General features: G+C 36.1%; 2 protein-coding genes and 1 non-coding gene across 4 annotated transcripts; 1 reads left to right on the top strand and 2 right to left on the bottom strand.

Annotated features, from left to right (window-relative positions):
* Positions 1 to 53,792: 53,792 nt before the first annotated feature.
* On the bottom strand, positions 53,793 to 69,438 carry ANGPTL5 (angiopoietin like 5). Its single transcript, XM_016206723.2, has 8 exons — positions 68,994 to 69,438; positions 66,931 to 67,075; positions 64,844 to 64,947; positions 63,922 to 64,015; positions 61,667 to 61,767; positions 59,945 to 60,065; positions 57,695 to 57,880; positions 53,793 to 54,112 (listed from the first exon to the last, which is right to left on the bottom strand). The coding sequence occupies exons 1-8, from the start codon at positions 69,087 to 69,089 to the stop codon at positions 53,793 to 53,795; spliced, it is 1,167 nt and encodes a 388-aa protein (XP_016062209.2). The 5' UTR covers positions 69,090 to 69,438.
* A 4,409-nt stretch (positions 69,439 to 73,847) lies between these two features.
* Positions 73,848 to 137,938, top strand: CEP126 (centrosomal protein 126). 2 transcript variants are annotated; one of them, XM_087821592.1, is made up of 11 exons: positions 73,848 to 73,975; positions 78,004 to 78,123; positions 95,451 to 95,596; positions 100,348 to 100,459; positions 110,361 to 110,559; positions 114,172 to 116,317; positions 122,761 to 122,873; positions 125,295 to 125,370; positions 127,416 to 127,625; positions 132,802 to 132,866; positions 136,868 to 137,634. In XM_087821592.1, the coding sequence occupies exons 1-11, from the start codon at positions 73,848 to 73,850 to the stop codon at positions 136,928 to 136,930; spliced, it is 3,378 nt and encodes a 1,125-aa protein (XP_087677718.1). In that variant the 3' UTR covers positions 136,931 to 137,634. The 2 variants fall into 2 exon arrangements, with proteins under 2 accessions (XP_087677718.1, XP_016062245.2); XM_016206759.2 differs by lacking the exons at positions 73,848 to 73,975; positions 78,004 to 78,123; positions 95,451 to 95,596; positions 100,348 to 100,459; positions 136,868 to 137,634 and adding exons at positions 108,587 to 109,173; positions 137,743 to 137,938.
* Positions 91,022 to 91,128, bottom strand: LOC148091941 (U6 spliceosomal RNA). The gene has a single exon (XR_015715357.1). It is a non-coding gene; the product is annotated as a U6 spliceosomal RNA (small nuclear RNA).
* Positions 137,939 to 144,179: the final 6,241 nt, after the last annotated feature.

Raw genomic sequence — 144,179 nt, 5'->3', positions numbered from 1 at the left:
TAATTTTACTTCCTAAACATTCTGATCCTCCGCTCACTGACTTACCTTAGCTCAGACAGTCCTCATTTTCTAAACAGATCAGTGAGACTGACAGCTCACCAAACTTTTAGTCTTGCTGACCTAACTACCTTCCTTCAGACAATCAATTCTCAATGATGTTTTAGGGATATATTCCTATAGTATAAATTAGCACTCACTAAATATTTGTTGAGTCTAGGATGATAAAAATTGGATAAATCACTATCACTAATCTCAAAATGCTTAAACTATACCTGGAGAAACACACTGACAAACTAATTAATTTTCCACCTATACCATTGTCCATGTACAACGCTTTTTTATTACTTGGTAAAGTAATTCTGTTGCAGTAAGACATTTCAGATTGAAAAACATTTTAACTAAGCTTTTTAATAAATTTATACTTTAAAAAGAAAATAATATATATGTTATGGTACTGTATTTAATTATTATTGCCTAATGAGGAAAATTTGGCAAATTTAATATTATTGATGAGTTGACACTAAGTAAAGACTAATGTTACAGGGTGTGGTTCAATTACAGAAAGCCTTAGAAAAACTGACTTACCACGTGGCCTATGGTAGTAGAGATTTCTAAACACAAAGGTACCTGCCCCATAGCACTGAGTGGCACAGTCACTTAGAGCAGCTGCTTGTGCAAATCCTATCTTGCTCAAAATAAGTCATGGTTAAATATGCGGGGGGGTGTTCCCTAAAGGTTATTTAAATTATTTTAGTTTTTTAATTTTCTTTTTTATTTCTTTGGGGTTTTTGTATTGTGGGAGCCTGTTCTGGCAGCACAGGGTGAAAAGTGGGAACCCACCCTGAGCAGGATGCCTTTCCGAAGCAGGGTGCATCCCCACCCACGTGCACTCACTCAGACTGGAACAACACAGGCCCGCCAGCTCACCTCACGGCCACATCTTTGGGATGCGGGGAGAAACTGAGTATCCGGTGACACCCACATAGACATGCGGAGAATGTGAAAAAGCCACACAGTGACCCTGGTTGAGAATCTATTCTTTTTTCTCATCAACATTATAACAAAATGACCTTGAACAAAATGACATTATTCAAGACCTGCTGTATGTCATAAAAGCTATGTGAATGTGGTCTCTCTCTCTCCAAATCTTACTGTACTCCCCCTTCTTTCCTTGTGATGTTGTGCCGAGATAAAATGCTTTCTTACATCAAGAACTTACACATTTTCACTGAAAGGAAGCCCTTGACGGCTTCTCTTTGGCCTATCCAAACTGCTGGCATCACTATTCTTGCACTTTGGGGTCTTTATTAAGTAAAATAAGGGTTACTTGAACCCAAGCACTGCTATATTAGGGCAGTTGATCTGATAACCAAACTGACTACTAGGTCATTGAGGGGGGAGCGGTGTACAGTGTGGAGCTGCTGGACAAAGGGAGGATTCCCAACCTGGGGGGGGGTGGGCAGGACTCTCGAGATTTCATCATGCCACTCAGAACAGCATGCAATTTAAAACTTATGAAATGTTTATTTCTGGAATTTCTATTTAATATTTTCCAATGGCAGTTGACTGCAGGTCAATGAAACCACAGAAGGCAAAACCACAGATAAGGAGGGACTGCTGTTGTCTGCAAGACTCAGCGAACAGTAGGGTTTTTAACTCAGGCGGAAAATGCTAGAAGAACACGAGTTCAGTTTTGCTCCCACCTTGCACTAGCGAGTTTCATTTCTCGTCTTTGATTCTCTCAGCCTCAATAGAGATCACCTTATGTTTACTGTTTCAGCACATTTAATACACTGGCCTGTGGTTATTTATTTAAATAATACATTTCCCCGCTATATCTAGGCCTCTAAAGATGAGGAAGGAACAACCTTTTATTTTTTTAATACCTATCTAAGGATATGTTTTAATTGCTTTTTTTTTTTTTTTTTTTACAGGAAGAGAGAGAGAAACATCGATTGGTTGCCTCCCATACGCCTCCAACGAGGACGAACCTGCAGCCTAGGTATGGGCCCTGACTGGGAATTGAATCCTCAAACTTCTGGTGCACAGGACTATGCTTCAACCAACTGAGCCACCCGGCCAGGGCAGAACCACCTTTTATTGAACTTTGTGTCAGAGACCACATAGCTGGCTCAAGCAGGAGTACAGTTGGTTGAGGGAAAAAGGGAGGGGTCAGGATATAGCAAAGGGAGAAGTGCAAAAGACAAACAGGTTTGCAAAATTATTATAGCTTCTGCTGGGCTGTCTGGTGACCATATCTACCTGAATTAGTTAGACTTTAGTTTTAACACACATTCTCATTAATGTTTTGAGTAACTCTGAAGATGTGTCTGGTTTTCTGGCGAGACGAAAACCTAGAATTCCTGACATTGTGGTATGCATTTATGTGGTACCTCCAATGAGGATTTTTACACATGGAAGATTTTCACTTCTACAGTTATTTGAAGATAACTAGTAACGACTTCTGGAAACCAAGAGATTTAGAAAGGGACCACAAAGTTGGTCACAGAGCATTAGCTATTCTTGGTAATAACACTTTGAGTAAAAACATTTAGCCACAAAAGGTTCATGCCTTAACCTATAATAGAAAGATTATCTTTACAAAGGTTCACACTCACTAATTATAATTTTTATTATAAAGAGTAAGGAAAATAATCACCAGACCTGACTGTCATAGAAAGGTCATCTCTAATCCAGGCCACACTGAATGACCTCTGTATTGATGATAAGAGACAGTCATGCAGGAAGGACAGTCTCACCTAGTGACAGGTGGCCTTTAAGATGACTAACCACTGGGGCCTTGTAGAGTCTGAATCAGTTGACCCACAAAGCAAAGCACAGAACTTACATTTCAGATCAAGTCATTACCAGAAGCTTGTGAACCAGATGCCTTTTAACTCCTCACACTCGCTTCTCTAAATAAAACATGATGGAAGCACCAAGGACAAAACAAAAATGAATTGATATCCTGGGGTGTAAAGATTACAGGAGGAATCCTCTTGAAGTTAGTGATTCTTGCCACATTTCAGACGATAATAGCGCTTCATCCTTGGCCTTGGAGACAGTGCTTGAATATCTACTTGCATTTATTGTAGCAAACAGGAGAAGCTGAGCATGATGAACTGTCAATTTGCAAATTTCTTGAAGTGAGCCAACAGATGAAAGTGTGCAAATAGGCAAAACTTCCTAGAGCTAAGAAGACAGACTCTTTGAAAAATGAAAAGAAGGTAGAAAACAAGATGAATTATCACTATGGGCAGTTGGCAATTTTAGATTTTAAAAAAAAGAGAGGGAAATATTTACATGATGAGCCTGCGGTGCTATAAATAACTTTTAGACTTTAAGATAACGATTTCAAGGATATAAGAATTACAATGTCATTAAGAGAGGGCTCATTGTCGAAACTTTTTAGTAGCCCCTACCACATGTAGACTGCTTATGAGTTTATATTAAATGAATTTCAAACATCCCAATTCTCATTTAGTCTTTTTTTTTGTATGTCCAGCTTTTTGTTGCCTTGTCCATCCCAATTTGACTATTTTAACCATTTGCTTTTAAATAATTGTAAACACCTAAAATAGCACATACCGTTTATCACATCTGATACCTAGCAACAGGAAAGATATTTTATATGGCACACAACAAGCAATCAGCAACCTATTATTTTTTAAGGTCCTGTTCATCCATTTTCCAGGAAATTATCATTATTGTCTATTCAGGGAGGTTGTAAGCATTAAAGTACTTGAGGCTCTATACTGCAAGCACTTTTACTAGATATAAAAATAAACTATGTCACCATTCATCCTTTAGTTTGTGTTTTTAAATCACATACAATTTATGAGAATCACACAGGTGTTCACCAACACTGGTTCCACCTGTTTTTCTGGATTGTCGACTTCTCTCATTTTGTTGGTTATTTTCTCTAAATATAGAATGCTCAAGAATCTGACATCTTAAAACTCCTATATGCTTGCATATGCTCACACCCTACCCTTGATCCAATTAGTAAATTAAAACTGTTTAGGTCATAACTTTTGAGGCTTTATAACTTGGCCAATGTCTGTGTGTGCTCTCTTATTTTCAAAAAAACCCAGAGTCCTAACATTTTTCTACATATTAATTTTTTACATATTAATTTTTAGAATGTTATGAAATCAAACTGATAAAAATGCATACAAAGAATAGATTAAAGAACTGAAAACAATGTAGTACAGAAAAGTAACAAGACTATTATTTTCAAGCCACTTTATCTCAACATCATTTGTATCCCATGGTCAAAAATAAATTGTCATAAAAATAGTCAGCACAGCCTGGCCAGGGTAGCTCAGTGGTTGAGCGTTGACCTAGGATCCAGGAGATCAAGGTTGGATTCCTGGTCAGGGTACATGGCCAGGTTGCAGGCTCAATCCCCAGTGGAAGTGTGCAGGAGGCAGCCGATCAGTGACTTTTTCATCATTGATGTTTCTACCTCTCTCTCTCCCTCTCCCTTCTTCTCTCTGAAATCAATAAAGATAGATATATATATATTTTTAAAATAACACAGTTTGTAAAATTCAGGAACTGATTTGCCAGCTGTTTTTTCTCAAAATTATTTATGAGTCACCAAAGACTACAAAGTAATGTATATTGTGGCATTCTTGGTATGTAGCTGTTTAATACAAAGTAATTAAACAGTTGTCAAAATAAAGTTTTGAAAAATAACAATATAAACATATTAATGTATTACTGTATTAAAAATATAACATTAATTAAAATAATAGACAAAACATTTAATTTTGATTAAATCATAAGTCAAATTTCTACTTATTCTTGGAAAATTAACTACTACTATATTAAATAGCATTACAAATAGGTAAATATATATATCACATGATTATTATATAATTTGCAAGCCACCTTATTACTTATTACTTAATCTCTCTACCCCTTAGATTTCCCATCCATGAAACAGGAATAGTCATACTACTCTATTCATAGGGTTGCAGTTAGGATTCACTGAGTAACACATGTGAACCTCTAAGGACCGTGGCTACCACATAGGAAGTACACAATAAACGTTAGCTCTTATCAGTTTGTTCTCTCTAAAAAGTAAAGACACATTCAAAGATGCTTGAGGAAAGAGTTAGGGCAATGTATCTTCAACACTAATATTGTATGTCTTACAAAGAGGCTATGATTTGCCAATACCTAATGTGACTATCATAACTGACTCCTTATAAAAAACCAGTGTCTGGTGCTTCTGTTTTTTGTTCTTATGGGAAAAGTACAGTAAAAGAAATTTTCCAATCACGTTGTAGGATGATTTGATCAATTTTAGAATAGATTTTTAAATCTGCCAGAATCTTGCTACCATTTTAAATCATTTTAGTTTTCTGTTCCTCTTACAATTATTCATTTACGAACACCATCTCATCATGAAACCACAAACTCAGATTTTAGAGTTGAAAAGGGCATTCACAGTCATATAATTCATGTCCCATTCAGGGCAGAATTAACTCTACATTGTAGTGAAATATGTATGATAGATTCAGCTTCCATTTAAATGCCTCTCATATGATGGACATTTACTACCTTGCCTGCTGGGCATATAGCCTCCCTGGTCTAGCAAGAGTACCCATACTTTTCTTCCAGGGTCCTCTTCTACCTCATCTCATCTTGTGTGCATCTTATGCCCATGGATGGCGTAAATAATCTAGGACTAGCTCATCTGGATATCAAAAACCCCTAGCCATAATAACAGTAACTGATTTGTTCAAGAATACTGGGAAGAGTTCCCCTTTTCTATCAACTTATACTTGGGAAGAAATAGGTCTGGGCTACTGGTGACTATTTTATAGCCTTCATTATATACTGTGGAACAGAGAATAAAGCCAATAAATTGGAAGGCAGAAATGACAGATGGAGAAAACCAGATTTTCAAGGACATAATTTGAGCCCTTTAATTAGGCTGCACCTGGAATTATTAATTGAGTGAGCCCATAATTTTCCTAATTTTTATTGTGGTTTTGTTTTGTTTTGGCTTTAGTCAGTGAGTGTTGGGTTTTCTATAACTTGTAAATAGAAGTAAGCTAACTGACATACCAAATAAATGTCTTCATAAGTGCTTCCTACTTCTAGGGTGTCATTGAAATGAAGGGAAAATTTTCCCTCTCTCTGTATTCTGCACCCATCAACTCATTTTGAACTTAGAGCTAATTTTACTGTCCACTGCTAAATTATTAGGATATAGGCACTATGCTAAGTGCTTTATATGCATTATTTTATTTGATTCTCCTAACAACTTATAAGGTAGGTACCAAAAATGATCCCTCTGAGCCTCAGTTCCTTCATCTGTAGAATAGAGATAAGCAATTTTTCAAGGTCACGTAACCAATAAATGTTGAAACCCAAGCAGGCAGACCTCAAAGGCCATGCTCTTAAGCTGAAGCTATTGCCAATAAATCTATAAAATGTGGGCAAATTGTTCTGAATAGCAAAATTTTAAAAGAAAAATCTTATTTTTTATTTAATTATCTTAGTAATCTTATTTTGCCCAGAGACATTCAACATCTCTCAGTGATATTCAAGAGTGTATATAATGCATTTTTATTCCATAAATATTTTCAGGCTCTTTTTAATTTTTTGGCATCATTTTAAGGCACCATAGTGAATACTAGAAAATTCTGCCTGAAAGTACTAGAGTCCACTCTAGGTCAAAATAATATGTCAAAAGACCATGGGAAGAGAATGTTACTAATGAGTCACTCAACTTTTAAAAAACTATTTTAGACTTCCTATTAAAGCATGGCTATATTTATATATAGATTTTCCAGCAATGTTAACAATTTTGCTTAATTTTAATATATCTTCCCTTAAAGAAAAGTTAACCATAATATAAGCTAGAAAGTGATAAGTAATGTGAGAGGTGACCTGTACACAGATGTGAGGAATTAGTAAGAGTGGACATGGGATTCAAGCCATAACTTTTCCTATAGAAAAATAAAATTTTACTTTTAAAAATCAATGATTTCCATTCTTCCACTGAATTTCAGGATGTTTCTTATTGGTTTGGTGAAGAAATTTCTGGCTTCCTTCCATAGGTGCTTCTGTCAGTGTGCACCATCCATCAATCCCAGGGACACAGCGGCTACCATTTGTGAGTTATCTACTGACACCAGCTTCTGGTGACAGCACCTTCAAAAGCTGTTCTTCATTATAGACAATTTGACAGGTGTGAGGCGATAATTCAATGTAGTTTTAATTTGCATTTCTGTGATGATTAAGGATGTGGAGAAAAAGAAACTCTCATGCATTGTGGGAATGCAAAGTGGTACAGCCACCATGGAAAACAGTATGAAGCTTCCTCAGAAAATTAAAAATGGAACTGCCTTATGACCCAGCAACTCCACTTCTGGGTATATATCCAAAGAAACCCAAAACACTGATTTGAAAAGATACATTCACCACTATATTTATTGCAGTGTTATTTACAATAGCCAAGATATGGAAGCAACCCAAGTGCATAGGAATAGATGAGCGGATAAAAATCTTGTGGCACATTTTTACATAGAATATTACTCAACTATAAAAAATGGAATCTTAATTTGGCAATAATATGGATGGGGCTAGAGGGTATTATGTTCAGTAAAATAAGTCAGAGAAAGATAAATACCATATGATTTCATTTATATGTGAAATCTAAAAAACAAAATTAATGAGCAAACAAAACAAAAACAGACTTATAATGCAGAGAATAAACTGATGTTTGCCAGGAAGAGGGGAGATTGGAGGGATGGGTGAAAAAGGTGAAGGGATTGAGAAGTACAGATTGGTAGTTACAAAATAGTCATGGGGATGTAAATTTCAACATGGGGAATATAGTCAATAATACTGTAATAACTATGTATGGTGCCAGATGGGTATTGAATTATTGAGGGAATCACTTTGTAAATTATATAATTGTCTAATCACTATGCTATACACCTGAAACTAATATAAAATAATATTGCATGTCCACAAAGATAGCCGTTCTTGAGGCGTTTTATCCATGATGGCAGGAATTTTCATCTCTCCTTTCCTCACTTGAATAATTGTGTTTATACATAAGGCAGGCTTTCAATAAATAGCTTTTAAATAAATCAAATAAAGGGTTAGGTCTTAGCAACTTGCTATAACTATTTGGCAATGATGAAAGAAAATTGCCTTCAGCACCTGCTTGCCTCAACCATGCAAGTTTCAGGTATTTCTTGCCTCTGAAACAGCACTTAGATTTCCTGTAGTTGTATGGCTCAAGGGTAATTTCTGAGCACTACTTCTGTTGAGCAATTCAAGAAATAGTTTCTATTGAGCCCTCGAGGTAAAGTCCTACACAGCTCTTTTAAACAGCCATCATAAGAAATGATCCAAAGCTCTGTAGAATTGTAATCTGAGCACAAATCCAACAGACAAGGATCCCAAAGTCACAGAGCTAGTTGTCAGTTTTTCCTTCCTGTGTGCCAACTCAGAGCACAATTCCCTTGACTCTCTAAGGAAACCCTTTCAACAGTTGAAGTTATCAAAAATTCAGTTCATCAAAGAACGTATATGCATATGTGACATATGCATAACCCATGGACACAGACAATAGCGTGGTGAAGGCCTAGGGGACAGGGGTGGAGAGAGTCAATGGGGGAAAACGCAGGGACATCTGTAATACTTTCAAGAGTAAAAATAAGTTGAAAAAAATGTACTGAGTACCTACTATGAGGCAGGCACTCTTCCAGATAGTGTATGGCTCATAAATTTCCCCTAAGAACTTCAAACTCAATTAAATGTGGGAATTTCCTGGCCATATGGTTTGATTTCATTCATTTAAATAGAACTTTATAGTTCAAAAAAAACACTTTTACATATATTTCCTAACTTAAATTTTCTCATCACTTTGTAAGGTAGACATGAAATATTTCAATTTTACAGATGAAAAAACTTAGCCTTGGAGAGAATCAGCACCTTGCCTGAGGCCACACCAACTCCTACACTTTTTGGTAGCCAGAAAACATTAAAGATTGTTCTTTTACCCAAGTCAGGGACACTGTTTCTTGGATCTCTCTGTCTACTTTCAGGAACTCTAAAATTTTTTGCTGTTATTATTCAAGGCAGCTATTTATTGGTTGATTTATGTACTGTATTTTTTAAAGCACCTAATCTCTTCAAGGTACTGGAAATATAGTGTATAAAGCCCCTTTTCTCAAGGTTGTTAGCATTCTAATGGGGAAAATAAAATACATACAAATATCTAAAAGCTAAAACAGGAAGTGAATTATGCCATAAAAGAGATTAAAAAAATATGTGAGAGAGATCACTTCCAACTAGGGAAAGAGCAAGTTAGATTTTCTAGAAACAAGACATTTAGGAGTATATGACTACAATATTTTAAAATTCAATTTAATGACCCTTGCAAAACATCCCATTATTTTGGTAAATTACAATCTAAGGAAAAGATTTAAGAAAACTATGACCCATTTAAAGCCCATGACATTATTCTTGCATCACAAAAAATTGAACATGAAATACATATGCATAAATCCCCATGCTGGCAAGTTGTGGATGCTGTTAATAGAGGATCTCCACCCATCCACCCCAACACACTCCCACTGGGAAAAAAGTAGTCTAAATTGATAGAAAATGATAAGCTTTTCACTTTAACAGACTGAAAACCCATCAGAGAGAAATCTCTGTCAGTGCTGACAGAATAGCATTCCTCCCGGTTAAACTGCACATGTTAAGTGGATTTGATATTTTGTTCATTCTGATTATACACAACACAAAAAACGGGTGCAGTCATGTACAACCCAAATTTGAATCGCCTATAAGCCTATCCTTAGTGCCAATGCAATTATGGTAATTATGGTTGTTTTGCACACCAGGTGGAAACTCATCAGCCAATGCTGTCATCTTACAGCTAATGTGTTCACAAACAAGGTACTTGCATCAACTAGCCTATTTACTTTTCATGTCATTTTTTCTTCCAATTTTAAAGTATTATACTGGAACCAAGAAGAGACATGGATTTGATTTCAAGAGGCAATGGTTGTAGCTAATAGGTATGGTTTTGATTGCTTTTTGTTTTTGTTTTTGTTTTAGTTACATGTCACTAAGGACAGTTAGTATTTATTTTTATTTTTATTTCAATATGCCATTAAGATAGTAGGGTAAGTCATTTATTTGAAAAGTTTTTCAAACTTGAGATTAAAAACCCCAAAACCATTGCAAGTAGTGAAATAGGGACAATCATATACTTGATAACAGGAGCCCAGGATGAGTGAGACAGGAAGCTATGCCAGCCCAGTTAAATGAGCCATAAAGCACATAAACTCATGTTTTTTACAATAACCAAAATTTAGATTTTTTGAGACACCAAGTGAGATTATAAATAAAAGTTTAGCTACATTTTATATTAGAAGAGGCTTTATAATTTTGCACTCTGAAAATGTTTGTAATTCATAATTTTGGATGTTATTTTCCATGTTCTTTATATTTGAAGCAGATATTTTCATTTTTCAGTTGTAGAAACTAACGCTCAGAGGGGTAGGTGTTGACCAAAGTCATATGATAAGTTGGTGCAGGAGCCAGGATGTAAATCTCTGACTTCTGGTTCCTGGTCCAGTGCCTTTATACCACCTGAGTGGTTTCAAAAATTCCAAAAATGATAGTAGGCTTGGCCTCTTTACCAAGGTAAGCAGTAGAATAAAGGGGTACCCTTAACTCAGCAAGTGAATTAGAAACTGCTGGAAGCAAATGTGTTTGTGATATTTCAATTTTTTAAAAAAGATCAATAAAGCTCCTCAAAAAAAAATTTTAAATTAAAAAAAACTGAAAAGGCTTGGGGTCACTGTATGACAAAAAGAAAGTTAAAGCTGGTTTAGGGACATTTTATGCTCAAATTGAATAATAAAATAAGATTTATTTTCTTAATAGCTAGTAATAATGAGGGCTTATTATTTAGAGGGCCCTGCACTAAGTACTTCAAGCACAATACATCATTGAATCTTCACAACCTATGAAGCAGGTACTATTATGGTCTCCACCTTACAGGTGAGGAAATAAAGAAGCAGAGAGGCTGAAGAATTTTCCCGAAGTCATAAAGCTGAAAAGCGGCAGAGAGGGGACTTGAAGGCAGGAAGTCAGAGTCCAGAGACTAAAGTCCTAACCACCATGCCTCTACTAGCTGCTAGTCATTAAATCCAAGCTATGCCAAGATGCTGAGTCATTTTGTTACATATAATTCTTATATTCCTAAGAATCCTAGAATAGATTTAATATTATACACTTTATACATGGCAAAACCAAATTCTAAAGACTAAGCAGAAGACAAAAAAAGCCTTAGAAGGAACTTTGTCAAAGTCAAAAGAGGAATAGGAGAAACTCATAGGACTCAAAAAAAAAAAAAAAGTTTCTCATCCTTCTTATTTTTATTGGCATAAAAATAAACCACTCATCAAGTAAAATAAGATATTAAAATAAAATAAGGTATTCATATAACAGTTCATCGGTGACTTGGCAAAAGTCTTCAGTTCAGCCCTTTCAGGGAGGGGAGAGAAATCAGATTGCAATGGGCTAGGGAGTGAAGGTGAGGTGGGGAAGGGTTAAGTGCAGTCAATGAAAGATAAGAGGGCAGTAGCTAGAGGGGAACATAAATCGAGATTATTTCTAACATAAAGACGTTTGAGCACGTTTAAATGGAGACGGCAGTTTCTATGCAGAAAGAGATTTAAGATATGAGAAGAGGGTAAGGTCATCAGAGAAACTAAATCCCTGCAAGGGGGAAAGGAAGGTGCAATTCCCAGCACCCGAGGTGGGGATTCGCCTTAGACAGGAAGAGGCCGGCCAGTTCAGGACATCTGCTATGTCAAGAGGGGGATTGAAGAAGCGGAATCAAATGCAAAATGCTAAAAGTATTAGTTTATTTTGATAGGTGAAGAGGAGAAGCTCTGAGTGGTAGACAGTCATCTGAGCACACAGGGTCATGGGAAGACTTTGAAGTTCAGGGGATGAAAAAAATCTCAACAAAAAGCAGATCAAAGCTTAACTTTCAGAACATCGGGCATGTGTAATAGATTTAAGAAATAGCTTTTCATTTGGGGAAGTATAACATGTAAACATTGCCCTGTCCCACAGAATGCTCATGTATTTTTGGGAAATAAATGTATTAATCCTCACTATGTTATTTTAGGACAAAATAATTGTGAGTCATTGGCCATGTGGAACTGCTCCCACCAGAAAATTTTAATATTTTTTTCCAAATTAACTTTTCTTCAAACATGCCTTGCCAACCTCTGTGCCTACTTCCTGCCAGTCCAGCTCCACCTCCCAGGCTGTCCAGAAAAGTCCTGCTGGTCTACTCAGAGGCAGCCCCAAGTAGACCCACTCCAGACCCTTCTTGCCAGGACCGATTTCTCTTCTCCGTCCTCTCAGGCTGTGGCCCCTCAGTACTCAGAGGGTGGTCTGCAAACCAGAAGCCTGGGCAATACCTGGGAGAGCCTCAGGCCTCCCCAGACTTTACTAGTCAGAATCTGCATTGTATCAAGATCCCCAGGCCAACTGTGTACACATTAGAGTTTGAGAACCAACAGTTTTGACTTCTCTTCACAATGTGTCTTAGCTTTAAGTTTGCTTGTTTTTATCTCTTTTGATTTCCAATTTAAACTGCCAAAGGAAAAGAGATCATTTATCATGCATGTTTTCTACAGCACATTTACCTTGGAATATAGTTCCAAACTCCCTTCACTCAGTGTAGGCAAATTCTGAATTCACTTTTAGGTTCATCTTCTGCTATTAACAAGCCTCTCAACCCAAAGTACTTGGTTCTACCCAAGTACTTATTCACTTCCCTCCCAAATTAAGCCATGTGCTGGCATGCTACTATGACTTTTGTCATACTGTTTCTTTGATTTCGTCCAGTCCTCCTCCTCTTGATCAATCATCATAGAAGTCAATTGTCACTGACCTAGAACTAAACGCTATAATATATATTTCTTCACCTATTTCACCAAATAAAACATTAACTTCATAAGGACAAAAACTGTATTTTATGCATCTTATATCCCTAGCACAACATCTAGCACCTAGTCCAGATATGGCTACAATTGATAGGTAGTTTCTTTTATATTGTATATGTTATTTATTTAGGTATATTAAAGTTTGTATGTGTAATCCTAAATATTTAATATATGTGTAGTGAATATTTAGTTTATATACTTAGAATACATATTTAATTTGTATATCTACTTTATAAATATATTTTATTTATACATGTGTGTTTGTGTATGTGTGTCTTTAGGGTATGTGGATTAGGAATTTTCTCGGTAAAAAATATGGAGAGAAGATCATGAGAATATATTACAGATGGGGGTGGAATATTTTATTCCCTCAGGCCCCAAAATGACTAATATAGCTGCAAAAATCTCATGAGTTTATGGGATTTGTTTTTGGCCAAAGCCTCAGATGCTAAATAGCTGCCCAAATATCTAAACCAACTAAGTTGCCAAAACTAGATTTGCAATCATTTTACTTTAGGCTCTGCATGATTTTAGACTCTTGTGATTCCTTTTTGAACAACTTAAAATGCAAAACTCTTCAATAGTTTCACAATCGATAACAAGTTTTCATAGAATTTCCACAATGTGCAAGAGTAGAATCATAGGAGTGCTACCTACTCCCAAGGGAAGGAGAGATGTGAAAAGGGAAGAATTTATTGAGCCCTTATTGTATGACAGGCATTATTCTAGACATTTTACATGCCTTCTCACTTCTACCCTCATGACAACTCTAAAAGAAACTTATTATCCTCCAAGGATATTTTTGAGTCTATATATTCATAAATTATTAATTACTTAATAGAAAGGATTGCATCTCAAAATCACTGAAAACAAAAATGCTCAACTTAATACTCATCTTTCAGAAGAAATAACAATTCCCAACTCACTATAGACAGTCAAACAATTTTAATGCATCCTACAAGGCAACTTCCTATACTACCAAAAACACTGGTTTAAGAGCTAAATGTGGTGGAAAACCTTGTTGGGAAGTTTTTATTTTCAATAATATTCATTTTTTTTTTCCCTTTACTCCTGGTCAGCTAAATCCCAATAGATAATTACCCAAATCGATTACAGAGTTTTATATAACATTACAGATTGTTATTCAGAAAGAATGACGTAAAAGGATCGAGCTCTGTTTGCATATTTTCACCCTAAAAAATATAAAAGTAAGCAGTTCCTCAGGAAATAGAAACTTTTTAATAAAGTAACTGGAAATTTATAATTTGATACCACTGAGTCAGTACCAGTATCAGGATATCAAGATCTACTTGAATGTTGTCATTAATGTCCTCTCAGAAATACGATTTTTCTCTTAACATTATTTTCCAATGTGGTTTTTGATTCTCTTAAGTGTAATGCTTAATGCACCCTTTTCATTGTCTAATGATTTCTCTGAGATTCTATCAATGACTTTCCACAACGCAGATTATGCTTACAATGAAATTCAGTGCTAGCCACAAGTTAAGTACTATTGTCCAGACCTGCTGCTCTTCCTGAACTAACTTTACTCAGGACCCTGAACAGCTAGTGGTTAACTACAGTGGGAGTGAATTATCACTTATTTTTAACCCTTTCCTGACTGGTAAAATTAACTCCAAGTTTGGGATTCATAATTTAAAGAAACAGTTCATCTTTCTCTTTTTTCTATAAAACAATCAATTATTGTAAAGGGCCTTTGTTTTAATTTCATTTCTTTCTCTCAGCATGTCCACACTTGTTACATTTTTGTTGAATGCATGACTTCACACTGTGATCTGATTATAAAAATCAACCCTAATAATAGAATCCATGCTTGACTGTGATAAGAAGCTGCAGCCACAAACATTTTACCTCTCACATACATTAACTTTTTTACCTTTACAATCTAATCCACATAGCAGTAACTTCACTTTTCCATGAGATTTTAAAAGATTTAAAATCTTTATTAACCGTTGGGTTTCTTAACCCAAGGAAAGATTCTCTGGAAAGTCAAAGAAAATCATTCCATTGTCTTAATTGGATAATACTCATGATACCGTATATATTTTGCAAGTGAAAGCACCTGAATTAATGATAATGTCAAAGCTTTTACTCATAGGAACCAGAAATCTGATGGGGAGGTTACTTCTAACCCCTGGAGAGAGAAGGACAACTTCTTCTTAACAGGAAACATCCTTCCAGCTGTGCTCAGCTAAATGAGGGATATCACATCACAATGTTCCTAGGAAACAGGGCCTTCCAGCCTCAGTAATTTAAGAAGTAACATTTTTTATGTTATTTTCCAGAGAGAAGTGGTTGATCCTACATATATTTTAAATTTATCTTTTTAAGGTTTGTATACCACAACTAATTCAAATACTTGGAGAGATGAGGAAAGATGTCTTTCCTACTATTATGTTACATTCTTCCAAAATCATCTTGACCTAACAGAGGTTCCTGAAAACTTCAGCATATTGTCTTAGTTCAGTGGTTCTCCATCTTTACAATGCTTCAGAATCACCTGGAGGGCTTGTTAAAACGTGGTGCTGGGCCCTACACCCAGGGCTTCTGATTCAGTCGGAGGGCATTGGGGCCTGAGAATTCACATGCCTAACAAGTGCCCAAGTGATGTAGCTGCCGATTAGATTATAGGAGGCTTACATAATAGGTTCCTACATTCACAAGGTCACTCTCTAAAACTGATCATTTTTTAAAATAAGTTAACTGTTAAGTGGAGAGGAGAAATAGTTCCTATAATGTCCTGATATGGTAAGAAAAAATGGTATTAGGTGGTTAAAAAATAAACTCGTTCAAAACATAAGATGATGTGAGAATTCCTATACCTGATCAGCTAATAGGACAGTGTGGTGAAATGCATCAGGCTGTCCTTAGGTACATGGTCAGCTTTCACTGTCCCTGGCCAAGGACTTGGACTAGGGCATGAGATTCAAGTGGAAAGATCCTCAGAGGATAACCAGCCAAATGTCACTAGTGGCATCTACAGAGGGAAAAATAATCTGAATAGGAGTCACTGGGAGTGCAGATTGAAGAAAAGCGGGGAGAATGGAAGGCTATGAGAGAATGAGGCTTCGAAAAGGCAAAGCTAAGTCTGTTTTTATGACAATTTGCCTTGTCGGCTAAGGAATGTCTGTTCCAAACTATGACTAGATCTTGGCTTGATATTGAAAATGACCTCTCCAGTCTTTGCTCTGTGACCATTGTCTTGTTCCTTCCTTTCTTTCTACATCCTAATAGTGGAAACTTCAGGTTGGTGTTTTTAATTAAACAAGACCACCATCCAGACCACATAAAAGTGCTATCTCTCATATGGTTTTATTTAAAGAGAATTCAAGTTTTAACATTTCCAGAAGGCGATTTGACTTTATAAAACAACAGCTTTCTAAAAAGTATATTCATTTTGACCCAGCAAATCCATTTCTTAGGATTTATCCTGAGGGAAATCAACATGAATGTATCTTCAAATATTTAGTAACATGAATATGCATCAGAGAGTGTTTATTTTTAAAAAACTGAAAAAACCCTATATGCCTAAAAATGCAATCTTTTCAAATCTGTGGTACATTAATATAATCCACTTAATCACTATAGAAAAAATTTTAATTGGCATAGAAATATATTCAAGATATAGTATTACATTTTTTAAAAGTCCAAACAGAATGTTCTAAATTATTATTTTGTAAAAATGTGTATACGAACATGTGAAAGGCCAGAAGTAAACACCAAAATATTAAACCATAATTTCGCTATCTAGGAATTAATAATTTTAAATTTTTTTTACTTGTCCAGAATTTTTATAACATATAATTTTTATAATAAGAGAAACAAAATTTAAATAACTTTAATATTTTTAAATGGTTATAAAGATAATTTTTATTCCATAAAAGACAATGAAGACGTTTGATAACTTAATAAAAGTTAATTTTATTTCCACATATTAATAAATTGTTTAGGCCAGGTAATCTCAGGATGGTAAGATCTCACCCAGTCCATAAACAATAAAAAAAATTATCTGAATTGATCAGTGGAAATATTCAACAAAATAATTTAACTCCATTTCACAAAAACTTTTTTTCCCATGAAAATAACCTATGGCAAACAGGGACTGACCAATTTGTAGAGAGTCACATATATTTTGTTAAAAGAAACTCTGGCTATTAGGGTTCTACTAGATACAAACTTGCTTACTAAAAATAAATGAACAAATATGTGTGGGATTTTGTTTGCTTTATTTGGTGTCTAGTAGGCAATGCTTCTGTTCATGAAAAGGCCAATACTCTGATACACACTCATTAGAGAATATAAATTTAATTTCCTTTAGTTGCTGTGTCCTAAAATGTTCCACATCCAAGTATGGCTTGTACAATTGTTTATAGGATAGAAATTACAACCGGCTCAGGAACATGAAGATATTTCTGAATGGTGGCTTTTTTTCCCTTCTTGCTCAAAAATCAGTGGTTAGCCTGCCACACTAACCAGTACACATGCCAACTTCTGACAGTGCTCAAAATACTAATGGTAGCTTCTTCTTGATTTAAAGATTGCCTCAGAACTGGATCCTACTAGCTGAGTTCTAGTTCCAAATTTTTTGCTAACTGCAGCTATATGGTTGTGGTTTAAGTACTCGAACAATCCTAGATTCTCAGATACCTCAGCTACTGTTTGGAAAAGTTGATTCAAAAAGAAGTTTGAAAAAGATGATCTCTAAAGCATAAGATTATTTCTGGCTCTAGCGTTTTTATTCTAGGCACTCCTTCTTAGTCATTAAATACCCTTCACTTTGCACAAACTCCAAAGACATGAAATAATTAAGGAAATAATTCACATTATTCTAGTGGACCCTTTTTTAAAAATATAAACTGGAAACAGTTATGGAGTTATTTATAAAGACTTACTATTGGAAGTGGAATTTTCTATTTGCTCGGAAGCAAGCAATGAAAGACAAGTTCCTTTTGAGAAATCAAAAACTAAGTGAACTGTTAACAGAAATGCCCACAAACATAAATAACTTTTCATCTATTTTTAAATTTAAGTTCATTAATGATTTGTTTTGAATATTTGATTCTAGATTGTATTCAAATTTTATATTTGTATGTAACTGATTTTAATCCTCACTTTTGATCACTCAAATTAACTTATATCCTTGACTTAATGGCTTTTTGAAGGGTTGTGGAGGGGAGGGGACACTACTTCTGAAAGTTTCTGGGTCCTACTTCTTTAGTTTTTATCTTGAATTGTTGCTATCAGTACCAAGCAAATATCGGTGAAGTTCTTCTATGTTTCATGGCCCATTCACTTAATTTATTATTTGAGCAAAAAGAAAGATAATGTTGCACAGACAAAACATAATTATTATTACAGTGGTCCCTCGGTTTTCGAATGTGATCTGTTTGGGAGACCGATCGAGTTCTGAAATGTTGGAAAACCGAGGGTTCCGCAGCCGCCAGCTGGGCCTCAGGACCTGGCCCTCAGGGGAAGCCGCTGGGCATGTTCGACTTCCGAAGCGTGTTCGAGAACCGAAGCGTTTCCCTCCAGATTTACAGCTTTCGTCACCCGAAATGTTCATCCAGGGAAACGTTCAAAAACAGAGGTGCCACTGTATTTTTGAAGTAGAGGTATGGAGAAAGAAATTGATATTATAGTTTAGCACCTATTAGCCAGTCACTAAGCTTTTTTTTTTTTTTAAGTTCTTATTTAAACCTCACAATGAATAGAATATATAAATATCCTCTAGGTGAGGAACCGGAAGCTCAAGAATTTTTAAAAGTTGTTTAAGACTGAGTAATAAATAATAGTTGGTTTGGGATAATAATTGGTTAAATATATAAAAATGTCTATAATTTATGAATCTACATTTATTTGGGTGTTTTTAAATTTCAAGGTAAAAAGTATTATAACTCCTTACTTTAGATATATGGAAATTTTACCCTTAATGTTCTGAAAATAAACATCCATCTCTGAAAGGTAATTCAAGTATATCTTTGTACCTTGCAAGCTAAATAATTTATTTTAATACTCATTTAGTCAGCATGAAAAACTGCGATATGCAAAACATCACATATTTGCATATATATTATTAAAATAAGGTTCTCCAAGAGTTAATTTTGCTAAGCAAATTACTTTTTCCCTCTCACTTTTCATATTCTTTATTTATTTACTTACTCATCCAACCCTGCCCCCTACTACAGGTTGTAATCAAACCAAGGGCTGAGATAACTAAGACACTCCCTCCCTGCTCCCTAGGGGCTCATGCACAGGTGGAGGAACTCATAGAAAATTAACATAATTTGAAAAAAGCATTATAGAATATGAACAGAGTTTAGAGCCTACAGAAAGAAGAGACTATAAACATTTGCTTATATTTTTAATGTATACTTTTGTCATTTTTTAACTTGATACTTGAAATAATGTTTAAAATTCTGGACAAAGCACCAAAATTTCCATTGTGTATTGCAGATAGACAATGCAATGGTTTTTAGTGTTTTCCATAAGTGGACTTTGTGTAATGCTATAAAAATGTTCAATATGAAGCCATAAAAAGAAATAGAATTGATATTAAAGATGACATAGTCACACAAAATTTACCCAAATAGGAAACCCATGGTGATGCAAGTTTTCACAGCCAATGATAGGACCAGACACAAGAATGTAATGTTTGCCACAAAAAGTCAAAAATTGCACTACGTTTTTGTGTGACTTGGATAAGGAACATCATTTAAAAAGAACATGCTCTAGCCCTTGCTCTTTCCAATTTTATATGCCTGTAGAGTTTTAGAGCCAGAAGGAGCTTACCCATATGAATTGCTTCTTAAAAGCCTTTCAAGTACTATTTTCCAAAATCAAAAACATATCAGATATTCTTAGAAGTCAAAGAAGGAGACCTATGAATAAAGTTTAGCTATCTGTAAGATGGCTGAAATAAATAAAAACAGATACACACATAAACACACACAGTAAAATTGTGAACATATGTATATCTCTTGGAGCATAGGGTCCAAAATTTTAAAATACACACAGTAACCCATAATCCTAAAAAGAGTAAGAACCATTTGTATAAATGATCTATTGAGACCCTCCCATTCTAAAATTCTAGGACTCCAACATTAAATCTGCTAATTACAAATAGCTCAATTTTTGTGGTCAAATATTTTATAATTAGCATGGATTGGAATGTAATACGTACTATTTTAAACTTCAAAATAAGAATGTGATTAATTACTGTTTTTAAGGAAATGCTAAAATAAATATTTTCCTCTTTCCTGGTTTGGGGTCACTGCATTTTGGAACTTAGAGAATGAATGAACTTTATATTACAACAGAGGACAATGCAACACAAACTGCATATGTGCTTGCCTCCAGGATGGCCACACCATCCCTTCATCACAGTAGAACACTGCTTTCCAATCATGGACATTCTGTAAATGACCCAGTTTGTGCTAGGTCACTCCCTTTTTTAAAAACAAAAACATAGATAATTAGAACCCAAATAGAATAAATTCAGTAGAGGACCAAGACACAAATCGTGAGAGATCAAGAGATATTTCTATCTTCTTTGGGCAAATTGCTTAACCTTGTCCATGTCTCAATCAAATCTCCTTCATTTTCCCCCATCTGCCAAAACCTTAGACTAGAGATGAATTAAAGAAAGTCCCAAATATAAGCAGGACCAAAGAAAAATAGACAATAAAAAGAAATAAAAGGCATCTAAATTGGAAAGGAAGAAGCAAAACTCTCAATTTGCTGATGACATATGTTATATACAGAAAGCCTAAAGACTTCATTAAAAAACTATTAGAACCATTAAGCAAATTCAATAAAGTTGCAGGATACAAAATCAATATACAAAAAAACCACAAATGTTGTGTTGCTGTATAATAATAACAAGCTATCAGAAAGTGAAATTAAGAAAACAAGACCATTAGTAATTGCATTTAAAAAAAAACACACCAACCTCCAAATAAATTTAGCCAAGGAGATAAAAGACCTATACTCCGAAAACTCTAAGACATTGAAGAAGACACAAATAAATGGAAAGATATTTTGTTCTCATGGATCAGAACAATTAATATTTTTTAAATGTTCATAATGCTTGAAACCATCTACAGATTCAATGAAACTCTTATCAAAATTCCAATGCCATTTTTCACAGAAATAGAACAAATAATTCCAAAACTTGTATTTTTAAAAAGACCCCCAAATAGCCAAAGCAGTCTTGAGAAAGAAGAACAAAACTAAAGGCATTACACGTTCTGATTTTAAACTATATTACAAAACTATAGTTTTGTAATGATATTGGCATAAAACAGACAAGTAGGTCAAGGGAACAGAATAGAGAGCCGAGAAATGGTGTTGAAAAACCTGGACAACCACGTGCTATAGAATGAAATTAGACCATTATCCTAGACCATGCACAAAAAGTAACTCAAAATAGATTAAAGATTTGAGAGTGCCTCATTTAAGACCTGAAAGCATAAAACTCCTAAAAGAAAACATAGGCAGTAAGTTCCTTGACATAGGTCTTCATAATTTTTTTAATTTGACACCAAAAACAAAAACAAACAACAGGTGTTCCATCAAATTAAAAGACTTCTGCAAAACAAAGGAAACCATCTACAAAATAAAAAGGTAATCTACTGAATGGGAGAAAAGATATACAAATCATATATCTGATAAGGGCTTACTTTCAAAAATATATAAATAACTCATGTAATTCAGTAACAAAAAATTAATTTAAAAATGGGCAGAGGATCTTAATAGACATTTTCCAAATAGCACATAGTACATTAAAAGATGGTCAACATCACTAATCGTCAGGAAAATGCAAACTAAAACCACAGTAAGATATCTCTTCACACACATTAGAACAGGTATCATCATGAGGACAAGAGATAACAAGTGTTGGCAAAGATACAGAGAAAAAGGGACATTTGTGTGCTGTTGGTGGGAGTGTAAATAGTGTAGCCATTACGAAAAAGAGTATGAAGATTTATCAAAAAATTAAAAATAGAACTACCATATGATCCAGCAATTCCACTATGGGTATCACTATCTCAAAGAAAACAAAATCACTATCTCGAAAAGATACATGGTCCCCCAATGTTAAATGACGTGCTATTTACAATAGTCAAGATGCGGAAACAAATCTGAACTTCTGAAGATGACAACTCTAATGTCTGTGAGGGAAAACACACTGGACAGGATTAATACTACAGTAGACATTGAAGAAAAAAAATTAATGAGTTTGGAGACATAGCCCTGAATGCTAACTGACATGAAACAGAAAAGAGAAAAAAAAATGACTAAAGACTGAACAGAGCATCACAGAGTTCTGGACGACTTAGAGTGGACTAATGTATGCTTGTGTAGTTGGGGTATCCAAAGCAGAGATGGGTAAAAAAGTTGGAGAAATATGACCAAAAGTTTCCAAAGGTGATGAAAACTATAAATTCACAAATCTAGGAAGTTTAACAAATCTCAAGAAACATGAAGAAAACTAAACCAAGTTATATCATAGTCCTGAGAGGAGAATTTCTAACTTTAAATACTTATGTTATAGGGGAAAAAGTTTAATATCAATGACCTAAACTTCTACCCTAAGGGGTTATAACAATCAAACTCAAAATAAGAGCAAAGGAATAAAAAGAGTGAAAGTAAATAAAATAGAAAACAAAGAAGCAACAGAGAAAATCGATAAAGATAAAAGTTGTTCCTTGGAAAAGATGAATAAAATTGATACACCTGTGGTAAAACTGATAAAAGTAAATAGAAAGAAAAACAAATTTCCAATATTACTAATAAAAGAGAAATAAAACTATAGATCCTACAGATATTAAAAAGAAAGTAAAAAATAACCTTATGGCAGTAATTCCTAATAACTTGGAGGAAAAGAGCAAATTTGTGAAAACAAATACTAAAGCTATCTAAACATTCTACCAATAAAAAAATTAATTTGTAAATAAAACCTTATCACAAAGAAAACACCAGCCATGAATGAGTTCACTGATAAGCTCCATCTAATATTTAGAGAATAAATATATCAATCTTATATAAACTCTTTATGAAAATTGAAGAAGAGGGAACACTTTCCAGCTCACTTGTCTGAGACCAGCTGAATCTCAGTACAAAAACCTGAAAAGGACATTTAGAAAGAATTTTACAGAACAATATCCTTCATTAAGATAGAGGCAAAAATCTTTAACAAAATGTTATCAAATCAATTGGTAACAGGAATACATATAAAGAATAGTGTATCAAAATAAAATGAAATATAATATATTACAAACACTAGGCTAGTTTAATATTCAAAAACCATTCAATGTAATTTACCATATTAAGAGAATAAAGGAGAAAAACATATAAAAATAATCATTTCAATAGATTCAGACAAAAAGCCTTTATGATACAAACTCAGCTAAACATAATTAAAGGCTCCTATGAAAACCTATAACTAACATCATTCTTAAAGGTAAAATATTGGATGTAGTTCCCCTAAAATCAGGAACAAGGGAAGGATGTCTGTTAGTACCATGTCTATCCAGTACTGTATGGAAAGAAGATCCTAGCTGGTATAACAAGGCAAGAGAAAGAAATAAAAGAAATAAAGATTGGAAAGAAAAAAGTTAAACTCAAATTATTTATAAAAGATATTGTTGTTTATGTGGAAAATCCTAAGGAATCTACAACAACAACGAGAAAAACATGCTAGAATTAATGGGCCAATTAAGCAGTATTTTAGGATGTAAGATCAATAGGCAAAAATAAATTGCATTTCTATATATGTACTAGCAGCAGACACTAGAAAATAAATATTAAACAGCACAATTACAACACATTAAAAAACATGATATATAAAGAAATAAACTTAACCCCCAAAAATGTGAAAAAATCTACTCTAAAAATTAGAAACCGTTGCAGATAGAAATTAAAGAGAGCCTTAAGAATTGAAAACTCAATAAGACTAAAATATTAATTTTCCCCAGATTTACCTATAAAATCACAAGCCAAATCAAAATCTTATCAGGTATATTTTGTAGAAATAGGCAAGTTGATTATAAAATATGTAAGAAATGCAAAGAATCTAAAAGAGCCAATATAATCTTTAAAAAGAACAAAGATGATGCCTGGCCGGCATGGTTCAGCGGTTGAGCATCGACTTATGATCCAGGGGGTTGAGATTCGATTCCCGGTCAGGGCACATGCCTGGGTTGTGGGCTGGATCCCCAGTGGGGGGCGTGCAGGAGGCAGCCGATCAGTGACTTTCTCATCACTGATGTTTCTCTCTCTCTCTCCCTTCCTCTCTCTGAAATCAATAAAGATATATTTTTTTTAAAAAGAGGAACAAAGCTGAGAGACACTACCTGATTTCAAGACTGATTTAAAAACTACAATAATCAAGATAGTGTGGTATTGTCACAAAGATAGAGTCTAAAAATAGAATACCCATATTCTCTTAATTGGCTTTTGAAAATCTTTTTAACAACTGGTGTTAAAACAACTGATTATTCACATAAAAAAGTGAACCTCAACCCCTATCTTATATCATATAAAATTAATTTGAGATAAATCATAAATCTAAATTAAAAAGAGCCATAAATCTTCTAGAAGAAAACAAAGGAAAATATCTTTCCAATCTTGAAAAAGGCAAATATTTTACAGGACACAAAAATCATTAACTAAAAAAGAAAAAAATGATAGATTAAGCTCTAGCAACACTGCGATACGAGAAACCTATCAGAAAATAAAAAGCAAAATTGTACATACACAATATATACATATATAGTGCAAAGTACTTAAATTGACTTTGGGCCTACCTACAAGATTTTTTTAAATATTTAAAACATGGGCAGCACACTTACACAGAAACTTTGCAAAAGAAGATATGTGAATAATCCATAAATACATGAAAAGGTGATCAACATCCAGGGATACATCTTTAAAACCACCATGAAATGCAATTTCAAACTCATGGGTAAAATTAAAAGACTAACAGTTTTGGTAAGAATATAAAGCAACCAGAACACTCCTGCACTGGTGGTGAAAATATCAACTGACACGGCCACTTAAAAACAGTGTAGCAATTTCTTTATAAGCTTAAATATACATTTACCATGTGACACAGCAATTCTAGATATTTACCCAAGAGAAATGAAAACATATGTCCACAAAAACACACAAGTCTGTTCATAACAACTTTATTCATAAGAGAAAAAGGAGAAACAGAAAACCAAAACCAACTCACATATTCTACCAACTGTAGACCAGAGAGATTTTGGTGCCTTCATTCGATCAAAAACAATTCAGTATCAAAAATGAACAAACTACTAAAACACACAGTGTATGGACTGTCCAAAACATCATATCGGACTAAAGAAACAAGATACAAAAGAGAAAGAATTGACTAGGAAGAGGAAAGTGGGAATTTCTAGGAGAGATGAAAGTGTCCTCTATCTTAATGGGGATGGTTTTGTTAATGGGTGCTTACATTTATCAAACCACATTGAACTGAACATTTATAATTTACATACAGTGAAATGAACAGATTTTAGTCAGAACAAAACAAATGGTGGCAGCTTTAAAACTGCCATCATCTTATACACACGTATTGTACACAGAGATAAGCCACTGAGATACCCCTTCAAGAAAGGACTTGCTACCCAGCTGCAGAAAGTAGGTCTGCAGACAGGCCCCCAGCTCTCTGCACGTGAGGCAATGCCTAAAGGGACTGACTTTCAAAGTCCTGTCTTTCCTGGAGCAGCCTGCATTCCAAGGCTGGGTAAGGCTGGAGTGTAAAGGCCCAACCATTTGGACCTGACCTGGGCCGTACTGACAAACAGGACTTGACTGAGTACCTGCTCCAGGGCTCCCAGCCCCTACCCCCCCACCCCACCCCACCCCACCCTCTAGAGCACCCTCCACAGCTGTGCTGAGCTGTGCTGCAGGCTTTCTTTCTGTCTCTTTTTTTCTCTCCCAGGTGTTGATCCCTAATACATATCTTACACCCTAAACTCTGTCTCCATATCTACTTCCAGAGACCCCAACTTGTGACACCACAGTATTGCAGACCATGGAATTTCTCCAGGATCTTTCTTTGCCACATGCCTCAGAACCGTTGCCTTGGGTACATCCTACCTACCTTACCTTGACAGAATGGGAACAGTCCTTCCCTCTGGGCTTCCTGAAAACAGGAAGTTTTTATCATTTATCTTTACAGACAGCAGGATGGAATCTTGTCTGACTATTCTGCTTTCATTCAGTGGTAAATCAAGTCAAACTAGCAGGAAATAGGTGGCACACTCAAACTAGGTAATTAGGAAAAAGGAAACATAAAAGCTATTTATAAAATGTTGGGCTGGCTGTAGGGAAATCAATGAAGAAAAATTCAGTACCCTGAGTCAAAAATCAACAGGAACTCATAAGAAATCCCCACTGAGCCTGAAAGTGTGGAAAAGAAGTAATTGGAACTGGAGACAAATAGATTTGTGTGAAAAGGGCTGCTGAGATAATTATTATGAGAATTATTATGTTTTTAATAATAACTTATAATTATTACATAATTTCCGTAAAACAATTTCTAAATCTAATTCTACTTTAATACTTCTAAGTAATTATTTCGCCAATAGTTGCATGCCAGTTATTTTATTCACTCATTCATTCAACAAATAATTTATTGAATACTTACTATGCCAGGAATGCATATAGTGAAAGACTTATAAATGTATTTAAACAGCATTGAGGCTGCATTTGAAGTTTCCACAGTGTACTCTGCAATTCCTGGATATTTTTACCACTTGACACATCTGTCTGTACTACCTATATACATCATAGAGTGGAGACACATTTCACTAATAGAAATTTATATCGTAATTAACTCTGTGAAATTGTTATACTAAGTCTTATTGTCAACACACTTAATATTCTGTGAATGATTTGTGTAGGTTCTCAAGTACATTTCAGATTTAGGGGGAAATAAATACTATGTAATAAAATACTTAATGCAAAGAGGTAAACAACAGGAAACAGAATTATTCAAACATGAACTTTGAAAGTTCAAGCTGCGTCCATCATCACAGTAATGAGCAACTGAAAGCCCCTGCATCCATTGGGTCCTCTACGAAGCAGATGCCCAGGAGCAGGTAGAAGAGCAGGAGACTTACTGGAAGTAGTGTCTGTTAAAACCAAGGGGGCCCGGCAAGCATGGCTCAGTGGTTGACCATGAGCCTATGAACCAGGAGGTCTTGGTTTAATTCCCCGTCAGAACGCACGCCCGGGTTTCCGGCTTGTCCACAGTAGGACAGGATTGAGCAGGAGGCAGCCGATCAATGGCTCTCATCATTGATGTTTCTCTCTCTCTCCCCCTCTCCCTTCTGCTCCCTGAAATCAATTAAAAAAAAAAAAAAAAAAGATTTAAATAAAGTAAAATAAAGGGAGAAGAGAGCTGGAGTAAGCAAGGAAAGTCTTCAGACTGATGCTGTTACGAAACTTATGAAAAGAGATGACAAAGGAAGGGATATTGAGTAGGAAAAGCCTCAGACTGAGGTGCAGCTCCGTGAGAGTCTCCCTTTGCCCACCAGGAGCCCTAGAGCAAAGACTGCTGGTAGAAGAGACTCATGTTGGGCAGAAACAGTCAAGCCCTGTTACCCCCAGAAGGCTCAACCATTGCCTGGGGCTACCTGAAGAGGGAGCAACTGCAGTTCAAATGCTGTGATAGATGCAGAAGATGCTGCAGTTGGAAACTGTCAGCTAACTGCACTCCTCACAACTGATGAACAAGTTTTTCTCAAAGGACCGTCTAAGCAGTAGAACTCTGTGGCCATCACCATCTACTTCACTCACGGAGCAATTGGTAAATAGGAGTCATGCTAGTGATCCCATTTGCAACCATCTCTGCCCTCATGACCACTTCTTCCAGTTCAGGGTGACCAATGGCAAGGCTGGCTAATGTCAACTGATCGAAATATTTTACAGGCATACCTCAGAGATATCGCAGGCTCAGTACCAGACCACCACAGTAAGCTGGGTCATAATATTTTTGCTGGTGGAGGGTTTTGCTTTCAATTTGTAAAAAAAAAAAAATGCAACATCTGTGAAGCGCAATAAAGTGAAACAATAAAACGAGGTATGCCTGTATCTACTTTATTTTCAGTGTCTCTTCCAACCATCCAGACCATTATCCAAAAGTATGTATGGACGTACGCATGCATATACATGTACACAAACACACACACACACATTTCTATTCTCACCTCAAGCCACTTAATCTACACAAAGGTAATAATCTGATTCAATACTCAAAACTCTGCCATTAGGGAGATTTTCCCTGCCACTGTCTTTCAAGTCCATCCTTAAGTGTGGCTATAGTTTACCAGCCATTCATCTTTGGATGACCCCTACATACCAATCCAACCAATCCATACACCAATCTTGGGCTCCTTTAACCAGTTTTTCATGACATCCCATGTGGCCATAGGTGCAAGCTGAAAGGGCATGGAGTCTGAGCTACTGTTGGTTCACAAATGGCCTCCCCTACACCAAGGACAAGGAGAGATGGAAGAAAGAGGCAGACCACTCCAGGTTGGTAGGTGGCAGTTTTAATAAACAAAGAAACTCTGCACCTGCCCACCAGAATCCTAAAAGTTTATATAGAAGCCTTTGCTCGATTCAGTCACATAATCAGTCCAGATGGTCTCAAGGTCACCTAACTCTCTCACAGCTACATCCTTGAAATGGCTGCTTGCCTAGGAATAGTAGTAGCTGGGAGGTACATTCCAAGGACAGGGAAGGGGGATAAGGAGATGTTGATTGCCTGGGTCCAGCTCATGGGTTAACCCAAAGTTGTGTCTTTTTGATGACCTGTTCCAACATCTACTTGCTCGTGCAACTGATTCATGTGCTCTGGTCCAGTCTAGACTCAATCCCAGATGTGTCATTTCCATTTTCACATGGACTGCTGCTAGACCCACTCAATATTACCACTTGGTGGATCCAAGAGAATCAGATTATAATGGCCAGTTGTGGAAGTGTGGTCATTTGGTAAATAGTCAAGTATTTCTACTTTACCAGGGTGTAGTAACACCCCAGGAGCTCTTTCTTGAAAGGCATAAAAATCTCTGGTGCAGAAGGCATGGTCCAGCTCCAGAAACCCAGGGGCTTGCGTTGTGATTCTCCCACTAGGTTTTGCCATAAACTCCACATTGCATCTTTTCCCATAGATAACATCTCCAATACCACAGTGTCAGCCAAATTATATGGCCTAAGCATCATAGCTAATTGGGAAGAAACATTTCCTTCCCAAGCATTACTCAAATCTGGAAGCCTTCTGATCACCTAGTATATGGTCTAGAATATAACTCCTAGGTATGAAATGTGTTGCCCTCAAAACCCAAAGGGACCTAACAGATACTGTGTGTCATTTGTTTTTTGTTGGGTTTTTTTAGAATAACTGAATTATTTTATTCTCTCTATAGAAAATAATATAGAATAGTTGTCACATGAAGAGGCCATCAAAGAGCATGTAGCTCAAAATGTAGGAATATACATTATAGAGCTATATCACCCATTAATTAATTAAAATATCATGTTGTTCTCTAGATATTTGTGGCCTTTATTAACTTTTTAAAATTTAAAATGTGTTATAATTTCTTTTTTCATTCTGTATAAGTATTTGCTTTTGTACTTAATTTTGTATTTGTAACTTTTAATGCTTTTTCTCAAAGAAAGCCTCACAAAAATTGGATCCAACCTTAGATAGGTGGCAATATTTGTTCTTTCCCATCATAATCTTGCTACCAGATTACAATAAAGGCAAGTGTCAGATTAAATTCTGCTTTAAATAACAAGCACGCATTATAAAGCAGGCAGAGGACCCATCCCAAAACCTGTTCTGTAGTCTCAATGACAATCCAGTTCTGTGTCCTTTGAGGTGCTCCAACAGGACGTTCCATGCAAGGCTTACGTGAAACAAACAATAATACTCTGAAGACCAAATCCTGCTAACCCTCTTATGTGGGTCAGGTGAACAGCAATCCTCTGACTCAGCACCTTCACCCAGGATTGGTCAGGAATTGAGCCCAAGAGGAAACAAGGTGGTGGCGCAGGTCACACCTGCATCCGCCGCCTCCCCCAACCACATCACAATTACAACTAAAACACAGAACCACCATCACTCAGAGCCTCCTGAAATCTGGCTGAACAGAAGCCCCACAACCAGGGAGCTGAAGAAGCACCGAGACTGGGAGGAGGGGTGGAGACGCCGGCGGATACGGGCTGAATCCACAGAGACGCGGCCGCGGGCCCACACCAGGTGCCGAGGTTGAAACCCAGGAGGGAATCTCGGCGGTGGGGGTTTCCCAGAGGAGGGAGGGGTCCCAGCCCCACAGCAGGCCCCCAGCCCAGGGCTCCAGGGCTGGGAAGAGACGTCCCCACAACTCCGGGCTGTGAAACCAGCGGGGACTGTCACTGAGGGTCTTGGAGGCTACGGGAGCCCCAGCAGCTCCTCTAAAGGGCCCGGCACGGACTCACTCGGACGCTCCCTCTGAGCCCAGCGCCGGGAGCAGCCTGAAGGGACCCGGGACACTCGGGGGGAACTAACCTGCCTGAGATCCGGGCGAGAGCTGGAGGGGCGGCTTCCTCCCAGGCAGAAGGGCTGGCGGAGGCCATGGCTCCTGTGGCGAGTCCTCCCCGCACACAGCCGGCAGGCAGGCGCCATATTTGTATCGCCAGCACCTGACTCACCCCTTTGGCCCCGCCCCGTGATTCCCGGAGGCCCCGCCCCTGCCCACCTGCAGCTCATCCGGGCCATTCCCAGGGGCTTTTCTGTGCAAGTGGCCTCTCGAGCCTCATGCTTAGGACTTTCCTAGAATCTCTCAAACAAGCAGCAGCTGCCCCATACAGCTTGATAAGCGGCCCCAGGCCTGGCACTGGCGGCAGCTGCATTGGCTCATAGCTTGGCCTCTCCTGGGCACCTCCAAGCCCAGCACAAGTAGCAGCCAACTACGGTTTGCTGTGTAGCTCATGCTGGGTGGCCCTGGGCAAGGCACTGGCACAGGCTGACTTTGCACCTCCCGGGAGGCCCCAGAGACAGTGCACCTGGTGGTCAGACTTGACCACGCTGGATTACAGCCCTACCACATCCACGAGTGACACACTCAAGGGGCACACTTGGTGAACCAAAGCCCCACTGAAGTAAATCCTGCTCCATAGGGGCGTCTCCAGCACAGCAGCTCTCTGGCTGTATCTGCAGCTGGTCCTCACAGTTGATTGGCCTGGGGGTCAATTCCTCCCGGTGAGGCCAACAGCAACCAAGGCTCAACTACAAGAGGACAATGCACACAGCCCACACAGGGGAGCACCTAGAAGGCCCAGCTCAGGTGACTCGGGAGGCTGAGCCACTGGACCCTACAGGACACCTACTACACAAAGCCACTCTACAAATTCCAGGAGACATAGCAGCTCTACCTAATACATAGAAATAAACACCTGGAAGCAGCCAAAATGTGGAGGCAAAGAAACATGTCACAAACGAAAGAATAGAAGAAATCTCTAGAAGAGGAACTAAATGAAATAGATCCAAGCAAGCTAACAGATACAGAGTTCAGAATAATGGTTATAAGGATGCTCAAGGATATTAGTAAGAGTATGACGAAAATAATTGAGAAAATCAATGCTACATGAACTGAAATGAAGAATCATTTACAGGGAATCAACAGTAGAGTAGAGGACACTGAGAATCAAATCATCAATTTGGAACATGAAGAAACAAAAAACACCCAATCAGAAGAGAAAAAAGAAAAAAGAATCCAGACATACGAAGATAGAATAAGGAGCCTCTGGGACAACTTTAAGAGGCCCAACATTCGTATTCTTGCGGTGCCAGAGGAGAGGAAAGAGCAAGAAATTGAAAACCTATTTGAAAAAACAATTACAGAAAACTTCCCCTACCTGGGGAAAGAAAGACTTACAAGTCCAGGAAGCACAGAGGGTCCCAAACAAGAGGAACCCAAAGAGGCCCGCAGCAAGACACATCATAATTAAAATGCCAAAGGTTAAAGACAAAGAGAGAAGCTTAAAAGCAGCAAGAGGAAAGCAGTTAGTTACCTACAAGGGAGCATCCACATGACTGTCAGCTGATTTCTCAACAGAAACTTTGCAGGCCAGAAGGGAGTGGCAAGAAATATTCAAAGTGATGAAAAGCAAGAACCTACAACCAAGATTCCTCTACCCAGCAAAGCTATCATTTAGAATTGAAGGTCAGATAAAGAGCTTCTCAGACAAGGAAAAGCTAAACGAGTTCATCACCACCAGACCAGGCCTACAGGAAAGGTTGAAGGGTCTTCTTTAACAAGAAGCTAATGAACAAAAGAATCTGACGAACTAAATAGATCCAGAGACATTGACTCATGTAACAGACGATCATATTTCAGAGGAAAGAGGGAAGGGGGGTGGAGAGTGGGAAGAGATTAACCAAAGAAGTTATATGCATATATGCATAACCCATGGACTCAGACAATGATGGGGTGAAGGCCTGGGGAGGGGGTGGGGGCGAGGTGGAGCGAGTCAATTGGGGGGGGGAATGGGACACCTGTAATACACTCAACAATAAAGATAAATTAAAAAAAAAAAAAGCCCAGGTAAAAGGTAAGCACTCCCTGAATTCTTGTACCCTGTGAGGAGTATCTCTATTTAATCATAAAAATCCTATAAGAAAACATAGGCAGTAAAATCTCAGACTCGCCTAACAATATGTTTGCCAGTATATCTCCTCAGGCAAGGGAAACAAAGAAAAAAATTAACAAACGGGACTACATCAAGCTCAAAAGGTCTGCACAGCAAAAGAAACCAGCATCAAAATGAAAAGGGAGCCCACTGTATGGGAGAACATATTTGCCAATAATACACCTGATAAGGGGTTAATTTCCAAAATACAATATATAAGAATTAATACAACGCAATGCCAGGAAGACAGACAATCCAATTTAAAAATAGGCAAAGGACCTGAATGGGCACTTCTCAAAGAGGACATACAGATGGCCAAGGGACATACGAAAAAATGCTCAAGGTCGCTAATCATCAGAGAAATGCATTTTATGCCTTTAAATATTTTCTAAGATCTTTCTTTACAATAAGCGAAATAATTTTTAAACATATAAGTGATGACAAATAAGCACATTGGAAAAGCACAATACCCTTGACCAGCATGAAGCATTTCTTCCTATTGTTAGCTTCAGGTACTACACAGAGGTGCTGTGCTGAAGCAGTTTGACGGGCATAGTACAACAGATGTCAAAAACAACAACCTAGGACACCACTTGTAGCCCTGTGGAATAGGAGCTAAAAATATTAAAGCCCATAAAATTAGAGTAGTATTTCTTAAATTAGAGCCGGACTGTAATTCTCAGAAAATTCAATCTGTTTTCATTCTTATCGGGAATTGTATCATGCTTCCTCTGCTTTAACAGAACTAAATTGACTTGGACTATGCAAGTAGAAAGTAGGTAGAGCTTTTTCAATTTTATGGAATATGAACAAATTCCCTGTTATTGATTGATCTTTCAAACTGCAGCTCTAATTTCATGATTTGGAAATGTACTGGTAGGCACAAGTACTGACAATAATTTTTTTAAAACACTGCATTTAATGTGTTTAGCAAAAATGGAGGTGTCATGAGAGATGACTTCTGCACCCAGCTCCCACACCAGCAAAAGGTCTTTTTTCCAGCCACTCACCTCTATTTTATATGTTCAAGCTACCAGGAAATTGCACTAAGAAAACTAGAAAAAGAACAAGGGGGCCTGGGCTAGAATCATATATAATCACTAAATTCTCTGTGTTTCTCCTGGGTCATTCCTCTCACAGTTTGTAACCAAGATCTCCAGCAGCCAGTCTTACATCAGCCTTCACCGCATAATGGCATTTGTTATCACAGCTGACGCCAGAGGGCAAATAATTATGAGATGCTACACAATATTATTTCTTCCTGCCTCATCCTGGTTTTTAGAAGCCTCAATTAATAATCCCAGCGAGCTAATTCTCCCCAAAATAAGTGTCTCCAGAACCTGCCCTCTTTTTTCCATCGCCATCATTAATCTTATTGCAGTGTAAGACTTTGGAGTTAGTCTTGGGTTTGAGTTCTAGTTCTTACCTGTGACTTTTGGCAAGTTACTCAACCATTTTGAGCCTAGGTTTCATCATCTGTAAAATGACAATATCTACTCTATGGCATATTTATAAGGATAAAAGATTATGTACAGTAAACACTTAGCACTATAAGTAGTACAAAGTAGCCTCTCAAAAAAAATGGTGGTTAACTTGTGTTTCATATTTAATGTCTAATCTAAACTTGATTATATGACATGCTCCTAATGGGACTCTCTGTCTTCTGTCACTTCTCTCTTCAGCCCATCCTTCCTGTTTTTGCCAAATCTCCTATATTAACATAATTAATTAATTAACTAATTAATTAATTAAATAATTTCCATTTTGAAACATTGTATCACAATGCTTACTCACAAAGAGAGTAACTGTCAAATCTGTATCTTACCATAAAATGCCTATATGACTTGACACTCATTTCTTTCCATTACTCTCATTCGTGGAGCCAAAGGCAACATTTGACCATCCACTGTGTGGCAGGTATGGTAGATGTGGTAGTAAGCAAGCTTCACACAATGTTCATGGAGCATGTCCATGGAAATATGTTCATGGAGCATATTTAACAAGCCACAGTCACTATCAAGCATTATTAACTCCTTCCTGGACAGAATGTTTATTCACCCCATTTCTTTATGGAAGCATAAATATTTATACCTTCAAGAAAGGGCTGCAATAGAGACAGAGATGAAGAGAGGGGCTTTCAGAGGAAAGGAAGACAATGTTAAATTGGGAAACTCAGTCCCTATTTTTTGTTCTAACACTAGCAGGGGAGGAAACATGCTACAGGAGCCACTGGAAGTGTGTTCAGCTAGAGAAGAGCCCAAAGCCTTTAGAGGTGATCAGAGAGACTTCCAAGGCCAGTTGTCATTCGTGCAGGGCCTTAAAGGTGGGCAGGATTTCTACAACTAGAGGAGTAGAAGGTCATTCAAACCAGTGGCAAGAGTATCAAACCAGACCAACCACCTTGCCAGCCAAGTTTAAAGTTACTATCAGAGAAACAAATTGCTCAAATGGTAATCTTTAGGATAACTCAGAAATTCTGGTTGTCTTAAAATAACCATTCTCAAATTATGGTGTGAGTCAGCATTACCTGGAGAACTAATAATGTATACTAGGTCCCGGTCTGAAACTATTACCAAAAGTCCCAGGTAATTCTGGTACACACAAAGTATTGAGAATCACTGCCTTAAAAGAGCTAGGCCAATTGTTTTCAAAGTGTGACCCATAACCACCAGCATCATCACCTGGAAGCTGGTTATAAACATAGGGAGTCAGAATCCACGCCAGATCTACTGAATGAAAATCTGTGTATTAATAAGATCCCCATGTGATTCATAGCACATTTAATTTTAAGAAAAACTGATCTAAACCAGTGACTCTTAACCCTGCTTTACATTGGAGTCATACTAGTAATGTTAAATATTACTGATACCTGGATCTCAACCTCAGATTCTTATTTAATTTGTACAATGTGGCCTGGATGCGGGAGTTTTAAAAGCTTCCTAGGTTATTATAATAGGCAATACAGTGTGCAAATCACTGCTCTAAGCAAATTCCAGGTGTTCTTGATACACCAAAGTAACATAAACTCCTTGAAAATCTTTCATTAGACCCCAAAATTTTTTAAATGCAGCTAACGACATTTGAGTTAAATTATAGAGTATTACAATAAAGTAATCTTTTCACTAATTTACTTCATTTCACATACATGTGCACATGCTTAATTTATAATATATATTATAGGAGAAAGCAATGGAATTTAACAATGTATTATATATGCAAACTCTTCAAGTTACAGAAGTGTCCAGATCCTAAATTTAGCAGCTGGTTACAAAAGTTTCTGTTGCCTAATTGGTTGGGAAAAGCACTAGATTTTAGAAGGATTTCCATAACCAATAAAGTCCTGACATTTAAAACAGAGTACTGGAACCTTATAAATCAATGCTTGCATACAGATGGTGTCTGAGTTGTCATAAATTCAGAGCTAGCATATATAATTTAGTTTGATTTTGTATTATAATGACACTACATATTTTAAAAGTCTTAAAATTAATGTTTTTAAAGAGCTTTTTAATAGACATTAAAAGAAAAGTCATTAAATAGTCTTGGTGCAGGAAAATTATATGGGTGAAAGTGAGTTGAATCAATCAGTTTAATATGCTATTTCCATCTTCTGTAAATCATTTAATCTCCTGTTACCAGTAATATTTAAGATTATGTTGCCACCTGCTGGTGGTTGTTTTAAGATTATGATATAATGATGTGATGGTTATTTTGTTTTAAATTAAATTTTACTTTTTGTTACTGTTTTCAATGGATGTAAGTTTCATATTAAAATTTTAAAACTAATAAGAGAAAAACTTTGCACCATCATACAAATCTGGAATGTAGTTAAGGCATATCACAAAATATTATTTGGGAAAATACAGAAACTGAGGATTCGTGTGGAGTATCCATTTCCATGCAACGTTTGGCCCACTGTTATACTCAGTTCTAAGACGAAAGGATACTTAGCAGTGTCACTAAAGCTAAGGTTGTCAGCAACAACAGGTACAGATGTATTCTTTGGCAAAGGTATTGAAGGAGAGAAAGTAGACAAGTGGGGATTCTTGGGAATCATGAAAGTGCAATGCTCACATGAAAACTAGTGGCAGAACAGAAAGAAAGGCAGAGAGAAGCAGAAAGTTATATATACACACATATATATACACAAATGTGTATATATATGTGCATATATATATGACTTTATATATACATATATATGATTTCTCTTTCTTTCTATTCATATAGAAATGTAAATATGTATGTGTATACACATATGAAGGTTAGGACTTGTATAGAAAAAGGTAAATCATTATAACCCTCTGGATGTGATTGAACTCCTGTTCCTGAGGAAGCAATTATGTGGAACCCATAGAAGGGGCTGACATGTGTCCCAGCTTTCAAGAAGTGGCACCGCTCTCTTCGAATTCTGACAAGGCCCTTACAGCATTGTTACTGATACAGAGACACTTACACAGACTATATTACACATTGCATGTCACCAGTATAACTCTGTGAATCATTTGTTGTCCTTAGAAATAAAGTTTGGGCAGCTGCTAGTGTTTATGGCCAGTTTTTAGGTGTACGTTCAAAGATAAAATTCCCAAATATTGATTGATACAAATAGGGATACTTAATATTGATGAGTATTAATATAAGTTAAATAAAGACAAAGCCTAAATAAACTTTGAGCTGAGAATACTGTTATTTCATAAATTATGAATTAGGTTTTATTTTTATGTTCCTAGTAACCATTGTATCTCCAGGAGGGAACCTACATGCGGGATCAGACTTCAGGGACCAAGCTTTTATACCCTACCCTATTCAGTCAATGGGTGTGAGTTTCCCCAACAAGGGAGTACCCTGAGTGAGGAATGCCCCAAGGAGAGACTTGGGGGACCACTGAGGCAGACCCTGAGGGAGCTGGCAGTTGGAAGCTTTCCGAGCATGGCGCTCCCCACCGCCGGCCAGTGAATCCTTACATAAGGATGGGGGGTCATCTCTGTGTCTACCACAGGATGGCAGGAGAGGAAGAACTGGACTGAGAGTATGCAAGGAAAACCTAATCTGCCAAAACAATTGAAGGATATTTCTACCTGAAGTTGGCAAAATATGGGAAAAGTGTATAAGATTGGATTGGAAAATGTGAAACTACTAGACCAAGCAAGTACTCATTTTTATCTCCGGTTTTATGTAGTGATATGGGTATAATTACCAGATTATAGATTCAACTACAAAAGCCAAAACAGCTAGACGTGGCTTTCCTGTTTCTCAGCTAATTGAAAGAAATTTGAACTCCAAGGTGGCCCCATCTAAGTTCTGGCTTCTATATTGTAAACAAGCCTTTCTTTCAGTTAAGGACTTCACAAGATAAAAATTCTGAGCTGATTTATGACACAGAAATTGGATGATCACCACCTACCCTCGATTATATTCCATTAAGGGAGGCGCAGGCTCTCCACCGGGATGTAGGGGAGGAGCGTGCCAACATTTTTAAGCACTAAAGCAGTGATTCTCTGTAGATCAGGGATGTTGGTGGGAGATGCTTAAAATGAAATGGCCTCCAGGTACCATGACTGAATTGGAGTTTCCCACCCAGTCCTCTCTCCCTGCCCACAGCTCGAGAAGCTGCCTCTCTGTAGAGCGTCCAGCCCGGAGGGGCTCAGAGCAACGGGGCGTCTGGCAGCTCACAAAAGCCATAATCAATCAGATTCACCCACCTAGGTTAAACCGTTTCCTTAGAACAAAGGGCAGCTAGATATGAGGCAGGGCCAGAAAGGGGCGCTCTCTCTCCAGCCTGAAGGGGAACGAATGCCCAGGAGCAGAGTGATCGTGCAGAACCACTGTAATGAGAACCCAGGAAAAATAATGACAGACAGAAAGGAAGAGGAACCTGAGGAGCCTCAAGATAACTGGGGATCAGAACTCTTTTCCCCACCCCACCCCCACTATAGTAGCAGAATATTGCTTCAGTACAATGAGGTACAGTCTCCAGGACTCACAAATGTTTAGTGCTTTGCTCTTTTAAAAAATTGAATTGAGGCAATGAGACACGTGCCAACCATCAGGGAGAAAGAGGAATTCTGATTTCAATTAAACAAGGCTTAGAAGTCCCAGGGAAGCGCTTGAAACCAAGAATCGATGGCTAAGAATAGCTAATGTCAAAAAGATAAACAAATGCTGGAGAGCATGTGGAGAAAGGGGAACCTTTTTGTTGGTGGGAATGTAAGTTGGTACAGTCACTATGGAAAATAGTATGGAGGTTCCTCAAACAATTAAAAATAGAACTATGATATGATACAGCAATCCCAATTACTCAGCAAGAATGAGTAAAATAATGACTGATACACACAACAATTTGGATGAAATTCATGAAAATTATGCTGAGTTTAAAAAGCCAACTTCAAAAGAATACATATGATTTCATTTATACAACATTAAATAATGTAATTCTAGATATGGAAAGTAGACCAGTGGTTGAAAGGAGAGAGAGAAAGACTGCTTCAAGGAATACAGTCAAAAAACCAATATCCTCTACTGCCAATGAATCACTCAGTATTTGATTTAAGGCCACACTCTTCCTGGATAGCTTCAACCATGACTAATTATGGGGGGAATAATTAGGCCTGGCTATGTCTGCTCAACATCGGACACCTCTAGTGGAGAATGTTTGCTCTGGAGCTCCTTCATGGGGTAGCCGAGTCTCTCTCAAACTGTACCACAATCTGAGGCTCTTCTTATCCAACCTTCCTCCTTTCCCTTCCGCAGATGTCAGATCTGTATCACATTCCTATTCCTTTTCTATCCCTACTCTGCTCCCACTCCCTTTCACATGCATTGCCCCAATTAATCTATTGCAGAGGACCCCTTTCAGAGGTGATGAATGGAAGCTACTGCCCATCAAATGGCAAGAAATAAAAAACAAAAGTTGCTCAATAACAGCCACAGATCACCGTATAACTATTAACGTATGTGATGACTCATAGAGAAAAGGGTCCAGATATGATAGATAAGTACAATGTGTCACCGTGTCATGTGCCCTAATGCCTATAGATGATGTTTTTGTACAGAGAGGGCCATAATCAAGGTAAAGAATACTATGTCAATTGAGGGGACTATGGGCTTAAATGCCTACTACTCATAGCCCATTTGCCAAGATCATCTAAAGAAGCTCTTGGAATACCCAAAGTGTATTTAGAGTCACTGCCACCCATATAGCATTATTTTTCAGAACTCAACATTTTGGGGTCCAAATATATAGTCAAAACTACTCAAGCATATAAGTACTCTATGGCAACAATACATTGGGTGAGTAAACTAACATTGGTCAAAATACCTTGTAAGAGCTCTGGGTGAAAATGACAGAGGTCTGGGAGTCCTAGGACAAGCCAAAGTCATCTTTAAGGAGAAAAAACAACCTGGCCGGTGTGTCTCAGTGGTTGAGTGTTGACCCAAGAACCAGGAGGTCATGGTTTGATTCCTGGTCAGGGCACATGCCTGGATTTCAGGCTTGATTCCCAGTAGGGGGCATGCAAGAGGCAGCCAATTGATGATTCTCTCTCATCATTGATGTTTCTATCTCTCTCTCTTTCCCCTTCTCCCTTCCTCTCTCTGAAATCAATAAAAACATATTTAAATAAATAGACAGATGATTGATAGATGCCAGATAGAGATAGATAGATGATAGATAGAGATAGATAGATGATAGATGATAGATGATAGATAGATAGATAGATAGATAGATAGATAGATAGATAGATGATAGATAGATGATAGATAGATAGATAGATAGATAGATAGATAGATAGATAGATAGACAGATAATAGATAGATGATAGATGATAGATAGATAGATAGATAGATAGATAGATAGATAGATAGATAGATGATAGATAGATAGATAGATAGATAGATAGATAGATAGATAGATAGATAGATAGATAGATGATAGATAGATAGATGATAGATAGATAGATGATAGATAGATAGACAGATAATAGATAGATGATAGATGATATAGATGATAGATAGATTGATGATAGATGATAGTTAGATAGATGATAGATAGATAGATGATAGATAGATAGATAGATAGATAGATAGATAGATAGATAGATAGATGATAGATAGATAGATGATAGATGATAGATTGATGATAGATGATAGATTAGATAGATAGATGATAGATGATAGATAAATCGATAGATAGATTGATAGATATAGATAGATAGATAGATAGATAGATAGATAGATAGATAGACAGATAATAGATAGATGATAGATAGATAGATAGATAGACAGATAATAGATAGATGATAGATAGATAGATAGATAGATAGATAGATAGATAGATAGATAGATAGATAGATAGATGATAGATAGATAGATAGATAGATGATAGATAGATAGATGATAGATAGATAGATGATGATGATAGATGATAGATGATATAGATGATAGATAGATTGATGATAGATGATAGTTAGATAGATGATAGATAGATAGATAGATGATAGATAGATATAGATAGATAGATAGATAGATAGATAGATAGATAGATAGATAGATAGATAGATGATAGATAGATAGATGATAGATAGATGATAGATTGATGATAGATGATAGATTAGATAGATAGATGATAGATGATAGATAGATAGATAGATAGATGATAGATGATAGATAGATAGATAGATGATAGATAGATAGATAGATAGATAGATAGATAGATAGATAGATAGATGATAGATAGATAGATGATAGATAGATAGATGATGATGATAGATGATAGATGATATAGATGATAGATAGATTGATGATAGATGATAGTTAGATAGATGATAGATAGATAGATAGATGATAGATAGATATAGATAGATAGATAGATAGATAGATAGATAGATAGATAGATAGATGATAGATAGATAGATGATAGATAGATGATAGATTGATGATAGATGATAGATTAGATAGATAGATGATAGATGATAGATAAATCGATAGATAGATTGATAGATAGATAGATAGATAGATAGATGATAGATGATAGATAGATAGATAGATAGATGATAGATAGATAGATAGATAGATAGATAGATAGATAGATAGATAGATAGATAGATAGATAGATGATAGATAGATAGATGATAGATGATAGATAGATAGATGATGATAGATAGATAGATGATAGATAGATAGATGATAGATGATAGATAGATGATGATAGATAGATAGATAGATGATAGATAGATAGATAGATGATAGATGATAGATAGATGATGATAGATAGATAGATGATAGATAGATAGATAGATAGATAGATAGATAGATAGATGATAGATAGATAGATAGATAGATAGATAGATAGATAGATAGATAGATAGATAGATAGATAGATAGATGAGAGAAGAAACATACTGAGGGGAAAAAATGTATCAGCCCATGTTGGATGCTTAGCAGAGATGTTAATTCAGGAGAAAGAGAAAGAGTGACAAGCAGGCTGGGCAGAGTGTATGGCCTTGGAGAAGTGAATAGAAGAGACTCGAGATAGCTAGATACACTGCTAAGGATCACACTTGCCCTGATATGAACCAGTAAACATGTTCAAGGAAACAGATTAAGGTAAATGGCAGTGGAAGTACATGGAATGAACTTACAGATGTGTGGGCCCCATAGCCTATGGGAATTCATGAGAGAATAATTTGCATAGGTCCTTTCTAATTGCAAAGGCACCCTGCAGAAACAAAAACTAGATATGCCCAATTTTGCAGTTAGACTAGGAAGTCTATTAAACTGGATTAGGATTTTAACATTTAGGAAAAGGTGACCATTACATAAAGATAAAGCCCATTGAGATTTCATGTCAGTATAACCTTTAATATGAAGCATAGCATACGTCTATGCCCACAAGATTTGTAATCCAGAATTATAATAAGAGCTGGCCCTTGACTTATTCTCCAATCTGTGACAATATTTAGTATAAGGGCAAGGGCCACTTTTAGTAAGAAAGTATTAGTGTAACTATAATGAATTAATCACTTAATGATTTTATTCTAAATCATGATATAACCAATATTTGGCTGTAATTAGCAACGTTAATTTGATTTTTAACAAAACCTATGATGCTACAAATATCAACAATAAAATGTATTTAGAGATTCAATTAAAGACATCTACAAAGTGTTCTTCCATTTGAACCTGATTTTTCTAAATCGAGTTCCTTTCTGTAATCCTCCAAAAATCCGTGAAAGCAATGAGAACACTGGTTTAAAAAAAAATTGTCAGAATCAACTGATGCAGAACTCCAGAAATTAATAAAAGGTTCACAACAATCTGGGAATAATTCACTCAAGAAAAACTGCTGAATCTTTGTAAAAACAGTGAGCTGTGGCTTTATAACTTGAATTATTTCTGCCTCTCCTCTCCAGATCAGCAATAGCTTTGAAAAATGACAACCTGCAATCACAGTGAAAATCAGCATCCTGGAACACTCTAGACAGGGCAGAATGGGCCCAGATATCCACCATGATCTTGCTGAAGTCCTGAGATTTGGGGGCATCCAATTCCACATTCAACCTAGAGTGGGAAATCTGGTTTTATAGACCATTTACTTCCTCCTCACGGTTTTTCCTGAAGAGCAGCTCCTCCTTGAGAGCCTCCACCTCTGTCTCCAGCTGCAGCTGGGTGATAGTGCTGTCATCAACGACTTTTTGGAGCCCACTGATGTCACTTTCCACAGACTAGTGCATGACCAGCTCTGTCTCATACCTGACTCTGAAGTCATCAGCAGCAAGACAGGCATTATCAATCTGCAGAACAATGTGGGCATTGTCCACAAAACTTGCAAACATCTGAGCCCTCAAGTCCTCAATGGTCTTGAAGTAATGACCCCAGTCTCTGACTTGAGGCCTCTTCTTTTCCAGGTGTTCCTGGATTTTGCTCTCCAGTCTCCATTTATCAGCACCCAGGCTTCTCACCCTCTTCAGATAAGAAGCCAAGCAGTCATTTAGACATTGCCATCTCCTTGCCCTGAATGCTCCCTGTCCCTGCCAGATGCCTGACCACCCCTCCAGCCAGGATCCCAGACCCTTACCCATCCCATGCACTCATGGAGTGGGACATGGAGATCCAGGAGCCCAAGCCCCCAGCTCCTGCATAGACTCCAGCCATGCTACTGGCTGACCGGGCCTGGTGGCTGGGTGACTGTAAAGAGAATCAGGGACCGGTTATTAATGGAGAAACTAGAGTGGGTGCTGAAGCTCATGTTGTTCAGGGGAAAAGGTAAGAGGCCAAGACTCAGACTCAAGCAGCCCAAAATTTTTTAGTTAAGAAGCCCAATAGCATATTTGAGGAGAAAGAAGAAAGAAAACGTTAAACTTAAATGTAGGGCACTTTAGGTTATCCAGTGTGGGAATGGAGAGAGAGAAAATTATTAATCTACCCATATAAGAAGCTCAAGAAGCTTCAAATTAGATACACTCAAAGGTGGGATAAAAATATTCTAAAACTCTATTTTAGTGATGGTTGCAGAACTTTGAATATACTAAATGCCATTGGATTGTACTCTTTAAAAGTATTAATTGTGTAGTATTTGAATTATAAAGCTGGGTGTTTGGTGTGTTTTTTAAAAAGAGGGGAATGAAATACTAATACGTGCTACAACCTGGAAGAAACTTGAAGACATTATGATAAGTGTAAGAAGCCAGTTACAAAAAGTAATATAGTGGATGCCTATTCATGTAAAGTGTTCATAACAGGCCATTCTAGAGAAACAGGGAGTAGACTGTGGTTGCAGGAGCTGGAGGGGAGGGCAAATGGGGAATGACTGCTAAAGGGTACAGGATTTCTTTGGGGGATAAAGAAAATTTTCTGCAATTACACAGTGGTGATGGTTATACAATTTTGTGAATATGCTAAAAATTACTGAACTATATACTTTTAAAGGGTGACTTTCATGGTTTGTAAGTTATATATCAATTCTTTAAAAAAAAAAAAAAAAGCAATCCTTTCTCCCCCACACCAAATTTTTAGTGGTGGAAGGAGGTAAAACTATTGTTAAGCTTGTACATGATTAAGAGCATTCTTGTGCTGGAAATTTAGTAAATTGAAATTAAAGCAAATAAATTGAAATTTAGTAAATTAAAATAATACCTATTTAAAACAGTAACCACTGAAAGATATGTATTACTTTGGAAAATAATGTTCTTTATTTGTTTGTTTGTTTTTTAAATAGCCAAAATTTCAGGGAAAAGAGTAATATGCAATATATGATTAAAAAGACATGACCCATTGTCAGGGGGAGGTGGTATAGGATCAGTTACCTTACAACTGGACCAGGACAACTCTCTGCTTATCTCTGGGAATGCCTGGGATTCTGGCACTGGCTCCTAGCCAAGATAAGGGCAGTGAACTCAAGATTTATGATATGCTGTTTAAAGTTCAAGCTCTCCTGGTGTCAGGCAGGACCAGATTGTTTATTGACGACTTATACCCAGTGTAACCAGTTGAACAGCCTGACTTGGTTATGTGACCAAGAGAGACATAAAAGACCCTGATGGAAACTTTTAAGTACCTCTCCCAAGACAAAGATCTATCATCACACAATTCTTGGCAATTCATTCTGGAGACAAAGTACATCCTCATACCAATAAGACATTGGGGAGCTACGCTGGCAAGTTTCTTGGGCTCCTGATGCTTGCTTGCACTCTCTCCTGCAGTGCTATGTTCTTTTCCTATACTGATCATGCTCTTTGAGGCCTCGTAAGTCTTTTAATTATCCAAGCTAATTTGCTCTTTGTCCTAGTAATACATTTCATACTGCAAGCCCTTTTTCAATAAGAGGTGAAAGAGGAGCAGCCTCAGAAATTCCATTCCAGTGAGGCTCTCAAAACCCAGTGATCAAATGTAAGCAGAGGGTAGTCCCACCCCTGGAGCAGTGCCAGTATATCCAGCTGTTGTTCATGAAAAGAGATGCCAAAGAGAATGTTGTACCCCCCCAAACCTGGAAACTCAAAGCTGGTTGTCCAACTCAAGCCACCAAAATTGGGGCATTTCACAGATGAGGGTGCAAGGGTTATAGTTGTGCAAGAGAAACTCACAGTGATCAAGAGCTTTCTCAGTGAGTCCAAGAAGTAAGGGTCAGGCAATCAACCCCTGAATCAAAGAATCCACTTTTATGTACCAACTCACTCCATATGATCTAGCATCTAGACCACAGGTCTAAGTCAGAGATTTGGGTAACCTTCCATGGCACTTCAGCAAATTGATCACAAACATCCTCTGATCATGTTTGGGTGGAGAAAGGCTTTGGGTTGAAATTTATCAGAACAACCCTGGAGCCTGAAAGTCTAGATCAGGAGAACAAGGTACTCCAAAATCCCCTACTCCCACAACTCTAGAGCCACCAGAGTCTTCCTCAAGTATAATCCTATCTCTCTGGCACACAAGTGTTCGAATTTTTCCAAATTCCACCTCTGATAAGTACCAGGGGCACATGGATCCACAGCCTCACTCCTTTGGAGTAGGTCTTCGATGCTTTTGTCTATTTTTCCTGAGCTCACACTATCAAGAAGGTACCCAGGGAAAGGCACAACTCCTGGAACCTAATTAGCAAACCCACCCCTCTGGCTGCTACTTAATCACTGTCATTCATTCTATCATGACCATCCTTTCCACACAAAGTGTAACCAGTAGACAGCCTGGCTTGCCACCACCCTAGAGGATTTTAACACTATCCTGGTTCTCAGTATACTGGCTTGTATTTGTCACTCACTCTATGGCCACACCCTGGACCTCACCACCTGGAACCATATAGCTTTAAGATCCTAAGATTCATGTATTTAGACAGCACCCTGACCCCAGCAGCCAGTTCTTCCCACTTGCTTAGGTGACAGAAGGAACTACCGTGGCGGGCCAGAGCCCTAGTGCAGGGACTCCTTCCAGGGAATGCTCAGAACCAGTGCAAATCCCATCTGAGCCAAGGATTTGCTTTTCTTGTTTAAAATACTTTTGGACATTTCTCTTAAAGCTGACAGCACAAGGGAAGAAATAGATTCCCTAAACTTTCAGTTTGTTTGTTAATTTTTGGGTAGAAGGGAATGTTGTTGATTTTCCTTCAGGATCACCTATTTTCTAAGGGAGAGAGTGGAAACTGAGAAACAATTCTCCAAAGACTCTCTCCCCCAGGAAAAGGCTCTGGTCTTAGTCCTGGTCACTCTACCTAGCTCAGCAAATGGAAGCGAAACAAGTTAAACACGCTCACTCACACACGCAGTAAATACAGATGACTTCATTCTTCCTTACACCTTTGTTTAGGGCAGACATAAATCATTTTTCTGACCAAACTTCTGTTTGAAGCTCAGCCTTGGCTCTGTCAGGCCAGTGCATTGCCACCTGAGCACCTAAGAGGAACAATGTTGCCTAAACCATGAGGTGTCACCTGGCTACTCTTGTAGACGTGTGCCTCCAATGCCCAGAACACTTGTCAACACCCAGGGGACACAGACACCTAGCAGGGAGATGACTGGATTGAGAACATTTAAACTAAGAGAAGTCAATGCTTTGCCCATACAACAATTGCATTACAAAGTAATAAAAATCTATTTATGTGAATATTCATTTAGAATTAAGTTTAGTTCAAGCACTGCTGTCCAGTTGGTAGAAGACTGAATAAATTATTTAATTTTCAGATTATCAACTGCTTTGATATTTTTGATATATGATACTAAGTCTGTTCACTTCTTTTGTATCTGGCAGGCTTTAAGAGTCTTATTTTGAGATATTTATGGAGTTTTACCCAAAACTTACATCCAAGTGTGAAATTACAGTCATGATAAAGAGGTAAATTAAATATTTTCAAGTGCATTTCTAAAAAATTAGTATAACTTACAGGAAATCAAAGTTTTCATTATATCATTTGTTTCAGTTTCAGAAGACTGGCCTTGCTGAAATATAAAATGCTTCAGGCATCAGTGAAAAATGAAATACCTCAAGCCTTATTCCCAGCTGTTTAATGCATTAAATCTCTATGTGCCACGTAACAAGTATTTGACTTCTTAAGCTCTGCTTTTACAGGGAAAAAAAAGCATGAATATATTAAATGTATAATACTAGGAACTATGAAATGAAAATAGCCTTTTACGTTTCAGTATTACCAATTTTTCTTACTTCTAGTTCTCGAAGCTTTTCTAGTTATGCTTATTTACTTGAATTGAAAGCACAGGTCCTGTGACACTCTTACATTATTCCTTGGATAGTAAGAAACCACTAAGAGCCTGAGGGCAGTCTTGCTTTGGGCCAATTTCCATAGACAATAAAGTGGGGTTTTTTGTTTTCTCCTACTTATCTTTGTATCTCCTATTACATTAACACATGGCTTTCCAAACTCTTTCTTTTATAACATCACTGAAAACCTATTTCAAACTAGCAGAAAGATTAACTTATCTTTATAAGAACATTCACTGCGCAATAGTGCAATGGAAATAAGCAGATTGGGGGCAGGGCTAGACCTATATATGCCTCTATATTATACACCACACCCTGCTGTTTCAGCATAGTGGAAGGCATTCAGAAGATCTGTGTTCAAATTCAGTTCTACTACATGTAAGTGGTAGAACTGTGGGTATATACCGGATTCAACTGTCTTCACAATAAAGTAAGAATAATACCTAACTCATAAGATTTTTCTAAGGACTGACTCAGATCCATGAGTAAATACTAACACATTAGCTATGACTGAATATTCATAATTATGTGTATTGTAGATATGTTATGTAAAATTGAGATAAGCTCTTTTCGTTGGACTCTTCCTCAGCTTTATACAAGAATTATCAAAAGGGCCCTTCAACAAGCTTATACAAATTTACACTATAAGTATGGATAAGCCCATTTCCCAACTTCTGTACAAATACTGATGTTACACGTCCAATATTAGGTCTGAATTTTCATGATGATTCATGGCATAATTTCATGTTTATTGACTATTTAAATGCCGTCTATGGCATTTGCTTATTCTATAAGGATGTTCTCACATTTTAAGATGCATTATATATAAGAATTAGAATTTTTTTGTTGTTAAAATACTTTTTTAGTTTTTTACTTGTCTCTAGTTTTGCTCATGGTGTTTCAGGTATGCAGAAGCTACAAATATTCAAGTTATCAAATGAAATCCTTCTGCTTTGAAATAAAAAGATTTGCTGGTATGTTCATCAAATGCTAAACAAAGGCCTGGGGGAGGGGGGCTGGGACAGGTGCTGGGTGAAGGGGGTTAATGGGGGGGAAGGGGTCATCTGTAATACTTTCAACAATAAAGGTAAATTAAATAGATAAATAAATAAATAAATAAATAAATAAATAAATAAATAAAGATTTGGGATTTTTTATGTATTTAATCAATTTGAAATTAATTTTTGCACAATAAGGTGTTTCTTTGTATTTTCAAATTGTTGGCCATTTTTCTCCATTACCATTTATCAATCTGTCTCTCCCCAGTATAAAACTCTACTTTTTTAATACACTACATTATATATTTTTTATCATTATAGAATTCCTATTCTACTGATTTTTCTGTTTTTCTCCTTATAGCTGTTTTAATTTTGTCACTTTATTGTGGTAAGCAGAATTCTAAGATAGCCCCCAAGATTCCCAAGCCCCTTTTATATACACCCTCTCCCAGTAATTCAATTAAGCACTACTCTACATACTGCTTTGAAAAGATTTTGCAGATGTAATTAAGTTCCCGAATCAGTTAACCTTAAGCTAGGGAGATGATTCAGCTGGGCCTAACTTAATCACATGAGCTCTTTGAAAGCAGCATGTTTTTTCTGGCTGGTCTGACTGGCCACAGTGGAGGGAGCTAGAGAAATGTGTTTAGTTTAGCCTGGGAGAAAGCAAATGTCCATCTTATAAACTGCCCATGGGAGCCACATGTCAAGGAATAGCAGGCAGCCTCTAAGAGCTGAGAGTGGTCCCAGCTCACCACTAGACACACAACAGGGACCTCAGTCTTACAACCACAAGGAAATGAATTGTGCCAACAACCAATGAGCTTGGAAGAGGTCCCTGAACTCAGATGAGAGCCCAGCCTGGATGACGTCTTTTTTTTTTATTATTTAAGTACAGTTGGTATACAATATTATATTAATTATATTAGTTTCCAGTGTACAATATTGATTGGACATTTGTATGCCTTGATTTCAGCATCATAATACCCTGAGCAGAAAACCTATCCACACCTTGCCAAACATCTGACTTACAGAACTGTGAGCTAATAAAGGAGTGTCTTTTAAAGTCACTAAGTTTGCCCGCCAGGGCGTGGCTCAGCGGTTGAGCATCGACCTGGGATCCAGGCGATCGGGGTTCAATTCCTGGTCAGGGCACATGCCCTGGTTGTGGGCTCCATCCCCAGTGACTCTCTCATCATTGATGTTTCTATCTCTCTTTCTCCCTCTCCTTTCCTCTCTCTGAAATCAATAAAGACATTTAAAAAAAATAAAAAATAAAAAATAAAAAAAATAAAGTCACTAAGTTTGTGGTAATTTGTCACGCAGAAATAAATAAATAAATAAATAAATAACTTGTATATTTATAATACACTTTCTTTTCTTTTTTAAAAAAAATATATCTTTATTAATTTCAGAGAGAGGAAATGAGTAGGAGAGAGAGAGATAGAAACATCAATGATGAGAGAGTCATTGATCGGCTGCCTCCTGCACGCCCCCGACTGGGGATCAAGCCCGCAACCCGGGCATGTGCCCTGACCGGGAATCGAACCCCGATCATCTGGATCCTAGGTCGATGCTCATCCACTGAGCCATGGCTGGCCGGGCTATAATACACTTTCATAATCAATGCATCAAGACCTCATCAATTTTTTTCAAACATATTATCTGTTCTCATTCATCACACTTCCAGAAGCACTTCAAATTTCTTCAAAATTTAAAAAAAGGAAATCCTATTGACCTTTTAATGGTGTTCTTATTTTAAATTTATGGATTACTTTGGAGACAGATCTGAATAGCCTAAGGGCTCATTGTCTCCCTTCTTTAGGTAGCTTATCAAAGAGCAGGCTCAGTGTATCTGCAGTGGATCTACAGTGGCTCAATGCAAAGAGCAGGTACCAGGCACTGAGCTTCAGTGGACTACCCTTTCAAATGAGGCCGCTTTCTCAACCCTGAAGCTTACCCTGTTACAAAAGTGACCTCCCAGAGCACATTGTTCATTAAGATAAGTAGGCTCTCCTATCTACCATCCTATGCATTTTTTCCTCAGTAAAACCTATGTCACATTTGCCATTGAGGCAGTGTGTGTCAGTGACTTCTTGACACAACCTAAGTCCTTCTCATACTTTTTTCCTGAAACTCCAAATTGTTCTTGGTTCTCACGCCCACTCACCTTCATACATCTGAGGCCCTTTGTTGTAAGTCTTCCAATGGAAGACTATGATTGTGTTGCTATCTAGAGTTGTTTGTGTTTCTTAGTAATGCTTTATAGTTATTTCTAAATAGATTATTACTTGCTTTTGGACTACTTCTAAGAACTGTAGCTCTCAAAGCTATTATGTTAACTTTTTTCTATTTATAACTAATCTATGATGGTTTAGAGAGAAGCTTTGGGATCTATATATTTTTCTTTTGATTTTTAAGAGGATACAGTTTCAATGTTTACTGGTAAGGTGTAAATTGATGAAAGAATAAAGTATTTGTATTCTTAAATGGGACCATTTACCCAGGAAGTTCCTTAGATGCTGAAAGAATAAATTTGTAAGGATGTCATCTGGACCATAGGCATGTGACCCAGACCTTCTAAGACATGTTTGCATGCTGTTGAGGTAGTAGATAGCAAAAAGGGACCAGATGTCCTGATCTCCTAACTTCTAAGGGTCAGGTCACTTCATTTTGGGGAGTCTGAAGCTCAGAATTATTACCCAAGATATATCTTCTTGCCTGGCCAGTGTGGCTCAGTCGTTGAGCATCCATTCATGAACCAGGTCACAGTTTGATTCCTGGTCAGGGCACATGCCTGGGTTGGAGCCTTGATCCCCAGTAGGGGGCGTGCAGGAGGCAGCCAATCAATGTACCCTCTCACACTGATGTTTCTCTCTCTCTCCCTCTCCCTTCCTTTCCTCTCTCTGAAATAAGTAAAAAACACACTTAAATATATATACCTTCTTCTTTGCAGTGGGGTTTGAGGCCTCTTAATACTCTTATAGTTTCTCACAAGGCATCCTGGAGGTTATTGCCCCTTAGCCATTCAGAATCATATATATCTTCACACTCCCAAGCCTAAAGAGAGTAAAATTTCTCACTGCACTGGATCTGTCTTTTCCTTAACATCCCCGCACTTATTCCAATTCTGCTTTTATCCTCAAAGTTTCCATTATCTCCATAGTCTTTATGGTGAGATTAAAACTGTGAAGCCCCTAGACCTTGCAGCACAACAAAGGAGATTGTCCCTGTGCAAGCTCAGCAAGAATTTCAAGGTCCAGATCCGCTTATTAGATGTGGCTTGCTACGGGGCAACACGATTTCCTTAATTTGTAGATAGATTTTTCTGGTGTTCGAATCACTGAAGTATAAAAGGCAGTGAACCCACAACCCTGTGCTCCTCCAACCACATCCTCAGCTGTGCCTCCGTGAGATGCACAGGAGGCCATGGGGAAGCATGTTCATGCCCCTGCAACCTTCTCTTGTATAAATTCTGTACACGACTTATTCACTCCTTGGAGAGGAGATCAAAGTGAAAGGAATTTTGAATGGTGACCATGTTATTTTGCCCATCCCTAAATTCAGATCAGATTCTGTGTTCTGAGCCAGGTAAGCTCTATTCTGGGCTCAGATTGTTCCCTGATATCTATATTCTAGTACATTTAATTCAGTCCTCTCCCCACCTAGTCTTTCATCTACTTCTACCTTCCTTTACACATTATGTGATCCTAGCTCTGGACAAAGCACTTTTCTGCTTAATGCTGAGTCTTGGTGGTTTTCCTCATCTTTCTTATCAATAACTGTCACTTTGCCCGGCATGTTTCCTGCTGTGTTTTCCCATGGAATCCTTACCACTCCAACTCCTTCCAACTCAGTGCAAAAAGGAGAGGAGACCGTCTTCCCAGAGCCACCTGTAGACCACTGACTCGTCACTCTTTTTCCACTGCCCTTCCCTTAAAATTCATACCATTCTACTGGCTTAAAGAGAGAAAGATGTAAATGTGTTTTAGAATGCAACTGATCAGGATATACATATACAGTAAATTTATTACAAACAAGCATAAAACTATTAATCACAATAAAATGGAAAAACAAGGAGGACTTTATTTTTGCAGCAAATTCTTATTACCTATAAAATATTGTGGAATCATCTAGACGTAGTAAGGTTTTTAAACCATGTGAAGTTTATGTATTAATCAGCACAAAGTTATTCCTTATAATTGTCTTCAATAGAAATTGTAGATTACATAGGTACCATTTAAAATAAATATAGACATAAGTATAATGCTCTCTTTAATTTTTCTAATCTATGATGATTTAATGCTTTATTTTTAAAAAATTAAAAATCCTTTTAAAAGGACAGCAGACCCTAGAAGATGTCATAATTCACTGAAAACAAATGTTATTACATATTATTAATATAGTTAGTAATAAGAGCATGCATCGAGCCATGTTTTCTTTTATTAAAGCTCTACAAAATTAAAAGTTTCTAATTATGCTCTATTTTTAAATATGTTTTTATTGATTTCAGAAAGAGAAGGGGAGAGGGAGAGAGATAGAAACATCAATGATGAGAATCACTGATCGACTGCCTCCTGCACGTCCCCTACTGGGGATTGAGCCTGAAACCCAGGCTCTTACCCTGACAGGGGGCATCTGATGGAATCGTGACCTCCTGGTTCACAGGTCAGTGCTCAACCACTGAGCCTTGCTGACAGGGCCTAATTCCATTCTTAATCCCTTGATATTATCTACAGTCAAATTTTGGCTAAAATGTTTAAAACATGCAGTAAAAAGAGAAACTATGTAAAATCTTTTATACATTATCAAAAATAATTGTGGAACATGCATCACAATTTAAATGAAGTTACTTAAAATACGGATTATAAGTTCTCCTGATTTTCATTGAAACAGATTTAATCTTGACAGGCGAGCTGTTTTTGGTCCATGTGCCCCATTGAATTCCAGTTGCAAGCAATTTTCCAGGGAAGCGATGAATGCCATTCAGATTTGCTAGGCCACATTGGTTGAACCACCACCCCGTGTTGTTATTGAGGTGACTGCAGCTCTGCACAGACTGACCACTGACAGGGCATGCGGGATGACATCCGTCATTATCAACATCTGCCGTGCTGAAAGGCATTGCATTCTGATTGTCTTCTTTCCTGAAGCCCCGGAATGCATCGCCTGGGTAAAAGAGATTTTGTAAATGACTAAACTTAAAGGCACTTTTTGTAATTTTTTCTTTAAATATATCTTTATTGATTTCAGAGAGGGGAAAGGAGAGGGAGAGAGAGAGATAGAAACATCAATGATGAGAGAGCCATTGATCAAGCCCACAACCCGGGCATGTGCCCTGACTGGGAATCGAACCCCGATCACCTGGATCCTAGGTCAATGCTCAACTGCTGAGCCATGCCCGGCCGGGTGCTTTTTGTACTTTTTAATTGACCTTTACCAGCCTATTATGCAGAAGCATTGCATCTAGAAATGAGATTTAAATTATTTTCTACAAGCTGTCAAATTACAAACTCTCCTCCAGCTTGCAATATGGCAAAATCTGAGGATGAATTCCTCAAGGTAATAGGGATCTTTAAGTGAACATGTGATATAAAATCACAATCCAAAATGGAAGTTTGGCTGTGTAGATGTAATCAGGTAATTTAGGCCAAAGATGGTGGTGTATAGACCTGTCATTCTTCAGGAAAGAAGAATGTGATGATTGTTAATATAGAAAAAGAAAATAATTTACACATAAGAGGTTTTTATACCACTACCATTTTACAGCACCTTATAGATAAAGAGGTATGAATGAATGTGAAATTTCTGCATTATAAAACTTAGATTTGTAACTGCAAAAGTTTTTTGGTTTTATTTATATGCTACCAAGTTTATATAAAATGCCCAATGCCCTCAAAAATTAAGTACACTACTGAAATGTGCCTTTTCTACATGGCTCTCTACATGATATTTAAACTAATTGAATAGTTAAAAGAATACAATTTTTAAAGGGCTTACATTGGACATTATATGTACAATATCCCTGATATTCTCAATGATCTTCGAAGATTAAGTATCTTGGCTAAAGCAAACCAGTTAACTAAGTGGCAGGGGTAGGAGTCATGTTTTGTATAATAAAATTTGTATAAATAAAATATTCTAAATCATCTCACTGTACCTAGATTTCACCTGTAGGTAAACTTCACTAATAAGTTTGAACTAAAAGTGAAGCTATGCAAAATCTTTGAAGAATTCACAGCCCCATTTGTTTCATTATGCTCCCAAACGTCCAGCATCTCTTGAGATAAGCCTTTAAGGAGTCAGAGAACTTGATTAGCAGTGTGGTGGCCTGTACCGTACCTACGTGCAGAGCCTCCAACTGTTCTTCACGTGAAGCAAAATGCCCACGTCACAAGTATTTGCAGAGAGACTATATTTTCAACACCCACATAGTACAATACCTTTCAGAAGTTTAGATGAGAGAGACAATACTTATGGAGCACTGCCTAAATTATATGACCCCTCCACAGATACTCTCCCTGGATAAAATCTAACTGACCATCAGAAAGATCAGCTCCTCTCTCAATTATATTTAAGAAACTATTTCAAAAATATGATCCATGTTTTTTTAAGAAAGAGCCCATTAAAACTCAACACCATCTTTTCTGTTAGAGTGCACTTAGAGAACACGACACTGTTTTCTCTGAACCCAGAGAAATTTCTCTTGAGTTTTAGAATCAGGAATATATGTCCTTTTCATGGAAAAACTGAGTTGTTCAAATGTTCAACTCTCATACTTCTATTTTTGCTCTGAACTCAGTCAACTTTGTAGCTCATCTCCACCCACACACATGATCACTCTTAAGCCCCTGGTTTTATCTGTGTTTCCATCTTTTCATTCTATTGACAACTTTTTTCTTTATTTTGATTATGTGATCAACAAAAGTTCCTTAAGAGCCTTACTGGAAAAATATAGAGTATGGCAAAATTTGAGATTTATATAATGAAAAACTTTTTGTCATTAAATTTTATTCTCTACTTAGATCCTAATAATTCTTTAGAGAAACCCCACATAAACTTTTCCAAACATAGTATGTTCCATATTTAGACAGTTCTTTACACTTTTAGAAATGAAGCACTAAAAATTATATATTGTAACTCTTTAAAATTTTCCCTCTATCTCAAGATTTAAAAGATTTCAGAATTTCACCTAATATCTCAATGCTAATCCCCTCATAGATGTCATACATTCCAACATACCAGACAACTCTTCATAGCCAGTAATTTTCCTCCCTCTGTACTTTCACTCAAGCCACTCTCTTTGCCACAACATGCATTTGCCAGAAGCTTATTCATTCCTCCAAGTACAGATCAGTGGTTCTCAACTATAAAGATGCCAACATATCCATCTGTGAATGCAAATACCTGGGCCCAAATTTACTGATTCAGATTCTGCAAGACTTTCAAAAGTTTTCCAGGTGGGATCTAATATTAACCCCTTTTTGAAAACTACCTTTCCATGATAATTTTCTGTATGCAATCAATTGGAGTCATTTTCTTCCTCCTTTATTTTTTCTTGAGCAAAATGCTTTATTTTATCTGCTGATCTCTATGACAACTAAATTGGTATACACTTTGATTTATCTGTTTTTCTCACATAGATGTCTATAAAAATCAAATCATCTTTAAATAGAATTTAGGTCTATCTTGAGATTAGTATACTGTACCTAAATAAGTAGCATTTGCCCTTTAATTACATGTAACTTGACATTTTCTTTAAATAACCAAGTAGAGGAACAATGAACCTGAAAATCAGACAGTTCAATGAGAAACACATTACAAACACATTACTATTTCAAGCAGGTCTTTCAGTTCACAGCATATAGGATAGTTAATTCATCCAATTGATTTTTTTATTCCAACAAAATTAAGTTTTATACATTTATTAAAATTAAATTTATACATTTTATATAATATTTTTAGTAGACCAGAGAGTTGCTTTAAATATGGTCTGTTCAACTTATTTTCTCTTTAATTGGGTAGTAAAACAAAGTAGTAATTTTTTCCTTCCCTTTAATCCCCAAAGCTTTATCAGTATTCTGTTTTCAGTTTTATTTATTTACCCCTCTATATTGTGATCACTTAAAGACTTAGGAATATATGTCATATATTTTTGTATTTCTAACACTAAATGAACACATAAGCACTATGACAAGCAATGAGAGAGTTAAATTTAGTATTTCTTAACTCAAATTCAAAATTTTAACATCAAACTATAAGTTTAACATCAAGTATTTTAAAGTTCTAACAAATTAAGGTTATTTGGAAATAAGTAGGTGCACCGATGTATAGTGAAAAAACACTAAGCTAGTTATTCTATCAACCTGGGTTCTTGCCCTGGCTCAGATGTGATGAGCTGGGAATCTTGGGCAAGTCAGTTAATCTTTCAGGTTTCTTCACCTGCAAAGTGAGAAGAGTGAAGATCAGCTCTAACATTTTATGACTTCTAAATGCCAGCCTCTCTGAAGAAGAAAATGTAAATGATATCTTCCAAGCCTAATCCGCAGGCACTCTAAAGAATCAGCTAAGGTTACATGTGACCAATTGTTGTAAAGAGTATAAAGCACTTCAAAATCATGATGGGGTACAGCAACCATAACACAGTTTCAAAACTCAAGACCTGGCCAGTTTTCTCATTCCTGATCTTCACCTAATATTAAGTCAGTTATATTTAAGTCCTCTGGATAATTTTCGGAATAAAAAACTTACCAGCATTTCCTGAATATCGTCCTAAGTGCATTTTAAAAAATCTTGTTTCATCCTCTAGCCAAAAGTTATCATATGATGCATAAGCCCATGTATCATCTTCAGATTCCAATGCCACATACAGCATGAAACTGGTATTTTTCTGATTTACTATATAAAAAATCTTTTTTAGTCCTAGCCAGAATTCACCTGTTAAAAAAACAAACAAACAGCTTTTAAAAATATTTTTTGATACAAATTAAAATAACCCTTTATTACTGAGTGTTTGGTGTTGTTTAATATTTCAAAAACTCTGAAATGGCTCATATAAATTATTGGAGGGACCTCGCTCAAATTATCAGTGTTTGCCTAGTTTCCAAAAAACAAGCTTCTCCCCTCTTCACTAGACTGAGGATAACTAGGCTCTTTCATTTTTATTTCCCCAAATTAAATTCAAAACTTCATTTAAAGAGTAATTAAGTAGAAAGTCAAGTTTTAGCGTAAAACATGTCAATAAAAAGCCAGTTGAGACATTATGGCAGGTAACAAAATGATGGGTACTGGTCAATGTAAGAGGTTTAACCTCCAAATCAGCACCTCGTAACGAGACCTTTCCTGATAATGCTCAGTTGAAATTATTTTTTTCTGTCTTCGAGAAGAATGTTTTGTGAACAAACGTTCCTTTGTTATAATGCAGCTTGCGAACTACCCACCAATAGAAATGTAACGTAACAACACTGGAGTATCCCCAGGTTTAGGGCCAATATTTCCAAGGCGATTGTAGATCCCGGGTGAATTATTAACCCCCTAATTCAGACTGCAAATTTCTTGCATGTTCTAGCCAACGGCTTTGTAGTTCCCCCACCCACCGTGCCACGGCCTAAATGTGTACACTCCTGCTCTGAAATATATTTCTCTCCCTGAATCATGAAATTATTCAAGTAAGGATCTAGTCAAAATAAACTTCAAAGAGTTGAGGGACGGTGTGACAGCATTCAAACTCTTCAAACTGTAGCTAAGATACTAAGTCCCTCTCCAGGGCTTACAGGAGTATTTTAGCTGCACACCCACTTAGAACTGAAAGTTGTCCTGAAGAGCAGAGGAAGAAAGGGGGTACAGGACGCATAAAGCAGCCCGGGGAGCGAGATGGGTCCCTAGGGGTCTGGGCAGTGTCCAAAGTCTGGCTGTCCATTTTAAATGCCCCTACCATCTTTCCCCTCTACCACACCCCAAATTTAAGACTTAACAATATACTTAACTTAATTGCAAGTTTTTTAAAAATATATATATATGTATAAAACAGCCTGTTCATGTGAAGGATACCGGCCTGAAGACCTTTTTGTCAAAACTCATATAATTTCCCCATAAAAATAAGCATAATGTCAGGAAGATGACAATTCAAAGCCTGAATTTAGGAAGAAACCCTCAATGGAAATTTGGAGGTTAATGCTGAGAAAATACAAATATATTAACTGCACTCCATACATGGCAGCTTTTTGGCCTTATACATAACATTTTATTGAGTTTCATGGCCCTTCTAAAATCACTGGCATTCAGTGCTAAATCACTGAATGACATTATTACGGGATGCTAAAGATTTAAATTATAACAACAGCAACTTAAACTAGCATAAAAATGACGGAAATCACCTGCAAACATTCCAACTAATGGAAAATCTAAAGTATTCAGAAATACTGATATTTCTATTCACCAACAAAAGTTATACTGTTGTGTGGCAATAATGTAAACAGATTTTACAATCGACCTGAGGTTTACATTTTTCCTCAGGTTTTGAACATAGTGATTTTAACTGATATTTTCATAAAACATTACTCCCGGTTCACATTACTTGACTTTGTTCAGCCACATACCTAAATTCTCCATTTCATTTACTTGTGTAGGCACAACACACATCTGAAGAATTTCAGGGTTTACAACAACCATGCCCATACAGTTATTCTTTCTACAAATAGTTGTTGAGCACCTGCTAGAACTCTGCTAGGAACATAGCAGATACTTAATAAACACCCAATTTAAATTTTCATTCAAATAACATTTCAACAGGTATATAAAATGAAAGATTTCCAAATTTCAATTAAAGACCTACTTATTTTAAATAATTTGACATATTATGACAGTGATTTAGTCATATTTTGATATTCACAAGGATTTACTTTTTTTTTTTTTAACTAACAATTTGACCAAGAGACAGTCTCTAGGTGTAATATCAAAAAGAAGAAAAAAAGATACAGGAAAAATAAATTATAATTTGACCTAAAAGGTCACCAAATCCATCCAGATAATCACACCACATCCTTTGGAAATCAATTATCCCATCAGCCCTTCTCTGTATCACAGTCCATCCGCCTCCTCTGTAATCCATGTCACACATTACCTGAAACAGACCCAGAGAAGACAAAAGGAACATACTATGATTTTCATTCTTAGCTGTAAAACTCATGCTTCACTCTTAAGCCTAGAGAAGGAGAAGAGACTTTCACTGAGAGTTTCAATGCAATTGTATGATATTAATATATGCAGATTTTTTAAAAATTTCTACAAAGAATTTTGTTTATGATCAAACAAACTTGTAGTTCTCTGAAGTATAGTCCCTGTATCAGTCATTTTTTAAAAATATATAGGTGTTTGGTGTGTGTAGCATTTTAAGGTTATTCTCTTATTCCTTAACTCTACATATTTTTCAGTTGAGTGATTAAGAGTACTGATAAGATGTAGCAGAGTGATGTATTTCTTTCAAATGAACTTTTCCTTTGAGTTGAAAATGTTGACTTTAAACACACACACACACACACAAAACAGTGTTGAATATTCCTGCGTGCCTGTTTTTTATTATTTTTTCTCCAAAAGCCTGGAAGGGCCGTGTTTAGACTGGGCTTTTCAGACAGTAAGGCATGACCTGTGTCCCATCTCAGCAGGCACTCAGAAGCCCATCTGTGGGTGCTGTTCAAAATGCCCCTAAGAGACAACTGTGGGAACCCAGAGAGCTGACCTAGGGAGAAGGCGGAGTGGTCCTCTCCAGGACAGACCTGCTGCTGCACAGAGAGGCAGTGTGGAGGAAGTCAGGGAACAGCACGCCCCCCAAAAGAGGGGAATATGCACCCCACTCTTCAAAAACTAGAAGCCTTCCTTTTCCACATCAGTTCTGGCCCATTTTGAACTGAGTAATTTAAAAATTATTTCCCACCTAATTCCTAATTTTTTGACATCTTGTGAATAGGTGTAAAAAAATAATGTTAGTAATTCTAAGAAGAGAAACTGGTGGTATCTACTTAGAAAAAATTTACTTTATTGTGTATTAAAGACTATCAACAAGGTGCGATACCAGTGTCATAAACTTTCTTATGCATAAAAATGTACCCAGAAAAATTATATACATTATATATATAATATATCATAGTACATAATTTCTAGAAGAAATTTCTTCTAGAAATCCTAGCATAGAACTACTAAGAATAGACATCAGTAATTTATTTTATTCAATTCAAGAATGGATCAGCTTCTCAATCTGTCTGACTTTAATGGTCTTTTAAATTATTAATTTCTTATACAATCACATAAAATCACTTGTCAAACAAAGAAATTATAACCATATATGTAGGAAGGCAAATCAAAAGTATTTTTAGTAAGCTCCAAGGCAAAGCACACCATTATTTTCTAACATCCATAAGCTAATTAAAGCAAATAAGTATTTATATTCCACAGTTCTGCCTACTATATTAAGAATAATATAAGATCTTGCACCAAAAGGATTTGTGTTGAAAAGTATAACCATGAAAACCCAGACTCTCTAGTTCTTTTACATGTTTGTGGTTTGGGCAAAGAATTTCAAAAAACCAAAATTTTGAAACTGGAATTTTTACTAATTTACTTATATTTTTTTCAAGAAAAAAATTAAATATTAAAACAATTAAATTTTAACATTAATTTAGTTGGTTGTATGCTTATCCTATTTCATACAATAAGGGAAAACTTTACCTCAAATGGATAGCTAGATCCTTCCGGATAGATTACATATAAACCACTTGGTGTTTTGGTGACAGAGCCAACAGTATCTTTAATATCAGTACAATCTAAACCTAGGAAAGTAAAATTAGTTATTTAGGATATTTTCAAGTGTACATTTAAGACAATCATTTTACTGTAGGGGATTAGCAGTGTTCTCTGAAATTATTATAATTTCCATTAATGATATAATTATCTTAACTCTTAGAAATAAAAAATGATCTCAATTTTAGAAATAAGAAGAAAATGCATGGAAGAACTGGGATTAAAGAATGTATGCTGTAATTAACATAATATCACTGTTAGTTTTTAGTACTCAATACTGTTTAGTTTTATTTGCAATCAACATTTATTTAATATATTTTATAATTATATAGTCTCTTGCCCAGTAAATAATGCCCTTTCAGGAATCCAGGCTTATCTTGGGGGCATAATATATAAAAATAATCTATATGTATGGAGAGGAGAAAATCCAAAGGAATTAAATAGATTTACTATTGACATATCTCTGACAACCTTATTCAAAATTTCAGAAACTCTGCTGTGTTACAAGAAGCAAAGGGAGAGGAGAGGAAAATTACTTCCTTCACCAAGAAATTATGCTTGGAGATGGAGCCTGCTCTGTTGACAATAGAATTGTAGCACCTATAATCAGCCTCCCCAAAGCATTCTGCAATTGCCAGGGGATTATAAACATACTGTATTTATGTGGACACGGATATTACATTTTACTCTAAGATACTTTACTCTGTATTATCTTTTATAAATCTCATAAAATAAATTCAATCCTTACAAGTGTCAATTATCCCAAAAAACAAACGTGAAAGCTTAGGACTCCAGAGCCAGGAGCTTGGGTAGAGTCCTAGTTCCACTCCTTAATAACTGAGAACATTAGCTAAGTTACTGAACCTCTTTGCTTCATGTGTAAATAATGATAATAATATCTACTTTGTAGTGTTATTCCGGTTGTTTACACCACACGGCTTTGAGTAAGCACACAGCACAGAGCCTAGCACACAGTAAATACTCAAAGGATGTCATCTACAAAAAAATTAGCTATAAAATTCTTTGCTTTCCCCTTTGTTTCCAGGAGACATTGATTTGTTGCCTTTGTTCTGAATTGCTTAGACATTCTTATAATATACTAATGCTCAGAGACATGATAGAAGTTCCCACTGAAAGACTGATCTGAGTTGGAATATCTGCTTTGGCATCACCATCCAAATAAGTGTGAACAGATTATTAAGATATTTCTGGGCTGTATATTCCTCATCTGATGATAATTACCATCACAGCAAACCCTTATATTGTCTTGCTACGTGCATCCGGCAATATTTTAGGGGCTTTTCATGTATTTACTCATTTAATTCTCTCAACAACCACATGAGGTAGGTATTGTCAGTTTACCGATGAGGGAACTGATATTAAGGAAACAGGAGGTGAGGGATTTGCAGAAAGCAGTCTGACATCACACTCCACGCTCTTCACCACCATGTAACACTACCTACCTAGGGTGGTTATGGGCAATAAATGAGATACAATAAAATAATAAAAAAATAAAATAACATTGGAAGTGCCTATCTTAATACCTGAGTCATAGGAGGATTCTCAGTAACTATCTATTCCCTTCCCTTTGTAAGGAAAAAAGAAAAATCATATACTACTAGGCCCTCAATGATATTTATCTGCTTGGAGCTTCTTGATATTAATTCATATTGGTAAGATTTATGGGGAATTTTCCTTAGAAACCCAAGACACTAGAAATCACTATACTGTATTTTAGTACAAAAAGTGCTAAATTCTAATTTATTTCTATCTTTTTTCTTTTTCTTTTCAAATGTTAAGTCCCAACTTGAAACATTTCAAACATGTCAAAAATATTTTTTATAGGTAGGAGGAATTCTGAAAGTTTTTCTTCTAACTGAAGATTAGTCATTAATAAAATGTAAAAGGGAGCCCAGAATTCAATTACATAAAACGATACTATTTTCAATAGATTCAGAATACCTGTATACAGTCATAACTTTCAGAGTCAGAAAAGCCTCCCAATTTAGGAAAGTACACACTGTGTGTTGAAATTTGCGTAATGGCAGGTATTACTCCTCCGGTCTGTTAGATAATAGTGAGCTGTATTTTTTAAACAAAATGTCTAAGTGCCCCAACCCGTCCAGGAAAATTTTAAGCAATAAAAGGCAAGCATGAAAAGTCTGAAATACCAAAGTTCTTACCATGCGACTGAACTGGTCTGTGAGGGAAAGGATCCAGCTGTTTTCTCAAAACTTCAGTGGTCAAAAGGAGCACTCGATTCATGAGCTCATTAACCTAAAGACACATGCACACATTTAAGCAAATTTATATTTGAACAAACCTCCTTTAGCTGAATTCTAAAACTGATACCTCTGAGCCTCTTATAAATTCAGCTCTGAAACATTTATACTAATGACCATTTTTCTACATTGAATGCTTTACTGTTTAAACAAAGCAGTAAAGGCATCGCTAAATAGCAACCATTAAACTCAGCACTGTTTACCCCCTGCTCTCGCTTTCCTCTGCCTCTTTCTGCATGTGACTGCTCTTGCAAATCTGTTCTTTGTATCTTGCCTGGGCCTTGTAGCTCCCTATCTGGAGCCCCTGCCCCCTGCCTCTGCTCCTCCTCAAGTCATCCCTCCCACCAGCTGCCAATCTCATCATTTCATTTCTCTGCTCAGACATTGGAGTGACTGGTGTGCCACGATTTAGTTACAGTTTTTCTTCTACATCCTTAACTCAACGGCCACTCCGCCCTTGCACCAACTCCAAGTACTTCCATAGAATACAATGCCCTACCCTCTTCCCCACCCTTTGTGACCTTTGAAGCATTTATTCATCTAGGAAGGTTTCTGGAAGCTTGGATCTTGGATCTTTTGTCACTCTGACAGCATTTGCAACATTTTCGATACATTATTCTGCTCTTCTAGACTGTACAGCCCTTAAATAAAGGTCCATTTTTTTGTTACTTTCTGTTTGCCTGAGGCTTACTATGGTGCCTCCAACATAGTAGACACTAAACAGATGTCTGGACATGAATGCATTAAAAAATTAAATGATTGTACTCTAGCTACCTATATCATTGTGCAAATGCAATAACAACACAATACCAAAACTCCATACCTGATTAGATAAGTAATCCAAGGAAGCTTGCTGTTCATCCATTATATTTCTTAGTAGTTTTTTGGTACTTCGTGTGTAAGAAATAATAGAATTTTGCAAATTTCCTTAAATCATAATAAAAAGTGTTTGCTAAATATTAAATTGCTATAGAAACCAATTACAGTGAAAAATAATTAAATGCACATCATTTTGAATAAATACATAAATAATAACATTATCTAAATACTCAGAATTGCATATTCTATTCTATTTAGTGTATTTTTTGTATAACTCGGGATGAACCAAGAACACAATTATTGTAACACTTCTTAATGAAATTAGGTTCCCTCAAATAATTTAATCTGATATAATTGAGAGGAAACATTCTGAGTATCAATTCTCACTTTATAAGATGAGAGGTATAGAAGCAGGAGGTCCAAGACTCATCAATTCTTACTATATAAGAAAGTAAAAGGCAATAATCCCCTATCATGCAATTTAATTTTAAAAACTAACCTTTCTTTTAATTTTTATATTAATGCTATATTTTTATATAAACAAACTGCAAACACACATCATAAACTTAGTCACAAATTTTGGTTGGCTGGTTTCTGGTTAAATTTTCCCTTTTTAAAAATGTTTTTATTTTCAAATAAGCTTACTGCTAGAATAGTTGCAAGAAGAGTACAAAGAACTTTTTCCTAAATTATTTGAGGGCATGCTGCCAGGAAGTCCCTGGGTATTTCAGTGTTATTTCTTACACCAAAGATATTCTCTACAACACAACCATCAAAAGCAGGAAACAAACATTGACGACCATGTATGTCTCAGACCTCATGCAAGTTTCTCCAATTATACTAATGGTGTCCTTTATAACAAAAGGAACCGCACATGATTGCATACATTATTCTTTTAAAAATTGTCCTATTTCTATGTTCCTAACTTGCACTCCAGCAGTAGAATCACATTAATAATTCTTGATGTTTTCAAATCTGCCTCACCCAGCCTTCATCTTTGGTACTTTCAGTCGCTTATCTTCTATTAGATTCTTCCTGATTTTAGACATCTGTCCTTTTTTTAGAAAAAAACTCTTTTTTTAATTGAATGTATTGGGGTGACATTGATTAAAATTATATAGGTTTTCAGGTGTACAATTCTATAATACATCATGTATATATTGTATTTTGCGCTCATCACCCAAGTCAAGTCTTCTTCCATCAGCATTTATCCCCCCTATATCCTCCTCTACCTCCCCCCACCACCCTTTCCCTCTGGTATCACCATACTATTTTCTATGCCTATGAGATTCTTGGGTTGGTTGGTTGGTCTTGCTTAATCCCTTCCCCTTTTGACTCAGCCCAGCCACTTCTCTCCCCTCTGACAGCTGTCAGTCCATTCTCTCTATGGGTCTGTTTCTATTGTTAGTTTATTTTGTCCTTAATGCACGTAAACCTCCACTTGCTGGTTTGAGAAGCCTGAGACACTGTGTTACACATAGAGTGAAGCCCATTAAAGTGAGCTTTTTATACTCTCTGACCTAGGAATTACAGCCCTGTAAGAACTGGATTAAATCATCATCTCTTCCATTTCTGATTCCCCTTCTTCATCCCACCCTTATGTACATATAATAGACCATGAAAATTACCGCATTGTTACTAAATAGTTCTAAACAAAAATGGAGATTTTTAAACTTCTTATTTTTTATGCTTTGTTACATAAATTGTTGTGAATTTGTATTATGCCTATTGCAGCAATTGTTCAGTATTAATGAATTCCCTCCTCAAAACTAAGGTGAAATTTCCTATTGTCTCAAATGGAATTAAGAAAATAGTTCTGGCCAAGTGATACAATTCTACTACCAGTGCCCTCTGGCTTGGCCCTTCCTTCTGTGGCCTCTTGATGCCTCAGGGCTATATACAAGGATTTGTGCATTTACCAAATATTTACTAAGCATGTACTATGTGTCAAACACATAAAATCTCTGGCCTAAGATAATCAAGATATATATAAAATGACCCAAACAAAAGCTAGGACACATTTTTCCATGTGTACCCTAGAAATAATAAAGATCATATACCTCTATAATTGTGGTTATTTGTAATACTTACTGCACATGAAATGTTTTTCTTCTCGTGTAATTTTAGATTTAATATCACATGATTCCTCACAGTCTTCCTTATGAACCGTATCATTACTTTTACTTTCATCTTTTCCATGAGATACATCTTCTACAATGTTAGCTACTGAAGAATGCTTTACATTAAAAAATAGAAATAAGAAAAATATATGAAGTGTGTTATATGGTCCAATACACAATAAATAAGAAGACGAGAAAAGATGAGATTTCAGGACATAACAAAGGTGAACATTAGAAAAAAAAGTTAATAAATTGGTTAGTTCAAATTCTATAAATAAACCCTATGGGTAGATTTTGGGTATGAATTATAAGTATATGTTAATTCAATACTTTTGCTCTCTTTTCTTCTTAAATTCCAAAAGGACTTACAGCATCCCTTGGTATCCACGGGGATTGGTTCCCGGACCCCTGCAGATACCCAAATCCACAGATGCTGTAAAAAGGCACAGTATTTGCATATAACCTACACACATCTTCCTGTATACTTTACATAATCTCTAGATTACTCATAATACTTAACACAATGTAAATGCTGTGTAAATAGTTGTGGTACTGTATTGTTTAAGGAATAATAACACCCAAAAAGTTTGTACCTGTTCAGTACAGATGAAACCATCCTAGGCCTAACTACACAGTAAACGTCAGCAACAACGTAACTTTTTTCCAAATAGTTTCAATCTGCATTTAGTTGAATCTGTGGATGCAGAACCCGTGGATATGGAGGGCCAACTGCACTTAGGGTCTGCTTCCTGTGACTGTGGCTGTGTGGCTTTAACTTCTGCACATTTGTGTGTGTGATACAGTGCTGAGCCATCCCTCTTCTGGGAATCTTGCAATTTGAAGTTCCTTGAACATGGACTAAGAGCATTCCCTGAGATACTTTCTGCTACCAGTTATTAGAAATCATGTTGAAGGGTAGGGGGAGGAGAAATGTGTAGGAGAATTGTCACTTTTTGTATAAGGTAAAGTACTTAAAGATTTAAAAGTAAAATACTCAGAGGTTTGAAAGGTATCAGTAATAACAGGAAAAAAGCATGGGATTTTGCTTTGCAAAATCAACAACAGATGTCATTTTAAAAAGCCAACTACAGCTGTATCTATTCTTGTTGGTATTATGGTTTCTTTGATGTTACAATATCCTTTCATAGAAGTTATATTGATTTAAATAACTATTATTAAAATTATAATAATAACAAGCTTTACCCTCCTTTGACCTGGATATTGAAAGGTAAAGAGCTAATCATATTATAAAAGATATCTGTCCCAAAAAGATAGACACATTTTGTTACATAGATCTATTTTTAATTTCTTGCTCTTTCTCTTCTACTCCTATCACAGGCATACTAGATGTTTTCAAAAACCTAGGTTACAAGTTATTTTTTCAGATTTAAATAATACTCTTAAATATTTTGTATTCTAGAGAGTTAAATTATTAATATTTCTGTAGCTTTCCTAGAATTAATTCTTTCTTAACCTTGGAACTTTGGAATTTTGTGTCTATACAGTGGTAAATACATTTTGTAATATTTAAAAAATATAAACCAACATTTAAATGTGTAACATTCAAATTCCCATCTCCTCATAGTAAGTATTGTCTACACTATGTTAGCTATTACTCTGACATTGTTTTGAATAAAATTTTCTAATATCCTAGGTAACCACTCACAAGGCTATATTTGAAATATGAAAGTTTGTAGAATAATGGGGTTTTTTTAAGTGATTTTTTTTATTACTTACCTGATAGTTCATTATCAAAGCTAATCAGAAAGTTGTTGGCTAGTTTTTAACCCAGGCCTGCAATTTCTTTAAAATATTTTCACAAGAAATAGGTTAAGAGTCAACTCTCAGTTTATGGTTTCCTAAGTTTAAAAATAACATCACTTAAGCAAAATTTCAGCATTTCTAAATAAACACCTTAATTTTTCCATAAATTATATTGAGTAGTATAATTAATCTTTTCAAACACCTAATATAAATCTTAAAAACCATATAATCATGCTTTCCTAGTTAAAATAGTATTGCTGAAATTCTTACCGTAGGTTGCTGTACACAGTTACCTTGTATAGTTTCTCCACAAATAAAAATACATATATTTAAGAACAAGAATGAGACTTGGGAGAGATACATCATATTTTTCTTGGAGAAATAAAAAACTTCTTCAAATATCAGTCAGCACTCTGTGGAAAGAACTACAGTGCATAGAGTCTTCAGTCAAAAATTTCTGGAAGGTGTACAACAGAAACAGAAGCCAATACTTACTGGTTTCCATGCCCTCGTTTGAAACAACACCCTTCATATGAAAAACAAGGTAGCTTCTAGAGATTCTGTCATTTGAAGTTATAAAAACCCTTTTTGAAAAAATCACTAGATGCATTCATCATAAATCCATTCCTTTGGAATATGGGCAATGAATAGATAGTTCATGAATTTATAAATTCATCTAGTTTTTATGAGTCAGATTTTTTTTTTGCATTAGGAAAAAATGCCTTTGATAAGATATACCTCAATAATTATGAACTAGTTTGAATAAAAAAAATAAGAAAGTGGAAATGAGTGATGGCGTGGGAATAGCTTTACACTGGAACTATTTCTACAAAATGCTAAGTAGAAATTTAATCAATGTGGACATTCAGAGCAGATAGATAATTCAGAGTTAAAATGTGCTTCTAACTCAATTTAGCTGTCAATCATGATCATACTAACCTCATAAATGCCAAATTTCTGGGCCTCTAATTGATTTGTATGTTTTACATCTATATTGTTAAAACTTAAAACTTTTTTAATATAAGGGAACTGTTGCTATTGAAAATTACCAGTCTCTGAAAGTTGATAGATCAATGTCTGTGACAAGTCTTCACTCTCCCATACAATGCCTCCCTCTCTTCACTGTGTAAACATGCCTAAGGCTTCCCTATCTTAAAATTAAGAGGCAAAGTAAAACTTTCCCGAGTCTTGTTCCTGTTCAAGGTATTATTTTCTTCATTTCCTTCCCTAGCCTGAGAATGACAGGGCAGAGACCACAGTTTTTATAGTTCTAACATAGTGATTGGTATACAATAGGCACTCAAATATAAATTAATGAAGTAGTATCCCAAATTAATTCTCTATTCTCTGACTTTATTTCTCCACCTATTATTTAAACCTAAACAACTCTTATCTCTTATCTCTGGGACTAGACTGCCTGGGTTTGAATCTTGATTCCCCAATCCCTTGCCCTGGAAACTTGGGCAAAGTTACTTCTATCACTGTAGCTTAATTATTTCCTTTATAGAATGGGGATGGTTGTGTGGATTCAATGATTTAATATATGTAAGCACTTAGCACAGTACATGGAAAACAAGCACTCAGATGTTAGGTGGCATCATTATTATTTCACTTGATCTACACTACAATTATAACATGCTGACAAATAGCAATAACCTTTGAAAACTATATTAGGAGTGGATGAGTATATATCTTTAATCATAAATTTCTAATTGAAGTCTTATGAAACTGAAATGAAGATGGCAGAACTTTAGCAATTTTTAATCAGCCAGACGTTAAAATTCTTTGTTCTTTCACAGCTTGCCCAAAGACAAATTCAGGAAATTCTTACTTGAGGAAAAAAAAAAGAAAAACTTCAGCAGAAGATGGAAAAATAGCCTCAGCCAGGATGAAAGTGAAACCTCAATATTTGTTCATCACAGGCAGCCTTACCATATAATTCACAGGGTTATAGCAGTATTCGAATTAGATAAGTTATGGAATATGCATTGTAGCCATAAGGTGGCTATTATTAGTTTCTTTTGTAAACAGAACATATTTAACAATTGATGGGACCATGTTGATAAAGTTGGGTGTCTAATAGGAATCTCAGAGTTCACGTCTTCGAAGCCTAAGTGCTATTCCTTCTTCCACCCTCGGCCTTTCCCTCCCTGTGTTAGTGTACGGCAATACCCTTTATCTAGTTGTTCCAGTTCCACATCTGAGCCACATTTGCCTCTCCTCCCAATCGCCACAACCACTCATCAACATGTCTTATTGGCTCAAGATTAAAATTTTGCTTACTTCTTGCCACTCCCATTACTACCACTATAGACCAAGTCTCCATAATCTCTCACCCAACCAGCTATAACACCATTCAAACCAGCCTCATTGTATCTAGTCTTGTCAATTATAGTTTAAATTTCCCCACAACCGCTACGGTGATCCTTTTTAGTCTCCTACTCAAAATTCTCCAGTGGGCATTCCCTCCATTGGAAAGTGGATTTTGTATTAATTTCTTGCGTACTGTGTAAGTCCCCACTGAATCTGAAGTACGTGCCCCATGCACTTCTTCATTCAGACCTTTGTCCTAATTTCCCTTTCTCAGGGGACTCCCCTGAGCACACTACCTAAAACAGAACTGACATCAGTCTGTATCCCCCTAACACTCCATTTTTCTTGGTAGTACTTTTCACTACATGATATATTCTGGTGGGAAGAAAATATAAATACAAGATTCATAAGCATAGAGACTTGAAAGTTTTGTTCACCACTGAATCCTCAGCACCTAAAAAGTGCTTGGCACATGCTCAAAATGTGTATTTCCTTAATGTAAAAAAAAATCAATTATTTTGTGGTTTTGGAGTGTGAAAGAATTAAACATTATATTTAATATGACTGTTTCTTCCGACAAAACAAAGATTTTAGTATATTCTTTTTTATTGCTTCAATCATATTTGCCTTTCCTATCAAGAGGTAAAGTTTATAAATAATTCAAATTGTCTTTCTATTATCCAACTATCTAATCTTACAGCCTTTTTTTTTTTTTGGAATTTAAGACTATATAACTTAAATAAAATGTGGAAAACCAGCTTAATGTTTTGAAGAAAAGAATCACAAAACAAAAAAAATTAGTTCCTGTGATTTATTTTTAAAAAGCTGGCAAGATGCTGTTTAAAATTTATTTTCTTTTGGTTATTGTAAAGCAACATATGAATGAAGAATGTTTATATAAGCAAATATTTGCAGGCAACCAAGTCATGCTTCTAATGCTAATATACCATGCACCAAAGCAGTAAGGTGACAAGGAGTTATGAGATACTAAATTAATAATTAGCAAAAGCTAGACTTTCAGGAAGGCTAAAATGCCTAAATGCTCCAAACAGCAACCACAGGTTTCTCCCTTTTATTTCCACTGTGCCCTGCCCCACATAGTGCTCTGTCTCTCTCTTTCTCTCTCTTTCTCTCCATTGCTCTAGATGCAAACTTGGGATAACAGCAATGGGGATAGAATCAAGGTCAATGCCTGTGGCTAAGCCAGTTAGACACTTGCCAAGATAGCTAATGGTCCAAGTGTACACATTTAGTCTTTCTCTGCCAAAAGTATACATTATATCCTCTTAGCGTTGTCCTGAAGGGGGCTGCTGTGTTTTGTGTTCTAAATCAAAACCGGATTTGGCCCTGGCCGGTGTGGCTCGGTTGGTCCCGTGCTCCAAAAGGCCGCTGGCTGTATTCCCAGATCTGTGTTTCTCACTCACATGGATTTCTCTCTCCCTCTCCCTTCCTCGCTCTCTAAAATCAATAAAAAACATATATATATTTTTATTTTTAAAGAAATTGGATTTGTTGTGGCACTTGAAAATCTCAGCAACCAGAGCACATTTCAATTTGAGTCAATGCATCCAACTTTGCAAAAAATCAGTTTTAAGTAGTTTCCACTGGAATTTTTTATCATAATTTCAACTCTAAAAATGAACAAATGGATTCACAAAGGCAGAAGCATTTGAAGGATGGATGAGTGATCTTTATTTGGTTTCTACCTTCTGCTTCCAATCGGGGAATTTTCCCACCAAAATAAAACCTGGCTGACATACTGTCAGGATGTACCTGTACTTTTATAATGGGTTCCAGCAGACAGTTTCGGCTTTTTTTTTCCTCTCTTGAGATTTTCACTTGTATAGCCGTTAAACTGAGGCCTCGAAAATCCACTCAATTTTCCATCCCTCTTTATCTCAGTATGACCTCTTTCGGAGGATCTTCCCAGGAGATTCCTAGGTTGCATGTGGGCTTCCTTCCAGGCCGCCGACGCTGGGACGGTCTATTGGCAGAAGCGGGCAGCAGGGCGGGCGCCATCGGGAGCCCCGAAGCGCGAGCCTGTTCGCTGGGGAGACGGCGGGAAGACGGAAGGGCAGACGATGGGGAGTAGGCGAGAGAATGCAGAGAACGGAAATTCCCACTTCAGACGCTTTTTAAAAGAACTGGTGTTTGGGGATAGTGATGCCCCAGAAAGGCTCGGCCCGAACCCCACAGCAGGATTCGGTGGCTGAACGAGCTCTACCCTGCATTATCCCCGAGGAAATCCTTTCAGGATCGCCGCGGCGGCGGCACCGGGGGGTCTTCATCTCACTGTCTTCCATCACTCTCAACACCCCACGAAAACGCCTTCACGAAAAGGACGGCAGAGCTGAGCCGGGTTCTCACGCGCAATCGAATCCTCCACTCGCGGGAAAACTTTGGTCCCTGGAGACGCCGGTTCCCACCCGCCGCCAGCGGGGCACCGGGCGCGGGCAGCCAGGGCCTCCTATTGGCTGTCTCGGGCTCCGGCCCCGCCCCGCGCAGCCCCGCCCCCTGGTTTCCGTCGCGAAGGACGCGGCGTCGGTTGGTTGTCAAGATGGCGGCGGCGGCGAGGTCGCCGCCACTACCTCTCCCGCTGCCAGGAAAGTTCGCGGCCGCAGCTGCCGTCGCCACCACAGCCACCAGCGCCGCAGAGAGCGAACCGGAGCTTCCGCGGGCAACCCTTCCGCGTCTGTGACTCGCGGCCTGAGAGACCGAGTGCCGGGAGGGGCCGAGGAGGAGGAAGATGGAGCGGGAGCTGCCATGAAGGAGGCGCTAGGGGCGAGTCCGGAGGCGGCGCTGAGGTGAAGGATGCTGACCGGGAGGCCCGGAGCCCGGAGCGCGGTCGCGGGACTGGGCACTGAATCCTCAGACACGCGCGACAGAGCCCCCCTCGACCTTCGGCTGGGCGGCGGGCGTCACCGAGCTGGCGCTTACCTGTATCCTTCCTCCCGACCGTGGCCGCCGCGGGAGCGCGTTGGCGGCCGGGCCCCTGTCTTTTCGCCTTAGCTCCCCCTTCCCTCCGCTGCTAGGCAACGGAACGGGCCGGGGTCTTAGGGCGGACTTTTGCCTTAGAGCCGCCGGAGCTTCCCCCCGTAGACCTGAAGTGACACCGCTCCCTAGTGGCCGCTCCCCCGCCACCGGGTGACCCCACCCGGTTCTTCAGCTTCGGTGTCCAATGTTGGCGAGTTTTAAAAAACGTAAACCGCGTGTGCTGTGGAGGTCGGTTTCTTGCCTGCTAGGATTAGGCCGTACGCCCTTTACTTCCCATGACCGTCCTCCCGATTAACCGCGCTGCTCGGCGGTGAGAATTCCACAAACAGGTAAAGGGTTTCTGCTAAATCGAAGAGAGAGTCCGTGTTAACAGTGCGCCTGACTCGCCGCGGGTTCATTCCCCGGAGCCGCCGAAGCCGGGACCGTGGGGTGCTCTGCGCCCCTGAGCGCCGCCCGTTGTCAGGGAGACGGCGGAGGGGACGCGACGAGCGGGGCCCGGGACGCGACCCGCCCCAGGAGCTCGGACAGTCCGGAGGAACCGGGGAGCCCGCCTTTGACGTAGCTGTGGGTGGCATTGTAGAAAATGGAAAAAGCTGAGAGTTTTGTTTTCAAAATAAGTACACCGTGTGTATTCCTTAGAGAATATGGTGATGATTAGCATTCACCGTGGTATTCGCAGAGGACTTTGTCGGCGGGGAACCGGGCGTCTCGCCTCCTCCCTCCAGGTTAACCCTGTTTTGCCCACGTGGCCTCCCACTCCTTCTGGGGCGCTGCAGTTTTAACAGCACGCTGACAAGCAAGTTTAATTAAGGGCCTGCTCGCTGGCAGACTCCGTTCTAGGTATTAGGGATAAAAAGCTAGCGAGGAAGGCATGTGTACAGAGCTTCGTGCTTATTAAAAGAGCCCTCCTCCGATGCTGTCCTCCAGCTTCCACCCCTCTGTCGTGACTGTCTTTCTGTGGCTAAATTCTGAAAATGCTGGTGTGCAACTGCACCCCCTGGCTCCTCTTACCCATTCATTTTTAACCCTGCTGCCTTTGGCCTTTGCCGTGGCTGCACCCCAAAACCGGCCCTCTCGAAGGTGTGCTCTGAAATAAGCAGCGCTGTTTTCAGTAGGGGTTTGATCCTGTCCCCTTGACACTGTATTTTCTTGAACACTAAACTCCTGTTACACTGACCCTGAGTTATCTCTAAGTTAGAAAGTAGGAAAGCATTGTAAATGGCCCATTGACAAAGTGTCTGTTTCCATCATTGCCATTAATGAAATGGTAGGCTGAATTCTTTTAATTTTATGGGGCACGAGTGTTGACACAGACATCAAAGAAATTCAGCAGTGCCTTAAATGAACAAAACCAAAAAGACTTAATTCCAGAGTTGTAATGATGGCTTCCTATAAAGACATATATCACTAAAAATATATACTTAAATACTAAACATATGGTTAAAATTTTAAAAGCTGTAAATGATCATTTTAATAGATATGCCCAAGAGCCTTTGATAAAACCCAACAACTTTTGCTAGTATGTGTGTATATATACATATATAAATATGTATCTACAAATATATTTTTGCTAGTATATATAAGATACATAGCGTGTATATATTTAAATTGGAATAAAGAAATTCTTTTTTAATATAATAAAGACTATGACACTAAATCAAGAATATCATGTTATTAGTTGAAGAAACACTTAAGCACCATTTATAAATATTAATTTGGATTTTCATTGTGCCTGTCTGTAATGCTCAAATTTATTGGAATGAATGACTAAATGAGAAAAAAATCAAGTAACCTGGCAAAATTTCTACATGTGATTTTCAAATATGAAGTCAGTACTGAGAGACATCCAGTTTTCTACTTGAGTCAAAATTTCTTAACTCTAAATGCTATAAAAAAACAAAACTTCATAAAGTTCTCCTAATTAAAATTAGCCAAAGTGAATTGTTTCATTTCCCCTTCACATTTATGCCTCTTTTTTTCTCATAAGTCTCCCCAGTCTTCTTCCCTTCCACTTTTATTCTAGCACCCACTTTATCTCTCTTTCTTCCCTGCCCAATTTATACCCTAGTCTAAATTACCTGCACATATTCTCTCACCACCATCCTTGGTTCTTTGCACCCTGAAAGGATGAGCAGAGTTAGCCAAGCATGTGTCAAGAGAGAATGGCATGATAAATCACAGCATGTTCTGTTAATATGTATCCTTGTGTGACTAGGCAAAAAGGATTCATGCAGGGAAATGTTGAGAAATAATGTTGAAAATTATAGAAAGCTTTATATTCCAAGAAATTTGGAATTTGTCATAAAGATGATAAGAGCTTTTGGAGAACAACAAAGAATGAGAAAATCAATCATATTTGCAATTAGCTGGCTTTATGGAGTTTCAAAAGGAGGATGACACATTTAGAAGTAAAGAGAGAGAATGGCATGATAAATCACATTAGAAAACTGCTAAGTGAGTCCAGGTAAGAGATTTGGAATGCCTGAGCCAAGGCTGTGGAAGGGGTTACCGAGAAGAAAAAGAATCAGGATAGCTCTGATAAATTCGGCAGCAATATAGGTTGCATGATACATAGTTGTTTGTTACACTAAATGAGCTCCAATTGGAGAAAGACTAAATTGGGACAGGGAAAGACGAGGGTGAGGTAGAGTAGGTTAGACTGTTTTTAAATTACCATTATGTGTTACTTAATTCTACAACCCATAGTATTCTTGGTTGGTTTTTTAATGTTAAGTATATAAAAATTACCTTCCTTTAAACAGTTATTTATCAGTGATTCTTAGGGAAATATCTTACCTATACGTTACAGCTTGTGGGAAAAACAAAAATTTAACCAACCATCTAATTTTTTCTAAACTTGAAGAGCATACTTTGAAATGATGCAAAGGCAGCAGCATTCTTTATAATTCAGGGGGCAAAAGTTGTGTATATAATACACATTTTTATATTTATATATAAACATTTATTAATACATGTATATGTGGAGAAAGTCGTTTGATCTAAGTTTAAGAACATATAAATTGTCAGAACATTACAAACGTTACATTTGTGATTTTCTTTGTGGTCTTGTAATGAGATCTCAAACTTGTTGAACAGAGGACAGAACTGGCTTGCTTCACCTGAGCCAAGGCAGCTTCGCCCTTTGCTCTCACTTGCCCTGAAAGGAACTAGCACTTTCCTCCACGACCGTGCTGTTTGTGACTTAGCAGCTAGCCGTCTTGTTGAAGTCTGACTCCTTCTAAAAAAGTACTATATTAGAGAAGAACAGGGCAAAACGTCAGTTGTTTCTGTGCTAGGAAAGAACAAGATTTTCTTCCCTTTTGTCTCATTTTTATAAATCCTTCAAAAGAAACTTTAAGTAAATATGTGTATGTGCGTGTGCGCGTGTGTTTGTGTTGATGTGATAAAACTATATAATAAAATGAGGATAAAATAAATTATGGTCAATGGTATAAAGATGGTTAAATAGCAATATAATGGAAAATGAATAAGCTCCCATTAGCAAAGTGTTAAACAGCCAAAAGTTCAAATAAACATGATTATTTTTAAATATATAATGAAGTTTTTATAACATTAATACTGAAAGAATCCTAAAATCTACTGAAAAGCATAGTTTGTCTATTAGAGAAATATAACCTTCATTTTCCTATATGCATACATATATATATGCTTAAGATAGTAACTTGTTCATCAATACTCAAATATCTGTGTAATTAATAAATGATGTGCAGTCTCCTTATCTGAGCTCATGATGTCTAAAAGTAATTTTTTTCCCCAGGGAAAATGAGATATATCTTCAATTCTAATACCAACTCAGAATTTTTTTACATCAAACATCTACTGGTCATATACTAACACTAATGTGTACACATACTAATTGTTACACAAAAAATCATTATGTCAATTGTACTTAACATATAGCACTGACACTCATCCACTAAAGACATTGTCCTTAACTTTATGCTATCATTAGAGATATGAAAATCCATCTAGAGAAAAATTTAGAAGAAGAGCGTCAAATATTATTGCAGCAACAAAAAATATGTCGAAATCGAGCACGTAAATATTCTGTGGAGTCAAACCGGAGAAAAAAGTAAGTAAGTGTATTGTATTCACAGTGTAGAAATTCAAAGTCATTAAAAATTAATAGTTCCTCTACTTTGTAGCATTTTATGAACCTAAGTCATGACAATGCTTTATCTGTAAAACATTGACCAAGATTTGTGTGGCTTTGTACATTTCATAATTGTTTTTCTGCTTAAAGTACAAACATGGTGGTGCGGTATCTAGTTACTGACTGTGACCATAATCATCTTTTTTTGTCATAGAACTTCTAATTAGTGTCATGTACACTTCTTAAAATGCCTATAAAATGTATTATCTTCTTTATTTTTGTATCATTTCATGATAAATTAAAAGATTACCAGTTAGTATTTAGTCTCTAACAGAATATAAATTGATTTTATTATTCATTTCTATATACTTTTTCTGAATGGGGTATCCTCATTCATCCAGTCAGAAAAATGGGGGGAAATATGATAATGGTGGAAATATAATAAAAGAATTTTATAAATGACTGCCATAAAAATGTTTTCTAGTATAAGCTGGAAAGTAAAGTAAAAATGTAAACCATCCAATCACTGCTTAACATTTTTCAAGATTTGTTTGAATTACTAGATTTTTTTTAAAACAGCATAGTTATGCCATTTTTTGTTGTTGTTTTTGCTCCTTTATCCATATTCCTACAATACACAAATGGCAGAAAAGCCCTAGAGTTTATTAACTACGTCATTAGGTATGTGTTGCAAGTCCCATTTGGGGAATACAAAATTGTTTGCCTATAATTTTTTTTTCTGGCATATGCTTCTTTGTAGATTAACTCTTTCATTGTCTGGTGTACTTGAAATTATTTAATAAATCTTGTTTTTGTTTTGTATTTGTGTGCTTCTGTTTTTCTCCTACTTTTTAGTTTCTGAAGCCTATAAAAGGCACATTATAATTGTTCAATAAAGGTGAATAATCATATGTTGAAAGGGTGTCGTGAGCTTTGGTGTCAGAGATCTAGGTTAAAGTCCGAGCTTCGTGAGTTAGAGCAAGTTATTAAATCTCTTTGAGTCTCAGTTTCCCATTTATGATTTGAATTAATACCATCTATTTCAAGGGAGTGTTATGTAGAACAAAAATGGTAATATTAGAGAGGAATAGCCAAGAACACATGTAAAAATAATTATCATGGTGTCTTTCACATATTGCTTCTTTTCTATTAAGCTTATTTATTTTGTTGATTAGTAAATTAATATTTGTCCATTGTGTTTTCTAATAATTGACTTGCTCTGTGAAATAGCAGGCTTTATACGTGGATTTGATCTTTAAACTCCCTACCTGTCTTCTCTCATCAAACACTTATGTGATTTTTGATGTAGGAAATATAAAAGGGAAATTTTGGGTTAAAATTCTAAAAGGCAGAACATTTTCCAATACAATTTCATTATGTATTATTTTTCTATTATCCTACAATCCTATGTAAAGATATAAAAATTTCTTTTTTAAACATTAATCATTTGTCTCTATATTTCGCCTTTTATAAAGGGAGTCAAATTATTTATACACTAATGAATTTTAAAATATATATTATTATGGTCTTTTTGGCCTTACTCTTTATCTATCCACTTATGCTTTATGTCATCTAAGTTTATACTACCAACTTAGATTATGGTCACAAATTGGTTCACAAATTTGTTGTTTTTTAAAGTATTTTTTTCCTAGAGACATTTTCCTTCTGTTATTTGTTAGTTATACTTTGACATTGTCAGTGTTATCCTTAGTAGCACTCAGAGGAAAATGTTCATAGCACCAAGTGCTTTGTTTATTTCCATTAATTGCTGAAAAGCACACTCATTTTTATTTTATTTTTTACTTGTTTTTTGGTTTCTATTTACCAGTAATTTTCTTGTATGTTTTTACCACATTCTCAAGTTCTCCATTCTCTTGCTCTGTCTATACAATGGAGTGTTTTGTTTCCCTTTAAGACCTCTTCCCATCATCAACAGGTACTGGTTACCATTTAGGTCTAATGCACTTTGGCATCCTGGGTCTTCCCTTTAATGCTCTTAGGAGTTGGAGCCACAGTTTCTTGCCTCCCATAGCATTCCTTTTTTCATTTTGTCCTATACCATTAGTTTGCTGGAGCACATCCTCAAGTAACTTTCTATTTATTTATTTTTTATATGTCTTTATTGATTTCAGAGAGAGGAAAGGAGAGAGGGAGAGAGAGAGAGATGGAAACATCAATGATGGGAGAGTCATTGATCAGCTGCCTCCTGCACGCTCCCAACTGGGGATGGAGCCCGCAACCCGGGCATGTGCCCTGGCCGGGAATCGAACCCCGATCGCCTGGATCCTAGGTCGACGCTCAACTGCTGAGCCACGCCCGGCCGGGCTCAAGTAACTTTCTAATATGCTGCTTTGTAGAACAAGTAATTTTAAGATATACACACACACATAAAAGAAATTAACTTATTTCCCACACTGTTTTTAATTTTCAATTTTAGAACTATCTTTTGGTAAATAAATGAACAGGCATTTATTCCTTCAACAGGCATAGTTGATTACCAATGATTAAACAAATCAGGAAAAAAATTATTTTATTTTACCATTAAACTTTATAAATAACAATAGATTAAATGTAACTTCATGAAGAAAAGAAATTGAAATAAATTTTAAGGAGTAAAATCCCAAAATGAGCCTTCAGATACTTTTAAAACAATATGATGTAAACATATACAGGTGATCAGGCAAAATTTCTGTGTAACTGACAGAATAAGAGAGAAAAGGTCAGAATAGGGAAAATTGCCCAAATAAAGAGAAGAGGAAACACTACCAAATAACAGATGAGGGGCAAGCACTTGGGAAGAATCTCTAAAATCTATATTAAAAAAGATTCCTTTAAATATCCTAAAGGCAGGATAAAATTACCTAGAGTATCATCGAATGAATTATTTGGTGAACATGAAGTAGGAGATAGCATCATTATCAGTGAGAATGACAGAGTTTGGAGTTACCCATAAAGCAGGAAAAAAATGTACCCTTAGAATAAATAAAAAGGAATTATACTTTAAGCAATAAGTCATATTTGTCAAACCTCCATAAGTGGAGATATGGTATAAGCTAATAAATATAAATAGATTAAAATAAATTTGGATATCAGTAGGTTTACATATGTGTGAGTATATTATTCATAATATATTAAAGGAAAATTAAAGAAATTTAGTATATATGTAAGTTCTCATTTACCTTTTAAAATATTTATTTACTGAACTTTTACTGGGTTTAATATACTGGAGAATAGAATGTACAGCATGGTGACTATAGTTAATAATAACGTATTATACACTGGAAATTTGCTAAAAGAGTAGAGCCCAAATATTCTCATCACACACACACACACAAAATAGTAACTATGGGAGGTGATGGATATGTTAATTAGTTTGATTGTGGTACTCATTTCACAGTGTATACAGATATCGAAACCATTTTGAACACCTTAAGTATAAACAATTTTTATCAAAAATAAATTTTAAAAATTTTAAGTTGCTAAGGCAGACCATGTTTCTTCCAGGAAAAAGTCTAATTCCAGGGTTAATGGGAAGCAACAAAATACTCTTACAACTCTGATTTCTATAATTGCAGAGAAACTATCTCATTTTTGTCATCAGACCCTTCTATTCCCACAGCACTTACCATAGTGTCTGGCACATAACAGCATAAAAGAAAATCAGTAATTAGTCATTAAGTGAATAAGCAAAGAGCTATATTAATTATCACTACAATTAATTGCTTATTAAAACTTTTATTATTGAGCCTGTCATTGAGTTTAGGAGTGGAAGCTGTTGTTTGTTGGTCACATTCTGTCCCTGGCTTAATCTGATTCAGTCTAGCAAAGGCTTTATTTCTTATGGTCCTGGAAAGTACTGTGTGAAATTATTATTACTATCTGTCTACATTTTAGCCCAGAGAACAGGACCACTATGGAACAATATTAAATACTAGTGATGGTCATTCTGATTATATCAAGAAACATATTACCTCTTAGCTTTGGAAAACCATCATTCCTTGTTGGCAAACTTTGTTGAACTGGTGGTATTTTCTCAATTTCTCAAACACTCTAATTTTTTTTTTTTTTTGCGTGCTATTTCTTCTGCCTAGAGCAGTTCCCCAGAGTAATATTCCCTGTTTACCTTATTTAATATCAGTTCCCTTGGTTTCCTATCTCAGACTAGAGTTTCTTCAAAGCACTTATGACAATTAGTAATTCTTTGTTTACTTGGTTTTATTTGCTTGCCTCACTAGATTATAAACAGTTAAATAGACATATCTGTTTTACTTATTGTTATATTCCCAGAAGATTAATTATTATTAAATCAAAATAATAGAAAACTGCTTTTAAAAGTGCTCTAATCTATTCAAAGTTGACATATGGTCGAGAATCCATTCAACTGTTGTTTATTAAGCATCTACCAGAGGCAAGCCTTTGAGTTCTGCTCAGGAATTCCACAAATTAAAAGTCCCTGCACTCAATGAACTTAGAGTCTGATGAGGGAGGAGACAGTAAAAATGCAAGTAATTCTTTCATTTAGCAATTCTGTGGAGTGCCTGCTATGATCCAAGCACTATGCTATGTGCTGACACAGACACTGTCCTTCTTAGGATACTTAGAATCTAATAAGCAATACAGAAAAGTAAATAGATAATTACAATTTAGTGAGATAAATATTATCTCACTAAATTATTATTTATAATAATAGAGTTCCATGGGAAGACAAATTTTATTATGTGTGGATGCTGGGGATAGAAGTACTTTGGAAAAGAAGAGGAAAATTTCAAGAAGGCTGTAACATACTGTACAGATAGTGGTTAAAAACCTGGCAGTGTCACACTACCTAGTTTAGACTCCCAGTGCTTGCACTTAGTGACTGCGTGACCTGGACAAAATTACTTCCCTCTCTAAGGCTCAGTTTTTTCATCTTTTACTCAGAGAACTGTGTGAGGAAAAACAAGGTAATATATATATAACACTTATATACAATGCCTGGCCATAGTGAGCACTTGTAATAATGATTACTGTTGTTATTCCATTTTCACAGGTCATCTTATGTGTAGTGATGAACTTTCCTTTGCTGACAGCCTTCCCCCAAACTTTCTAAATCAGTTTCTAGAATCCTGATCATGTCCCCTGTCCAAAGTATTATGTAAATACTTACCCACATGTATTTAGGAGAAAGTAAACAGAAAATGTTTACCCCCTCAAAAAAATTAAGACTTAAAGCAGTTGAAGACGTGTAATTGTGTTAGAAACTGTTCTTTGAACCTCAAATTGAGGTAAATATGGATGCAAGCAATTTTTTGTTTTTTGGCATGTGAAAAATTCTCTGCTTACAGCTTCTCTGTTTCTCTCTGATAAAGAATGTGAGAAGGAGGTAGAAGGTGAAATTGTGGAGAGTGTGAAGAGACTAGTAGATATTTGATAGATAACAAAGGGATGAGGTACAAGGAGTCTTAGTGCTCTTCATTGTCGCTTCTAACCATTGTTCTCTCTTTTAAATCCCTCATCTCTTTTAAAGCACATGCCATCCAGCTATGCTGCTCACCATTACCCCTCCTTATCGCTGTCATCTATAGATCTTCTATGTTATTCCTTGAAAGTTTTAGCACCTGGCACTTTTTGTCTCCCTGTGACTATTCCAGCAATCTTTCTTTGTAATTTCAATATCTTCATAGACCATCCATCCAACCTGGTGACCTGTGATTTTCTTGAACTTTACCCGTTCAGTGCCTTTCAGCAATTACCCTCCAAAATATCAGTTTCAGAAATCTCAATCTGATTTATACCTCTTGTCTTTCCATGTCACTACTTCTAGTACCTTGAATTCAGCGATTCTAAGACTGTACCCCAATCTGTTTATCCTATCATCATTTCTCTAGTACATCCCATCCCTCACTTTTAGTAGAAAATGTTCTCACTTTTAGTAAAGCTCAGCTTACTCCATGATCCATCATTATCACTCCCTTGCATATACCTTCAAATGATTTGCAGTCAATCTCCACTCATCATAGCAACCACTATGTTGATTTCTAACATCAAAATTAGTTTTGCCTGTTCATGCACTTTTGGTTCTGGTTCCTTTTACTTAATATTGAGCTTCATCAATGTCATTGCATATGTCAGTAGTTCATTTTTTATTGCTGAGTGGTATTCCACTGTAAGGTTATACCATGACTTGTTTATATTCTATTGATGGACATTAAGGTGTTCTAATTTGGGGTAGTAATAAAGATGCTGGCTGGAAGGTAATTCAAGCTGAAATGGTAAAACAAGATAGAATCAATAAGTAAAACAATATTTTCATGGGCATTTTACATTTCTCCTGAGTAAATACCTGAAAGTAGAATAGATGGTTCTAAGGGTATGTGTATGTTTATCTACATATGAAGCTGTCAAACAGTTTTACAAAAGGCCTGACCATTTTACATACATGCCAGCAACATACATGAATGAGTCCCAGTCACTGCATAACCTGTCTACTCAGTATTTTTATAATTTTAACAATGTAGTAAGTATGGAATTATTTTAATCTGCACTTCCCTTGATTAGTCATTCCTATATGGTTTTTGTAGAGTGTCTGTTCAAATATGTTGACCATTTTTAATCTCCTTATTCTTCTTTTTGAGTTGTAAGATACTTTATATGTATGTAGAAATTCAATTGATTTTTATATATCGACCTTGTTTTCTGAGAACTTGGTTAAATTTACTCAACCAAGTAAATTGGGCTCTATTTTTCCAATTGATATGCCTTTTATTTTTATGTTGACTTTATGGAACTTTCTAGTACTTCCAATGCAATAGGAAATAGCAGTAATGAGTAGGTATCTTTGCCTTCTACCCTTTTGGAGGGAAGTATTAACTATGCTGCTAGCTAGGGATTTTTGATAGATGTCTTTTATCAGACTGAGGAAGTTTCCTTCAGTTTCTAGTTTGCTGAGAGTCTTCTCATGAACATTCATTGAATATTGTCATATAGGTTTTGAAATGGAAGAAAGGTTCTGCTGCCTGTCACTACCTTGGTCAATAAATAGAAACAAGGTTGAATCTTTGTGATGCGTTTTTACTCATCTGGCCAGCAATCTGAAAGCTGCAAGCATGATACCATGAAAGAAACCGCTCTGACATCTCATCTCAAGCCAGCCGTTATATAGGGTTGGAGAGTGGGGAAAAAATCTAAAGCTACGTGAGTTCCCAGGGTCTGTTTTCTATCATTGTCCTTGTAAAGATTAGCCCTCAGACATTTGTTTCCCTTCAGGCATGTCCTGTTCTTGGTCTGCTTTCAAAATGTATCTTCTGTCTGAGTGATGGACCTCGAGGCCACTTATTTTTAAGACTCTGTCTCCTTACAACACATCCTCCAGTTTCCCAGAATCTGTAAGAAAAATCTCTTATCTATAGTTAGTACAGTGAATATAGGTATTAATCAACTGTGATTCTGTTTTTATTGTGTGCCCTTCCCCTATCAGTTTTATTCCACTATTTGATCAGTATGGGGAATTGCACTGGTTGTGTTGTGAAATGTTAAGTCAACCTTGCCTCCCAAGGATAACTCTCACTTTATAATGATTTCATTTTGTGTGTGTGTGTGTGTGTGTATATATTATAAAAAAATATATAAATTGCTGGGATTTATTTGCCAATATTTTGTGAAGAATTTCTATGTAATGTTTATGAAAGATTTCTTGCAATATCTTTGTCAGGTTTTATGCTGGCCTTATAAAATGTGTTGGGGAAGTGTTCCTGCACTTCTGTATTTTGAAAAAGGTTGTATATGATTGTTATTTATCCTTTAAATGCTTGACCAAAAAATAGTAATAAAATATCTAAACTTGGAGTTTTCTTTGTGGGAAGCTTGTTAATTATAAAGTGAATTTTATTAATAAATATAGTGTTGTTCATATTTCTTTTCTATGTCATTTTGGTAAGTTATGCCTTTTAAGAAGTTGGTCCAAATTATCTAAGTTGTTGAATTTATTATCATAAAGTTTTTATAATACTCTCCTCTTATTCTTTTAGTGCTTGTGGTATTTGTAGTAATATCCTATCTTCCATTCATAATATTGATCATCTTTGGTTTTGGGGGTTTCCTTCATCATTCTTTTTTTCATCTTTTTTTTTGTTTGTTTCATTCCTCATTCTTGTTAGGAATTTATCAATTTTATTAACATTTTCATAGGAAACTTTAGTCTGTATGGTCTCTATTTTTTCTACTTTTTCGTTAGTTTCTTATTTTTATTAGTTCCTTTCTTCTTACTTTAGAATAAATTTGTTCATCTTCTAGATTCATAAGGTGAAAACTGAAATCATTGATTTTAAACCTTCCTCTTTTTTCTAATATAGGCATTTAAAGTTATACAGTTTCCTCTGAACAATCTTATAAATCTAATATGCTGTATTTTTATTGTCATATAGTTTAAAATTTAGTTTTGTTACTTCCCTTTAACTTCTTCTTTGACCTGTGGCTTATTTAGAAGTATGTTGTTGTTCTTATTGGGGTGTTTGTTTGTTTGTTTGATCCTCACCCAAGGACATTTTTTCCATTGCTTTTCAGAGAGAGTGGAGGGGTGTGGGGGAGAGAGAGAGAAGCATCGATGTGAGAGAGACACATTGATTGGTTGCCTCCCATTCTTGCACCAACCAGGGCCAGGGATTGAGTCTGCAACCGAGGTACATGCCCTTGGCTGGATTCAAACCCAGGACCCTTCAGTCCAGAGGCCAACACTCTAACCACTGAGCCAAACTGGCTAGGGCAGTTCTTATTGTTTTAATTTCCAATTATTTGAAGCTTTCCTAGATATTATAATTGATTTCTCTTTTAAATCTTTTGTATTTTATTTTTAAATTATAGTTGACATTCAATATTGTTTTATATTAGTTTCAGCTGTATACAATAGTTGTTAGACAATTATATAATTTACAAAGTGGAAACCCACCTGGCACCACACATATTGACTATATCCCCTATGCTGTACTTTATATCCCCTTGATTACTTTGTAACTACCAATTTCTACTTTTTAATCCCTTCCCCTTTTTGACCCAACCCCCCTACCCCCTTCCATCTGGCAACCATCAGTCTGTTCTCTGCATCTATGAGTCTGTTTCTGTTTTGTTTGTTCATATATTTTTCTTTAGATTCCACATGTAAGTGAAATATATGGTATTTGTCTTTCTCTAACTTATTTTACTTAGCATAATACTCTCTAGTTCCATCCATGTTATTGTGAATGGTAAGACTGCATTCTTTTTATGGTTAATATTCCATTGTATATATGTACCACAACTCTTTATCTACTCATCTATTGATGGGCACTTGGGTTGCTTCCATATCTCGGTTATTGTAAATATTGCTGCAGTGAACATTGGGGTGCATATATCTTTTTGGATTAGTGTTTTGGGTTTTTGGATATATACCCAGGAGTAGAAGTACTGGGTTATAAGGTAGTCTACTTATAATTTATTAAGGAAACTCCATACTGTTTTCCATAGTGGCTGCACCAATTTTTATTCCCAATAGCAGTGCAAGAGGGTTTCCTTTTCTCCACATCCTTACCAACTGTTGTTTGTTGACTTATTGATGATAGCCATTCTGACAGGTGTAAGATCATATCTTATTGTGGTTTTAATTTGTATTTCTCTGATGATTAGTAAAATTGAGCATTTTTCCATATGTCCATTGGCTATCTATATGTCCTCTTTGGAGAAGTGCCTATTCACATTCTCTGCCCATTTCTTCATTAGATTGTTTGTATTTTTCAGTGTTGAGTTGTATGAGTTCTTTTAAATTTGGGGTATTAACCCCTTATCAGATATAGCATTAGCAAATCTGTTCTCCCATTCAGTAGGTTGTCTTCATTTTGTTGATGGTTTCCTTTGATGTACAAAAACATTTTTTTAAAAAAATATATCTTTATTGATTTCAGAGAGAGGAAAGGAGAGGGAGAGAGAGAGACAGAAACATCAACGATGAGAGAGTCACTGATCGAGCCCGCAACCCAGGCATGTGCCCTGATGGGGAATCGAACCCCAATCGCCTGGATCCCAGGTCAACGCCCAACCGCTGAGCCACACCCGGCAGGGCTACAAAAACATTTTATTTAAATGTAGTCCCATTTGTTTACTTTTTTGTTTCCCTTGCCTGAAGGGATATATCAGAAAAAATATTACTAAGAGAAATGTCTGAGATTTTACTTTCTATGTTTTCTTCTGGGAGTTTTATGGTTTCGAGTCTTATATTTAACCCTTTAATCCATTTTGAGTTTATTCTTTTATATGGTGCAAGAAGGCGATCTAGTTTCACTTTTTGGCATGTATCTGTCCAATTTTCCCAACACCATTTATTGAGTAAACTATCTTTACCACATTGTTTGTTCTTGCCTCCTTTGTCAAATATTAATTGATCAGACAGGTGTGGGTTTATTTCTGTATTTCTATTCTTTTCCATTGATCTATATGTCTGTTTTTATGCCAGTACCATGGTGTTTTGATTACTATAGCTTTGTAGTATAGTTTGATATCAAATAGCATAATACCTCCAACTTTGTTCTTCTTTCTCAAGATTGCTGTAGCTAGTCCAGGTCTTTTGTGGTTCCATATAAATTTTTGGATTATTTGTGTATACTTTTCTTTTTACTTTTTTTAATCCTCACCTGAAGATATTTTTTCTATTGCTTTTCAGAGAGAGTGGAAGGGAGGGAGAGAGAGAGAGAAATATCAATGTGAGAGAGACACATTGATTGGTTGCCTCCCTCACGTACCCCACCAGGGCGGGGATTGAGCCTGCAACTGAGGTATGTGCCCTTGGTCAGAATCGAACGCAGGACCCTTCAGTCTGCAGGCCAACACCCTAACCACTGAGCAAAAACTGGCTAGGGCTGTAGTTTGTGTGTGTGTGTGTGTGTGTGTTATCTTGCCAAGTTTAGGCTATCAGGGTTATGTTGACCTCATAAAATGTGTTAAGTATTGCCTCTTCAATTTTTTGAGAGAGTTTGAGGAGGATAAGTATTATATTCTTTGAATATTTGATAGAATTAACCAGTGAAGCCATCTGGACTTTAACTTTTGGGGGAAATTTTGATGATTGTTTCAATTTCCTCACTGTTGATTGGCCTATTTAGATTTTATAGTTCTTCATGATTCAGTCTAGGGAGGTTATATATTTCTAGGAACCTATCCATTTTTTTCTAAGTTATTGAAATTGGTGGCATATAGTCTTTCATAGTATTTTTGTATGCTCCTTTGTATTTGTTTGCTGTCTGTGGTAACTTCTCTTTGATTTCTGATTTCATTTGAGTCTTTTTCTCTTTTTTCCTTAGTGAGTCTAGCCAGAGCTTTGTCAATTTTATTAATCTTTCAAAGAACCAGCTCTTTTGTTGCATTAATTTTTTATATTCTTTTTGTTTTCTATTTCATTTAATTCTCTAATTTTTATTATTTTCTTGCTTCTGCTGACTTTGGACTGCTTTTGTTCTTTTTCTAGTTCTTTGAGATGTAATGTTAGGTTGTTTACTTGGGACCTTTCTTGTTTCTTGAGATAGGCCTGAAATGATATAAACTCCCCTCTTATTAACTGCTTTCACTGCATCTGAAAATTTTAATATGATCTATTGGCATTCTAATTTGTCTCTATTTATCCTTTGACCTCTCCTTTTATTTCATTTTTGACCATCATTTTTTAGTAGCACATTGTTTAATCACATATTTGTGGTTTTTCCCACTTCCTCTTTGCAGGTGATTTCTAATTTCAAAACATTGTGGTCATAGAATATACTTAGTATGATTTCAATCTTCTTAAATTTGTTAAGGCTAATTTTGTGTCCCAACATATGCTCTATCCTTGAGAATGTTCCATGTGCACAAGAGAAGAATGTATAATCTGGTGTTCTGGGATGAAAGGCTCTGTAAATATCAATTTTGTCCATTTGGTCTAACGTGTAATTTAAAGCTGATTTTTTAGGTTGATTTTCTATTTGGATGATCTATCCATAGCTGTCAATGGGATATTTAGGTCCCTACTATGATTGTGATTTTATCTCTTTCTCTGTTTAATTCTGTTAGTACGAGGTAGTTGCTTTATATGTTTTGGCACTCCGTGCGTGAGTGCATATATATTGAGATGTGTTGTCTCTTCTTAATGTAATATCCCCTTTATCATTATAAAATGTCCACCTTTGTCTCTTGCTACCTTTGTTATCTTGAAATCTATTTCTTCAGATATTAAGTATGACCACACACACTCTTCTGTGGATGCTATTTGCTTGGAGAATCATTTTCCAACCTTTCACTTTGAGTCTATCTTTGTCTTTGCAGCTGAAATGTATCTCCTGAAGACAGCATATGGTTGGGGTTTTTTATTCAATCTGCTACTCTGTGACTTTTATTAGTGAGTTCAGTTCATTTACGTTTAGGGTGATTGTTGATGTATGAGGATTTCCTATAGGCATTTTATCCTTTGTTTTCTAGTATCTCTGTGTCTCCATTGTTTCTTTTCCCTTGTGTTCCTCTCTGTTGTTTTAGTTTGGTGGTATTCTGTATTTTTTTCCTCTATTTCTCTTTCTTTTAAATTATATGTCTCAGTTTTTGATTTGTGTGTGTGTGTTTAGTTATCATTAGGCTTATGCAAAAGAAAATTTCACAAATACAGTAGTCCTTTCTCTTCTGAATGCATCTTATTTCCATTTCCCTTTGCAAGTTCAGACCTTGCTCCACCACTTTTCTGTTTTTGTTTTCAGAAATTATCCCTATTTATGCTGTGAGTACATTTCCAAATTGCAGTAGCTGTTGGCTTCTTCTTCTCTTTTTAATGTATTTACCTCCTTTAATTTTTATGTGATATTTAAGTGTATATTACCCTATTCAGAAAAAGGATTGTAATATCCTCCTTCTGAAAAATAATATGGGATACTTCATGAATTTGCATGTCATTCTAGCATGGGGGCCATGCTAATCTTCTCTCTGTCATTCCAATTTTAGTGTATGTGCTGCTGAAGCAAGCACAGGACTTTTTGAGTTGACTCTATCGGCATCTGTCAGAAAAGCCTTGTTTACCACCTCCTAGCAGAAAGTAGAATATTCCCTTAATGCTTCCACTTAACTGCCTCTTTTTTTCCTCTCTCTCTTTCTCTTCAAAGGTTGCATTACCTAAAAAATGAACTGGTCTGTCATATACTTTTCCCCCTTCGATTTCCAGTTCTTGCTTTATATCTACACCCAATTTAGTGTTTTAAGATTCACATGCACCTTGAACATCTGCATTCTTATTTCCTCAAATGTTACCCTTCTCTAATTTAGTGAAAATTGGGTGTGGAGTAAGGAAATGTTTTTCTTACCTCCTAATTGTTCACCTAGTGCTATTTCTCAACTGACCCTAGCCATTCTCAATTGTGTTGGGGCTTGTTGCTGGTTATTTTCAAGAATTTTTGGATTTAGTCCTCTTGATAGAATGCTGTACAGTCTGTATGTGTGGCAGCAGAAGTGTAAACGTCTGGCAGGTCCACCATCCTTCAGGATTCCATCACACAAGGCTGTTGGGTATATCATACTTTATTGAAAGATTTTCCAGTGGGTAGTAAGCCTTTTGTATCTAGAGTAGAATAAATCATTTTTTATGGAATTGTTCCATGCATTGTATGACATTTAGCATCCCTGGTCCTAGGGAGCTAAAATCTGGTAGTCCACCCAATTTTTGTGAAAATCAAACTCTTCCACCAATTCTCAGCCCTCCTGGGGACGGGGAAATGTCCCTGGTTGAGAACTACTGGATTAGAATTAAAGGAAACTATTTAAAAACAGAAAAAGTGTGTAAAGTTAAATGACAACTATGTGCTTTCCTGTGGTCTAAGGGAGAACTTACAGAGTTAAATGAATCCCTTTAAAGACCTTCCTAGTTTCTAACCTGGCCCCCTTGTCCTCAAGCCTTTGCCTATCTATAAAATCCTTTCCTCCAGAAAACCACATTGCCCTACCAGCAGAGGTTCTAGTCCATAAAGGTAGCCACTAGTTTCATGTGTCTGTTGAAAACTGAAAACGTGACTTGTCCAAATTGAGATACACTTAGTACAAAAAGGAATATTAAATATTCTAATAATTTTATATTGATACATGTTGAAATAATATTTTTGATATGTTCAGTTAAATAAAATATTGAAATTCTGTTTTTTTTAATGTGACTACTAGAAAATTTAAAATTACATATACAGCTTATGTTTTATTTCTAGTGGACAGTGCTGATAAATTATGTCTTAGTCCGGAGGGCCTTAAGGGTTCAGTCTGGTTGAACAAAGGAGCTTAAAGCTACACTTACATTGTATAGTACATAAGATTAAGGAAACATCCTCAATATCAAAGCCCTGGCAGGAATTATTTTTTATTGTGGTAAAATATACATAATATAAAATTTATCATTTTAACCATTTTTAAGTATACAGACTTTAAGTATATTCACATTATTATGCAGCCATCATCCATCTCCAGAACTTTTTATCTTCTCCAACTGAAATTCTGTACCCATTAAATATTAGCTCCCTATATACCCTCGCTCACTCCGGTCCCTGGCGACCACCACTGTATTTTCTGTTGTTATGAATTTGACTACTCCAGGTACCTCATATAAGTGGAATCACACAGTATCTCTCCTTTTGTGACTGGCTTGTGTTATTTAGCAGAATGTTTTCAAAGTTCATCCATATTGTAGCATGTGTTAGAATTTCCTTTGTAAGGCTCTGGATAATATTCTATTGTATGTGTATGCCACATTTTGTTTATCTATTCAACTGTGAATTGACACTTGAGTTGCTTACACCTTTTGGCTGTTGTGAATAATGCTGGTTTGAACATGACTATACAAACATTTGTTTGAGCCTTGCTTTAACTTCTTTTGGGTATACTCCCAGGAGCAGAAGTGCTGGATCGTATGGTAATCCTAAGTAATTTTTTGAAGAATCACCATACCATTTTCTATACCTGCCCCTTTTACATTCCTACCAGCACTGTATAAAGATCCCAACAGTTGTCACATCCACTCCAACAGTTTTAATTTTCTTGTTTTTGTTTGCTTGTTTGTTTGTTTTCATAACAGCATTCTGATGGATGTGAAGTGGTATCTCATTGTGGTTTTGATTTGCATTTTCCTAATGATTAGTGATGTTGAGCACCTTTTCTTGTGCTTGTTGGCATTTGTGTATCTTCTTTGGAGTAATATCTATTTAAGTCCTTTGCCCATTGTTTAATCAGGTTGTTTTTGTTGTTGAATTGCAGGAGTACTTTATATGTTCTTGATATCAATTGCTTATCAGATATATGATTTGAAAATATTTTCTTCCATTCCATGGGTTGCTTTTCACTGTTGATAGTGTTCTTTGATGCATAAAACCTCTTAATTTTGATGAAGTTCAATTTATTTTTTCTTTTGTTGCCTGTGATTTTGGTGGGATATCCAGGAAATCATTGCCAAATGCAGTGAAAGTGTTCTCAAATGTTTCTTCTAGCTCTTACATTTAAGTCTTTAATCCATTTTGAGATAATTTTGTATATGCTGTAAGATAAATGTTCAACTTCATTCTTTTGCATATGGATACCCAATTTTTCTAGCATTATTAGCTGAAAAGACTATCTTTTCTTCATTGAATGGTATTGGTACCCTTGTGGTAAATCGTTTGACCTTGCAAGTGTTTATTTCTGGGCTCTCTACTCCATTGGTCTACACTTCTGTATGCCAGTACTACATTGCTTTGATTACCATAGATTTTAGGAAATTTTTTAATCAAAAAGTATAGGACGTTTTTGTTGTTCTTTTTCAAGAATGTTTTGGTTATTTGGGGGTTCTTGAGATTACATATGATTTTAGGATGGATTTTTCTGTTTCGGGGGAAAAAAAGTTGGGATTTTGATAAGGATTGTCACTTGGGGTAGTAGTGACATCTTAACAATATTAAGCCTTCTAACCCGTTAACATGGATATCTTTCCATTTATTTGTACGTGCGGGGGGGGTATTTCTTTCAGCAATGTTTTGTAGTTTCAATATACAAGTCTTTCACCTCCTTGGTTAAGATTGTTTCTAAATATTTTATTCTTTTTGATGCTATTGTAAATGGAATTTTTTAAAATTTCCTTTCCAGATTGTTTGTTGTTAGTATACAGAAACACAACTGGTTTTTGTGTGTTGATTTTGTATCCTTCTGAATTTAATTAGTTCTAACAGCGTTTTTGTGGAAACTTCCAGTACTCTGTTGAATCAAGTGGTGAAAAGTAGGCTTCCTTGTCTTGACATGGAGAGATTCTTGAAGGAGTTTGTTTGGGGAGGTAAAAATCTTCTCTCCCACCTATGACACTACACTACTACTTCCTACTTACCACAGGGGTTAAACTACTTGAAGATCTATAGCCCTACTGCCCAGAAGTATAGATCCCCAAATCTGAGTTATTTAGACTGGAATAGTGTCCCAACCAGTAGATGTCTTTGGAAGGATAGTTAATAGTAACCTATGATGCTAAAATCTTAAAGAGTTCTTACCAACCACCCCCTCCCCAACACCATGCATTTCAAAGAGATCACTTGGAGGTTTCTCTATCAGTGAGTGGCAGGCTTGCTTTTTTATTTTTCTCATTGTCCAGAAAATAATTATTAAAAAACACACATATTTTCCACAGACAAAATTAATTCTTTGAAACAGTTTGAACTATAGTTTAAACTAGGTAACATAAACTCAAGTGCTTAGGGGCAATCAGAAATAAATGAAATGGGAATATTAAGAAAAATAGGGAATGGTAAAGATTACAGACAAATGTTTATAGCCATAAGTGAGTAAGAGTCCAGGGTTGCCAAGTCTTCCACGTTTGCAAGAGAGATTGGAAATCAAGATTTTTATGTAAGTTGTCTGGATTTTTAGCACAGTTCAGACTTAACATAAAAGCCAATTTTAAATTATTGATGTAAAGGAAAAAAAGAAATATATAGTGTTTTCTTGACTGCCCCATAATTTGCAAGACTGCTTCTTTCACCAATGAATTAGTTCTTCACATTACAGAAAATAAGGTAGCTTTTAAGAAAAGACTTTTTCCACAGCAGCTTGGGAGACTGAAAGTTAGAAAGAGCTTCATTGCAGAAACTTCTCTTTGACCTGGATAAAGTTCTGAAGTTACCACTTACATCTTTGTTTATTTAAATGTTTTGTCAAGGACTTTGTAAAATTTAAAATGTATTCTTTCTAAGTAAGTAAAATTTTTTAATATATTATATAATGCATTTGAAACTATTTTCTGTGTCGAGATTTTTTTAAACTTATTCCCTAATTCTGTTATCTTCATGTTTTAAATATAGAGCTTTTGAAGAGAAACGAAAAGAACAAGAAGAAAAAGAACACAGAATTAGAGAACAAATACTTCAACAGAGAAAACAGAAGTTTGAAGAAGTTACTGAAAAATTCCAGCGTGCCCACATTCCCCTTTCACAGCGGAGGAGAGCAGGTATCTTACTTGCTGGAAAAATATGAGAACAAAACGAAAGCTATAATCACCCTTGACTTGAGTAGGAAATAAAATAATAAAGGAACAAACTAGAAATTCAAACTAAAAAGACTACTATCCCCTTTTAAGTAGTAGGACTTTAACCAAGTGAAAAATTGCAATTTAATTTAGGTTTAATCTAGAGTATATTTTGTTGGTTGTATTAGTAAATCTTGAACTTTCACAAGTTCGATTCTACTTCATACTGGCTTACAATGTTTTGTTCTTTTTAAATTTAATCTAATAAATAGCTTAATAAAAGGAAAATTTAACATTTAGGTTTAATAAATTAGTATCACATTTATTCTGGCATTTATTCAGATTTTGCTTCAAATTCATATTTGAGAGACTGACAAAATAAAAAGAAAGTCTACAGAGTGATATAATCCAACAATCTAAGACCTGGAACCAATTAAGAATTTAAATATGATTGTGGTTGATTCTTTGGTATCCATCTACATTTTTTATACCTTAAATAGTAACACAGAATTAACAACAAAATGTTAAGGCTTCAAAAAGAAATGGGAGCCCAACCAGCATGGCTCAGTGGTTGAGCATCAACCTAGGATCCAGGAGATATAACAGTTTGATTCCCAGTGAGGGCACATGCCCAGGTTGCAGGCTTGATCCCCAGTAGGGGGCATACAGAAGGCAGCCAGTCAGTAACTCTCTCATCATTGGTGTTTCTTTTTCTCTCTCTCCCTCTCCCTTCCTCTCTCTGAAATCAATAAAGACTTTTTTTAAAAAAAAAACTTTAATAATAATAAATGAATTGTTAAAAGAGACAGGCAGCACCTTTATGTATTCACCAAACATATGTTGTACTATTTTGTGCTTATCCCTGGGCTAAGCGGAGATATAGAGAAATCTAATTGTACTCTACCACTGAAGATCTCACAGCTTATTTTGGAGATGAGAGTAATATAAACAATGTCAATAAATATAGTGATAATTGCTATAGTAGCAGAATGTATATAAAGTACTGTGAGAACACAGAGGAACAGACACTAAACCTGTAGGAACATCAAGGACATCATCCCTGGAAAAAGAACTTCATTTTAATCTTGAAAAATGAGCTTTTGCCAGGCAAAGAGAAAGTACAAAAAAAAAAAAACAAAAAAAAAACCCCAAAAAACAAACAAAAAAAACTTCCCAGACAGAAGGAATAGTTTTTACAAATAAATTATGTATTTTAGTATATCTGAAGCATAGGATGGAGGGAAAAGAGAAGAAAAGTGGATTTGAGGCTAGAAAAATAAATTGGAACCAATTCTCAAAGAGCATTGTATGCCATGCTAGGAATTTCATCTTTCTCCAAAGTGCAGTCAATATAAAGTTTTTTAACTAGAATGCAAACCATTATAATATGAAATCCTGAGGTAGACAGTCAAAAGCTGTTTTGATGATTACGCAGTGTCACTGGTAACCCGGACTCCTTTTGTCGCTCAGCTCAACCATCCTTAGTATCTGGCTTATAGCTTCACCTTCATGGTCACATGATGGTTGCTAGAGCTCCAGCCATCATGTCAATATTATAGGCAAGGAAAAAAGAAGAAATGTAAAGGACAAAAGTCTGTAACTCTGAGCTACCTTTATGTTTATATCTCCATCTGCAAGGGAGACTGAAAAAAAATTTTTCTGTGGTTATGTTGCCGCCCCTAACAATATAGAGTCTGTTGTCAAAGAATAAAGGAAAAATTGATATTAGGTAGGAAACTAGGGGTCTCTGCTATAATTATATTTATTTGTTAGAATGATAAATATAGTTATGACATGGAAGATGGATTGAAGTAGAGACACTTAAGTAGATAGAGTAGTAGGAGATTATTTTAGTACTTGAGGCAAGAGGTGCTAAGCTGCTAAATTAAAGCACTTCACTAGATATAATGATAAAGAGGTAATATATTTAGGAAATATAAATACTAGTACTTAGTACAAAGCCTCACATATTTTTAGCACTCAGTAAATGCTTTTTGAATGAATTATTTTGGTGAAAGATAATAATATTAATCAAGTTTACAAATAAAGGTTTGGGTTAGAGGTGTGAAAGATTATTCATTAAGTTTTAAGTACATTGAATTTGAGCCTTGCATGACTCATCCAAATGGAGAAATCAAATCAGCAACTAAAAATATGGGTCTGAAATTTAAGAAAAAGATATGGAATAGAAATGCATATTTGAGTCACTAATGAGTAGATACATAGCTGATAAATGAAGCCATAGGAAAGATAAGCTAAATAACAGAACAGAGTATAGACCAAAGACTGAGGATGGAGCCTAAAATAAAACATTTATGCACACTAGTATTTGCTATAGGTAGAGCAAGAAAAACTAAAACTGGATTTTGAGAAGCAGTTATCAAGAAAGCAGATGGGAATCAAAGGCAAAGAAAATAATGATAAGAAGACAAAAAGAGAAGTTAGTTTTAAGAAATAGTATGTGGTCATTTGTGTCAAATGCCTCAGAGAAGTAATCACCACTCATGAATATTATTTGCCCCAAGAAGGGTGCTATCAAAGGGTCTAGGTACAAAAGTCAAAGAGTTTTAAGAAAAACAAATGACATACTTTCATAAAGCCTGGATCTATCTCTGATTTCCAGGATATATATATATTAAGTGTAAAATCAAGGTCCAAATCAGTATGCATAATATTTTGCCTTCTGTGTAAGAAAAGGGAAAAATTACAATATATATTTATATTTGCTTGTAATTTCATAAAGAAACAGTGAAAGAATATATGAATGACCAAGGAGAGTAAGACTGCCAAATGTGTATCGTATTTTTTATTTCTAAATATGAATATATTACCTATACAAAATATTAAATTAATAATTTAAGAAAATTCAGTGCTATCAATGAAGAGCAAGAACAAAGCTATGTGAGACAACTGTTGGTCTACCGCTTTAGTTTTTTCTCCAATTAGGAATTAAACTAAAGGTCACCATGTATGCGTGGAAGCTGACCCTTCCCCTTACTACAAAGAAGGGCAACAGATTGAGGCTTTCAGTGAAGTCAGAAATTGTTAGAGTGAGAAAATTAAAAGAATGACAAGGATTAGAGTTAGTGGATTAAATGAAATAATAAAGTAAGTACTCAAAAAAAAAGTAGGCTTAAATTATCATCAGTGAATGAGAAGTAGTTACTGGGAGGTCATGAGATAACAGCAACAAGAAGTAGTAATGGTGGTTGTTAATTGGCCCAAGTTAGTTTTAAGTTCTCTTTGATAGACAAGTGGTGGAAGTTAATAAAAGCAAATCTCAGACTATAATCTAGCATGACTAGACATTCATTAGCAAAGCAGGTATAAAACAATTCATGTAACTCATTCAGTAAGATCAAGAAGGTCCCAGTTCTCTGTCCTTTTAGGTTTTTTGACTATATTTTAAATGACAGTTCTACTCAGGCGTACACAACCACATTCCAGAGACAGAACTCTGTGCCTTCTGGCATTGGACATCAGAAATGTTCCTATATTAATGGCTGGACACCAGACTGAGTAGAAATCAAGCCTCAGGTGCCATCTGTAAACGCAAAGAATATAGACCTCCCTGGATTCTTATTCTTTGTTTATGCAGGGGTTGGGAGTGATTAAAATAGGTTTAGGCAAATCCACTTGTTTTGAATACCTTTAATTTCAACAAAAAAAGCTCATATTTAATATTTATCAGGCTACTCAACAGGCTATTATTTTCACTAATAAAAACCCATTTGGATATTGAGTATGCTAATTAGAAAACAGTCAAAATCTATAGCTTGATATTATCTGCCTTAAGAGGATTGGTCCTTTATGATTAGAATATCCAGCAAACCATCCCATAATTGTGTATTGGTCGCTAGTATATTATGCTATTACCCCCTGGGTAGAGAAATGGACCATCTCTAAGTTCAAGTTTAAATTAACCCATACATCATAATATGCTGGTTTTAAACATTTTAGGGTAATTAACATTGTAATAGGGGAAATTTGATGATGTGGGTTTTTCAAAGGAGAAAGGAGGAAAGACAGTTTGGAGGCATCAGACCTTGAATTATAGGTAGTATGTAATCGGAGGAAAATCATATCTCCACTTAGGAGGGCTTCAAGAGAAACAATGTCCTTAAAAGACAGCTGTGTTTCAACCCAAATGAGAAGGCAAATTACAGGTGCAAAGTAGTATGTGGATGAATGTCTATATAATGTATGACTTTGAACAAGTCACTTACCTTCTATATGCCTCAGTTTCCTCATTTGCAAAATGGAGATTCAAATAGCATCTGTGTCATAGGTCACAGTGAGTATTAAATTAGAAAACACAAAGTGCTTAAAAATAATGCCTGTAATAGTAAGTGCTCACTCAGTACATGTTTGTTGGGGCTTTCATAGCCTTCTCTTTTCTTCATAAAAATATTTATAAACTTTGTCAGAAATTTATGGAGTTCTGAGATAAAACATAATGAGTTTTTCATGCCAGAACAAAGAGTATGGACATTTCTCAAAGTTTCTTTTTTTCCAGAAAAATATTCTTAAAATTGGTGTTGAGGATTTTGAGGTAACAATTTCTCTTTGGGGATTAGATGTCTAAATGTAAATTATTTAGGCTAGTCTTTAAGATATTTTCTTTTTGCCAAAGTTCTAAAGCAGAATTTTGTCACTGACCAATTAAATTGTGTATGAAGAGCTCCTGGAGGGGAGTGGCACTGCACTACTTGATCTTCCTTTATTTTCCCTAGTTTTTCAAAAGCCGGTGCCTCCGTTAGAAGAGGCCCTCAAACAAATTCAAGAATCCAACTTCAAGTCAAAAGTAAACATTTACTCTTCCCACAGACCAACAATAAGCTGGAGGTAAGTAATTTATGATTATTATGCAGAATTGTTAATATATAATGATTAAATAGCTTTCTAGTTGCTGAGTCTGTAGGCTATTCATCAGTTACTCCTCACTCCTGTTTTAGTTACTATTTTATTTTCACAGATTAAGGTTGAGGGGAATATAAATATTTTGCTTCAAGAATAAGGCAAAATTTCAATTTGTTGTCTTCGGTATTATAATGCTGCTTATGTTGAATAATTGTCTATGGAAATTATCATAACCATTTAAAAATATTGATATTGATTATTCATCTTTACCAAGATGGAAAAATTGTGTTGAATTGTGGTGATATAATGTTAAATAAAAGGAGTAACTCTGTGATAGAAATGGGGTCTTCCTCACTGAAAATCTTTCCTTGGTGTCTTGAAAAAGCTACAGTGTCTCCTGCTTCCTCTCCAGATTAGCTTAAATGAATCATCTAGAAGCAATAGGCTGGATCAACAAATTACAGAGTACTCTCTGACATCCTGCATTTTCCATTTATTATAAGTGTTTGTTGAAACTGCTACATGCATAGCACTAGATCAAGCATTGTAAAGGGGATGTGGAAAAGCATAACATTGTAAAATACAACCCCTAGTATATAATCTAGGAGAGAAGTGAAATAATGCTTCAAAAATATAGGCTAGTAATGATAATGACATTTAATGTTTTTAATATAAAAACAACTACAATTCAGACATAAATCATGTTCATATTGTACCTATACCTACTGTCAGTTACTAAAGCACTTCCATCTTTAGCATACCTGTGGCCAATAGTTTTCTGGCCAAAACTAAGAACAATTAAATTCATCCTCTCAGGCCTCAGTATAGTTCGGGAAAAACCTCACGGAAAGGAGGAGACTCCAGCAAAGCTCCGAAGAAAGGAGTTAATCTTGAAACAAGCGAGTAGACGATGTTGCAGACGGAGGGATGGGCATGCTCAAGGCCAGGAGTAGGAGAGGGAGAGATGGGGGCTAAGGGTGGGGGGGGGGTGGCTGAGTGACAGTGCAGAGTACCAACAGCCTGGCTGCAGAGAGATTGGCAGTAAGCACATCTGCGTGCCTAGGAATGCAAGCTTCATTTTGAGAGTTTAACAGATGCTAATGAAATATTTTAAGCCAATGGGTGATAAAATGAACTTTCCATTTTTAACATATCATTCCAATTTATAGTGAACAAGTGTAGATGATGGGTTGAAGAAGGCAAAAGGGGCTGTCTCATCGTATGAATTGAAATTAAATGGGTCTAGGACTCGAGAGAAAGAACTGAGTTTAAGATATTTGAGGCTAACACAAGGAATTGAATCAACCATGGAGAATTATGTGCTGTGATGACAAGACTAGGATAAAATACTAAAAAACAGCAACATTTAAGAAGTGAAAGAGTAGAAGCCTGCAAATAGGAATAGAAAGGTTGATATAGGACTAGGAAAGGGCTGCATCATGGAAACTAAGGAAGGATAGAGTTTCATGGGGGTGGGGTGGGGTGGAGATTATATTGCTTCTAGGGAACCAATAACAAAAAGTTATATTCACCAGGATCCTGATAGGAAACAGGTGGCACATTTAAAAGGGGGAACTGAAAAGAGATTAATAAAGGGACTAGGAAGCCAAGTAAGTATAGTGAAGCACCCCTAGAACTGACAACAAAGTCAGTGTTACCACCACAGACCTGAGCAGAGAAGTGCCGCAGCTGCCAGACAGGACCTGAGGTCCTAGGTAGAGGAACAGTGCTACTGTTAAACCAAGCCCAGCAGAGCAGAAGCCAGAAGAATAATTCTCAAAACCTCTTTTTTCTGTCACCCTCCCATTTCTTGCTAGTGCCTTCCATTGGTCAAGCTCAGCCATAGAATAAAAAGCCAGGGATCATTCAGTCTCTGCGAAGCAGAAACAAATGGAGAAGTGAGCAAAGAGAGAATATCCAGCATAGAAGCAATGTGTCACTATATTCTACAACATAAAGTCACACTGGCAACTTTTGTCAGAGCAATTTTGTTGGAGGGATGGGAACAGAAAAGAGATTGCAATGAGTAGTAAAGAAATAGAGCAGGAAAGTAAAGTTAACAAGTGTAGCTTGGCTGTGAAATGCAAAGAGTGATGGAACAATAGCCAGAATAGAAATGTGAATGAGATGTGGTCCTCTCTCCAAGAAAGTTTTGCAGTTAAATTATAATACCATGCAATGAGAGTCACATTATAATACATGTGTAATACCATGTAATGGGGGCTGTTACAGAAACATTAGCATAGTGACAAAGAAGTACAAAACTTACGGTTGGGAAGAGAACTTAAAGGGTGAGTGTGAATTGTCTAATAAAAAAGCATAGGTTGAGTTTAGGCATGTTTAGGCTACAGCGTTGTAAAAGGCACAGACCCCTAAGGAAATAAAACTTGTTCAGAGAGGCAGGACTGTAGGATATGTTGCTGGTGGGACAGGAGATGATCTACAATGCAGATTGGGATCAGATTTGAAATGCCTGTGTGTCTAGCTAGGGAGTTTGAACTTTATCCTGTAACTAGTAGAGAATCAGTGGAGGTTTTTAAGCAGAGAGTGTATAATCCTCTTTATTCTTTTAGAAAGATTATTGGTGTGAACGTTGGAGACTGAAAACGATGGAAAGAAATTGGAGGAAAGGAGACCAGAAAAAGTTAATGGGATAATCTGAGGGATAGATTATTACTGCCTAAACTAGAATAGTACTATTTTGTATAGTGAAGAAAGGACATCTGATAAAGAATAAAAGTATTTTGACTAGTTAGAAGACAAGGATGAGAAAGAATGAAAATGCCTTTTCACAATGCAGAGATGTGGCATAAGAAATAAGAGTTTAGCCCAGCCGGGCGTGGCTCAGCAGTTGAGCGTCGACCTAGGATCCAGGCAATCGGGGTTCGATTCCCGGTCAGGGCACATGCCCAGGTTGCGGGCTCGATCCCCAGTCGGGGGCATGCAGGAAGCAGCCGATCAATGACTCTCTCATCATTGATGTTTCTATCTCTCTCTCTCCCTCTCCTTTCCTCTCTCTGAAATCAATAAAGATATATTTTTTTAAAAAAAGAAATGAGTTTAAAAATGTTTTTCAAGTAGAAGTATAAGAATTGGAGTATGGAGAGAATAGTGGGAGGAAAACCAGAAGGATTCAGCTATGGATTTAAAAGGACTGATCTTAAAGGGTGGTAGTGAAGTAGAAAAGAAAGATCGAAGAAAAAGTATTTCATGGAAAGAGTAGATTATACGATAGAATAAAATGAAAAAAAGCAAAAATATCAAAAGAAGCTCAAATTTTGAGTATTGATAATTGAAGGAATTTGGTGATTTTAAAAATAAAAAAGACCATAATGAAAGGGCACAGGTTTGGCAAGATATTACTAAGTTTTCTTTGAGCCTTCTGAATTGAGATAAATATCCCAGCAGAAATATATAAAAACAATTTGACATGAAATGAAATGAGAGGTAAACCTTTAGAAATTGATTTGAAAGTCAAGACTATATATGTTGTTGCTTAATTTTTATATGTACTTATGTCTCTCCAACTAAACTATAATATTTTGGAGAACATTCATTAACCTTACACATGCTTCCTTACACATCCTATAGTGCTTAGCTCAGTGCTATGCATGTTGGAGGTATTCTGTAAATACTTTGAATGGAGAAAGATCAGACATATGCAAACACTTCTCAGAGGGTACAAACTTGACCTGAAACTTAATAGATGAGGAAGATAGTCACCAGAGACAAACATTGAGAACTCTAGACAGAGGAAGTAAGTAGTATGTGGAAAGGCATGAAGGCGTAAAATGACATTTTGTGTTAAGGTAGCTGAAAGTAGGTCAGTTTCTCGAAGTAAGAGATCTGGGCCATAAATATAGATATGATAGTATGTACTGTGAAAAGATAGGTTGGTTGGAAAGGAAGGCATGAGTTAAATCATGAAGAGCCTTCTTAAGGAGTTTGTCCTTAAACAATTACTGAAAGATTTGAAGCAAGCATACAACATTTAAATTTTAGAAATATTGCCAGAATGGAAAAGAGTAAGGTAAGACTAAGGTGGGGAAAATCAGATAAAGTGGTACTTTAGGTTAAAGAAAATGGTGACTTTGTGACAGCTGTTAGGAAGTTGAATCAACATGATTTGATAACCGGAAGGTGATTGAGAAGAGTCAACAGTGACTTTGGAGATTATTGGGTATGGTTAAGTAATCAACAGTGAAACCATTTATCAAAATGAGGGCTATTAGGGAAGGACCTGTTTAAGGGAGGGAGTAACTGGAAGGAGGAGAGTAAGTTGTGAGTTTGAGACACTTATGAGATATTCCAGGGTCAGTTTCTCAAGGTAAGAGATCTGGGCCATAAATATAAATATGATAGTTGCCCATGAATTGATGAAATTAAAGCCATGGATCAATACTCACCAGGTGTAATCTTGGGTTCAGCTAAACAGTCAAACGCCCATGACTACAGTGAGCCATGTTTGACTTCAAATAAAGGACAGAAAACACCTCGTGTCAACAGTCACCATTCTTCCGTAGGAGGAATCTCCATGGCATCCCACAAAGCAGCCAAAGGGCTCATCTGCTAGGCCCATCTCACAGGGACAGCCCAGCTGTAAGGAAAAGAGATCACAGCGGGTGGGCATATAGCCACTGTGGGTTAGAAACCCCAAGTTCCAAACAAGACCAATATTCCTTGTAATGGCTCCATATGTATAGCTTCCCAGGTCCATGCAAGAGACATGCCCAGCCAGTTATAAGAATTACCACACTCAGAGAAACCCAAAACTATAGCCTCCTGCCAGATACCTATGGTTCATTGACAGTCATCTCAATCCAGATGCAGTTTACCAATGAAGGGTCATTTTTAGCATAATCAATGTGCCTTGTAATACAGTTCAAATCCTACTAATAACCCAGGGGAACAGATTTGAAAAGTTAACCCAAAGTCACACTGGTCCATAAAGAACAGATTTTGTTAACTCTTCACTCACATGCAGATACAAATGAGATCACGCAGACAGTATAAATAAGATCACACAGAGAGTACGTATGAAGAGGGTCACACATCTCCCAATTCTAGCATATACAGGACAAGCAAAGGAAGGGGAGTCAAGAAGGCCCTGAGAAGGAACAACCAGAGAAACAGGAAAGGAATCAGGAAGGCATGATGATAGGGAAGCCAAGGGAATTAAAGCCAGGAAAGGTAGCACTCAGGAGTGCCTATTTGTGCAATTATTAGGTTAATCGGTTAATTATTAGCAAAATCAGTACATTGAAGTGGTAGAGGTAGAAGCCAGATAGCAGTGTGTTAAGGAAAAAATAGAAGTTGAGGCAGCAAAGGCAATATACTTGTAGAGTGCTTATGGGAAAGCCTGTCTGAAAAGGGAAGATGGCAGACAGTTGGAGGGGGGTGTAGGGGCCAGGGGGATTTAGAATGATAAAAAATGCCAAACATTTTAGTGTAGGAGTAATGTGTATTTTTGTGTACAGTTTTTCACTCTCAGCTTTCTTTTTCTGTGTGTCCGTTGTTATCATTTGTGTTATCAGATATTTTTAATAAAACTATACTATGAATGAAAGGACAGAATTTTTTTGTTTAACAGTGTACAGTTTTTTAAAGTCTTAGAAGAGGTAAAATATTAGAACAACTTTGATTTCCCTGTAGCAAACAAACATATAGTTATCATTACAACAAACCTGTGCTAGGACCATTGAATAACATACATCATCATTGTTATATGAGAAACTGGCTTCATTCAAAATTAGAATACATACCTTTCATATTATTATTGTAATATACTATATTGAAATATTCTGTTATGACTATAACTTCATCATATCTATATCTATGTATACATATACACATATAAATGTTATGTATTTGAAAAACAACAGATGTATACAATTTGTAGAGAGAACACTATTCTTTACTTATTAAAAAGTTAAACTTTTCTTCACAGATAGCTAACAATATTAAATAATATGTTTAAAAATGCTTCATAAACTATAAAATGCTGTATAATATAAGATATTGAAATTAACAATCAGGTGTGTAAGGTTAAGCTGCAAATGTTGATGAGCTATTTTTACATTAAAAAAACATTTTCTGGGAAATACAAACCTAAAATCCATTCAGGAACTAAAGTACAGTCATGTGTCTATTAACAACTAGGATGCATTCTGAAAAATGCATAGTTAGGCAATTTCATCATTGTACAAAATCATAGTGTGTTCATACATTTACCTAGAGGGTATAGCCTACTGCACACCTAGGCTATATGGCATAGGCTACATGCCTGTACAGCACATTGCTCTACAAAACAACATGAGAGTAAATCAAGCACGAGAGGAAATGATGCAATCAAGAGACAGTAAACATGAGATATATGAGGCTATGTAACACGGCACACTGTTTTATAACCAACTTTTTTCATAAGTAAAAGGAGTATACTCTAAAATAACGATAAAAAGTATGATATAGTAAATACATAAATAACAGTTGCTTATTTTCATTATCAAGGATGATGCACTGTACATCATTGCATGTGCAATACTTTTATATGACTGGCATTGCAGTAGGTTTGTTGACACTAGCATCGCCACAAACACGTGAGCAATGTGTTGGGCTAAGATGATATGATGGCTACAACATCACTAGATAACAGAAATTTTTAATTTCCATAATAATCTTATAGGACTCCAATTATACATGTGGTCCTTCATTGTCCAGAGTGTAATTATGCAGCAAATCACTATAAGGCCAAGAAACAGGGAGTTTCCAAAGAAATGGAGATATATCAGTACCCATAAACAATTGTTCTAATATGGAAAGTATTAATAGCACATAAAAATAATTTAAGATGTTGATAGTGTGGTCTTCTAAAGGAGAAAAAATTATATGAAAAAATGGAAGGCATTCAAAGCTTAAGCCTCAAGAAATAGCAGAGAATGTGTTTGTATGAAAAATGAAGCTGCCTCAGGAAATAATGAAATACAAAAATAATAAGGGACTAACATTAAACATATAAGTAATCAGCCTTTTACCCCATTCCAAATCCTTATCATAATATACTTGACCCTTCTGGTAGATGTAGGGTAAAAGAAGCTATATTTACTCTCATATTAAATTTTTATACTTTAAATTATGTTGTTAGATATCTATCTCCAATATCCATGTATTTGTGGTTAGACCATAAGTTCTAAACCACATGCTACCCTGAGAAATCTGGCCAGAATTGAGTAGTGGTCTATTTGACCTCTATTTGCCCTTTGTACTAGTGGTTTAAACCAGATTATCTAGCCTGTATTCATTATCTGTATGACTATCAGACTTCTCAAGGTGAAAATATTCTAAGAGCAAGGAATGAGAAAAGGGGAACCTGAATAAGCTATATACATTTCTCAGCCCATGTGAGAGCACAATGATTGAACAAAGAAGATCATGGATGGATCCTAAGGACAAAAAATAATATTAATCAAAAGCCTAGAGGCAGCCCAATAAGCCAAAAAACATCTTAATAAGGCTATCTCTCTACCTGCCTATCCAAATGCTTTTCCACCTGCGCAGATCCATTCCTGCCTGTCCAGCTGCCTCCACATCTGATCCCTACTTAACTGATCAACCGTCTCCTTCACGGGCCCCATTGCTGTCCCACCATTCCCAAATTCTTCCAAGCTATCCAACTGTTTCTCCCACCCGCCAGCCCTGTATCCTGCCTATCCGTCCATCTGTCCCCTCTACTCTCCCGAAGACCTTTTTACCAGCCCCACTATTGTCCTACCAAACTAAATATCTTCCTCGCCCTCCAGCTGCAGTAGCTCCCAGCTTTTCTAGCAGTTTCCCTTTTCTGCCAGCCCCAATTCCTTCTGGCCCACCTGACCATTTACCACAGCCACCCCGAAGTCCCCCAACCATTCCTGATTCTAACTCACAGAGCAAGTTATTTTATAAAACTTTCAGGCATAAACATTTCCTCCCAGCAGAACATTGTACCCCAGCTACATTAATGCCTGCCCTTGTCCACCGTTCCCTTCCAGCTCAAGTGGTTGTTTCCCCAACCCCTCTGGAAGCTCTCCCAGTTTTGAAGCCTTCCGGTTTATCCAGTCATCCCCCTCATCAAATGGTCCCCACTCTTTCTTATATCACTCCATTGCCTGAACATCCTGCTAGCTTAGGTCCTTTTCAGTCAGTCCAGCAATCTGTTCCACAAACCACATTGTCACGTCTGCCCCAGGCCATGGCAGACCGTCCGGCTGCCCCAGTTCTCTCCCACCCACCTCCCTGCTGTTCTCCACCCTCTTCTTTGTCTTCATCTCCTACTTCTACGCCCTCTTCTTCACCCTCTGTGCAGTTTTCTTCCTCCTCAATCCTTGCTTCTCCTTCACCTTCCTCTTCTACCTCACTATCCTTACCTCCCTCATCTGTCCCTCTTTTTCCCTCACCTTTGCATTCAACTCCCTCTCCATGTTTGCTCCCAACGTATTTAGATTTTCCCTCTCCGATTTCTCCTGTTTCTTCTTCCTTCATGATTTCTTCTTCCTTTCCCCCCATGCTTCAATCTCCCTCTCTTTCTGTCTCCCCATCTCCTTTTATTCCTATCCATCCCTTCAATCATCCTCACTGGGGGAAGAAAGTAGAGAAGAGAAGAGAAGCGAGTGAAGTAGCGAAGAAAGAAATAGAGAAGAAAGAGTTGAGAAACGACAACTTTAAAGGTAAATAAATTGAGTTTATTAGATACTTTGTAGATTTAGCAATATTTTGTTTGGGAATGGTGATTGAAGGGGAAGGAATATGTAAGAATAGAAAAGCCTAAAAGGAAGAAAAAGGAACATACTTTTAATGTTCAGAAATTTGTGTTAAATAACTTATTGCTCTCCCTGTTTTCCCTGTGGTCACAAAAAGATAGTCAGGAATCTAGTACTCGTTGACTATTTCAGTTTGTCCAAATAAAGATATATATGGGTATTGGAGATAGTTATACATCACATATGTCACTTTCCAAAACACTTTTATCTTCATTGACTTGAATAATTGAATTCAAATGAATTAGGAATAAATGCCCTTAGGATTCATACTAGTGGCCCTAGTGCAGCAGCAGTTAGCTTTTTAATATACCTCATCCTGATCCCACCCCAACCCAAAATCTTCCTTTGTTTTTCACTCTGTACTTATGCCAAAATGTAACACGCTGTTTCTAGAAGATGCAAAATTCTAATAGAAGATGATGTCATCCCCTGATGATTTTGGGGTGGCATTTTGGCACACTAAAAGCAGACTCTACATTAAAGGTACCCTTCTGTGGCATAAAAACCATGCTTACATATGTGATACAACTGAAAAAAAATGTGTGCACACTCCTCCATGGAGTAAGATCCAAGCACCCAAACCTAGTAAACTAGAATGGAAATTCCTGCCTACCCTGACAAGCAATTTTTATATTTTCTACCTACCTGAATCTTCAGCCAACTCTATTAGAGTTATAGGACTACCTACTAGTCATGACACCAACTCAGAACTAAGAGTAATGCAAATTATTATTATCCAGATAGGAATGCTCTTAAAGAAATGAGGACTGAATCTATACATCTATAGGAATTCCTTCTATATCTGTCCTAAACAATAGATGAATAGAATTTAATAATCAAAGCCTTAAATAGACATTCCTACATGAAGATGGAGTGCTTTATTGGAACTATAATCCCACAACCATATTTATTCTACTGTTGACTGCCTTAAATTCCCATGCTAATATGTCTATATATTTCTCCAATATCCTTATATGTGATTATCTGGACACACACACACATACACACACTACATGAATGTGTAATTATATGTATGTAAAAAGAAGTTAACTTTATTTAAATGTACTAAGCATTTTTTTATGTATGGTTCACAGAACTATAGATAATGCCTTGCCTTCATCACTGTCAAAAAATGACCAGAAGCATCAGAAACATCTCTTATCCAAAATCAATTGTGGTAAAGAAATGAAGGAAAACAGCAGGATGAACTTGGCTACTAACAAAGATGCATTCCAGCTTAAACTAGTGGAAACTCAGAAGCTCCTAGAAAATCAGCATCTAAGCAGTTTGCAAGTATGAGACTATAAATATGGTACTACTATTTTAAGATCTAGTAATAATTCTGTCCATTTTTGCAGTGTTCTCCACTAAAGAAATGTATGCCAGTTGCCAAGGATAGGCCATGAAAGAGAATGTGGAGGAATCAGCATAAATTCATCACAAATACTAGAAAAAATATTTCTTAGTTTTTTCCTTACCTTTTATTCATTTTTCCTCTGCTTCATCTATTATTCTTTTTCCATCTCATATTTAGAAAAATATGCTTTATGAATGTTATTTTCTGACAAACATGAAAGCTATTTGAAATTACAATGTAATATAAGTGTCACTGTTAGAGACTAGATTATAAAAGCAACCTGAAAATTATAAAGCATGTGGACATTAGGTGTGTAATGAAAATAGAGCACAATTAGCTAGGAATGGTATTTATATTCTATTTCTTAGGGCACTTACTTTGTTATTTTCCCACCAATGAGTGGAATTTCAGCTGATTTTCCTGAAATGTTCATGCACTTTATTTTTTTATAAGTAATTACACATATTTATCAGATTCCTAGTAGGTTGATATTAAGAGTAAATTCATAACCTTGGACTGATTCGTTCAATAGCTAAGCAATAGTTGCAAGGTTATAAAAGGAAAGTAGGAGACTTCTGGCTATGATAAAATGCCTTCCTGCCATAAACAACTATAATTATGAATAAAAGGTATGAAACAAATATTTTTAGACATTACACAATAGGCAGTACAGCATATGATCTTGAAAAACAAGGGAAACAAATGAAATAAGCCCTAGATTACATAGGCTTTTTACCTGGACATAATCTCTGGATAAGCCTCAAAAAATCCACAAGTTAAAAAACACTCTCTTAAAGAAGATGCACAACATAATGCTCACAATGTCCAACATTTAATCACAACTTAACATGTGAAAAAGCAAGAAAAAAATAGCCAATAACTAGGAAAAAATTAGTCAATATAATCAGATGAAGAAATGACAGAGATGATGGAATTAACAGGGATTTAAAACCATTCTTATAAATATTTTCAAGGAATTAAAGTAAAAGTGAACATAATAAAAAAGGATATTTTAAAGGAACTAAATAGACCTTCTAGATCTGAAAAGCATAATATTTGAAACAAAAATTTCACTCGATGGACTTAACAGTGTAGGTATTATAGACAAAAAGATGAGTGGGCTTGAAGACATGGCAATAAAAAATATTCAATTGAATAACTGAGAGAAAAAGACTGGAAATAAATGTGTAGAACATTACTTACTTGTAAGACAATATCAAGCAATATAATATACATTTAATTAAAATCCCACAAAGAGGAGAGGGAGTATTTAAAAAACAGTGAATTAAAATGTTTCAAATTTGATAAAACTATAAATCCACAGATCCAAGTAGTTCAACAAACACACACATACACAGACATACACACCATGAAGGCACATCAAAATCAAATTAAGCCAGAAGAGAAAAGATACATTACATGGATGCTAACAAAAATAAGGTGGACCACTAACTTCAAGCCAAAAGACAGTGAAACAACATTTTTTTAAGTTCTGAGAGAAGGAAAAAATGACCAATCTAGAATATTGTATCCAACTAAAATATCCTTCTGAAATTAAGGTGAAATAGGCATTTTCAAATAAACAGCTGAACACCACTGCACTACACCAGCATCTGCACTACAAGAAATGCTACGGAAAGTTTGTCAGGTGGAAGGAAAATCACATGATATGAAAATTCAGATCTATAGTGACAGAAAGCAGATTAGTGGTTGTTATGGTAGATAGGGATTGACTACAAAGAAGCATGAGAAAAATTATGGTGAATGGGAAAGTTCTATATATCGTTTGGTATGGTGGTTATGGGTGAATAATTTGTCAAAGCTCATTGAACTACACATTTAAAATAGGTGCATTTTATGGTAGATAAGTATCCTCAATAAAATTGATTTTAAAACTTAAACATGAAGCATGTTAAGTCTAGTATAGTTTATATCAGTAACTTCCAAGCAAAACTTGCAGCTGATCATAATGTTTCACTGTTTAGTGGTGAGAAAAATTCGGGGGGGAAAAAGTATAGTGTAATGAAATCAGAAATTACTGAATTTCTTTTGAGGTGCTTTGGGAGATGAAGCCATTACAGAACTACTCATACAGAAATCTTAGAGTCATGAACATCATACAGCTAGAAGGACCTTATAACCCAGATTACATCTCATTAGATGCAATCTCAAAGGAAGTCCTCCAAGCCTACTTTCATTATTATTATTAATTAAAATGACTCAGTTTCAAAAACAGGCATTGGAGGAGTTGTGCTCAGTTTTATTCTCCTAATTAGGTTGAAGTGACCAACACTTTAAAAAGAGATCACAGTACTGAAGGGTATGATAAGCAGGGGCCAAATGCTGGTAAGATCAAACTCCCATGAATCATTTTCAAAACCTATGTCACAGCAATATATCAATTAGTAAACATTAACTATGCAACTTAAATCATTTCTATTCTATAACTGATTTTCTTGGTTTCTTAGTTTATTTTGTGGGCTAGAAAAATAATGTGTTTTGGTTTAATATCAGAATATTTTTCTTTTCTAAAATTTGTGAAAAATCTTAAGGGACACTAATTTTCTTTCTTTGAGTCCATTTAACTTTTTTACTACATTTACAATTTTACATATTCTTGGAATTTATTTTTATATATGTGATACAAGATTAATGTTTAGATATGTGTGAGAAATTAGAAACATTTTACCACATTTACCATACTTTGAAATGATAATGAAATTTTATTAAAGACTGATAGGCTTCTCTTTCTGTGGAATAGCCCATTCTCTGTTTCACTGCTTCACTAATAAACTTACTTTCACTTTAAACTCTAAAAAAATAAATAATCTTAAAAAAAAAAAAAGACTGATAAATTCCAGGATATTTCAGTGAATAGTGATGAGAATGTCTATGGAATTTATGGAAATTATTACTATGTAAATCTCCAAAAAAAGAGCCACTAAAAATTAAGTTCTCAACCCTAAGTCCATATTAGAATTACTTGGGGAATTTAAAAATAATAATAATACCAATATATGGACCCCACCCAAGTATTAAATCAGCAAGACTCAGACACATATTTTTACAAAGCTCCTTATGTAATTCGAACATGAATCCAGCATTGAGAACTCTCCTATGTAGAGCATACATTACCTTTTATAAAAAGATGTACCCCTTCCAACAGGAAATTCATATTAGGATCATAGAGCTTTTAGGAGCTTCATTCAAGTCCAGTGAATGTTTCAGGAAAAAATGCCATTTGTAAATAACTTTTTCAGAATTTCACATGCTATTATGAAACCTTCAAGAAAAAAATGGAATAGCAATAGAAAAATTATTTTTAAGCTATAATTGTGACTAGAATAATTGTGTAGTTACTTTAGGCTTAGAAATTAAGGCTAAAATGTTATTAAAGTCTTTGCTAGCTCCCTCTTACTGTTTATAATCATTTTACCATATTTTATATGCCAAGGAGAATTGGGTTCAGTAATAACGATGTGTTGAATCATAAATTTTGGCATTTACAAAATTTCTAAGCTTTAAAACTTTGTTCTTTTTTCTTTCAGAAATTTTGTGATGAAGTTAACCAGATAACAAATTCTGAAACCCTCTCAAGTATAGACAGTCTTGAGGCTGGAGAACATGAAGAAATCTATTTAACACTTACTAATAAGGAGCCTTCCACATCAATTCAGCAGAATTCTATTTTCCTCAAATCAGCAAATCTACAATCAACTAATCTAAGTTGCTTTGATGAAGATAAACTGTCATTCTCTAAAACTCAACTTATAAATAATTGGCTAATAAGTTTAGATGATCCAAATATTCAAACTGTCACACCTTTCTCAGATATTTTAAGTAAACCTAATATTCTACCTTCACATGAATGTTTTAATAGTAAAGAACAAAATCCATCTACTCTACATGTAGAAAGAGTCACAAATACTACTAATAATTTAGTAGACTTTGTATGTAGTCCACCCATATTTGTACATGATAAAAAAACCAAAAAGACCTCTGAAACCAGCACTCTGAAGACAGCTGACTCCTCTTCTAGGGCATTCAAAAGAGAGAGTACATTAGTTACTGAGAGCCCAACACTTAAATGCAGCACAGCCTGGAACACTCCAGATTCTCTAACCCAAGAAATGGCTACTATTTCAGACCAAGTGAAATATTCTGAATTAGCTCAAGAAAACAGAACTACTTCGATTCCTACTTCATTTGCACCTGTGGAAACATCTTTAATTTTGCCATCTAATACACAATCAGCTGAACCTTTACCAAAGAACAGTATACATATAAATGAAATCAACCCAGTGCAGTGTTCTGATAAGTTAGAGGAAGTGAAAGATGTTAAAGATGAAAAGATAAACTATTTTAGTTCTAGTAAGATAGAGTTGCCTTTATTTTCAGACAATTTTCCAGATGCCTGTATACCTCACAACTCTGATTCAAAAGATAAAAAACAGAAAATAACTGAAACATCAACATTATTGTCTAATGTAATTTCTAATTATGACTTAGTTGGTCAGCACAAGAAAACAAAATATAATATTCATGAAAGAAGCAGTGTGAGGTTTCTAAAAAGTATTTTAAAGAAAGAATCTAAATACGAGCATGATTATTTTAAGGCCCTAGTTATAAATCAAGGCCTTAAGTTAGGAAATCAAAAAGCAGAAGCTATCAGAGATAGTATTGAATTAACAAAAGAAAAAGGGAAAGGGGCAGAAATTCCAAAGACTATGAAAAAACTGAGGTGGTTTGATGAAACTGAAGATACAAGAAAAAATGCTGATGGTAATCATTCCCTGAAGGATGGAATAGAAATATCTCAACAGCAGTCTCAATCATTGCACATTCAAACTAATAGTGATGCTGCTAGCAACATAATTAGTGTCCCTGCTTGTGCTGTAAATTCTTCTAATAGGAAAAAGCCCAAGGATGATTTTATCTCTGAAAATGTTAATGCTTTAGGAGGATCTGGAACAAACCACATGTCTTTGAACTGTTTTATACCTCCAGATTTTAACATTGCTAAACAAAGCTGGCCATCCTCAGAAAAAGAAGAAAGTAAATCTCCTATACATAGTGGTGATTCTACAACTCAGAAAGCTAATCTACAAAGAGGTAGAGCAAAGGTAATTAGGACAAAATCTGCTAAAGTCCAGTCAGGGTTTGTGTATCCAAATAGAAAAGGCACTGTTATTCAAGTGCAGTCTGCAAGCAAAGCCAACGCATTTTTACAAGCTCAGGGTAAATTAATTGTCCCTCATCCTCCTAAATCTGCACCAAATGTTAGGAGTGATAAAAATATACAAATGTCTCAGTGTCAATCAGAAATGCCTGAAAATTCCCAAAACATGATTACAAATAACTATTTCGATTTGAAACATGTGCTTCCAACAGAACACAAGTTGAATCAATGGAATAACGAAAGTAGTCTTCCACTCTCACATGTTTGTTCTGACACAATCACTGTGATGCCATCTCTACAATACTGTTCTTCTGAGTGCCAAACTTTAGCAAAAATAAATCATTCAAGTGGCACTCAAACCATTGCGCAGCAAGATGGGACATTACACTGCACTCAAAGATGTCCTGTTTATGAAGACAGTCATCACTCTGTGGCTTTTAGACCTACCAAAGAAGAATCTATTCCCTCTTGGAAAAGACAGCATAATATTCTGGGTCAAAATGAAAAGGCTGCTGGTAAGAATAAATGTATATATTTTTATAGATAAAACGTACAACTTTTTAAATTCATGTGAAATTTTTTTTATTAAGGTGCAGTGATATATACCTTATAGATATTAATGTTAAATAATAACTATAGGAACAACTTATCTTCCTTACTATTGTTCCTGTATATCTAATAGCTGAAGTTTTTAAGAGAATTACCCAACCTTTGCTCAACTAAAATTAGAAACTTTCGCTAGCCTCCATTTTTTCCATCACTTTTCCAGGACAAAGAATAGGGTCTAATTGCTATCCCATGCCATTCTGTCATTACCCCAATATTATAGTCAAAATGTCTATCAAAATAATCTCAGTAAAAATATTGTTTAAATTATTCTAGATAGATGAATAAATGTTGTTATAATACTTTTCCTTATTTTTGTTTTACATATTTGTTAAATTGACTTGTTATAAGCTAATGATAGATATGCCAAACCCATCCATCCCCTTTCCAAAAGAATGGCAGCTCTACTGTTATCTGTTATATAAGTTGGTTTTCATATAGAGAAAAAAATGATAGCATTCCTTTAAACATTTTTGAAAAATATTCCTCTATAGAATTTCATTCCCTGTGTAGCTGGTTGATGCCTCATATAGCTTCTTTCCTCTGAGGGAATGGACTAGGAGACCATAAATTCTCCTTCCAATGGGAATCAGTTGCCTATTGAGAAATAGATAGGACTTGGGGTAGGGCGGAAATCAGAAAAGTAATACTTTTCTTTTCCCAATAATAAATATTAAGAAGATATAGAGAGTTAGTTTAAAATTGAGTATTTAAAGTCTTCTTCAATTAGACCATGAGATTTTAAGAACAAGGGACTTTTTTTTGTATGTAATTCATCATGTATCCGCAGGTCCTAACTGTGCCTGGCACTTAATTTAGACACCTAGACTTTTCTTGAATTGAATGGACACAAGCCATATTGGCAGGTGGAAAGCTAAATGCAAAGCCTCTAATCTAAAAATCTTCAATACTTATCTACAAAAACTATATTTTAAAAAATTATATCTCTCACTAGAGTGGAATCAAGAGTCTTCCATTCTCCTATTTGTTCTTACTATGATGCCATCTCTTCTTATCCAGTCATTTCACCATGTAACTTTAGTTTTCACATTGCTTCCAAAAGATGAAAGCATCATACAGATTTGACATTCTAAAGTAATAATGATAAATAATAATTCTTACCTTTTTTGAGTTTCTACTCTGTGCCCGTTACAGTGCCAAGTGCTTTATACTTATTGTCTCATTTAAACCTCACAACAATCCTGAGAAATAAGTATTTTTTATAACACCATTTGCAAAGAAGGAAATAGGATTGCCCAAGGTCAAGAACTAGAAAACAGCAAAATTGATACTTTAATCTAAATATCTATGACTCCAAGTTCCATGCTTTTTTCACTAAAATTATATAATAAATATAGTTATTAAGTAAATATCATTTATCAGAGTCTAAGCTGATCAGGAAAAAATATTAGGGAACATAGTTTCCCAGTAGCTTGAGCATAAAAGGATAGCATATTAAAATTATGTTCTCATTCTCATAATTTTAACCTGGAGAAAACTATTTAGTCAAATGAGGCAGTTCTGAGGGGTGTTTGAATAAGGAACACTGGAAAATGTAATGAAGTTTAACACTTTCAGCCATGGTTTTTAAAGAGATAGATGTATTCAGACTGTTGTACATGTCTATACCTCTTAATACAGTGATTATACTTAGAAACTCTAATACTAACAATACTAAATACTTTGTATGTTCAGTCACTCAAGCTTATATTTCAAAACTATTTCAATATTAAATATTGTAAATGAACCCTTTGTCTATACTGGATTATAGTTCAATGAACGTCTACATTCATTTGTTTTCCTGCTCTCCTATTTACCAGCTCATTTTTATTCTCACACTCAGTGTACCCAGGGTTGAAAATTATGGAAGGCATCTGCCTCTCCATTAGCATTTCCAGAACTCTCTAGCAAAACTCTCCAGTAAAAATTCTATTCCCTTGAGGCCTAAGCCATTCAACTCTACCACCTCCTGCCCTTTCAAGTCATTTCTTCCCTCAAAGATGACTTTGGCGTCTGGTTCACAGTCTTCCTTTCTGTGCAGTCTTTGCCAAAATACTGCTGGTTCAGCATTCATGTGGAAAAACAATCCAACACTCTGCTCTCTCTCAATTCTTTCTCATCTCTAATGATTTTCTGTACCATTCTGCCTCAAGTACCCATTCCCTTTGTCATACTCTGGTCCTTGTCAACACCCATAACTCCTCTACATCTAAAATCAGCCATTCAATTTACTTCCTCCTCTCTGGCTACAATATGGTATCTGCACAAGGATATTTAGACCAATGGAGAGAATTCAGTTTAAAAACAGACCCACATATTTGAGACTCACATGCTTGATTTTTGGCAAAAGTACTGCGTAGCAGGGAGAAAAGACTTGTCTTTTCATTAAATAGTGCTGAATCATTTAAATGATCATATGGCATTAGTAAAATGACCCTTGACTCACTCACACCATGCATAAAAATCAATTCCAGCTAAACTATAGATATAAATATGGAATATGAAAAACAAATTCTTCTGGAAGATAACATAGACTTTAGAATGGGCAGAGATGTCTTACCCAGACATAATAATACTAACCATTAAAGAGAGGTTTGATAAATTGTACATTAAAATTTGAAACTTTTTCATCCAAAAATACCATTAAGGTATCGAAAAGGCAAACCACGGAGTGAGAGAAGATATTTATAATGTATGATACTGACAAAGAGCTCATATCTCAAATGCATAAAGAATTCCTACAATTAATAAGAAAAAGACAACCCAATTATATCAGTCAGTGTTCAAGCAGAACCAATAAGATATATTAAGATTTCTTGCAAGGGATTGGCTTATGTGAAAATGGGGACTGTCTAGACAAGTCTGAAATTTTTAGGGCAGGCCATGTGGGAAGGGGCAGGCCAGAACTCACAGGGACAGACTAAAATTGCTATGCACAGGCAAAATTTTTTATTCTTTTCAGGAAGCCTCAGTTCAGCTTTTAAGGCCTTTGAACTGCTTGAATCAGGTACACAGATTATCTAGGGCAACCTCCCTTAAAGCAAACTGATTATGGATTTTAATGACATCTACAAAATACCTTCACAGCAATAGCCACATTAGTGTTTGGTTGAATAACTGGGGACTGTAGAGTAGGTGACACATCAAAAAGACCATCGCTCCGGTGTGTTTTTTAAAACCAAAATATTTGAATAAGCTTTTCATTAAAGAAGATAGCCAAATGGTCAATAAACATGAAAAGATCTCAGCCAACTGGAATTAAAACAATTAAGATATAGCTTTATTTTGAGTTTTGGTAGTAAAACTATCATATCTAGAATTTTTATAGCAGACTAGAAATTTGGCCAGATATGCCAGTGCAAACTATATTATTTTTGCAAAAATACCAAGTTTTTCAACTATTATATTAATTAGTAGATAGCATTTAAATGCATGTGTATGAATGGAACAAAACATCAACAGTTTTAAGCATATACTATATCTGTTCCTGAGATCAGTAAGGTACAATCCATAAAATTGAACATCTACACAAAGAACAGTAAAGCACAAAAACAAATAATTATGTTACAAATCAAGGAAGTACAAAAGTGTTGGTAGATCTTGCCTCTAGAAGATTTAAGAACAGGTTGAAGGAAGGGAAAAATTCTTGATGCAGCAGTCATATGGCCAAGTTAATTCTCATTTAAAGTATTTTTAAAGCTCTTCAAAAATGCAAAAGTAGGGACTTCACAAGATTTAGGGGAAGATAATTCAAGAATAGAAAACAGTCTAGAAATTTTATTGCTGTCCACATGATCTCACTAGAAACTATGACATTGGTTAAGAGCTAGAATTTTAGATTTCAGAGACTTAACTGCTTGAAGCTAAATCTCAGCTTTTGCCCTTGACTGGCTCTGTGACTTTAGGCAAGTTATTTATCTTTTCCTCTGTTTTCATTTGTCTGTAAAAATAGTGATAATAGTGTCTACAGCTTTAGAATAGCCTGGGCAATTATAAATGCTCAACAAATATTGGCTAGAACTATGAAGTTGAAAGCTTTGTGTCTTTATTGTTATATAGATTAGACTAATATATAGTTCTATATAGTTATAGTTAGCTTATTAAATTTTGGGGGGGTGACAATGGTTAATATGATCATATAGGTTTCAAGTGTGGGTTTCTATGTTACAAGATCTGTATATTGCACTGTGTGCCCACCACCCAACATCAGATCTTCTCCTGTCACCATATATTAAATGTATAGTTACAGTATATGCATATAACTATGTACATGTGTATAGCTACATATAGAAAATATATATATTAGCTATAGTGACATAAATTAGATTCAATATTCAAACTCATGTTCTCCAGTATATAATTTCAGGGCTAAAAATATGTTCATTTTTCTCTCTTACCTCAACTTTTATCACAAAAGCACACATACACACACTCCCATATATTTCCCAAGACATTTGTGTGCTTACACTCATACTCATATTCTGTGCCCCAGACAAATTGAATTTTCTACCTCTCAGCCTCCAAAAACTTCTTAACATCTTCATCATTGTTAGTTTGTGCCTTTGTATAGAATGTTCTTTTTGACTCAAAAAGTTCTTTTACTTGGGAACCTACTCCCCCTTTAAGACCAAGGTCAGGCATAACCTCTGTGAAACCTTTCTTGATTCTTACAAGGACTCTCTATCCTCTGTACTTTCACTTAATTTTGTTTATAGCACTGCATACAATTTATGTGTATTCCTTTTACTGTAATAAGCCATTTAAATTCTTCTAAACTAATACAGAAAAATTTTTATTGTACCACTATTAATAAAAATTTTGAGCACATATATATATATATGCCATATACATGTATTACTGTACTAATATGCCTGAAGCAATTTATTCAGAAATAGAAATTTTTACACAATGAGATAAATATGAAGTAAAGACTTTTAAAATAATTTTGAAATTTTGTATTTTATAAATAATACACTTTAAAATAATTATAAAATTTTATCATATACAAAACTTTTTCTATTATATGTTATTAATAATACTCTGAAAACTTGGTTTCAAATGTCTTACCAATTATGATGACTTCATTTCATATACCATCATTAGTTAATACCTCCAGGCACAATATGCATTTAGGATGAAGTTTATTATTATGATTTTTTGGGTAATTTTTTATTTGTGATCCTAACTTTGTGATAAACATAATTATACTGTCATTGTCATTATGTGGCAAAGAGTTTGTAATGATAATAAGTGATGTGTCAGCTGTGCCTTTCTTATCTACCTGTGCTTGCATTATTTGTACTATCTTTGACCTATGATTTTGCAAGAATATATTTTAATTCTACAAAAAGCATAGAAAAATAATATAAATACTCATATACCACCACTCACCTTAAATAATAAAACATTACACATGTAATGGAAGCCCTACAAAAGTCTTTTCAGCCTCTTTCTCATTTTGTGGGGACTCATTCAGATACTAAGAGATATCCATAATTCACTTAACTAGAGCACACGTAATATTTAGTACATTGAAGAAAGCAAAAGTGCACTAATTAATAACACTGCCAACCCCACACACTTAGAATCTCTACTGTTGCTCTAAAATAACTTTGTTTCTGTGTGCGATAAATGACCATTTACCTTGCAAACTGACAAGGGTGCCAGTGTTAACCATACACAAACTTCCCATTGGCGGTTGGAAACCCGCATGTGCGTGATCCCAAGGCCAACTTAAATTATACAGGATTTTCCACTGCATGAGTGGTCAGTGCAACTGACAGCCCCCACCTGCATTGTTCAGTGGTCAACTGTATTATGATAGTATAAAGTTTAATTACTAATTTTTAGATCATAAATATAGAGTAGAATTCTATTATATTCCTGCACAGCAGTGATTTATTTTGGTGTTGCGCCAGACTTGGGAGGTCACTGCTCTAAACGATAAACACCTCAAAAACAGATTTTTTTTTAAAAAAATTTACTCAATTTTTTAGAGAGAGAGGAAGGGAGAGAGAAACATCAGTTTGTTTTCCACTTGTTTTTGCATTCATTGGTTGACTCTTGCATGTGTCCTGACTAGTGTAAACCCATAACCTTGGCATATCGGGATGAAGCTCTAACCAACTGAGCAGAGGTTGGTTAGAACCCAGCAGAGGTTTTGTTTAATTCATCATTGTATCTGTGCCATGCATAGTACATATTAGAAAATAGTATGGAAAACAATAAAAGTTTGCTGACTGAATGAAGCAGAGTTTTCTATGATGTTTGAAGGTAATTTGAAAGTTTGTGGTAGATATATACTACTTACTCAACTTGTATAAATTTGATATTGTGCTGGCATTTGTTTAAGATTCTACTGTTACGAGAAGAAAACGAATTGTTGAAAATAAACAAAGAAATCTTTTAGAGCAGAAAAAGCAAAAGCCTGGATCTGTAGGACAGAAGTGCAGTGAGCAAATGAATGTAAGTACATTATTAGTAAAAATCTCTATTGAATGGTGGAAAATTGCTTGGGAAACAGAAAGTTCTTAAAGGACTGTGCCCTTGCTGTAAACTGTGCCCCACCACAAAAATACAAGTACATCCAAAGCCATTGTGAAGTAGCCTTGGAATCTCTCTGCTAGGAGCTTGCTATAGTATAATTATTTGCTATATAGTCAACTCTGGAAAAAGCTGAGGTTATTCATAACAAAGTTATTTAAATATATATTAAGAAAGAAAAGAGAAGTAAATTAGATCCATGGGTAGAGGAAGCGTGTTTGTTTGCTAATCATAAAGACTAATATAGTTCCCTGTGTTCAAATATCCTATTTGGATCTGAGCTTCTTGGAAGACATGGTAAAAAGGAAAATATGATGTTATACAGGTCTGAGCAGATATTGATATGATTTTGTTTGAGGTATATTATTTAAAAGACATTTCCCATTAAGGATCTTCTAGAGTGGACCTTGAAGCTCATAATGGACATATCCCTACTAACAGTCAATAACAAATGAATAGGGAGTTTCATATGGCTGTGTGAAATAGAGATCTTCAATAAAAGTCAAAAGCATAATACTATTAATTTTAAAATTAGTGGAGGTAATTCTGTGAGAGTTAAGTAAATGTGACCTAAATATGACATTCTCTAGGGGTCTAACTTGATCCAAGAACTGAATTTAAAATATTGAAAATTCTAGGTGGGTGAGTGAATAGCATTTCACTTGGAGTTTCTACTGTAAATATCACATCTAATTTTTTAAATAAAACTGGAATAGTGCCTTATGAAGAATTTATATTTCAAGTTATAGGTTGAGGATCCTATTATTTGTTATGCTGTAGAAACTATTGATTTTTATGTGAATAAGATAATATGGAGAACAAACAACTATGATATATCTTATCAGCAAAACAAAAGTCACTTATATAAATTAAGTTGTCCTATTATCAATATATTCTTACTGCTTAATACCAAACATAGCACTTATTATAAACATAACTTCCTGAATATAAATAAGTCCTTCTTTTTAACTTCCATTTTATTCACATCAAACATCTCAAAATCTATAAACTGGACAAAATTTTTTATTTATTTTTATTAATATATTTTAAATTTAAAAGTAGTTGTTATAACAGAAATGCATTTGTTACATATAGTTGTTATAACAAAAATAACACGAACTAAATTTTAAATGGCTGCTATTAGTGCCCTCTCTAAATTCATCTTTATTTTTCTGGGTTTTATTCTGTTCTGCCTTCCTCCTTTGCATTTTATATTAGTCTTTTGAGTTCCATTTTTGACCCTCTGTCCAGAAGACTTGCTTCCTGTTTCACATCCACATTTTCCACCACACACCCACTTTGCTCAGGTTCCAAAGTTAGCTTTAGAATACACATCAGTGTTCCTGAATCAAAATCAAGTTTGAAGTTTAATTTTTTCAATTTTATTGTATTGCTTTGATTTGGGGTTTGGGGTTTTGTGGGGGTTTTGTTTTTTGTTTTTACTCAAACTGGGAGTTTTAGTTACTAAAGCACTGACCCCTGTCACCTTGTATTAGGAAATGTATTTTATCATCCCGGATTTTTCCCAGGCCACCATTTCTGTGAGAATCTAAGAGATCAGCTAAAGATAGAAAAAGCACAATTACCACTTTGTGCCAGGGTCTCAGTCCAGGGTGTCTCAAGTCTATAATGGAGATAAGGCAAGGCTACAAGAGCTACTGAAAGAGCTGTTGCAGAAACCTGCATCGGCTACTCTTCAGAACAGACTGAACAAAGGCGGGGTATGGTCACAGCCAGGCAGTTTTATCAGTGAAAAGGTCATTTCTTAGAGTGGAACAGGAGGGGAGCAAATAAGCAAAGTAAAACATATCCAGGGAGGGAGAGTTGGTATAGATCAGAGAGTGCTGAATGGGTGTACTAACTGCTGGTGCTCTGAGATTTCCCATTTCCCAGTTCTGGGCAGCATTGGGGCAGCTATTTCTAATTTAAGTTTTATCATCTAAGACCTATCCTTGGCATTAGCCATAATCTGAGGCTTTAGATTAGCAGTAATGATTTACCATTACTGTGATAAATCAACTAGATTATAAACCTTTAGGTAATTTTTTACCTTTCCTTAAATTAGCACTTTTGATTGTCACCCAACTTACTTCTGTCTTCCAAATATCCAAGACAACACTGCAACCTGAAAAGTTTTCAAAATTGAAATAAAACATTTTTTATTAATATTCAGGTACCATAGAAAGGCCTTATTTCAGTAATTCTTGATTTCTACTTTAAAAAAAAAGAAAATATACAAGTTACATGAACAGTGACAGCTGAAAATATATACATCAAATACTTTTTTAAAAGTCATGAAATTTAAATACAGAATTATGTTGATTTAATATTCTATTTTTATAGAATTTTGGACAAAGTGTCCAGCTAAGTTCAAGTGAGCCAAAACAAACTACAAGAGGTACTTCTAATATTGAAGAAGGTATGTTCTAGTTTAAACACTTTCCTCTGACCTTTGTTCCCAGTGATTTTTTTTCTTATATGTATTTTCCCAAATACTTACATAATATGTGAGTGTTAAACCACTATTTGGGACTTAATTCTCCTCACGCTGCACATTTAAGTTGTTACCAGTTTTTCTTTTTCTAAGTAATAATGTACCAAACATCTTTCTACATCAAGCCTTCTCTTGACTTTTCAATTATTTCCATAAGATAGAGTCACAGAATTAAAATTATAGTAATTGGTACCTAATACATATTTATTGAATGAAAGTCTGTGTGTTACATAAATTCTGGATGAAAGTATATAAGCACTGTTATGGCTTTTCATACATATTCCTAAAGTATTTTCTTGAGTGTATTATTCAGAATTCTCTGGGTTGTGCTAACTTAAGGTAAATCACTTCTATTATTTACTTTTATCACAGGAAAAGAAATGGTGTTTCGTTAGTTTTGATTTGTACATCGTTTTATTAATATACTTAATTGGTTTTGTACGTATATTTATTATTGGTGAATTGTTTTTTCATGTTCTTTTTCCCTGTAGATATTGGAGTTTTGGTACTTTCTTAGCAATTTCTGTAAATTATTTAAATATAAAGGATTCTAATCCTTATATTAGTTGCAAATATTTTTATTATTTTATTATTTGTATTTCATTGCACATATGTTTTATTTTTACAAATAAAGGTCTTATTTTATATTTTTTCATTCAATAAATGATTATTGAGAGCTCACTTCCTACCTGCAGGTAAATATTGGATATACAATAATGAACAAAACTTACGAAAGTTTTGTCCTTCAAAATTTTAAAGTCTATTAGGGATGACTGGCCTTAAATAAATATGTCTTTAGTCATTTTAGTGATTTCTCCATTACTTGTAAGTTAAAAAAAAACACACCTTAATATAGAAATTTAGACATGTTCTTTTTTCCTCTAGATTGCTTTAATAGCTTGAGTTATTAAATTTAATTCTTTAATTTCTTTGGAACTTGTTTAAATGGATGGTATGAAGTAAAACTCCAAATTGATTCTTTTTAAACAACAAACTAATTTATTGTGTCATCTTTCCTTTCTCTCATCTTTGAACATAATGTTTAATTCCTATATCTAATTTGATCTGTTTCTAGGCTGTCCTGTTCAGCTTATCATCTAATTTTTCTAATCTTTCCTTAAGTTTCTTTGCTCTTACTCTTTTATTTATAACTCATCTTAATCGCTATTTTAAAGATAATCTACTTTATCTTCTCTTTGTACCCAATGAATGACACACACAAAAAAAACACAAAATAATTTAAACAGAATATCTTTTTTCTTTACTTCAGACAACACTCTGTAGGAATTGTTATTACCTCAATGCCACCATTTGATTATCTTTTTTTAAAAAAATTAGGGATGGGGAAATGCTAGATATAGAGGATTCTGATAAAAAAAAAAAAAAAAGCAAAGTAACAGAAGATTCACTGTGTTTCTGTTAGTGAAATGAATACATACAGACATGTCAGTTAAGTGTGTGTAAGTGCTGATCCTAAAGACAAATAGGGATTAAAGAATAGTTAATGTACCAATGGATTAAAAAACATTGAGACATTTATACAATTGAATACTATGCAGCTGTTAAAAAGAAGGATCTCTTACCCTTTGAGGCAGCAGGGAAGGACCTGGAGAGTATTATGCTAAGAGAAATAAGCCAGGCAGAGAAAGACAAGTATCACATGACCTCACTTGTATGTGGAATCTAATGAACAAGATAAGCTGACGAACAAAAAAGATCCAGAGACATTGAAGCATGCAACAGACTGACGTATTTCAGAGGGAAAGCGGGGGGGGGGGGGGAGATTAACCAGTGAATGCATATGCGTACATGCATAGCCCATGGACAGACAGTAGTTCGGGAAAGGCTTGGGGAGGGGGTGGGAGCAGGGTGGATGAGGTCAATTGGGATGGCAAAGGGGGACATCTGTAATACTTTCAAAAATAAAAATAAATTTTTTAAAAATAATAATTAATGTAAAGTTTCTTTAGTTTCAGACAGTACTTCTGAGTTTTTGATGGCTGAAAACCTAGTGAAATCTTCAGTGCCTGAGGATGAAATTCTAACTGTCATGAGTAACAAGCAGCTACAGAAACCAAATCTGGCTTTAAATAAGACCCAGCAATTGGACATTTGTGTACTGTCAGCTGAAGAACAGAAGATTCTGCAGTCCCTTAACTGTCTCAATGAAAGGTTATACTGTAAGTGTGGAAGAACACCTTTTGTAAGAAGGGTTATATTTTGTACTTAGACTATTTTAATTTAAAATTTAATTTAACTTAAAAATTGAAAGTCAAAATACAAAATGTATCCAGATTATCACCTCTTAAATCAAGCACATAACAATTAAAATATCTATTTGAATATGTCATACTATTATACCATATTCATATTCTGCTTATAAATAAGATATTTAAAACATAAGGATATGGAAAAGCTTAAAGTAAAAAGGAAGGAAAATCTGAACAAGCAAATTCTAACCAAAGGAAACTGGTTTAGATGTATTATTATCAGACAAAATTGACTATGAAGCAGAAAGCATTACTGTACATACAGAAAAAGTAACTCTGTGTTGTCAAAATTTTAATTTTGGAGAAATATTTGTGATATTTTCACTTCGTATATATTGAAGAAAATAGCCTCAAAATATATAAAATATTTTCTAGCCATGGTGAGAGTTTTTTTACATTGCCAGTAATTGATAGACTATACCAAAAAAATCAACTAATATATAAAAATCAAGCATGATTAACAAACTTCGTCAAAGGGACATGTTCTTTGCAAGCACACATAGAATATTTATAATGGACCATATATTAAACCATAAAACAAGCCTTGACACATTTCAAAGGATTGAAGTTATGCACATCCTCTGACAACAATGCAATTTAATTAAACATGAATAACAAAATGATAACCATTAAGAAACACATTTCTAAATAAACCATGGTTCTGGAAAAAATACCATTATGGAATTACGTAGTGGTATTTAGACATGAGCAATAATAACAGTATTTTATGTATAATGTATTCATTATGGTTTCTCAACCTTGGCACTGCTGACATTTGTGGCAAGATAATTCTTTGTTGTAAGGGCTATCCTGTGCATAGTAAGATGTTTAGCAGCATCTCTGACCCCTCTACCCACTGAATGTTCTAGTACCTACCTCCCAGTCATGACAAGTGTCTCCTGACTGCCAAATGTTCCCTGGGTAGCAAAAAATCGCCTATGGTTGAGAACCACTGGAAATAAATCTAACATAATATATACACATACATTCCTTTATAATGCATATATATAAATATATGCGTATGTATTGTGTGTGTATTCCACTTCCGCTTAAAGTGTATATAGCTGTAATGTGTCAGCCTCATCCTACGACTAAGAAAAAGCACATAAACAACAAAAGGATAGATTTTCTTAAATGCATTAGAGAGGTGAAGTCACAGTACAACCAAGCACCTTGACATCCAAGGAAAGACAGGAACTTCCAAAGAGAGACAGAATATGACTACTGGCTCACCTGTGGCAGAGTATGGGAGGAAGAAATGCCAGCTTCCATACAAGCTGACATTAGGAATTCTGCTTAGATCTTTAACAAATTACAAAAGGATAAGTGTGAACTATGGTGAGAATATAAAGCCCCTGTGAGTCACAGACACAGGAAGAGTTCACAGCCACTTGAAGATTGTTTTCCATGAACCTACACAGCGTGTTCATGAGAAAATGGGGCAGAGCAGGAGGAGATTAGAGAAATCCTTCCTCGGTGCAGCCTGGAGGAAAGGAGCAGCCATTGCTGTGGGAAAGGCATGAAGCCCCATGCGGAACCTTCTCTCCTACAGTATAAAGTCCAAAAGCTGAACAGAGGCAGCAGACTTTGTTAATTGCCCCCAGTGCACAAGTGAAGACTTACAAAGGTGGGAAAACGTAAAAGAAAAAAGCCTCTTCCTGTGGGGGAGCGACAAGAAACAGGCCTGGGCCCAGGTCATTAGCGCAGTGTCCTGCTATTACATGAGGGGCACAAAATTATCTTGCACAAAACCGACCAAAGCCACAAGGCAAAGCCAACTGCCATGAGGAGGAGAAGGGGGATGACCACGAAGGTACATGCCTAAGACTGAGCCTGGACCAGGGCAACAGAAAAATTCCCTGCTCCCCACCACAAGACCAGCAAGTGCCACGTAACAAGTGAGAGAAACCTGGAAGAGAGGCATAGAGCACTAAGAAAGCCTCCTTGTATTGCGCAGACACACAGAAAGGCCAAAAGCTGAGAGCAGAGCAGGAACATTGAGGAAAAAACACCTCCCTGATCCCTGCAGAAGCAATAAAAGAAAAAACACTAGAGGAATTTGAAACCAGTGGTGTGCTGAAGGGAACCATAGCAACAACAAAACCCAAACCCAGCTCAGTTCCTGAGATGACTGCACATACACAATTGCCTAGCAGAAGAGGCATGCCCATTTCCAGGCCCAAAAACGATTTACCTGAGTATCCACTATTCCAAACATGAAGTCTGGCATTCAATCAAAAATTATAAGACATTTCCTTATATTTCCAAAAATATAAGGGAAAAACCACACCATCAAGGGACAGAGCAATCAACAGATTAAAACACGGAGATGACACAGATGTTAGAACTATCTGGTAATTTTAAATAACTGTGACATTAACAGGTTATAGTGGAAAAAGTGGACAATATGGGACAGATAGACAAGATACACGAACAGATGGAGAATTTGAGCAGAGGTGAAAAGCAGAAAAAAGAGTCAAATAGAAAAGTGAGAAATAAAAGCTGTAACAGAAGCAGAAAGTATTTTCTATGGGCTAATCAGTAGACTCAGTGCAACTGAGGAAAGAATCAGTGAATTTGAAGAAAAGTAATAGAAAATTTTCAAACTGAAACACCAAGAGAGAAAACAAAAAGATAGGGGGGAAAAACAAGAACAGATGATCTAAGAGCAGTGGAACAATATAAACTAGTCTAACAACCATGTAATTGGAATCCCAATGCGAGAAATTGCAGCCTTTTTCTGCTGGGAGAAGGAGCCACTGATTTCATAGGAAGCTGGATTTAGGCACAGCCTTTCTCACATGGGGCGAAAACCTGTGTTTGGATCCCAGCTATGAAGAACTTACGGGGTTATTTTGAGATAACTTGTTTGTCACTCCAAATTGGAATAATTGGATACCAAATAGAAATTAAATTGAACTCCTACCAAAAACAATGTTTCTACCATAAAAATAAGTTCCAAGGTGGTTAAAGATGAAATGTAAAGAAAATATATAAATTTTTTAGGGGATAATATAAGTATTTTCTAGCCTTGAGGTAAGGAAGGATGTTTTAAGCAGAGCATAATCCATAGAGAAGAAAATTCATTTGACTATATTAAAATTACAAACTTCTGTTCATATCAAAATGTCATTAAAAGAATGAAAAGACAGGCTACAAGTAAGAGAAACCAAAATACATAAGATAAAGGACTCATTCGAAATATGTAAAGAACTATAAATAAGAAAAAAGACAACTCAAAAAAATAGGAAAAATACTTGAACAGTAATTTCACAACAAAGGAAATGCAAATGACAATAAACATTGATAGATATTCACCCTCATTAGAAATAGGAAAATGCAAATTAAAACAATGAGATACAGTTATATCCTCATCAGAGCTAAATTTAAAAGCCACGCTCTAACTGATGTGGTTAAGTGGTTAGAGCGCTGACCTGAAGACCGAAGGGTCTCAGGTTCAAATCCCAGTAAAGGGCAGGCACCTGGGTTGCAGCTTCGATTCCCAGCCTGGTCGGGGCATGTACAAGAGGCAACCAATTAATATGTGTCTCTCACATCCATGTCTCTCTCTCTCTCTCTCTCTCTCTCTCTCTCTCTCTCTCTCTCTCTCTCTCTCTCTCTCTCTCCCTCTCTCTCTCCCTCTTTTTCTCCCTCTCTTTCTCCTTCTCTCCCCCACCTCCCTCCCTCCCTCTTCTCCTCCCCTCTCACTCTCTCTGAAATCAATGGAAAAAAATATCCTTGGGTAAGGATTACCTAAAAAAAGCCTGGCGATGCTAAGTGTTGGTACAGACACACAGTAATTGGAGCTCATATATAATGCTGTTGTGAGTGTAAACTGGGGCAACCAGTTTAGGAAATGTTTTGCCATCATTTAATAAATTGAACATGAACATACCCTACAACCAGCAATTTCACTTCTAGATGCATATCCTAGATAAAACCCTGCACATGTACATCAGGAAACTTGTATAACTATATAGAGATCATCACTCTTAAAAGCAAAACTTTGAAAACTTTAAATGTGCTAAGGATACTATTCAGCAAGGAAAATGGACAAACTACATACACGCACACCATCATAGATGAGTCTAAATAATATATAATTTTGAGCAAAATAAGGAAAATCACAGGAGAATAAAGATGGTACAATTTAATTTATGTGAAGTTCAGAAACAGGCAAGCCTAAACAATAGTCTTTGGGGGATACATATATATGTGTGTATGTGTTAAAAACTATAAAGAATTAAAGTCAGGATACTGGGTTACTTCTGTGAGCAAGGGAAAGGCGTCCAATCCACAGGGCAGTGTGGAGGTGGGAAGCTCCAAGAAGCTTCTAAAGAACAGATGGTGTTCAAATTTATTAATCTGGGTGGTTACACAGATGTTAGCTTTATTATTATTATTAATTAAAATATGCATATGTTTTATATACTCTGTGTTAATTCTAAAATTAAAATCTTTAAGTTATTAATAAATGGGTGCTACAACCACAAAAGCAATATAGAACTAAAGCTATAAGTTTAAGATGCAAAATTATGCAGATAAAGAGAAAAAACTTTCAAGTCAGTTTTTTTGGAGTAGCGGTTTCCTGTTATATACTCCCACATATTTAAATGCTTCCTGTAAAATTTAATTTTTCTTTCTTTTGCTCAGACCCTTGCTATTATATGGACAAAGGCCTAAACATTGAACAGGCAAGAGTTGACCTTCTTTGTGCCTCAGTAGCTAAACAAACATCTCCTCTTTCCTGAGATGCTCCAAGAATGAAATTCATTTCTTTGTGTGTTTTTTAAAAGAAAAAAAATAAAAAGGAAAGAAAACCTAGCATTTGAATAAAGATTGTTATAAAATAAATTACTAGAAATTCCTTTTTATCAACATAAATTTTATGTATTATTTTTAATCAAATTACTTCTATTCCCTAACCTAATATAAGTCTAAAGACTACTTCTGGGAACAATAGAAAAAAGCCTCTTACTCAATTTTTAATATTTTGACACATCAGAGTTTAGCATTTGATTTAGTCATTCTTTTCTTTCAATAAACATAACTAAATTATTTTTGTGTAATGTTACAATTATTTCAGATGTACAAGAAACCATTTGCAAAAATCCATCCATCAAAAATACCTTACAAATAATACCCTTCCTGGTAAGTATTTTAAGAAGCTTTTTCTTCTGTTTTAGGAAACTTCATGATTTTATGTATAAGAATCCTGTATTGATATTAATTTTTAAGATTGGTTTTTAGGGAGCTTTTCTCCCCAACCAACTTTCAGTTATAAGATGTTCTATTAGGATCAAGCAAATATCCTCTCATTTTTAAAAAATTGTAGCTATTTTTACATCTAGTGTATTTCATCAGTCATGGGGACAGAAACAGGTATCAGTGCACTACTCTTCAAATAATTTTAGATATGTAGCCTTATTGGAAAATTATTAAGAAATTTACATTGGCAATGATTCCATCCTTGCCCATATCCCTTCCATGTCTTCAAAGTTCAAAACTAAACATTAGTATTTTGAACTTTGTTTTTGCCTTGGCACTGGGTCCTGGTAAAGATACACAAATAAATGAAAAACAGCAATTCAGAAATTTTCCATCTAAAATGGAGAAAGACACACATGGATAGTATATCCAAATAGCTAATACAAGGTAAGCTAGGACTGTGTGATGCACAGTTTTAGGAAATCGCAGAAGGGAGGAATCATATCTGCCTAGAGGTGCTCGGGAGACATTCAGGTTTATAGAAAGGGCACATCCTCAGTTTAGGTGTTCAGCAAGGAAGTGTTTTATTAGAGAACTAATTGCATGTTTGCTCAATTGTTTTTCCATTATGTACCGTCAATTCTGAAATCTTGACAGGAAAAAGTAAGATTGTGCAGCATTCTTCATTTCTTATTATTTACTTTTATATTAAGTTATACATTTTATACATTTCTTACCCATGTTTCAGACATTTGCATGCTCTGAGTACAGTAGTGAGTAATAGTAAGTAAGGAAAAGGCTGTCCCTGCCCTTGTGAAGCTTATTATTTACCTCTGGGCACGTGTTTCTGAGAGGTGGCCTTGTGGTGTGGCATTTTTGATGCTGTGATTTTTAGACACAACTCTTGACACAGTGGTCACTTTGACTCTTGGTATATTTTTTTCATGGTTACTTTTTACACTCTAGTTTGCTCAAATTTTCATCTCTATCAATTCAGCAATTTAATTTTTGCAGTGATAATTTTCCTGTGTCTGAACTTTAACTGTGACAGTTTTCTGTTACTTAGGACATTTATGATTCTTACTTCACTTTAGTGAGAGAAGACCTGCAGTGACTGAGATCAGTCTTCTCTACACCTCAGCACAACCTGAAAACAGTGTACTAACCACAGACAACCAACAGATCACAAAGTGTAAATACTACTTGATAGGAAGAGAAAGTTACCTAACCAGCAGATTACTCTACTGAACACATGGGTGCAATGTGTCATTATATTGCTAGAGTATCTGACAACTGAAAAGTTAATGGTGTGGATTAGGGACCACGGGTAGACTTGAAATCATTTTTATTTTATATCTTTTTCATTCTTTATGACATATGGTAACCATTAGCTTTATTCAGTCTCTTTATCTCCAAACATGTTAGTCTTCTTTCTTCTAACATCACTAATATAAGTCAGAAAACTTCCATTTATTTTCAGGGGACATGGTATAAAATCACAGAATTATTAACTGCCTGTTTAAACAGCAACATTAAAATTACCCCATCCCCCTCCACCATCAAAACTCATTTACCATAGTCTACATAGGGATATGAACATTTGATTCTCGTTTGCCCTTTTTTCTGCTATATTTTTATTTTGTTATTGTACTCTTCACTTTGGCTTCACCATTTGTTGACATTTTGCCACACTTGCTTTATTGGATGGATGGATGGATGGAAGAATGAAACGGAATAGAACAGAACAGAACAGAACAGAACAGAACAGAACAGAACAGAACAGAACAGAACAGAACTAGAACTAGAACTAGAACAGAACAGAACAGAACAGAATAGAATAGGAGCAAGAGATACATACACACACAAATGCATGTTTTAATGAACTGTTTGAAAGTAAATTACAGACATAATGATGCTTCCCCTCTAAATCCATCATCACAATACCAATATTAAAGATATTTAATATTGATATAGCATTATCTGATACATGCTCCATATTCAAAGCTCCTTTGTTGTCTGAAAAATAATGCCTTTGTGGCTATTTTATTGCTCTGATCCAGGATCCAACCCAGGATTATACATTGCATTTCATTATTATGTCTCTTAACCTAGAGAAGTCTCTTCGCTCTTTTTCATCTTCATGCACAGTGACACTTTATTGTAGAGTCCAGAGCAGTTGTCTTGTTGAATATCCCATGATCTGGATTTGCCTGATTGTTTTCTCATTATTAGATTCAAGTTAACATTTATGGTGGATATATACTTTCAAACATTATATTTTTATAGCTTTTTTTTTTTATCACCTGGGATTACTTCTACCTGTATCTTGCCTTCAAGTATTCTGTTTAGCTGCTTATAATTTATTTTGAGTCCAGAAAATATATCCAAACTTTTCAAGTTATGTTTAAATCAAGAATACATAGGTACTCAGTGCCTCCTCTGGGAATAAAGTACATGGCTTTAGATATATTTTTGTCTTTTAAAAGCTCTCAAAATTTGTTCCTACATCCCACTGCATTTCAAATAAGTAAACTTATTTAATACATAAGTTCTCGAAAGGCAATATGTAGGCCCATTCTAAGCTTTCTGTATGTATGAAACAAGAGATCACTGACACTATATTGTATTTACCAGGACAATTGTGGTATAGCCTAGTTCTTCAATAGGGAGTTTCTAAAAAAGATTTCCATCTCTCCATACAATGGCAGACATATCTATTTGGGAGTATTTGTTGTTTTGGAGATGTTGCAGGTTTTTTATTACTGTTTTTATGTTCTTTTTATTTTGGCTCCAAAATTTTCATACCCATATGAACTTACAAAAATTTTGTTTTTAAATTATAGTGTGCCATATAATTTGTGTCTAGCTTTACACTTTACATGTATTGTGTAGTTGATTCAGGAACTGAATTTCTCAGCCTAGCAACATTATACCTACTAGATTCCTAGCACAGAAAAGTACTATGCCAAATGGTCTCAGACACATTCTGTTGTTTAATCTCCTAAACTAGGGACATCAAATAATTTCCTCAAATCTTAGAACTGTTTAGTGGCAGAACCAGAATTTACACACACACCCACAAACTATGTTCTACCTTTTATAATTCTTATTTCAATTAATGGCACCATCATCCACCAAATTTCCCAAACAAAAAATTGTATCTCATCCAGGCTTCTCATCCTCCCTGAGGATTTTTTTTTTTTCTTCATTGCTTTTTAGAGATAGTGAAAAGGAGGGAGGGGAGAGAGAGAAAAACATCGATGTGAGAGACACATCAGTTGGTTGCCTCCTGCATGAGCCACGACTGGGGCCACTGGATTGAACCTGCAACCCAGGTACATGCCCTTGACTGGAATCAAACCTGAGACCCTTTGGTGCGTGGGCTGATGCTCTAACCACTTAGCACACTGGCCAGGGCTCAAGTAACACATTCTAATAGAGGTAATATACAAACAATATGGGGTTGCTGCAGGGCATCCTCGAGACACCTGCCATCATTTTTCAATGTAAAAACTATGAATCTTTGAAGCAGAATTTTCATTTGGAATATTTTATTTAAATAAAATAAACTTAATGAATTTTTAACTGTACCTTTCCAAGCAACTTCTTTAGCCCAGTACATTTTTAAACTACTCCTAATGTGTTACGAGTTCCAAGTGTTTCCTGTAGAAAATAAAATCATTAAATTTCAACCATTTACACATCAGATTATGATTTTTAAAACCTCTTAATCACATTTTACCAATAGCAAAGAGTGAAGATTATGAATTATTATACTTAGATGCCTTATATAAAGTGTACTCTTTATGTTGAGGTTGATGTATAGATGGCATTTGAGAATCTGAATTATGAGTTTAATCTTACTAAAATCTGTAATCTAGGAGGAGATCCACCTTTAAGTCTATAATACAACAGTAAAAGAATATTCTGAAATTATGTTACAGGACATCCAGCCAAGGACCAATCTGTCTCCTGACGTTGGATCCAGACTGCAAAGAAAATACTGATGAAATGTAACAGTAACTATTAAATGGAATCATTATTTTTGAGAATCTCCTGTAAATATATAATATATTTATGCAATTTATTAATTATTAAAACACTATAACCATAAAATAAAGGTAAATTATAACATGGGTAATAAAGATAAATTAACTAGTTTACATTTTTGCTACAAATTATACTTTACTACATATCTTATTGATAAATACATTTTTAGTAAATGGAAATATTTTATTATTTTTAATGAGCATGCTCCTGGAAATAAATTCATTATATTTAAAAAGAAAATGAAAACTAATTTGTTATTCAAATTATGTATTAGTGACAATTGAGAAGCTTTGTTTTTCTGAAATTTCTAATAAATTCTGTTAAATTTTTGTACAGTGGTGTAAAATGTTTATGATTAATAATATCCCTCATAAATAGTAAAGCTATTTGTTTAGGATTTTGAAGGATCTTCATACTTTGGAGATGTTACCAAGGGATCTTGTTCTCAATTCTGCATGTTCAGAAATTAAAGTTATCACTATATATGGGGGTGATTGTCTCTAAAGAACTGACTACACTAGCAAAGCTCACAAGGTAAATGGTAAATACAAAAAATAAACTGCAGTCCCCACTGAGTTACTTGAATTGCCTGATCAGTATGTTCTTTTCCCAGTAGGAATGTCTTCCGGGGACACCAGGTTTATATTAGAAGGTTATGTTTTAAAGTATAGAAACAAAGCCAAAAATTGTATAATCACACCAAAAAAATGTATAGAATTATGACAGTCTCATACATCCTTTTATTTTCCCTCAATTATTTCTACTTCAGGCTCTCATCTGGACTTTTCAAGCTGACTTTCTTAACTTTGGCACCAATAAGACTACTAGAAGGAATGGCACTTCTAAAGTGTGAGCAAAATGGCCAGAGTGAAAATCTGTCGTATCAATCACATCTTAAAAGTTCTCAGAGCTTCCCCTTCAGTGACTGGAGAAAATGTGCACTCCTTACCATGGCGATACGGCTCTTCGTGCTCTGAGCCCGCGCTGCTTACTTACCTAGCATCATCCCTCCCCCGTTTCCCACCACACCACTACTCCAATGTGCCAAGCCCTTTACAGATCCCAGACACCGCCTGCTATTCGTGCCCCCTGGCCGTGCGCACCCTCCCCTTAGCTAGGGGTGCCTTCCGTCGCTCGGGAAAGGCAGGCAGCCCGTGTTTGCTCTGAGCAGCCCTGTCAGCCTGTTTCATTCATTCCATATTCTCTCTGTCCTCTTTGGTCCAGTTTGACACTGTTTGTGCTGATATAAAATTCCAAAAATCCTGTGGATCCCCTGGATGTGTTATAGGAATTCACGTCCTTAGACAAGAGGCTCCTCCTAGATGGATACACGAGTATGTTTGGCTTCTGCTGAGGTAGTTGAGGGAATCTATAAGTCACACACTTAATCTCTTCACAGAGCCATTTTTGTGACTGAATACTGTAATCTTTTTAACCTTCCATGACATTAGGGGAAGATTGTACAGCCACAACCTTAGCTTTTTCTATTCTGACAGTGCATCTTTTAAGTTTAGTCTCTTTTGAAATCTGATTAAACTGAGAACTTCTCAAATCACCAAGTCACATTTCCTTTTTCTTTAACAGTGTCTGTCTCTTTCCTCTGGCATTTTACTAGAAGCAGCAAGAAGAGATCTGGCTGTGCCTTTAACCCTAGTAATCTCCTCAGCAAAAGTAGTTTCCTAAAGGCAAAGGTGTCAGAAGCGTGCATTTATCTCCCTGTTTGTTTAATCTGTACACAGAACATTTCCTAAAAAAAAAAAACTGGGCTAGACTCAGAGAAAGGAGTAAAACTGGTGGAAGAAATATCAACAACAAGAGGTGCAGATGACACCATTTTACTGGAAGAAAGTAACAATGATTTGAAAAGACTTCTGATGAAATTGAAAGAAGTAGACTGCATTTGAACATCCAGAAGACAAAAATCATGACTACAGAAGAAATACACAACTCTAACATAAACAATGAAAATGTTGGAATTGTTAAAATTTTTGCTTACCGTGGTTCAGTCATCAATTCAAATGGAGACTGCAGCCAAGAAATCAAGAGAAAGCTGAGACTCAAAAAGGTGACAAAGAAGATGTGTTATTATGTGGTAGGCAGTTAGGCAGGCATGAGCAGAGCAAGGATGATGGGCCAGGTACAGAAGGTCACCAGGGCAGAAAACCCTGGGTGCCTAGCAAAGGACAAATGTATGGTGGGACCTTGCCCCCAGGGTGAACTTTCCTCCCCTAGCATATCTCTGGGCATGTGGTTTGGACCCCCTGACCTTTCCTCTCTAGCGATAGCATCTAGGCTCAGTTGTATTTCAGCTCCAGGCCCAGAAAAGCAACAAAATCAGCCACAGTTGACCTTAGGACCAGCTGCATTGAAGAATGACCCCTTGCCCTGGCACCAACCAATCAATCAGTGGAGACCACAGCCCTGAAAAGACCACACCTAGAAAACTGCAGAATATTCTATTGAGATTTTCCCCTGGGACCTCCCCTAAACTCTCCACCCTTAAAACCCTTAGGACCTTGGACTCACAGTGCTCTCCCTCCCAGGAGCATGCCTGTGCCTTTCCCTTCCCTGCCCCCTCTCCCTCTGTCTTCCCCTCCCCTTCCCCCCAGGCTTGTTATCACCTCCCTCACTCCCAAGCTCAAAGGGTCCTTCCTTTGCTTCTGTAACTTGTTTCCTAAGCCCATTTCTTGTATGAATTACTCCTTCTACCTCTGTGATTTTCTAAATAAATGTTCTCTTACAGTTGGAGTCTTGGCTCTGAATTCTTTCCTAGCCAGAACTCAAGTACCAAAGTTGCTGAACCCAGGACCAGTCTGACCCCACCTGTCTAACACCAGGTGCCCTTCGAAGGCAAAGATCACCCACACCCTCATGTTCCCAATTACTTTGTACAGATGAAGAAGTTCAGACAGTGAAGAAGGCTGATAGGAAAAAAATTGATTCATTTGAAATGTTGTGTTGGAGGAGAGCCCTACAGATACCCTGGACCACCAGAAACACGTGGGTTCTAGAGCAAATTAAGTCTGAAACATTGCTAGAGGGAAAAATTACAAAATTGAGCCCTGGCCAGGTGACTGAATTGGTGGCAGCATCGCCCCATACACCAAAAGGTTGCAGTTCAATTCCTAGTCAGGGCACATACCTGGGTTGCGGGTTCAATCCCTGGTCATGGCACATGCAGAAGGCAACCAATTAGTGTTTCTCTCTCTCTTCCTTTCTCTCTAAAATCAATAAAAGCATGTCCTTGGGTGAGGATTGAAAAAAGAAAAATTACAGAATTGAAGCTGCTCTATGTAGGGCACATCATGAGAAGGCAGGGTTCTTTGGGAAAGACAATCATGCCGGAACATAGAAGGCAGCAAGGAAAGAGGAAGAGCACATGTGAGCTGGAAGGACTCCATGAAAGAAGCCGTGGGCCTGAGTCTCCAGGAGCTGAGCAGGACTGCTGAGGCCAGGACACTGTGGACATCACTCATCACAGGGTGGCCCGGAGTCAGAGCCTACTCAACAGCATATAACACACACACAAGTTCCACTTTTCCGTTTAGCTGCAGGATGCCATTCCACTAAGCTTTCTGCCGCTCTATAACAAGTTTTCGATGACGTATTTTCATCCTGAGTCTTTACCAGCAGCTTCTTTAACACTTCTACCAGCAGTCTGTTCAGGGTGACTTGCTTTTCTCCAAAACAGTACGTTTCCTCTATCGTGCTCTTCACTTCCTCCTGAGCTCTCACTGGAAGAGTCATTGACATCCTTTTGCTCCTAACAGTCTGCTCTCTGCACTCTGGACTTTCTCTACCTCGCCCCTAAAAATTCTTCCAGCCTCTGCCCATTGCCACTTCCACATCTTTAGGTATTTATTATAGCCACACCCACGTTTCCAGGTTAGAATTGGCCAAAAGAGGAAGGTGGAAGTGACCAGAAGCTGTTATTCTTAGAAGATAACCATGGTCAGTCACAATGATAGACTTGAGGAGCCCAACAGGTCCCAGCTCGTCTTCACTCTTCATTCTACCGCATCTTCCCAACTCTGGACCCTGTGGGTCAGCAGCAGCCTCCAGCCCACCATCAGGGGCCTTAGGCCCCAGACACACAGAGACGGCTTCTCCTCAGCAGCGTTTTCCCACACGAGGCAGTTTCCATAGATCTCTCCAAGCTCCCTCTTCACGTTTCCCCTTTGGCAGCGGGCGTGCTTGGATCATCAGACCTTCCTGCAAGCTTCAACTCGCCTACTGACACCAGCCCTTCAAACCGCCTGAACGCTGCTTCTCTGATCCTTGCTGGCATTCCTACTAATGCAGGCCAGGTTTTGATCCCCTGTCCCCTCAACTCTGGTCCTCCAGTTCCCCCCTTCCAGGCCTTCATTTCCCCAGCTCCTCACCTATTTAGTAAAATGTCACTCCTGTGATAAATCCCTTAGTTCCATAATTCTTTACTGATAGTCTGATAGAGGAGGCACAGATAAGCAAGCACTTATAAATCAGTGTAAAAAGTGATAACTTCACAAGCTATACAAACACAAGAGGTGAACGGCATTCCCAAATCTGAAAAAGAGCATCAGATGAATATTGCTTCAGAAAATGAAAAGAACACCCCAGGCCTAGATGAAACATGGAGCCAGGAAAGAGTGAGAGAAAAAGCTGGAAAGGGAAGCAGGGCCTAAAGTACTCCACAGGCTTTCTTCTGAAGTATCCTAACTGCATGAATTTAGATGTCATTGATCAGATGACATTCCAGTGGGGCAAACAGGCCAAAGGGGTGTGCCATAATGTTTGTGAGGTATCCCAAGCACCTCCAATGAAAACTCACCTTTATTTTCTATGAAAATTTATATTTATATTTATATGAAATTATATTTATATTTATATGAAATTATAGATGTACTCGGCAGCATCCTGCATGCCAAACCATCTTCACAGTTAATAATCTCTAACACCTTTTATTAGAACACCAAAGAATGTCTTTACAAACAAAGGATGGTTAAAAATAGTTAAATCTGCCCTGGCCAGTGTGGCTCAGTTGGTTGGGCATCGTCACATGCTCAGGAAAGTTGCTGGTTTGATTCCTGGTGAGGGCACATACCCAGATTTCAGGCTTGATGAGCAATAGGGGGCATGCAGGAGGCAGCCAATAGATGTTCCCTCTCATATCAAAGGTTCCCTCCCTCCCTCCCTGTCTCTCTCTCTAAAAGATAAAAAATCCAAAGTCAGGCTTGGCCAAAAAAGCTTAACTAGTAAACTGGTAAAGCAGGACAAAGTTTGTATTTTTCTAGGACTTGAACATTATGACACTGTCCTTTCATGAAACTATAGTGTGACGAGAATCCCTGTGCAATACTGGCTGTAACTCCTCCAGAAAGAGATGTTAGAATTTTAGTAATTCCAAAGTGGGTTCATTAAAAGTGACCAAAGTAGAAAAAAAATGAAGAGTGAAGATCTCTTGTGAATTAAAGTGTAAGAGAGGAGCATTTTGCACATAAACATGAAGACTGTGAGAATGTGATAAAATACATATATAACAGTTTTAAATAAGAAAGAAAAATACAATCAGTTTTAAGTTTTAAGGGGGGAAAAAAGAATTTCCTTTCAAATTGGGAGGTTAAGTTTAGAGGAAATCAAAGAAAGCATCACTTGCCTTAATGAATATAATTATAAAACTCATTACAGTAATAGTAATTTCTTGGGCAAAAAAATCAAAAGTTTAGATACACTTGTGAGAGGCAGAGTTTGCAATACTGATTAGAGAAATTTAGACAGGTTTACCTTTAAAACTGAAATCAGGGAGGATTACTTGCTTACAAGAAGAGACTTTGAGCCCGGCCGATGTGGCTCAGCGGTTGAGCATCGACCTAGGATCCAGGGGATTGAAATTCCATTCCCGGTCAGGGCACATGCCTCGGTTTGTGGGCACGATCCCCAGGCAGGGGCATGCAGGAGGCAGCCGATCAATGACTCTCATTATTGATGTTTCTCTCTCCCTCTCCCTTCCTCTCTCTGAAATCAATAGACACATTTAAAAAAAAAGGTGAGAACATGAAAACACATTTGGATATTTGAGCTATCTCAGGATGTGTCCTGGAAATTTTTTAAGTAAATGTTTTAATGTTTTTAATGTTTTAATGTTTAAAGTATAGCACATATAGAAAGGTTGAACAAATAATGTGCATATATAACTCAATAAAATTTTATGAAGCTGACGCACCTGTGTAACCACCATCCAGACTAAGAGACTGAACATTACTAGCACCTCAATAGTATCACACAGTACTCCCCAAAGATAATTGCTATTCTGACTTCCATCACCAGGGATTTCATTGTCCACTTTGGTCCTTTATATAAATAAAATTATACTGGGAAAAATACATAATAATAAAATAAAATAGGCATCAGAGAAAATAACCATGACCTCGCTTTATTTTTTTATTTTTATTTTAAAAATAGATCTTTGTTGATTTCAGAGAGAGGAAGGGAGAGGGAGAGAGAGATAGAAACATCAATGATGAGAGAGTCATTGATCGGCTGCCTCCTGCACGCCCCCGACTGGGGATCAAGCCCACAACCCGGGCATGTGCCCTGACCGGGAATCGAACCCCAATCTCCTGGATCGATGCTCAATGGCTGAGCCACGCCGGCCAGGCCATGACCTTGTTTTAAATCCATGTTGGCAATAAAACGCACCACCACCACTCAATAGAAAAACAAAACTTAGAGCCAACTTTTTAAAGCCGCCTAAGTTTGAACCAAAATGGCAATGCCTGTGTTCCTGTGACTGTTGACACTTCTAGAGAAAACTACATTGTATGCATATGTAAATAAAAGTGTGTGTATACTTTTATATACACACGAGTATATATTTTGATAAATTATTATAAATATATTTTTCATTGTGATGTAACTTTATCTTTTCAATAAAAATAATTATTTAAACATATAACTAAATATAATTTAGTTTTTATATCTCTATAAATCTTTTTATAAAAATTTCCAAAAATGCTTGTTTCCCTTTTTCCTTTGATACTGAGAAACCTGGCTCTCATTACTGGCAACACATGCACTAATTTGTCTAACCCTAGTACACAATAAAAAGTGCTTTCAGAATTGCTAGCTCATATACCTATGAGAAACAAATTTACCAACTAATGGACAGTGTTTATACCATTCTTTTCATCTTTAGCTTTATTGATTCACTCAATAGACTGTTTTCCA

The sequence above is a fragment of the Miniopterus natalensis genome, chromosome 11, assembly GCF_054644295.1.
Source record: "Miniopterus natalensis isolate mMinNat1 chromosome 11, mMinNat1.hap1, whole genome shotgun sequence".
In the NCBI taxonomy this organism is placed as follows: Eukaryota; Metazoa; Chordata; class Mammalia; order Chiroptera; family Miniopteridae; genus Miniopterus; species Miniopterus natalensis.
This window is presented reverse-complemented; position numbering and strand designations above follow the sequence as displayed.

Excerpts from the sequence above, each read along its gene's own strand:
- ANGPTL5 (XM_016206723.2), bottom strand. The coding sequence starts at position 69,089 with ATGATGTATCTCTCCCAAGTCTCATTCTTGTTCTTAAATATATGTATT. Across the intron at positions 64,016-64,843 it reads TGGATTACTTATCTAATCAG|GTTAATGAGCTCATGAATCG; the intron begins GTATGGAGTTTT and ends ATGTGTCTTTAG. Across the intron at positions 60,066-61,666 it reads GATCTAGCTATCCATTTGAG|GTAATGTGTGACATGGATTA; the intron begins GTAAAGTTTTCC and ends GGTCTGTTTCAG.
- CEP126 (XM_087821592.1), top strand. The coding sequence starts at position 73,848 with ATGCTGACCGGGAGGCCCGGAGCCCGGAGCGCGGTCGCGGGACTGGGC. Across the intron at positions 100,460-110,360 it reads AGACCAACAATAAGCTGGAG|AACTATAGATAATGCCTTGC; the intron begins GTAAGTAATTTA and ends TATGGTTCACAG. Across the intron at positions 110,560-114,171 it reads AGCATCTAAGCAGTTTGCAA|AAATTTTGTGATGAAGTTAA; the intron begins GTATGAGACTAT and ends TTTTTCTTTCAG.